This window comes from Phyllobates terribilis, unplaced genomic scaffold (assembly GCF_046119375.1).
Source record: "Phyllobates terribilis strain yellow unplaced genomic scaffold, ASM4611937v1 Scaffold_2__4_contigs__length_985480577, whole genome shotgun sequence".
NCBI classification, from domain to species: Eukaryota; Metazoa; Chordata; class Amphibia; order Anura; family Dendrobatidae; genus Phyllobates; species Phyllobates terribilis.
In genome coordinates, this window is record NW_027362762.1 from 377747674 (window position 1) to 377868087 (window position 120414).

Below are 120414 nucleotides of genomic sequence, written 5' to 3' on the forward strand. Positions count from 1 at the left end.
GTACCCCCTGGTGATTTATATACGCCACTGTTGTCTGGTTGTCTGACCTGACCTGCACGTGGTAACCCCGAATATGGGGGAGAAAGCCTAACAGGGATCTTTCCACCGCCCAAAGTTCCTTTAGATTGGATGATGCTCCCATCTCGTGACTTGCCCAGTGACCCTGAACTGAGTGATCTGCCAGGTGACCCCCCAGCGGGAACCGCTTTCATGAGTTGTAAAAACATAGTCGACCGGTCTGGACCACTGCCTGCCTGAGGATAAGTTTTTCCTGTCTGTCCACCAAGATAGGGAGGCTACAGTCTCTCTGGAAAGAACTAGTTTTCTTTCTAAATGTCCGTTGAAGGATCTCTGTGCTGACAGGATCTCCCACTGTAGAAGCCTTATATGACCTTGGGCCAATGCGACTACTGGGAGACAGGATGTCATGGATCCCAGTAGTGACATCGCTTGTCTTAAGGACATTGCAGGAATCCTGATGGCCTTTGTGGCTAAATTAATTATCTTGCATATTTTTTCTTCCGTGAGAAAACAGGCCCGGAGCTGAGAATCCAGGGTTAGACCCAGAAAGATTTGTGACCTTGAGGGGGTTAACCTTGACTTCTGGAAATTCATCAACCAACCAAGCTGCTGTAAAAGCATTGTGATTTCTAATACCTGAGCGTAACAGTGGCTCTCTGATCTCCCTACAACAAGAAAATTGTCTAGGTCCTGATCCATAGAAAGGCTGTTACTTCCGTAATGCATTTCGTGAATATTCTCGGAGCTACCAAGAGACCGAATGGAAGGGCCGTGAATTGGAAATGTCTCAGTTCCCCTCGTACAAATAAGGCTACCCTTAAGTACTTTTGGTAGACTGCATGGATAGGGACATGGTAATAAGTGTCCTTCAAGTCGACTACTGACATAAAGCAATTGAGGTGGAGTAGCTTAACTGCAGAGTTCACCGATTCCATCTTGAACGTCTGGTTCTCCACTAGATGGTTTAGGCCCCTGAGGTTTATAATGGTCCTTAAGGACCCATTTTTTTTTTTTATCAGAAAAAGGGGGGAATAAAATCTCCTTCCCTTTTGCGTCTCTGGGACCTCGAGAAGGACTCGTTTCTCTAGTAAGCCTAAAATTTCTGCCTCCAAGGCCATCTATTCCTCTACTGACTTCCTCCTGGGGGTGATTGCAAAGGTACAGTGAGGGATCTGATGGAAGCGTAGCTTTAGGTCCACCTTCACTATGTTTAGCACCCAAGGATTTGAGGTGATGGCCTCCCAAGCTGGAACAAAATGGGACAGTCTTCCACCTACTCTCAGTCTGGCATCATTGGGAGTACTTTTTAGTTGTGGTGGAGGGGGGCCCCCTAAACATATATCCTGACTCCTTCTTAGTTTTGGAGTCCCATCTCTTCTTATCCCCCGGTGGCCGACCCCGATTAAATTTTCTCCTCCGAAAATAAGATTTTCTTGTATCTCCTGAGAAACCTGGAAAGTCTCTTTTCCTGTAGCCTGCCTTTTCCAGAACATTGTCCAACTAGATTCCATACTGTCAATGTACTCATATATTTTGACCTTTTATGGAATGCTGCTGTGTTTTTTGTTTCTTTTGCATTATTCCACTTTTTGTTAGGCGGTATGATAATAAAGCACCGTTATCAGCTTCTTTTTTTTTTTTTACAGTATTCACCAAAGGGGTTAACTAATGGGAGAGTTTTATAGGTCAGGTCGTTACGGACTCGGCGATACCAAATATGTGTGCTTTCATGTTTTTTATTTTTTAAAATTTCATATAAATATTTATGGGTACAATATACTGTATATATTTGTTTTATTATTTTTTTATCTTTTTTTTACTTTTTGACTTAGTCCCTCTATGGGACTTTCACTTTCTGCAGTCTGATCGCAGTTATAACTTGTAACAGTGCAGGATCACTGCTATACATTATAACCTGTCAGTGCTGCAGACACAAGTTACTTTGATCATGCACTGCGCATGATTAAAGTAACTTGCTGGTGCCTGGTGACCCGGATTACCACCATGGCAATGATCGGGACCTCTCTGATCCAAGAGCAGAGGGGCTTCTGTCCCTCTGCTCGCTCTCTAAATGCTGTGATCGCACCGATCTCAGCATTTAGAGGGTTAAAGTTCCAGGAGCAGTGCGGGCACCACTCCTGGCACTGAGCGCCGGATGTCAGCTGTCAGAATCAGCTGACACCTGGCGGCGATCGCGCCCGTACACAGCCTGTGTGCGGGCGCGATCGCCATGGCGTAATAATACGTACCTGGTACATAAAACTCAGTGCACAGGGACGTATTATTACGCACAATATCAAAAAGGGGTTAAAACTGTTCATCGTTCTGTAACTAATACTTATATATATATATATATATATATATATATAAATTATTTTTTACAGAGGCGGGGCTAGTAACAGCGATTTGGATTGACGGTGGCATTTTTATTGCTTTTTTTTAAATTATTTATTATCTGTTACTTTTTTGTTTTTTTTATTTTTCATTTATTTTACACATTGTGCCCCCATAATTTAAATATTGAACTATTTGTATTTTCATCTTTCTTCTCTGATATCTGGGGCTGGTATATTAGCTCGAGTTACAAGAAAATGCAGCCTTTTGGCTCTATAGGCGAGTTGTCTGGATCTGATATGACCTAACAGCTCCTGCTCCCTCACTACACACAGTGATCAAATGTCAGCTGTGTATGGAGCAGGAGGTGCTTCCTAATACTGTGTACACAGGACTTGTTTGGAAACTGTGTATACAGCGATCAAGAAGACAGAGATGGTAATAAACTGTCTGCACCTTCTCTATGGAGACACCGCCCCTGCAACTGCACGATCGTGTGTAGCTGCGCTACAATGCAATAACCTTTTAGAAAGTCACTGCAGAGTATGAGTGGGACTTCCACTACATTAAAAGTCTATGGGCGATCCTCAAAATGTCAATGATAGCGAACAGATTAGTGAAATAAAAATAATGCCGGAATGGTACTTTAACATATACAAATACTGTTATTGCATATATCATAGTAGAGAGCCAGGGAATGGCGCTGGTTTTGCCACAATGTTGAATCAGGGTGAGGAATCTTCAGGTTACTTGAAAACAGCCGAAACGAGGTGTGTATTTTTTTATTTTCTCATTTGTGTAAATACATTTTTAAATTCAAGTAACCTGAAGTTTCTTCACCCTGATTCGACTTGGTTGTAAAGACAGTGCCATTCCCTGGCTCTCTACTTTGGTATCCACACTGTGAGATATCCCTGAAAAGGGTGCATTCCCACTACACCAGGTTGGTGGTTGTCTTTTGCAATGCCATCCATACTCAAGTGGGAGTTGTGCATCTATTTGCACATTCTCATCAGGTGAGCAATTTTTTTTATATACTCACCTTTCCATTTAACTAATCTTAGTACGCTTAGATAGCGCCACAATTTTTCTCCTTCAGGACACTTCATCATTGATTGCATATATCATGTTATTCTGAGTATAGCCTATTCTCTAACTCCAGATAAGTTTTCACGATTTACTTTAATGGTGCTCTTTAAGAAATTACACATGATAAAGGGTTAAAGATAAATGTAAAATTTGGCCATAATCCTGAGTAGTCCCCTCCAGCCATTTAGACTGTAGGACTGATTCTCAAGGCTGCAATTTTACAATTTTTTTTCCTTTGGATATTAGATTCTTATCAAGTAAACTTTGCCCTAACAACAAGCTGGACTAAACACTAGATAAGGTGTTCACTTTTGCCCTCTGCTTATTAGGTATCTGAGTTTCCTTTTAAGGCTACAGTCACACGTTCAGTATTTGGTCAGTATTTCACATCAGTATTTGTAAGCCAAAACCAGGAGTGGGTGATAAATACAGAAGTGGTGACGTGTTTCTATTATACTTTTCCTCTGATTATTCCACTCCTGGTTTTGGCTTACAAATACTGATGTAAAATACTGACCAAATACTGAACGTGTGACCATAGCCTAAGGCCTAGTGCCCACGAAGCAGTAATGCTCCGGATTTTTTCTGCATCTTTCTGGCAGAAAAAACGCATGCGGATTTTACATGCGTTTTTCCTGCCAGGTAGAAGCGTTTGTCAAGCGTTTTTGCATGCATTTATGCATGCGGGTTATCAAGCGCATGGATTTATATAGTGTGACCAAGTTAATACTTAAAGAAAGAATAAATATTGTAAAAAAAAAAAAAAACATTACCTTCTGATGGCCCCCGGTCTTCTCTTCGGTGCGTCCGGTGTCTTGGGCGGCTCACGGTGGTGTAAAAGGACCTTCCATGACGTCATTTAGTCATGTGACGTTCTTTTTTTTTAACAGGTACTATGGTACCCGGGTCTGGAGGAAAGCCTCCTCTTCTCCAGACCCAGGTACCATCTGCACATTGAAACGCTTAATATCCGCGTGTGCACATGTAGTCATGCGGATATTAAGCGATTCAATGCAAGTCAATGGCGGCAATTACGCCGTGTATCCGCAAAAATAATCGACATGCTGCGGATTTTTCCGCAATGAAAATTCGCAGCGGAAATTTCCGCAGCATGTGCACAGCACATGCGGATTATCATTGGGGATCATGGGGCATGTATTACCAAGCGTTTTTTAAGCGTTTTCGCTGCGGATATTCCGCGGCAAAAACGCTTGAAAAACGCATGGTGGGCACGCAGCCTAAGGGTACATTCCCACCCTTGTGAACGTAGTCTTATATATGATACATTGTGCTGGTCAGGCGGCATCCACACATTTGTTTGATTGCTAGCATTCAAGAGAAACGGACCAATTTTTCATCCTAGTTGCTTCTGGGTTTTTTTATTGAAGATGTGTGCATGCTTCAAGTCAATAAACAGACCCCTGGAAGGTCATGTTTTTATTCAAATGTATCACTATGCAATAGATCAGTGGGACATGGATGCAAAATAAATTCAAGTTGGAAGCCTTCCAGTATGCATCTGTGTCTCAATGATCTCCATAGACTTATGATCTGCAAAATCGGAACAGAATAGGACTTGCCCTAAGTCACACGAATCTCACTCTCAGATCCATGTTTTTACCACATTCATTCTGCTCTATGGATCCGAGTGTAGTCTGACAAAAAAAATCAGACAGCACTTGAAGGGGTCACACAAATAAGTTTCATACAGAAAACAATTTTCATCCATATTGCCATCCTTGCACCATCTGTGTGTCCATTTTTTATGTCTGTGTGGCATCTGTGTGACATCCGATTTTATACATCAACAGTCTAAAATGTACATGATCAAATACAGTATCCTAGGTTAATACCGGCAATGTATCCGTAAAAATCAGATGCTACACAGATGATTCGTATGGAATTATTTTTTTGAGCACCCATAGATATGAACAGTGCATGCTGCAGTTTTTTTTTCACAAGGACATTTGGGCCATGTGAAAAAACTGTCATCTGAACAACAATATTATATTACATTGTCCGATTCTTACTCCGACAGCACAAGTCCGTATAATACACTCGTCTGAACGAGCCCTAACTCGGACTTTCATTTGCGAACTATATAAGCGGCTTTGAGGCTTTAGATACCATTCAAGCAATATAAAGTATATTTATTATAGTAAATATATAATCCACTGCAAAAATAAAATACATTTAGAAAAAAAACGTAAGCAATCCAAATACAGTATTTGTTACATCACCAGAAATGTAATGACATTCATTATTCGTCTGCAGAATACAATACACTATATATATTTTTGTATATTGTACATGACAGATTATTTAAGACCTTTCTGCATAGTTGGCATCAACTCAGTGTTTCTAGGAATCGACATAGAGGCTCCTTTGCATCAATTGACCATGTTTTATATTCTTTAAACACAAAGATTTGTCTAAAACATAATTTAGCTGTCTACTGAACTTGGAGATATATACAATGAAACACAAATCATGTTGTCCGACCAGGTTAGAATTTCTCATTAAAAGGAATCTGTTAGTAGGGCATGGGCATGTAGATTATAGGAAGCTGAAAAAAATTATACCTTGATAACTGTGATCCAATGTCTTATTCCAGAGAAATTCACATTTTTCTTATATGTAAATGAGTTGTCAAGATCTATGGGCCTGACATAGTTCTCCCTGAGAATCCGTCTCCAGAGCTTATTTTAAATGAAAAGGGGAGTTACCAGTGCGAGACATGTAACTAACACAGGACAGGAGAAATAAAATGTGTCTTCATGCAAACACATGTTTTGCTTCTCTCTGAGCTCTGCTGTATTGCAGCAATATTAAAGCCTAGTATGCCTGTGAGCTGGAAGCTGAAGCTGAAAGGAACCTGTAGATGTCAGTTATAATCACACACAGCTCTGCAGTCAGATCAGGAGAGCAGAGAGCGGCCATTACATGTCTCACACTGGTAACTCCCCCTTCATGTAAAATAAGCTCTGGAGGCAGAGTTACAGTATCTTCCAGGCAGCATCCTCCCCTTAGCCTGTATGAGCTCATTTATATAGTGATAAAATATGATTTATCAGCAACAAGGCATCTGATATGAGACATACAGGGATCACTCTCCTCAGTAGTCTATAACCTGTATGCCCATATTAATACTTTACATAGGTCAAATGTGGTGACAGATTCCCTTTAAGTAAAACAGCTTTTGACAATTTATTATGATTATAATTCTATTAAATGATCTCCTATGTTGTAACTTATACTTAATGCTAAGAATTATACATTGTCTTTTCAATGCTTTTGACAATACCAACTTAAAGGGAGTCTGCCAGTAGGAGCAACACTCCTAAGCCATGTATAGGGGCACGTATAGGTCATAGGAAGCTGAATAAAATGATATCTTAATATATGTATTCCAATGTCTTATTCCAGAGAATTCCACATTTTTCTTATATGTAAATGAGCTGTTCAAGACTATGGGCATGACACTGATCTGCATAAGCTTATTATAAATGAAAGGGGGGCGTTACCAGTGTGAGACATGTAACTAACAACTAACACAGAACAGAAGAACTGAACTTTGTCTCACAACAAACACATTAGCAGCTGCAGCTCTCACAGCTCTGCTGTATTGCAATAATATTGCAACCCTGTCTGCCTGTGAGATGGAAGCTGAAGCTGAGAGGAATCTGCAGATGTGTCAGGTATAATCACACACAGCTCTGCCGTGAGATCAGGAGAGCAGAGAGCGGCCTTAACACATCACATTGGTAATGCTCCCTTTTATTACAAGTAAACTCTGGTTTCATTCTCAATGAATGAAGAGAGGGAAAGCGGGCGGTGGATGCCGGGTGTGACGTGCAGGGTAAGTCTGCCCACAACCCAGCATCCACCGGTGGAACGCAGAAGACATAGGATGCTGAGGCATCCATCCACAATAGAGTCCCACTCTAAAGAAGCACATTTTTTGCCTTCAAATGGTGAACAGTTGGTTGCCAATGGTGACATTTCAGTGTACGTCAGCTCAGTGCAAAGACACAGGGTGTACCTAGCCTAACTTGACAGCTTGCTGCAGTTTTGACCCTTTTATCTGCTGCAGATCTACCATTTCTCTGAATGCTGAGTTCCGTACAACTCCGCCCACACCACTGATTGACATGTTTCTGTGTACGCTGTGCATAGGCAGAAAGCTGGCAATCTGTGGTGGGTGTAGGGTATTCAGAGCTCATGAATATGGAGGACTACACGGAGGCACGTTTAGAAGTCCTCTAGTGACATTATCCTATGGATAAAGCAGTGATTTTATCAAAACCAAAGCAAGCAGCCTAGTAAATTAGATATCACTGGAATCAGGGTCTTTGTCTCTATATTATGCTGTTCTCAGATTAGGGCAGATTCCCTTCAAGATTATTTTGTCCTGCTGCAAATGGGCTTGAGGGAGGAGCCCACTAGTGCAGTAAGTTTTCTTATAGCCAGACACAAGAAAGTGAGGGGTAAGAGGGAGACATGGCTGATCTCCAGTGATATATTTTTCACATTTCTCATACAATATATATTTTTTGTAACAGTAATCTAACACAGTATACCTTCAAATGAGATAAATGGAGAAAGTATTTAGATATTGCTCTACTGCTTATGCACTGTCTCTATATTTATTGTTTCTTTAATTAATAAAAAGACTGAGAGGTAAAACATGACATGAGTCATTTGATATCCAGCGGGTGAAATAAGTATTGAACTTGTCACTAATTTTCTAAGTAAATATATATTTCTAAAGGTGCTGCTGACATGAAATTCTCATCAGATGTCAATAACAACCCATCCAATCTGCACAGGCAAAGAAATCAAACCACAGTTGTCCATAAATTATGTGTAATAATGAGAAATGACACAGGGAAAAAATATTGAACACATGAAGAAAGAGAGGTGCAAAAAGTCATGACACCAGCTGAAATCTATAGGTAATTACAAAGCAATCCTGCCACTTAGTGAAAAATATCAGATGCTTCAACTGTTGGCCTATAAAATGGTGTCTCATTACCAAGGTGCCACACAAGGTCCATCTCATGATGGGTAAAACCAGTGAGCTGTCTGCACACCTTCACAACCTCATTGTTGCAAAACATTGATGACATTGGTTACAGTAGAATTTCTAAACCACTGAAGATTTCAGAGAGCAGAGTTGGAGCCATAATTCGGAAGTGGAAAGAACATCATTTTACCATAAACCGACCATGACTGCGAGCTCTCTGCAAAATTTCAGACAGGAGAGTGAAAAGAATTATCAGAAAAGTTGTCCAAGAGCCAAGGACCACCTGTGGAGAGCTACAAACAGACCAGGAATCAACAGGTACAATTGTTTCAAAGAAAAGTAATGCACTCAACCACCATGGCCTGTAAGCATGCTCACCAACCAAGACTCCATTGCTAAATAAAAAGCATGTTCAAGTGCGTTTAAAGTTTGCCCAACAATATTTAGACAAGCCTGTGAAATACTGGGAGAATATAGCCTGGTTAAATGAGATCAAACATGAATTCTTTGGATGCCATAATACACACCATGTTTGGAGGCCAAAGAGCACTGCATATCACCCCAAAAACACCATATCAACACAGTGAAGATTGGCGTTGGGAACATCATTTTATGGGGCTGTTTTTCAGCATATGGCACTGGCAAACTTCGTATAATTGAAGGAAGGATGAATGGACAAATGTACTCAGACATTCTTGATAAAAATCTTCTGCCATGTACCAGGATGATGAAAATGAATAGACAATGAAAAAATTATGGAAGGAAATAGGAGCTCAGAGTTCATAGAAGGAGCCCAAATAACATTCAGGATTTGAAGAGTGCTTGCGTGGAAGAATGGGCCAAAATCACACCTGAGCAATGCATGCGACTGGTTTCTCCATGCTGGAGGCGACTTGAAGCGGTCATCACCAACAAAGGCTTTTGTACAAAGTATTAGTTACATTTCAGTAAGCGTGTTCAATACTTTATCCCTCTGTCATTTCTCATTATTACATGTAACTTAATTTATGGACATCTATGGTTTGATTGGATGGGTTGTTACAGACATCTGGTGAGAATTTCATGTCAATAGCACCTTTAGAAACATATTTACTTAGATTATTGTTGACGTTTTCAATACTTTTTTCACCTGCTGTACCTGTATATATATATACACACACATCATAACTGATCCACCTTCATTGTATTGCGTAGACACTCATTTGTGAGAAAAGCATACATTAAAATGTACCTCCAGCTATGCAGAAAAATGACTATAGCGTTTCAGGTTGTACAGTAACAGCTTTTTCTAAAACAGTTTTATAAGAGAGTCAGCCCTTAATAGCAGCATGACCATGCTGTTTCCTAAGTTTCCATTTCCAGTGCCATAGAATGCAATGTGATTGTACAGTGCTGTGGATGGAAACATAGGAGACAATGGCTGGTCCATGCTTTCTATTGAGGACAAAAATCACAAAAGCAAATGATTTAACCAAAAAAACGATTAGAATGCAGAATCTGGTAGTTGCACATAGTACGTCTATGGAAGTACTGAAAATACACTTTAATAATAAACATCCCCATCTATTCTACTACCACTTTTGTAACTATCATAAAATATTCCTTGTAAATATGACTCAAAAATGTACAAATACGCTTGTAATATACATCAGCTAGACATGTATTTAATGACATGTACTGTTATTGCTTTAACTACTAATACCAAGAATGTCACATATTGTGCAGCTAAGAAAATGCTCTGGACAATCTGGCAGAGAACCACTATATAAGTGAATCATGACTGCTGGCATTGAAACCAAGTGAACAACTGTATTCTATTTAAAGCACAGAAAACTACATCTATGTGAATGATGGGCTGAGAACAAGCAGCAGACGAGAGGATGAAATTACATCCTCTCCTCTTTCCCTATAATGCATTAAACACATTTCAAAACTACACTCTGTAACTTAGCTAATATTTTCATGAGCCCTTAAAGGGAACCTGTCACCAGCAAAAAAACAATATTAACCTGCAGATATGGGGTTAATCTGTTAATCTGCAGGTTAATGGCATTCCTAACCTGCCCGGCGCCTGCACGTAGTTGTTTGCTGTGGGGTGAAAATTAACTATTCTCCCCGTCAGTATTCGGTTTCAGTCACGGGGACGGCGCCGTCGGAGGTTCAGTCACCGCTCTGAGAACACAGAGCAACGGCTGTAACCACGCCCCATGTCCTGACTGACAGCCGGCTGCAACGTAGAGCAAGTGTCAGTCAGGGTCGGGTGCGCGGTCACAGTAGCTCTGTATTCTCAGGTGGCTGAACCCACGCTGGTGCTGCCCCCGTGACTGAAACCAAATGGTGCCTGGGGAGAATAAAGTTAATTTTCTCCCCAGAGCGTTCAGATATGTGCAGGCGCCGGGCAGGTTAGTAACGCTATTAACCTGCAGATTAATCCTATATCTGCAGGTTAATAGCGTTTTTGCTGGTGACAGGTTTCCTTTAATTACTGTGATATTTGGTCTTAGGCAGACAACAAATAAAGTTGGAAGTGACTAAACAAAGTACAGTACCAATTGACAAATGCACATAAATTTACTTCCAAAATTGCAAATGATTAGGTCCTCTATTATAAAAGATAACAGAAACTGTGAAGAGTTTTATAACTGAAACCTTGAAGAAGTCTTAACATAACCAGGTTATTTTGTATGGACAACAATAGTATGCCCGACTAAGAGAAATAGCATTCCTGCCAACAGAGAAAAAAATATTCCAAATGGTGCCAGCATGAAGGACCAGCCATAGCGAATGTCCACAGTGAATCCTGGGCAATCTTCTTGTTTCATGTCCTGGTAACTCCTCACATCGGACACGCTCTGAACCCAGATGACATGCATCACCACCACAAAAGTGAAAAAGATACCTGAAAAGAAAAAATTAAGCTGAATTATTTTGTAATATATTCTTATGTCTTGGATACGTTATTTGGTTATTAGGTGAGCATAGTCTTTCACACACTGAAAGAGCTCTGATAAAGGACGTAGGACAGCATCTGAAACGCAATGCTGCTATACACGGTCATAATCATGGAATCCGTATGAAATTATGTTTTTCAGTTTTCTACAATAAAGTTCACACTTTTAACTGGAGCTGGAAAATCACCTTTTACTTGGATTTATACGTTTTGATCAGAACGGACTTCCGTGCTCCCACATTACAAAATCCGATACGGGTGAGCTGGCTGCGTTTTTTGGACTTTTGGCTTTTGATTTCTGGACTTTTGACTGGAAGAAAAAGGCAGCAAGCTATGCTATTCTTGCCATCAAATATGCCAGAACATTGGCATGGGCTTTATTCACATGTCATTGTTTTCGGTCGATGTGCTCTCAGTGTGCAGTCCGATACAGGTGTAGCCTATGTGCTTAGTGTCGGACTGGGTTGGCCAGGTCCCATCACTAACATTGATTGAGTCTTGAGGCCCACTGTTCAACTACATGCAAAAATAACCTGACTCTAGTACACAAATTTACTTTTGCTTCTATGTAATATTAACTTGGCTAGCTTGTTTAATGAATGATCAGATTTTACCTATTTCTGCAAATTGTGAATCAAGTGTAATAACTCTACTCATTAGTACTCCTTCATAGCGGCCTACCGGAGGATTCTCCTGTGGGCCAGTCTGAGTCTATATGTGCTAGTGCATATGAGAGATTTTCCACACAGACCAAATAATCTCAATATGAAGTAGACTGGTCCATTTTATGGACCAGAATATTGATGCAATAGAATGCAGCTCTGTGTACAGACAAGAACACGGAGCTGCACACTGTTGCACAGCTTCTGTATACCCACAGTTGCAGTAGAAACCTTCACAGAGCAGATTACATGGGATAACAAGCTTTTACTTCACAGAACATGAGGTAAAGGAAAAAACGCACAGTCACACAGTACTGCACCAGGAAGTAAGAACAAAACAGAAAGTACAAGAGAGACATTTTTCTTTTACAATACAGTAAACAAGGAAACTTTACACAACATCGCCAGATCAGCATAAAGTCCTCCTTCACACAAACGAAGAAGTCCACAACTGTTGCATATACCAACACACACATCAAATACCTATACTGCTCCAATAATTAGAGTACTATAAACTTGATGATAGATGTCGGCAAACGTATCTAGACCTCTAAAGTGCATGGTTATGTGTTGATTATTTGCCTGGTTGCTGTATAATTGGACATATTCACCATTCGTAGGTAGGAAAGATGGGTGACATCTTCTGCGAGGGTTGTAAAGGTGGCAATGCTGATTGTCACCTTGCACTATCAGATATAACTGTAATTTCTACTATTACAGAATCAGTGTCCAGAGATTGCTTGATATTATTCTGCAGATTGCTGGAAACAGTTTGTTAGAAATCCCAACTAAGAGTTAAGTTATATTAGAAGACAATATGGAAGGATGATAAACTGCATGTCTGAATTTATACACTAAATCTCACACATAACAAGAATAAAAGAGTATGTAAGGGCGCCGCTAGCAGACAAAATGTGTGTTTAGTCATATGTGTGTTATGAAGCCCATAAATATGAATGTGTCCGTGAACAACCCTTTGATACAATATTCTTGAAGTTTAATACCATCACTATTAATTAAAATTGATATTTAGAAGAAAGCAATCAACTGTACGTTTTGAACAGACATTACAGAGGAAGTGTAAAATATTTGGAGGGGGGGTAAAAATCTTTAATTAGAATGGCTTTTAAGTAAATTTCTTTTCATATGTATTTGCAAGTTTCCTTCTTTAAGAAAAAAAAATTAAAAAATACATCACTAACTGCAAAGGTTTTCTTCCTGTCAAGCCATCGCTAGTGGAAACATGTCTAATGAGCCGAGACCCCAAAAAGATGTTGACATTTGATTAAAAAGACCTAAGATGTAAACAGATAATTCATTAATGATCTTTCATGAAATGTTAAAGACTTTAATAAAGTAATGAGAGTGAACTTTAAGTCCTCAGTTTTAAAATCAATGTGTCACTTTCTGCTCTGTTTAGTTTCAAGGCATTTATATTTTATGAGTCTCTAATGTACGTGGTGACATTGGTAAGTTAAGGAAATATTCACGACAGGCATTTCTGTTCACTATACGATCCCAAAAAAACAACAAATTATAAAGTGAAGGTAGAAGAAATAAATCAAAAAATAATAAGAGTAAACTCAATAAAAGAGCTATAATCTTTTACTGTCCTTTACAATGGAGCATTTTTATTCCCTCTTTTTAGCCCAACAGTTCTATTGGTCATCTGTAAAAATGGACCTGTTATACCTTAAAGATTCCAATCGCTCTATGGGTATGTGCACACAGTGTCTTTTTCAGGCAGATTCTGCCCAGAGTCTGCTTGAAAAAGTGCTACAGAAGAGCCCCATAAAATGAACTTGGCGCACAGCAATATCAAAACATAATTTCTGTTCACATGTTGCATCATATGTCACTTCTTTTAACCGCTTTGGAAACTCTGAAGCAGTTAAAAAAAAGGGACATGCTCATTTTTCAGGCATCTTCCAATTGGAAAGCTGCCCGCAAGAATGACGACAAAGCTGCCGGTGAAGCTGCCTAAGGAAAATGACCATCTGCATCTTCATAAAGCGGCTTGGCCTGATAAAACTGCACTGGCGTGTATATGACTCTGTGTCAGACTATGCGCACACAGGGTCTTTCTTTGAGTTTTTGGAACAGGAACTGAGCAGAAACTGAGCGCAAATTCTCTAACCCACTGCAATAACTTGTAGGTTGTACTAGTTTCTGCTACAAAAACTTTGCAAAAAGATTCTGTGCGCATATACCCTAAGGGAGTCTTTTTGTTGAGCTTTTGAAGTGGAAACTCCAAATGTTTGAAGAATTTTGAGTTAGTAAGGAGGATGTGAAGAGTTTCTGCTACGAAAACTCAGCAAAAAGTCCCTTAGGTTATGTGCACACAGAGTTTTTTTGAGGCATTTTTGGAGAAAAAAACGAGAGGAAACTGCGTGGAAACTCTCTAAATCCTCCACTGAATCTCAAAAAAAGTCTCAAAAATTAAGTTTCCGCTCAGTTTCTGTTCCAAAAACTCTTCAAAAAGACTCTGTGTGCATATAGCCTTAGGGCTCGCTCACATGAGTGTATACTTTGGACAAGTGCTACCTGATGTTTTATCTGATAGGACTCGGACCAATGTCATGCTATGCGGCAGTGCTGATCAGCGTTTTTTTTCTCATGCCGACTTAGCCGGAAAGTAAAAATGCTGCAAGCTGCTGCGCAAATCGGATCACACTCACCTATTCAAGCCTATGGATATGAGCAAAACATTGGATTGCAGTCAGATGACATCTGATTGCAGTCTGAATTCCACAGATTCACACCATGGAGAAGATGGAAAAATCTTGTTCTCCATCTTCTCCTTGGCTGGGCTAATGAGAATCGGATCATACTAAGCTGACACTTGCAATCAAACTCTGATCGGAGTTTGATCCGAGTATCATTTACATAATCGATCCGATTCTCTTGCGTGAGAGAATCTACGCTCGTGTGACCCCGGCCTTAGGCTATGTGCCCACGATGTAGAAATGAAGTGGAAAATTTCCGCTTCATTTCTGCATGTGCTTGCCCGGAAAAACGTGTGCGGAATTTGACACGCGTTTTTCGCGCGTTTTTGAAGCGTTTTGCACATGCGGAATTGCCTTGCGTTTTTCTAATGCATTGAGAAGGCAATTCCCCATGCGTAAACGCACAAATAATGGACATGCTGTGGATTTTTCCGCACATCAAAAATGCTGCAGAAAAATCCACAGCATGGGCATTGAACTTGCGGATTTACATTGGGGACCATGGGGGAAGGATTACCAAGCGTTTACGCTGCGAAAATTCCGCAGCAAAAACGCTTGAAAAATGTATCGTGGGCACGCACCCTTAGAGTTATTGGAGTTTTTAAGGTATAATAGGTCATTTTTTACCCATGACCAATAAAATATAAAAGCCTTGACATTTAACAAAGCTTTTATAGGTGGGCTTCAATTGGAACATGCTTGAAAAATCTCTAAAAAGGTAAAAATATATGTATATATAAGAGTGCTAAAAATGGCCTTTGAAGCCTTAATTGGCTAAAAGAATTTAAGGAAGAGTGAACATATGCATTTTGACATCGCAGTGCTTAATTTTTTTTTATGTTTATATGACACTTTTTCAGGTGGGCTTCAGGCATCTATATGAGTTAATATGAAATCTGAGGCAAAGGAACAGCATAAGCCCATAGACTTACACACTATTGACAAAAGTATTAGGGCACCCACACATTACACCTAGACAATGCTTTATGATATTCCATTTTAAATCCATAGGGATTAATATGGAGTTGGCCCCTCTTTTCAGCTAAAAAAAACGATTCCACTCTTCTGGAAAGGCTTTTTACAAGATTTTGGAGTGTCTCTGTGAAAATGTTTGCCCACTTATCTAAAAGAGCATTTGTGAAGTCAGACATTGATTTTGGATGATAGGACATGGCTCACAATCTCCATTCTATTTCATCCCAAAGGTGTTATGGAGTTGAGATCGGGCTCTGTATAGACCACTCATGTTCTTCCACACAAAACTCACCCAACCAGGTCTTTATGGGTACAATCAGGAACAGAGGAGGGCCTTCCCCACACTATTCCAACAAAGTTGGAAGCATACAAGTGTCCAAAGAATCTTGGTATGAAGAAACAAAATTTCCCTTCACTAGAACTAAAGGGTCTAGGCTAGCCCCAGAAAAACAACTAGATAACATAGTCCAGGGGTCTCAAACTCGGCTGGGTATATGGGCCGCAAATGGAAAAAATTTGAATTTGGGGGGCCGCATTTTTTGTTCAATGTGACATTTTTAGTGATACCATTTTTTTTGTATACACCTTTTGAACATTTTTGCCGTGTTTATTTTTTTATAGCTTGGGTCCTTATGGATGTGGCGATAATAAACGTGTACTTTTTTGTGTTAACTTTAGTTTACATATAAAACAGCATTTTTAGTGCCCAATATTTTTTCATGCTTAATTTTTATTTTTTTGATTTTTACAATTTTGTTTCCCCCAATTGGCCACATACAGTAAAATTGTCTTACAATTAGCATCATATAGTAATAATGGCAAACATCTTGTAGTAATGTCCCCATCTTGTACTAATGTGCCCCAACCAGGTCCCCATCCTGTGGCTATGTGCCCCATCCAGGTCCCCATCCTGTGGCTATGTGCCCCATCCAGGTCCCCATCCTGTGGCTATGTGCCACATCCAGGTCCCCATACTGTGGCTATGTGCCCCATCCAGGTCCCCATCTTGTGGGTATGTGCCCATCCAGGTCCCCCTCTTGTGGCTATGTGCCCCATCCAGGTCCACATCTTGTGGGTATGTGCCCATCCAGGTCCCCCTCTTGTGGCTATGTGCCCCATCCAGGTCCACATCTTGTGGGTATGTGCCCATCCAGGTCCCCATCTTGTGGCTATGTGCCACATCCAGGTCCCCATCTTGTGGGTATGTGCCCATCCAGGTCCCCCTCTTGAGGCTATGTGCCCCATCCAGGTCCCCATCTTGTGGCTCTGTGCCCCATCCAGGTCCCCATCTTGTGGGTATGTGCCCATCCAGGTCCCCCTCTTGTGGCTATGTGCCCCATCCAGGTCCCCCTCTTGTGGCTATGTGCCCCATCCAGGTCCACATCTTGTGGGTATGTGCCCATCCAGGTCTCCCTCTTGTGGCTATGTGCCCCATCCAGGTCCCCATCTTGTGGCTCTGTGCCCCATCCAGGTCCCCATCTTGTGGGTATGTGCCCATCCAGGTCCCCCTCTTGTGGCTATGTGCCCCATCCAGGTCCCCATCTTGTGGCTATGTGCCCCATCCAGGTCCCCATCTTGTGGCTCTGTGCCCCATCCAGGTCCCCATCTTGTGGGTATGTGCCCATCCAGGTCCCCCTCTTGTGGCTATGTGCCCCATCCAGGTCCCCATCTTGTGGGTATGTGCCCCATCCAGGTCCCAATCTTGTGGGTATGTGCCCCATCCAGGTCCACATCTTGTGGGTATGTGCCCATCCAGGTCCCCCTCTTGAGGCTATGTGCCCCATCCAGGTCCCCATCTTGTGGCTCTGTGCCCCATCCAGGTCCCCATCTTGTGGGTATGTGCCCATCCAGGTCCCCCTCTTGTGGCTATGTGCCCCATCCAGGTCCCCATCTTGTGGCTATGTGCCCCATCCAGGTCCCCATCTTGTGGCTCTGTGCCCCATCCAGGTCCCCATCTTGTGGGTATGTGCCCATCCAGGTCCCCCTCTTGTGGCTATGTGCCCCATCCAGGTCCCCCTCTTGAGGCTATGTGCCCTATCCAGGTCCCCATCTTGTGGCTATGTGCCCCATCCAGGTCCCCATCTTTTGGCTATGTGCCCCCTGTGCTGTTCTTCACACACATAAAAAAAAAAAGATGATTCTCACCTGTCCTCCGTTCCCTCGGCGTCCTTCCTGCAGATGTGGCCCGCAGGCACCACAGAGTCAGACCCCTTGACGATCCCGACCTGGTCCAGGAGGAGCCGCCGACAGCAGTGCTGCATTGCCGCACACAGACTGTCTCCCAGCACAGCATTTCCAATGCCAGCCGCCGGCCAATCAGAGGCCAGCAGCTGACATCAGCGTACGGCAATGACATCATACTCACTGCGCCGACACGCAGATATCAGCTGCTGGCCTCTGATTGGTCAGCGGCTGTCATTGGAAATGCTGTGCTGGGAAACAGTCTCTGTGCGGCAATTCAGCGCTGCTGTCGGCGGCTCCTCCTGGACCAGGTCGGGATCATCAAGGGGTCTGTGCCTGCGGGCCGCATAAAGCAGCCTCAGGGGCCGCATGCGGCCCGCGGGCCGCGTGTTTGAGACCCCTGACATAGTCCCTCTTTCACCAAATTTTACAGTTGGCACAATGCCGTTCAGCATGTAATGTTCTCGTATTTACCAAACCCAGACTGCCAGAGAGAGAAGTGTGACTCCTCAGAATACATGCCCAAGTAGCTTCTTAAGTCATGGAAATACAGTGGTGTGAAAAAGTGTTTGCCCCCTTCCTGATTTCTTAGTTTTTTGCATGTTTCGCATACTTAAATATTTCAGATCACAAAGAAAATTAAAATATTAGACAAAGATAACACAGGTAAACACAAAATGCAGTTTTTAACCCCTTAACGACCGGCGATACGCATTAAAACGGCAGCCATTAAGGTGCCTTATCCCTCATTGCCGTTTTAAAATGGTGATCGGGAATAAGACTGTAGCACCCCCCAGAGTCAGAAATTCTCTAAGGTCTCAGCTATTAGGGTTACAGTTGGGGTTAGGTTTAGGATTAGGGTTGTGTTAGTTTAGGGTTAGGATTAGGGTTAGGAATAGGGTTAGGATTGTGTTAGGGTTATGGGTTGTGTTAGGGTTAGGGTTGGTTTAGGGTTGGGTTGGGGTTAGTTTAGGGCTGGAGTTGGGTTAGGGTTGTATTAGGGTTTGGATTGGGGTTGGGTTAAGGTTGTGTTTGTTTTTGGGTTAGGGTAGGAGTTAGGTTTTGAGTTAGGGTTGTGTTAGGGTTGGGATTTTTTCAAAAGTAAAGAAAAAAAATGATGCAGAAGGCATATGAAGCCTATGCCCTTAGAAGGGCGGAAAACTGAGGAGGAACAAATGGAGATGGAATGTGCAGGCAAGCTATTTCATCTCAAGCACTAGATGTCAGTGGGACGTAGAAATGATGATGGGAGGAGAGCCATTTGCTAATGAAGTTCGGAGGCGGCGTTTTCTTCCCAACAGCAGCCTTACATAAATTCATAAAAGATAATTTTTCTGCAACAAGACATGAGATCACGCCTGGGTTGCTTATGCTGCTTCTGTCATCAGTCATATCATTAATAAACACTAGAGACCCAGTGCCCCAGTGCCATTGGAAGCCTTGCATGCTCATGCCATCACACTGCCTCCACTATGTTTTAAAGAGGATGTGGTAAGCTTTGGATCATGAACCATTAAAAAGACTTCTCCATACATTCTGGTACAAGTTGATCTTAGTTTCCTCTGTTCAAAGAATGCTTTTCCAGAACTGCGCTGACATCTTTAGATGTTTTTTGACAAAGTCTAAGCTGGCCTTTCTATTTTTAAGGCTGATTAATGTTTGGTTTTCACTTTGTGAATAACCCTCTGTATTTGCTCTCTTGAAGTCTTCTCTTTTTGGTAGACTTAGATACTGAAACATCTACATCCTAGAGTGTGTTTTTTACTTGGGTGGATGTTATGAAGGGTTTTTTCTTCACCATGGAAAAGATTCTGCAATCATTCACCACTGTTGTCTTCCATGGATGTCTAGGCCTTTTTAAGTCCCCAAGCTCACCAGTGCGCTCTTTTTTTTTTTTGCAGAATGCACCAAACTGTTGACCTGGCCATTGCTAACATTTCTGTTATTTCTATGATGGATTTCTTCTTTTTTTCAACCTAATGATGGTCTGTTCCTTTTCCATTGAAAGCTCCTTTGTCCGCATGATGTGGCAACAGATTCCAAGTGCAAATGCCATACCTGGAATCGGCTCCAGACCTTTTTTCTGTTTAACTAATAATGAATAAATGAGGAAATAACCCATGCATCCCAATAAATAGCTTTTGAGATAATTGTCCAATTGCTTTTGGTCCCTATAAAAAGAGGCAGCTACATATTAAAGAGCTGTAATTACTAAACTCTTACTCAAATTAGGATGTGAATACCCTCAAATTAAAGCTAAGAATCTGCATTTTATACCCATATTGATTATGTAACTGTATCTTGAATATGTTTTGGTGAACAGATAAAATGACAAAACTTGTGTCACTGTTCAAAAGTTAGGGACCTAACTGTATATGAGTGCTGTACAACATGAAATTTGTGCAGAGCAATAGTATAGCAGTGTGCATAAAGTGTAAAGCAAACCAGCTTGCATTTCTGACCTATTAGAAAAAAATGTGTGTGGTTGACAACAGTGAAAAAAGGATAAAAAGAGGAGAGTGTAAAATGTTTTGTCGTTTGATGACAGGACATTAGTGCAGGCAGCTAAAAACAAACGTAGATGACAGAGGAAGTGATAGACAGAAATGTACAGTATACACATAGAAACAGGTGTGTGAATGCAGCTAATACTGGTTTATACAGAATGTATTGACAGTTTTAAGACAGTATACACTATTGTATCTCAGTTTTACCCAGTAATGTTCTTTATATTAACTGAAAAATGTACAAATAAGTCACACTGAGTGTGGTCAGAATAGGCTTAATAATTTGAGCTTTCAAAATGGGCATAAATTAAAGAATGGTTATCCCACAGGGGAAGGATATGAAAATTACTGTCAGAATAGGATAACATTTGAACTTGAGCAGAATTTCAAAATTTTCCTAGATAAAAAAATTAAACGGGTGGTTGAAGAGTGTGTATAGAGATCCATGTAGTCAACTTAAATGAGTTTTCCCAAAATGGACATTTATCACTTATTCACCATATAGGTCATAAAAAGACTGGTCTCGACAGGCCCCACCACTGGGAACCCCACTACATATTAGAAGCTCCTCCTCTTTGTTAAACTGCAATGAGCAGAACTTTGTTTAGAGCTGCAGAACAGCATGCGCCCTACAGCCCCAATCTATGTCTAGGGGGCTGACACAGATCCAACTTAAAAGGACATTTGGGAGGAGCATTACAGAGAGACTGTCAGACAGCTGCTCTTAGCCAGTCAGTAATGCTGGGAAAGTTCTCAGATTAATGGTTTGGCTACAAGAGTTGTACAGCAAGTCTCCCAAATGCCCTTTCAGTAAGTAGGGTATACGACTTCTCTTGAGAACAGGTCATTAACAGCTGTCAATATGACCGTATATATGTATATATGATTGATCTTTCTTTAGACCTTGTTATGTACCTATATTGATAGACTGATAAGTCAATTGTATAAAAAGCTGTTGCTTTAACTGTTACCTTAATGATGCATATTATTGACTATGTGATGCATGTGGGGAGGTACTTAGGTTAATATATTGACATGTTGTCATTTTACAGTTATATATTATGACTTCAGTTTTGTGCTTCCTTGTGCACACAGTTGCCTGCACGTTTTGCACTTTCCGACTCAGTATTTGTTAATAAAGATTTTTCTTACACGCATAGAATCTTGTAGCCTTTTATTCGTCGCTCTTTTGTTTTTGGATGTGGTCATATGGCGATTGGCCTTCTAAGTCCAATATAGATAGTCTATTAAATATAAATTTATATATATGTCTTATTATACTATATAAAGTGTAATAAGACATATATATGTAATATAAAGTGTAATATTATCATTCCCATGAATTATTTTTACTCTTAACAGCTGTTGTATTGATATATTAATTTATTTTGTTATTTGGAAAATTAGACTCCATGTACAGGATATACTGTATCAATATGGGACATATGTCACTACTGTTTCTAAACATGGAAGAGGAAGGTGAGAATCCACTGCTAGAATTTTGAAGTTTATAATTATCTGCTGAAAGAGGGGAACATTTTGTGTATATCTCCAGCCCACATTCTCTGTTAGCCCAATGCATGTACTGTTGTAATACTGCGTATGTACTGACGTGAGAGTATGTTACAGAGCATCTCAACACAGTGACTTAAAGATAATTAAGCAGATAATTAGACAACATCATTGTTGTCACTTGCCAGTTGCCTTTTTTCAATATGTCATCAGTGTCCTGGTAATTAGATACACCACCACAGGGGTGATCCATATGTAATTTAAAGACATTCAAGAAACCAGTCAATGTCACATTGCAGACAACAATCTGATATTGCTCCAGTGAATCTAACATGAAAACATGAAACAACTTTACAAATAGTTTTGTTTTTAAGTATTGCACTGGTTTGTGCACACAACTCCTATACAGACCCATGTGCACCAGGTAATTCAGATCCTGCTGCTTTGAGACTTTAAACTAGGGGTACACAGCCTTTCCTGGCTTGAGGACCACATTCTCATACTTAATCACTCTACAAAAGTAATATTAAAACTTAAATAGGTTTTACTATCTGCGTCATTTTTGGCATCAGAAGAATATGCCGTAACTGATAAATACAGATTACACTTCCAGAATATGCACCTATCATGGAATTGGGTGTCCCCTTCTACCTCAACCATCACTCCAGTAAGGAGGAGACCATGCATGCATGTAGCTCTCTTTATTGGAGATCAGAAGTGTTTATTTCACTGCTCCCATAAACTAAAAAATAATCTAAAACTAACTCAGACAAAAATAATCTCAAAAATAGTCTGGAAGAAATGGTGGAAGAGGAAAGGTTAATCTATTAACACTTTCTACATAGAGTATTTAAAGAGGAAAATCCTGTGACCGATAACATAATCAGTGATACCATAAATTCTCCATTAAATGTCACCTGGGCCTGGATGGCATAGACCCCTAAGTTCAGCAAGAATTAAGTACTGTGGTAGAGAGACCATTTTTTCTAATATTTAATGATTCAATAATAGCAGGGTCTGTTCCAGAGTAGTGGCACTTAGCAAAAGTGGTGTCAATAATGAAAAAGGGCTCAAAATCTGAGCCCGGAAACTACAGACCGGTAAGTTTAACCTCAATAGTGGGCAAAAACTTTGAAGGATTTCTAAGTGATGCTATTCTTGAATTTCTTAATAAAAATACCAAAATACCTTCACAACTCAGCATCAATATGGGTTTATGAGTGATAGGTCACGCCAAACTAATCTGATAAGCATTTATGAAGAAATGATAGGAAACACATGGGGGTTATTCATAGAATACAATCTGATTGGGCCATAGGTAACAGTGGGGTACCACAGAGGTCAGTATTGGGCCCTCTTCTTCTTGATACATTTGTTAATGACATTTTAGAGGACATGCAGATTAGCATTTCAATATTCACAGCTGAATTCTTGGGCCAAGAAATGGCAATTGAAGTTTAACATAGATAAATGTAAAGTCATGGACTTGGGCAGAGGAAACAAAATGTACAGTTATATACTAAATAGTAAAACCTGAGTAGATGTGTCGCTGAAAAAAATAGCAAACTCAACTTTAGGCTGAGTATTTAATGTTGTAGATTTTCTGCACCATTTCTGTACCTATTTTGTACACTAGATTGCTTGCGGGTTTTTTTACATGCGTTTGACATTGCATTGTTTGCCTCTTGTTGGTATGTCAGGTTATAAATAAAGCTGCTTTGGTTTTGATACTTCCTGGAATTTGGCTTTGAAAAATTTATATATATATATATATATATATATATATATATATATATATATACTGTATATATTCATATGTACAGTCATGGCCAAAAGTTTTGAGAATGACACCAAAATTATATTTTCACATGATCTGCTGGCCTCTGGTTTTTATTAGTGTTTGTCTGATGTTTATATCACATACAGAAATATAATTGCAATCATATTATGAGTACCAATAGGTTATATTGACAGTTAGAATGAGTTAATGCAGCAAGTCAATATTTGCAGTGTTGCCCATTCTTCTTCAAGACCTCTGTAATTCTCCCTGGCATGCTCTCAATCAACTTTTGGACCAAATCCTGACTGATAGCAGTCCATTCTTGCATAATCAATGCTTGCATTTTGCCAGAATTTGTTGGTTTTTGTTTATCCACCCGTCTCTTGATGATTGACCACAAGTTCTCAATGGGATTAAGATCTGGGGAGTTTCCAGGCCATGGACCCAAAATCTCTATGTTTTGTTCCATGAGCCATTTAGTTATCACCTTTGCTTTATGGCAAGGTGCTCCATCATGCTGGAAAAGGCATTGTTGGGCGTCAAACTGCTCTTGGACGGTTGGGAGAAGTTGCTCTTGGAGGACATTCTGGTACCATTCTTTATTCATGGCTGTGTTTTTAGGCAAGACTGTGAGTGAGCCGATTCCCTTGGCTGAGAAGCAACCCCACACATGAATGGTTTCAGGATGCTTTACAGTTGGCATGAGACAAGACTGGTGGTAGCGCTCACCTCTTTTTCTCCGAATAAGCTGTTTTCCAGATGTCCCAAACAATCAAAAAGGGGATTCATCAGAGAAAATGACTTTGCCCCAGTCCTCAGCAGTCCACTCCCTGTACCTTTTGCAGAATATCTGTCGGTTCCTGATGTTTTTTCTGGAGAGAAGTGGCTTCTTTGCTGCCCTCCTTGAAACGGTCCTGGCGCTTGCTGGTCTTTCTTGGGCGCCCTGGAGCCTTTTTGACAACAATGGAAGCTCTCTCCTTGAAGTTCTTGATGATGCGATAGATTGTTGACTGAGGTGCAATCTTTGTAGCTGCGATACTCTTCCCTGTTAGGCCATTTTGTGCAGTGCAATGATGGCTGCACGTGTTTCTTTAGAGATAACCATGGTTAACTGAAGAGAAACAATGATACCAAGAACCAGCCTCCTTTTAAAGTGTCCAGTGATGTCATTCTTACTTAATCATGACTGATTGATCGCCAGCCCTGTCCTCATCAACACCCACACCTGTGTTAATGGATCAATCACTAAAACGATGTTAGCTGCTCCTTTTAAGGCAGGACTGAAATGATGTTGAAATGTGTTTTGGGGGTTAAAGTTCATTTTCTGGGCAAATATTGACTTTGCAAGTACAGTAATTGCTGTTAAGCTGATCACTCTTTGACATTCAGGAGTATATGCAAATTGCCATTACAAAAAATGAAGCAGTAAACTTTGGAAAAATTACTATTTGTCTCATTCTCAATACTTTTGGCCATGACTGTACATTACATGTACTTTTGATGTGCTTCCGCTGTGGAAACGCACTAAATACACATATGTGTTCGTACCTGCATATTTTCTACATCTAATGCAAATCTATGGTAAAAATTTAGACATAAAACTCAGCGTACCCTCAAGAAAAATTGACATGTTGCAGATTTGAATCACGGACCGCAGGTCTGTTTACGCTGAGTAAAAACTTTAAGAAAATACACAGTGTCAAAAACTCACCCAAATCTCATTATGGGTACAAAGCCTTAGCGACCAGTGCCAGGCAGCTGCTGCCAAGAAACTAAATATATGGGATGCATTAACTCCTTAGTGAAATTCACCATACATGTATGGTGCAAGTCAGTAGCGGATGTACAGAGTGGGCTCACGATGTGAGCTTGCACCATAACCAGCATGCAACAGTTGTGTGTTTCAGCAAAGACCTCCATCTAACAACTGCAGGTGGCGCAAAGTGTTGATCACGATTGTTAACCTGTTAAATACCGTGGTCAAACTCGGACTGTGGCAGTACAGCGAGCTGACATGGCAGTGCGACATTCTGTGTGCCCATCGGTGCGCCCGTGATGTGATCGTGGGGCACCGATGGGTTGCTTTGACAGCCAGGGGTCTTTTAAAGACCTTTCTGTTTGCCATTACGGAGTTCCCTTAAAACACAGCCTGTGGCCGGGCTTCAAAGGAGACCATGATTTTTATTATATCAGCAATACTGTGGTATTGCTGTATTTATCAGATGTGATCAGATGATCATAGATTTAAGTTCCTTAAGGGGACTAATAAATAACGTGAAAAGAAAAAAAAAAGCTTTAAAAAATATGACAAAAATAAAAAAAACATAAAAGTTCAAATCACCCCCGTTTTCGCCCATCAAAAATAAAGATAATAAAAAATAAAAAAAAGACATGTATGTGGTATCGTCATGTTCAGAAAAGTCTGATCTATCAAAATATAAAAATACGCCAAAATAATGTTTTCTGGTCCCTGCAATACCACAACAAATGCTGTAACAATTGAATAAAATGTCATATCTATGCCAATATGGAATCCATAAAAACGTAGTCTCGCCGCACAAAAAAATGAAGCCCTCATAGAGATCCATCGACCTAAAAATGAAAACATCAGGGGTCTCGGAAAATGGCAAATGGTAACATAACTCCCCCCAAATTTTTTTTTAAAAAAATGTCTGATTTTTTTTCAACTGGAAAATAATAAAAAAAATACTGGACATGTTTGGTATTGCCATAATTGTACTGATGAGGAGAATTTTATTGTGAGGTAATTTTTCCCACACAATATACGCCATAAAAACAACTCCCAAAAAACAGTTTTGTGCTTTTTTTCACAATTTCATAGCCCTTGGAATTTTTTTTTTACGTTTTCAAGTACACTATGTGGTAAAATGAATTGTGTTATTCAAAAGTTCAACTCTTACACAGCAAAAAAACAAGCCCCAATATGTCTATGCAGAAAGAAATATTTAAAAAATGATGGCTCTGGGAAGAAGGGGAAGAATAAACGAAAGCACAAAAGCAGAAATTGGCCGCTTCGGGAGGGGGAGCATAGATGCTCAAGATAAGAAAATAGTTTTTTCTCTGCCTCTTGTTAATTTTGCTTTTCAAGTCACTAGCCAAGCCACACTTAGTATATTTTGCACAGTTTGGGGTTAGCATATAGCTGAACTAGAAAGGGTGCATAAAGAAAGACCACAGTTATTAAGGGAATGGGTGAACTGTAATACCAAGAGGAGTTATCAAATATTGTGTTATTCAGTTTGGATCAGAGGCAATCTAATTACAATGTACAAATATGTGAATGATCAGTACAAAGATTATTCTAATGATCTTTACATATCTAGGCCCGCAACTATGACAAGGAGGCATCTAGAGGAAAGAAGATTTAATCACCATCACAGATGGCAATTCTTTATTGTAAGAGCAGTGAGACTATGGAACTCTTTGTCACAATATAATTCAATGTTTATTATTATTATTATTATTAATAATGATTATTATTATTCACTAATCAAGTTCAAGGACAGCCTGGATGCCTTTCTTAATAACTATATTAGCACACGTTATTGGTACTAGACAGTAAGTTTGGGTGTTGATCCAGGGAACTAGTCTGATTTCCATATGTGAGGATGGGAAAAAAAAATTCCCCAATAAATGGGGCAATTAGCATCTGCCTCAAGATGTTTTTGCCTTCATCCAGATCAACACGTAAGCGCATAAGTTAAACTCGATGGACTTCTTCTAACTTTAACCCCTTTTTTCATTTTTACGTTGCCATTTTTCCCTCCCCTTCTTCCAAGAGACACAGCTTTTTTTATTTTTCCATCAACATAGCTGTATGAGGGCTTGTTTTTTTTTTTTCTCCGGGATGAGTTTTAATATGAATGACACTTCATTTTACCATATAATTTACTAAAAAAAAAAAGGAAAAAATTCCAAATTGTGGTGAATTGGTGAAAATAACGCAATTCGGTCATTGCTTTTAGGGATTCTGTTTTCTTGTTCACTTTATGGGAACAATTACGAAACATGCTTTTCCACGTCAGTATGATTGGCGATACCAAACTTGTATAGATGTTTTTTCATTTAAGTGGTGAAAAAATATCAGAAATTTGTAAAAATAAAAAAAAAATAAATTGGGGTTTTTGTTGTCATTTTTCAAAGCCCGTGTATATTTTTCCATCGATTGAGCTATGTGAGGGCTTGTTTTTCCTTCGGTGAGTTGATGGTTTTATTGATACAAGTGTGGGGAACACACCTCAAAGTGTTATACACATCTTTTCAAGGCATTTCTATTTTTTGGAAAAATTGGATGAAGTCTGCAAATACAAATTTCAAAATATTCGCTCATCTCTAGTTACACACAGCTAGCTTATCCCAAAGCTTTCCACATGAATGAAGACCAATAGAAAAAATAATAACACTTGAGGTGCTGATAACCCATGCTGTGTCCTTTAAATATGGAATTATATGCACAACAGTACACACAAGGCATCAAAATATAGAAGGTGTGATGTGCTTATCAGACTTTCTTACCTGCAGTAATAAAAAGGCCACCTCCTGCTTTATAAAGTCTGTAGCTTACAAAAGGAGCAGCACAGATGATGATGAAGCCTCCAGCTACAACTGTGACCACACCAAGAAGCATGAAAATGTTCCAAAATCCTCGATATACTAAAATGAAAACATGAAATGCATCAAAACAAGAAGAAAAACTGCATAGCAAATGTCAGAAAGCACTTCTGCAGCCCAAGAAATGTGCATTGCTAGGAGAGAGATCTGGTTTGAAGGCAAATCATTAACACAAGGGACTGAATATGTAAAAAAGAAATATACAGAATAAGGCTACGGCCCCACTATCAATATTTGGTTAGTATAGTATTTTTTCTCAGGAGTGGGAGCCAAAACCAGGAGTGGGTGATGAATGCAGAATTGGTGACTTGTTTCTATTATACATTTTCTCTGATTGTTCCTCACCTGGTTTTGGCTCCCACTCCTAAGAAAAAATACTGACTAAATACTGATAGTGGGGCCGTGGCTTAAGGGTAGTTTTGTCGGTACATATCTTATGTTTATGTCTGTAGCTGGCAGGCTTTGATTTAGTTAATACGTTTTCCACTTTTAGAGAAGTGGACCCCAAATAATTCCTGGAATTTAAAATATCAAAAGCAGAGACCGGAGCAGGGGCAGGAAGCAGACATTGGAGCAGAGGAGGGTGAGTACTCTTAGTTATTTTACATTACAGGAATTTTTGAGGGGCCACTTTTCTAAAAGTTAAAAACGGCTTTAGAGTATGTGCATACGTCTTTTGAACGTCAGCAGTGTTTTTCTTAAAGTTTTTTTTTTAAGTCTCTTTTTATATCTTTTGGAACTTTTTTTTAAATGTTTGTATTAATAGTGAGCAGCTTCCATGACACCTGAAGAATGGACCGGTCACTTATTTTTATGCTTTGTGGCTTTGGAAGCCTGAAGACGTTAAAAAAAGGTAAAAAAGACGGAACAAATGCACAGCAATTTGTTTTTACTTTGCAGTGCATATGTTCATTCTTTTAAGCTTTTTTTGGTGCTTGTTCAGGTGATTTCCAGGCAGAATCCATATGAAAAAGACATTGTGTGCACATGCCCTTAAAGGAGTTGTCCACTACTTTTACATTGATGCCCTATCCATAGGATAGGGCATCAATGTATGATCAGTTTCGGTCCCGCACGCGGCACCCCCGCCGATCGGCTGTAATCGGTGCCAGTGTCGGCCGCCGGCCATTAAACTGTAGTGGCCGGCGCTTGTTACTGCACATCCACCTCCTATTCAATTGAATGGGAGGCGGATGTCAGTACCCTGCGTCGGCCACTACAACTTGACGGCCAAGCACCGCAGGTAAGCACTTCCGGCCGCCCGCCACCGTCGGCACGATTGCAGCTGATCGGCGGGGGTGCTGTGTGCGGGACCAATCATACATTGATGCCCTATCCTACAGGCAGGTCAACAATGTGAAAGTAGTGGACAACTTCTTTAAGATCTGCGTTCTGTCAACTCCCATATTTCAATCTGATATTGTGCTATGGCTAAACTACAAAAATGGACAGCTGTAAAACGGTATTCCTATCGAGCACCAAATTTAATTTATGGCATACCAACTGGAGCTGTTTCCTTAGCTTCGCAAGACTGCATAGGAGAAAGTATGTGATTTTGCCATAAATGTTTTATCTTAATACCCCTACGAGTATCAATCATAGTAATTATTATATAGTTATTAGTTAATTTCTATAATGTTTCTCACTTCTTTGTATGCATTCTTGTATTAACTTTCTACATTATTGGTTTAATGGTGATTTTGTGGGTTACCTTCCATATAGAAATATAGAACACAAGACACAGTTAACATTACCTATAGTATCAAATTAACATGAAGGGCACGAATGTTGGGGCCAATATATATATAAATAAGAAAGCGCAGCAGCACTCCATTATGGGCAAGATACATAAAGACAATAAAACCATTTAATTTAAACTGTCTTATTACTCAATAAGCTTTACTTACAAAAAATGGAGGTTCTTAGCGCATAAATTGGCCAATTCATATATATATATATATATATATATATATATATATATATATATATATATATATATATATATATACAGTACAAGCACTATGCAACAGCACCCTGCAATTAAGGCTACGGCCCCACTATCAGTATTTGGTCAGTATTCGGTCAGTATTTTTTCTCAGGAGTTTTCTCAAAACCAGGTGAGGAACAATCAGAGAAAAGGTATAATAGAAACAAGTGCATCAATTCTGCATTTATCACCCACTCCTGGTTTTGGCTCCCACTCCAAAAATACTGACCGAATACTGATCAAATACTGATAGTAGGGCCGTGGCCTTAGGTTTTGGCTCCACCTTCAAGTTCCAGCGGTCATCACGTGATGGCAAGTATGCGAACTGAAAAGCTGTGGTCATGTTCTGCCTACAGTCTCAGACGTTTCTCTGAATACAACCTTGAGAGAATTGTCTGAGACTATAGTCCACATATGACTGCAAGTATGTAAATCTTACACTTGGGGTCATGTGATGACTGAATCCTAGGGTATGTGCACAAGTTGAGATGCAACAGAAACTTCTGCATCAAAAACACATTTCTTGGTCGGAAAAATGCTGAGTAAAATATGCACAATTTTTACACTTTTTTACATGCATTTTGGATGCATTTTTCCCTATTAATTTGAAAGGGTAAAATACACTGCTGACATGTGTGTGACAACATGTATTTCTATGTCAGGAGAGCAGACGGCCAGTCCAAGGATTGCGATGCGATCCTCGGGCAAGTACTATGGCTGTCTGACTGAATCAGTGACACCAGTGCAGAGGGGTGGACGGGATTATGGGTGGGGGAGGGGTGAATATTCATTTGTCCGGGGCTTACAGCAACACAAAGGGGTAATGTACAGGAATATAAACAATAAAATTGGGACCAACTCTGAAAACTTAATGCAACCTAATGGTAAATATAGAAATGTATTATCTACAGTTGAAACCCCTTTATCCGTAGCCTGGTTTTGAATCACATTTATGTTAATACAACATAAAACAGCTGCTGATTAAATTATAAAGAAAACATTTGTGTACATACCAACTGCAGAATGATATGCTGTAGAGTTATTGTCATCTCTGGTCCTTGGAAATGGGGAAAGATAGGCGTGTGTGCAATTCTTAGTTGGAGCTTGATTTGCTACAGAAAAGATTTAACAATTTCAGAAAGGAACACCTACAGTAGTATCTTCACAAACAATTATTATAGTCGTAGTTTTGAATTACTCCATTCTCTTTACCATGTAACGTACTGTAAAATAGCAAAAAGATTCCCAAGTATGGTAAAATGGTGAAAAATTGCAATGCCATCATGTTTTTTTAAGATTTGTTTATATGGTGTTTGCTGTGCAGTAAATATGACAACATAATTCCCTAGGTCTGTCCAATTACGGCAATACCAAACTTGTATAATTTTTTTTAGAATTTAATAGCTAAAAAAAAATCAGAACTTTGTAAAAGTAAAGAAAAAAAAATTGTATTGTGTTACCATTTTTTGAGACACACAACTTTTTTTTTTTAAACACCTGCACCTTGACTAGAGATGAGCGGTGTTTGACTCGAACTGTTCGCCAATCTCAAATTCGAGCTGTTTTGGACGGTGTTTGAGCCGTTCGACGAACACGAACGATTTGAAAAAAATTCGGCTGTTCGAGGTTATGTTCGATAACTGTTCGTGCACCAAAATCATAACTGGATTTTTTCACAGTAATGCTGATAATCAATGTTAATACGCAGTTTGAGTGTACAGCGGGGCAGGGGATGGATCTCTGCTGAAATAATGAAGATCTCCATTTTTTTTTTCTCTTTCCCGCATTTACAGTGGGGAGGTGCAATCTGTCAGCCTATCAGCAGCGCACACACGGAGCGAAGTGCTTTTTTTCACACAAGCAAGGGCATGTGTCATTGGCAGTGTATGTCACATGTCCTTACCCTATAAGACCCAGCCATTTTCCCCGTCGCCACCATTTTCTCACTGCTGCAGCTGCGTGTTAGACGGCACCGCTGTTGCTGTGTGCGCTATACTTTGTTAATTTCAAGCCAATTTTCGCCCAAATCTACAGATAGCTTGGGAGTAGGGAATAGTTGTGATTGCAGTCCTTTTAAGGACTAGGTTACATCATTTCCTACGACTTTTATCAGGCAGGTCTGTGCTCTTAAATAGATAGGTTGGGAGTAAAGACTAATTGTAATTGCAGTCCTTTTCAGGGCTAGGTTACATCAGTTCCTATCACTTTTATCAGGCAGGTCTGTGCTCTTAAATAGATAGGTTGGGAGTAAAGACTAATTGTAATTGCAGTCCTTTTCAGGGCTAGGTTACATCAGTTCCTATCACTTTTTGCCAGGCAGGTCTGTGCCAGTGCTGTGCAAGTTTTTTTCACAGCATTTGGCTAAATCTAGCAAAGCAAATCCTTTTTGTCCTCTTGCAGTGTGTGTTAGTCAGTGGAGAAGCCTATCTGTGTTTCAAGCTACACCACCTGTGTATAGAATACAAATTTTTTTACTGCACCTAGTGAAGTAAAACCTTTTGGGCATAGCATCATTCTATTAGTCCATCTATGCTAACCTCCACTAGGTTGCAAATTCAAAATAATTTTTATCTGCATCTAGCTCTGAAAAAATATTTGGGCTTCGGCTTGTAGCAGTGTGTGGGACTTGTTCTATTAGTCCATCTATACTAACCTCCAGCAGGTTGCAAATTCAAAATAATTTTTATCTGCATCTAGCTCTGAAAAAATAATTGGGCTTCGGCTTGTAGCAGTGTGTGGGACTTGTTCTATTAGTCCATCTATACTAACCTCCAGCAGGTTGCAAATTCAATATAATGTTTTTCTGCATCTACCTCTGAAAAAATAATTCGGCTTCTAGCAGTGTGTGGGACTTGTTCTATTAGTCCATCTATACTAACCTCCAGCAGGTTGCAAATTCAATATAATTTTTTTCTGCGTCTAGCTCTGAAAAACTATTTCGGCTTCAAGCAGTGTATGGGACTTGTTCTATTAGTCCATCTATACTAACCTCCATCAGGTTGCAAATTCAATATAATTTTTTTTTGCATCTAGCGCTGAAAAACTATTTTGGCTTCTAGCAGTGTGTGGGACTTGTTCTATTAGTCCATCTATACTTACCTCCATCAGGTTGCAAATTCAATATCATTTTTTTCTGCATCTAGCTCTGAAAAACTATTTCGGTTTCTAGCAGTGTGTGGGACTTGTTCTATTAGTCCATCTATACTAACCTCCATCAGGTTGTAAATTCAATATAATTTTTTTCTGCATCTAGCTCTGAAAAACTATTTCGGCTTCTAGCAGTGTGTGGGACTTGTTCTATTAGTCCATCTATACTAACCTCCAGCAGGTTGCAAATTCAAAATAATTTTTATCTGCATCTAGCTCTGAAAAAATATTTGGGCTTCGGCTTGTAGCAGTGTGTGGGACTTGTTCTATTAGTCCATCTATACTATCCTCCACCAGGTTGCAAATTCAATCTAATTTTTTTCTGCATCTAGCTCTGAAAAATTATTTCGGCTTGTAGCAGTGTGTGGGACTTGTTCTATTAGTCCATCTATACTAACCTCCACCAGGTTGCAAATTCAATCTAATTTTTATCTGCATCTAACCCAGCCAATACTTTTGGGCTAATACCACAGTTTGGCCACTCAGCTCTGCTCGGTTCCCATCCATTGTTTTTTGTGCAAACAACTCCAGAGTTGTCAATTAGTTAACCACCAAAATGAGTGGAAAAAGGCCTGCTGCTGGTGGAAAGGGGAATAGGCGTGTTGGGAAGGGAAAAAAAGGTTGTGTCCGTGGGGTAGGTGTTAAAGCAACAGTAACATCTGCAGAAGAAAGACCATCTTCCAGCCAAACTAAGATGTCTACTTCTTTTAGCGGACAATGTGATAAGATCCCTTTCTTACGGCCACGCCAATCGCTACAAATTCCAGATGAGGCACAAAAACAGCAGGTGCTTCAACGGATATCAAGTGCTCCTTTAAGTGGGCTCTCCTCCACCTCAACTTCAACATCACAAATACTCCAGTCCTCAGAGGTGTCACCCCAATCGCACTTGCTTCCTCACAGCTCCCAAGTCTCCAGCTGCCCATCTGAGTATGGGGTAGAACAGATGGTTGAGTCTGTAGAGCTGTTTACTTATACTATAGCCTGGGAATCAGAGGTCGGCTCCAGAGCTTCTGTGAATCCAGACGAGGAAATGATCTGCACTGATGCCCAGAATCTTTATGAGTCGGATCCAGGACCAGATGCAGAAGGTTCTGACCATAATGTAGACCCTCGTTCCCAAACTGTAACTCCTGTTGGTGGAGACAATGAGGAAGACGATGATGAGACTCAAATACCTGATTGGAGCGACAACTTTAGTTTTTTGTCAGGGCAGGAAGAGGTTGGCTCTGAGGACGACGGTTGTGATAACACACAGGGTGATGATGACGAGGTTGGAGATCCCACTTACTGTCAACCCACAGTCAGCCAAGAGATGAGGTCAGCAGAGGAGGTGGAGGAGGATGCTAGTGACAACGAGGTCAGGTTGCGCCTTCCTGGACAGAGATGTAGTACTGGAAGCACGTCAACAACTGCATCCTCAAACACAACTCTGCCTCTGACCACAAGTCGTAGTGGCTCTTCAGGTCGCATGGGTGCTAAGCCTTGCATAGCCTGGGCATTTTTTCAGATCGATAAAGATGACCTAACTCGTGTTATCTGTAACATTTGTCAGCAAAAGCTAAGTAGAGGCCAAAAAATACATAGTTTGAGTACTTCATGCATGAACCGGCACATGGATATGAAGCATAAGTTGCAGTGGGAAGCTCACTGTGCTACAATGCGGCCTAGCCGGCCGGGCCAACCACCGTCTACCACATCTTGTGCATCCGCGGCCTCTTCATCCTCTGTGACTGGGGGGACAGCAGTCACACCTGTTTTGGGATGCAGACCTACCACCTCTTTACCCGCAACAGCCAGCGTGATTGGCAGGTCATCATTTTCTTTGGAGGTGGAAACACCAGCTGGTGTTCAGCGCTGTCCGACATCGATAGCACCACCTTTGGATCAAGGCAACCTAACAAGTGCGCCTGCATCTTCCTCACAGACCGGCAGTTTGCCGGGGACACCCTTCTCAACCCCTTCTAAGCACAACAGCCAGCCCTCGGTCCCTCAGATGTGGACAAGTAAAAGACCATTTCCTCCTAGCCTTGAGAAAGCTAAGAGGTTGAATTTCACCATCTGCAAGCTCTTGGCTACAGAAATGCTTCCTTTCCGCCTGGTGGACACAGATTATTTTCAAGACCTTATGTCCGTCGTAGTGCCCCAGTACCAGATGCCCAGTCGGCACTACTTCTCAAAGAAAGGTGTGCCTGCGCTCCACCAGCATGTCGCACACAACATCACCGCTTCTTTGAGAAACTCTGTGTGTGACAGGGTGCATTTCACCACAGACACTTGGACGAGTAGGCATGGACAGGGGCGTTACATGTCGCTGACTGGGCACTGGGTAACTATAGTGACAGCAGGACAAGGGGCTGCTGTCCAAGTCTTGCCGTCCCAACGAGTTGCGCGTCAATCCTCTTTATGTCAAAGTTCCTCCACTGCTTCTGCCTCCTCAACCTCCTCTCGGTCCTCCACCTGCACCCAAAGCCTGTCTGGTCATGCCACAAGCTTTCTAACTGCGCAGAAGGGATCCTGCACACCTCCTTACTATGCTGGCAGCAGGGCTCAACGTCATCAGGCGGTTTTTACTTGAATGTCTGGGAAATGTGAGTCACACAGCTGAGGAGTTGTGGTCAGCTCTGGAGAACCAGTTTCATGAATGTTTGTCTCCACTGGACCTGAAACAAGGGAAGGCCGTGTGCGACAATGCTGCAAACCTAGGTGCGGCCCTTCGCCGGGGCAATGTCACACACGTGCCTTGTATGGCTCACGTGTTGAACCTGGTTGTCCAGCAATTTTTAGCCCACTATCCCGGACTAGATGGCCTTCTGCAGAGGGCACGGTCGCTGTGTGCTCACTTCCGCCATTTGCATCCCGCAGCTCAGCGACTTACATCTCTACAGAAGTCATTGGGCCTGCCACTTCACCGGCTAAAATGCGATGTGCCTACCCGGTGGAATTCAACTCTGCACATGTTGCAGCGACTGTGGCAGCCCCGACAAGCCCTGGTGCAATACGTTGTGATGTATAGCCTGGGCCAACGAGATCCAGAGGTGGGGCAAATCACGCTGGAGGAGTGGTCTCAGATCAGGGACCTATGCACCCTTCTGCACAGTTTTGAAATGGCGACGAAGATGTTTAGTGCTGACGATGCCATTATCAGCATGACTATTCCGGTGATTTACATGCTGGAGCACATGTTAAACAGAATTCGGAGTCAGGTGGTGGCACAAGAGGAGGTGGAGGAAGTAAAGGAGGAGGAGTTGTATGCGGAAGGGCTAACATCTGCAAAATCCAGACGGTCGGCAGCACCAAGGCGGCAGGCATGTGAGGGTGGGGGAGATGGTTTTACCAGGGCGCATGGTAGCAGCCAAACTAGTGAGGAAGGTGCAGGAGCCCAGGAAGAAGTGGAGGACGAACTGATGGAAGACTCATCAGATGAGGGAGACCTTGATCACATTTCTGTTGTGCGAGGTTGGGGGGAGAGGACAGAGGAAGGAAGCATGATTGTTACCTCGCCACCAACACAACAGGGACTTGGTGCTCCTGGATGCGCAAGACACATGAGTGCCTTCTTGCTGCACTACCTGCAACATGACCCTCGAATTGTGAGAATTAGAAATAATCCTGACTACTGGGTTGCCACACTGTTAGATCCCCGGTACAAAAGTAAATTTGCAGAAATTATTCCTGCCATAGAAAGAGATGCACGCATGCAGGAGTATCAGCAGAGACTGTTGCAGAATCTTACATGTGCTTTTCCCCAAAACACTAGTGGTGCACGTAGTGAATCTCACAGTTCCAACTTGCCAACCGTGGGACCATCGAGTGTTCAGCTCTCAAAACGTAACAGAAACACAGTATCTGCTGGTAACATCAATTTTGCGGAATCATTTCACCACTTTTTTAGCCCATCCTTTGCAAGGCCACAGGAGACAAGAAGTCTGACACATAGTCAACGCCTAGAGATGATGGTACAGGAGTATCTCCAAGTAAACATTGAAGCCATGACTGTGTCACTGGACCCTTACTCTTTTCGGGCTTCCAATCTGGAAAAATGGCCGGAGCTCGCCACTTACGCCTTGGAGATCTTGTCATGCCCCGCAGCCAGCGTTCTGTCTGAACGTGTGTTCAGCGCTGCTGGTGGTGTGCTGACAGATAAGCGCACGCGGCTCTCCACTGATAATGTAGACAGACTCACGTTCATAAAGATGAACAAATCATGGATCCAATATGACTTTTCTACCCCTGTGTCATCCTGGGGAGAGTAAAAGCTTGATGATTTGTTAAAATCACCTCACCAACCGTTTTAAGCTTTAAAATGACTAATCATGTTTATCTGTATCTTGGCTGGAAAATAATTTGGGCCTTGTAGCAGTGTGCAGTACTGATTCTATTAGGCCATCTATACTAAACTCCACCAGATTTAAAAATTACTAATCATGTTTATCTGTATCTTGTCTGGAAAATAATTTGGGCTTTGTAGCAGTTTGCAGTACTGATTCTATTAGGCCATCTATACTAAGCTCCACCAGCTTTCAAATTAATAATAATTTTTAGCTGCATCTAGCCCGGAAAATAATTTTGAGGCTCCTAGATGCGCAAGACACATGAGTGCCTTCTTGCTGCACTACCTGGAACATGACCCTCAGATTGTCAGAATTCAAAGTAATCCTGACTACTGGGTTGCCACACTCTTAGATCCCCCACACTCTTCGATCAACCTTTTCATTTTAATAAAGAACAAAAAAATGGTCATTTTTGAAATTATAAGCATTAGCAGGTTATTAGAAACTGAAATCAAACAGTTTTCAACTCAAAACTTTATTCTAGGTGATGTTACATTTGCACATAGGACCCCTTGTTCGAAAGGAGCTTCTCAACTCTCTCGTCCATTGAATTTGTCAGGTTTTGGATGGTTTCTGCTTCAATTGTTTTGCATGAGGACAGAATACCCTCCCAGAGCTGTTGCTTAGATGTGAACTGCCTCCCGCCATCATAGACACTCCTTTTGATGATGCTCCAGAGGATCTGAATGGGGTTGAGGTCAGGGGAGCATGGGGGTCACACCATAAGTTTGTCCCCTTTTATGCCCATATCAGCCAGAGATGCAGATGTGTTATGTGCAGCATGAGACGGTGCATTATCATGCATGAAAATGGTCTTGCTGCGGAATACACGGTTCTTCTTCTTGAACCATGGCAGGAAGTGCTGTTTGAGAAACTCCACATACATTATGGAGTTCATCTTTACCCCTTCAGGGATCCTAAAGGGGCCGACAATCTCTCTCCCCATGATTCCAGCCCAAAGCATTACTCCACCTCCTCCTTGTTGGCGCCGTAGCCGTGTTTGCGTGGAGTGTCCATCAACCAGCCATCCTCCACTCCATCCATCTGGACCATCGAGCGTTGCACGGCACTCATCGGTGAACAAAACAGTTTTGAAGTCAGTCTTCATGTATTGTTTGGCCCACTGGAGCCGTTTATGCTTGTGTGCAGTGGATAGAGGAGGTCGACAGGATGGCTTACGCACAGCTGCAAACCTCTGAAGGACCCTGCATCTTGTTGTTCGGGGGACGTTGGAGGCACCAGCAGCTTCAAAAACTTGTCTGCTGCTATGACAAGGCTTTTTTGCCGCTGCTCTTTTAACCTGACTTAATTGCCTGTAGGAAAGAGTCCTCAATTTTCCCTTATCAGCACGCACACGTGTGTACTGTGAATCAGCTACATACTTCTTGATTGTGCGATGATCAGGATGAAGTGTCTTGGCAATGTTGATTGTAGTCAGGCCTTACCTAAACACTCCACAATTTGTTGCTTCTCAGCAGCCGACACATCCTTTTTCTTTCCCATTTTGGCAGAAAATGTAGGCTGCTTAATAATGTGGGACAGCCTTCTTAAGTAGTCTTGCCTTTCATTGGACACACCTGCCAAACTAATTAGCACAGGTGTCTGCAATTGCTTATAGTGATATAAAGAGCCCTGACACACATCACCATCAATGAGTTTAACTGACAAACAAAAAAATTCTTCCCTTATCACTCCTAAACACTTTTTGCATAATAATTTGGAACACAGTGTACATGTGCTTTTCCACAAAAGACCAGTGGTTCACGTAGTGAATCTTACAGTTCTAACTTGCTAACCGTGGTTTGTATGGAGTTGTTTAATAAAGGGCCCAAAATTAAGATAACATAGACGGGAGAGGTCTCTATGAATAGGAATTCCTAAGTATTTGATACCCTGTGAGGGCCAGGCAAAGGGAAAGTTGGACTGGATGGAATCCTGTATGGAATTGGGGAGGGAGACATCGAGGGCCTCAGACTTCGCTGCATTGATTTTAAAATTTAACCATGTAACAAAGTGATCTATTTCAGCCATAACAGCAGGGATGGATATATGTGATTGAGTGATATATACTAGGACATCATCAGCAAATGCAGAGCACTTGTACTCGGTGCCTCCCACCTCAATCCACCTAATATTGGGGTTATGGCGAATTGATGAGAGCAGGTGCTCCGTCACTAGGATGTATAAGAGAGGGGACAGAGGACATCCCTGACTTGTCCCATTGGTGATTATGAAAGGTGATGAAAATGTTCCATTTATCTTCAGCCTAGGTGACATATTGCGATACAGGGCCGTGATTTTGCCTATAAAAGGGTCCCCTAGACCCCTACCCCAAGCTTTTTAAGGGAATAATATATGGCGTGCCAGGAGACTCTATGGAGTGCTTTCTCAGGATCCAACGAGAGTATCTAATTACAAATTTTTAACTGCATCTAGCCCAGGAAATACTTTGTGCCTAGTAGCAGTGTCTGCTAGTCAGCGGATTATCCCAGCTGTTAAGCAAGCTACACCACCTGTAGTTTGGACACTTATTTTTTTCAAAGGAAATGGTTCGGGCCCCCGGGACACTCAGTGAAGAGCATCGGGGAGGCACCCCAAGGCATAGGGGCTGGGACTGGCGGTAGGACGCCTTGCGGTGGACCGCCGAGTTCGATCCTTATAAAAGCTTTTTAACTGCAGCAGCCTTAGTGGACGCTACTAGAGCTGGAATTATGCGGCTGCTGGCATGAGACTTGCCCTCCAATAGATCCTTGTAAAAGGATTTAAAGTGTATTCATTCAAATTAGAGAGACAATTTAAATTAAAAAGCTTAGACCTGCCTCCACCGCAGGGGGGCTCGCTCGACCCACCAGCGGACAGGCACCAGTATTGGGATAGGGGGGCTGGCCGTCAGGGTCCACCGCAGCTCTGGCACAAACCCGGCGACACGGAGGTCGCACGGGCAGGAACGGAATGGCCGTGTCGGCTTCGGACTTTTTTGGTTTTAGAAGGGCATGACATGCCTATATCTGTGTCTCTCCCTGCTTTTACTCCTCCACCTCTTTTCTTTTCGCATGACTATATGTACTTGTCACTTTTCCATGTGTTAGTTGTGTCTTCTGAGCAGTTTGTCAGCTTTTGGACACCTTTGAAGGTGTTTTCTATGTGTTTCTATGTGTTTTTGTTTGCCTGCCATTGGTTTTAATGGTGTTCGACGGTGTTCGACGAACAGTTCGACGAACAGTTCGGCGAACATACGGGTGTTCGACGAACCGAACTCGAACACTACGGGAGTGGCTCAACACTAACCTTGACTATAACATTCATGTACATCAGGGTGTGGGAATGGGTTAAAGAAAACTAGTCAACTTTCTGGAATTGTAGTCTTGTGTATACTTCAATTCACCAGAATATTAAGATTTTGATAAAAAAAATACTTTTCTTAGAATGGTATTATTTTTTTGTTAATCCTCGCTAACCCCTTTATGACCTTGGACTTATAGGTATGTCTAAGGTCGTGTCCCTGCATTTGATGCGGGCACCAGTGCTGAGCTTGCATCTTTCCCAGCACATGACATCTGATCAGCTGAAGCACTGCTATGTATACCACAGGCGATCAAATGATTGCAGATTCAAGTCTCCTAAGGGGACTATTGAAGCCACTAAAAAGTAAAAAAAAAAAAGTTTTATGAAAGATTTAAAAAAATTAAAAAGCATAAAAGTTCAACTCATCCCGTATCTTTGCCACATTCAAAATAAAACAATTAAAAAAATTAAAAGAAATACACATATTTGGTATCTCTGCATTCAGAAATGTCCAATCTATCAAAATATAAAGTAAATTAATCTGATCGGTAAACGGGGTAACGAGAAAAAAAAATGAAATGCCAGAATTATGTTTTTTTGGCCGCCGCAAAATTGCAATCACAGGCGATCCACCCCAAAATAGTATCAATAAACACTTCAGCTCAGAGCATAAAAAATGAACCCTCGCCCAGCACCAGATCCCGAAAAATGAAGACGCTATGGGTCTCGGAAAATGGCAACTTTTTTTTTCTTACAAATTTCGGATTTTTTTTCACCAAATAAAAAATAACCTATACATGTTTAGTATCTGCATATTCATTCTGACCTGGAGAATCATATTGTCAGGTCCGTTTTAGCATTTAGTGAACATGGTAAATAAAAAATCAAAAAAACAATTGTGGAATTGCACTTTTTTTGCAATTTCACTGCACTTGGAATTTTGTTCCCATTTTCCAGTACACTATATGGTAAAATCTAAGGTGTAATTCAAAAGTACAACTCGTCCAGCAAAAAACAAGCCCTCATATGGCTATATTGACAGGAAAATATAAAAGTTAAGGCTCTAGGAAGAAGGGGAGCAAAAAATAAAGGCGCAAAAATGGAAAATCGCAAGGTGATGAAGGGGTTAAAATAATAAATAAGATGAACTGATAGTTGGATATTACCAGTAAAGAATGTGATAATGCTGAGTAAGTGCAAAGCTGTTTCACAGCAAGGACGGCCTTGGTGGAATCGTGCTCTGCATCCTGGGATCCCACAACCTGAAAGTTTAGACCTGACTTTTGCTAAAACATTTGGTCCTTTATGGGACATTAGGGACATTTGAGACCTCTTTTTTTAACTTTTTCTGCAACACCAATAGATGATAAACATCAGGGCAGTTTGTGTTCTACTAGGCAGTGACATTTTAAAGCGTCACTAGTGATGAGCAGCACTAAAATGCTCGGGTACTCGTTGTTCGAGTCGAGCAAATTGGAATGCTCGAGTGCTCAGACCGAGTAAGTCTATGGGAAACTCGAGCACTTTTACGGCGGCTCGCCCGGCGGTCTGCAGAGGGCCTAAAAATTGCCCAAATTGATAGGAACAGTGCTCAAATGACATGGGAACAGCAAGGGGAAGACCCCTGGAAGCATCTCTGTCTCCCAGGTCACTGCTGTCAACAATGTTGTCAGAGGTATTACGCCACTTTTACGGACTCACAATAAAACATACAAAAACGAAACCAAAATTTTTTTTCCTGAGAAATATGTTAAGGAGCATCCTTTCCACGGTAATGACTTGTATATAAGGCAAAATAAATAACCAAAAACAAAAATGCTTCACCACACCTTGGACTATGTTCACACATAGCGTTTTTGATGCATTTTTGCACTTTTGCATTGCTTTTAACGGTGAAAAAACATTTACCAGTAAATGTCATTTTAACATTTTACTACCTTATCTGGCCATGTGGTTTGTGACACATCATCAGACACATCCTGTTTCATTTATGATGGAGGGACTATGAAAGTCACAAAGACTATTTTTATAGGGCCATCAGGCGGCCCTTACTATTCTTAAAGGGCCAGCAGTCGGCTATGATTTGTTGTTCCCATTATTAACGAGTGGGTCTCCTATACTGTTATTGCGTATGCAGTGACTGCAACGGCTGCCAAAAATTTGGAGGAACTCCAATGCCCCTTGCAAGAGACGTAGAGGTCAGAGGGCCTCCTAAAAAAATGCTCCCATTATTAGGAAGTGTGTCTCCCATACTGTTTGCCTATGCAGTGAAGCAATGGCTGCCAAAAATTTGGAGGAACTCCAATGCCCCTTGCAAGAGACGTATAGAGGTCGGAGGGCCTCCTGCAAAAACTGCTCCCATTATTAGGAAGTGTGTCTCCCATACTGTTTGCCTATGCAGTGAAGCAACGGCTGCCAAAAATTTGGAGGAACTCCAATGCCCCTTTCAAGAGATGTAGAGGTCGGAGGGCCACCTGAAAACAATGTTCCCATTATTAGGAAGTGGGTTTCCCATACTGTTTGCCTATGTAGTGAAGCAACGGCTGCCAAAAATTTGGAGGAACTCCAGTGTCCCTTGCAAGAGACGTAGATATGTTGATATGGTACATATGATTGTGATATGGTGGTGGAGGATGAGGATGCGGAGAAGGAGGAGGACAAGAGCAAATAGACAAAATCAGGAAGCATATACCCATGTCTGGGTGTGAAGACAGAGGTGCATAGGAATAGAGTTAGACCTCCCAAAAAAAAGACACTGTATTTGAGTTTATGTTACGCTGCTATCATTCGGTGGTGTTGAGAAGTCTGGCCCAATCCAGCCCTTGTTCATTTTTATAAGAGTCAGCCTATCAGCATTTTCAGTTGACAGGCGGATGCGCCTATCGGTTATAATTCCACCGACGGCATTAAAAACCCGCTCTGACAAAACGCTAGCTGCAGGGCAGGCCAGGACCTCCAAGGCATATAGAACCAGTTCATACCACGTGTCCAGCTTGATACCCAATAATTATAAGGCACAGAGGAATCACGAAGGATGTTGGTACGGTCGGCAAGGTACTTCCTCAGTATCTTCCGCAACTTTTCCCTCCGTGAGAGAGTCCCTCTGTGCATCAGGGCTTGTGCGATGGGAGGGTCTGAGAAAACTGTCCCAGAACTTTGACAGTGTTCCCCTGCCTCTGCTCGAATGCATTAGTGTCTCTCTCGCCTGTACTCCTTGGTTGTCCAACGAACTGTGACCTCAGCTGCCAGCGTTTTCAGATGGGAATTTTTTTAATAATTACGCAACAAGGGCCTTCTGGTACTGCACCATTTTATTAGGCCCGTCCTGAAAGAGAATAAGAGATAGAAAGGTCTAGAAGTGTCACCAACCAATAATGACTGTCACCCAAAATGTGAACAACGCGAGGGTCACGGGAAAAGCAGCGTAACATAAACTCAGCCATGTGTGCCAGACTGCAAAGAGGCTAGACTTTCGTGTCCTCACCAAGAGGATGACTGACCATTCTCTCCTCCTCATCCTCCTCCTCCCTGTCCTCACGCCATCCACGCTGAACAGACGGTATGATAGTTGTGCAGGTAGTACCGTCTATAGCGCAGGAAACTAGCTCATGTTCTTCCTCCTCCTCTTCCTCATTGTCACCCAATCCACGTTGGGATGAGATGAGGCTGGGCTGTATGTAATCACCCTGTATGGTTCCTTGCTCCATCTCACCATGCTTCGCCTGCAATGCATCCTCTTTAATTGTGAGCAGAGAGCATTTCAGAAGACAGAGAAGCGGGATGGTGACGCTAATTATGGCGTCATCGCCGCTCACCATCTTGGTGGAGTCCTCAAAGTTTTGGAGGATGGTACATATGTCTGAAATGCATGTCCACTCCTGAGGTCTTATGTGTGGAGTCTGACCTGAATACCAATGGCCTTGTTGATGCTGGTAGTCAACAACTGCCCTCTTCTGCTCACAAATCCTTCCCAACATCTGCAATGTAGAGTTCCAACGCGTGGGGACATCGCAGATCAGTCGGTGAGCTGGAAGCTGCAAATGCTGCTGAAGCACGGCAAGGGTGGCGGAAACTGTAGCTGACTTTCTAAAATGGGCACACAGGTGGCGTATTTTGACAAGCAGATCCGATAGATCCGGGTAGGTTTTGAGAAACTGCTGAACCATAAGGTTAAGCACATGGGCCAGGCATGGTACGTGTGTGAGCTCGCCTCACCTCAGAGCCACCACCAGGTTCTGGCCATTGTCACACACAACCATGCCTGGCTGTAGATTCAGCGGTGTCAGCCACAGATCTGCCTGCTCTTTCAGAGCTGTCCACAACTCTTCAGCATTGTGCGGTTTGTCACTTAAGCATATTAGCTTCAGCATAGCCTGTTGCCGCTTGGCCGAGGCAGTGCTGCAGTACTTCCAGCTTGCGACTGATGTGGTCATTTCGGAGATGGAGGCTGAAGAGGAGGAGGAGGTGCAGGAGCTGTAGAATGTAACCCTGATTGACCCAGGGCCCGCAACCCTCGGCGTTGGGGGGACGTGTTCCATCCCAAGGTCCGACTGGGTCCCGGCATCCACCATATTAACCCAGTGTGCCATCAGCGAGATGTACCATCCCAGCTCACAAGCACTTGTCCACGTGTCCATGGTTAGGTGGACTTTCCCAGTAACTGCGTAGTTGAGGACATGGCTAATGTTGTGGGACACGTGCTCGTGTAATGCGGGGATTGCACACTGGGAGAAATAGTGGCGGCTGGGGACCGAGTACCAAGGGACAGTCACCGCCATCAGGTTGCGGAAAGCTTCCGTCTCCATGAGCCTAAAAAGGCCACATTTCGAGTGCAAGTAGTCGTGAAATGTGTGAATTTAGTAGTGTGGCCTCTGGGGCATTGGCTGTGTATTTGCTCTTGTGTTCCAAGGACTGGGGTACAGACAACTAAACGCTGCGCTGGGACAAGGACATGGACGTGCTTCCTGATGCTGCTACTTGAGAGTGTGCAACGACAGGTGCAGGGCAGGAGGCATCTTGGCATGCGCCGTGGACAGGGGATTAGCGTGCACGCACTACAGTGGAACAAACAATGGTGTCACCCGCAGACATTGTTGCTGGAACCTGGGGTTCGGTCCACTTAGTTGGGTGCTTTGCTGCCATGTGCTTGATCATGCTGGTGGTGGTCAGGCTGGTCGTTTTGCCACCCCTGCTGATGCTGGCCTGGCAGGTGGTGCAAATGGCCTTTTGGGGTCCCTTGCCATGCACCTTGCTCATTTTTAATGGAGGACAATATTTTCCATGTTCCACGTTCACGAGAAATGGCTGATTTTGGAATGCAGTTATATGTGATACGTCTGACAGAGAACCACAATTTTAAATAGCAGGCCCATAATTTGCTAATACTATCCTTCACAGACACCTAGTGTGAATAACTTGACAGACACACTGCAACAGAATGAAAATGGAAGAAATGTCTAATTTTGGAGCACTCTTATAGGTGTTATGTCTGAAAGAGAACCACAGTTTTAAATAGCAGGCCTGTAATTTACTAATACTATCCTTCACACACACCTAGTGTGAATAGCTTGACTGACACACTGCAACGGAATGAAAATGGAAGAAATGTCAGATTTTGGAACACTCTGATAGGTGTTATGTCTGAAAGAGAACCACGGTTTTAAATAGCAGGCCTTTAATTTGCTAATACTATCCTTCACAGACACCTAGTGTGAATAGCTTGACCGACACACTGCAACGGAATGAAAATGGAAGAAATGTCAGATTTTGGAATACTCTTATAGGTGATATGTCTGACAGAGAACCACGGTTTTAAAGAGCAGGCCTGTAATTTTCTAATACTATCCTTCACAGACACCTAGTGTGAATAGCTTGATCGACACACTGCAACAAAATGAAAATGGAAGAAATGTCTGATTTTGGAACACTATTATAGGTGTTATGTCTGGTGTTATGTCTGACAGAGAACCACGGTTTTACATAGCAGGCCTGTAATTGCTAATACTATCCTTCACAGACACCTAGTGTGAATAGCTTGACCGATACACTGCAAAAAAATGGAAAAGGAGGCCAATATTTTCCACGTTCAGTTTAAATTTCTGGATTTTTATCACTGAGATATGGAACAGTCTGGCTTTATTCTGCAGTGAGAACAAGCAAATGGAACCGAAAAATGGTGTACTCTGGATTACTTTTTAAGCAAATAACCAGGATTAAGATAAAAAAAAAAATTCCCTGGCCCCTGATATCAGGGGCTATGTCTACAAATATCTGTAAGAACAGCAGCAGCAGGAACGTTCAATGGACCCTCTTGCACTATATGCACTGCAGTCTGGCACATACACTGCCTGCTTAATTCCTGCTATCACCACTGAATATATGCAGCTGGATTAGTCCTCAGAAGGATTGTTAGTTCAGTTGGATATACAGTACAGACCAAAAGTTTGGACACACCTTCTCATTTAAAGATTTTTCTGTATTTTCATGACTATGAAAATTATACATTCACACTGAAGGCATCAAAACTATGAATTAACACATGTGGAATTATATACTTAACAAAAAAGTGTGAAACAATTGAAAATATGTCTTATATTCTAGGTTCTTCAAAGTAGCCACCTTTTGCTTTGATGACTGCTTTGCACACTCTTGGCATTCTCTTGATGAGCTTCCAGAGGTAGTCACCGGAAATGGTCTTCCAACAATCTTGAAGGAGTTCCCAGAGATGCTTAGTACTTGTTGGCCCTTTTGCCTTCACTCTGCTGTCCAGCTCACCCCAAACCATCTCGATTGGGTTCAGGTCTGGTGACTGTGGAGGCCAAGTCATCTGGCGTAGCACTCCATCACTCTCGTTCTTGGTCAAATAGCCCTTACACAGCCTGGAGGTGTGTTTGGGGTCATCTTCCTGTTGAAAAATAAATGATGGTCCAACTAAACGCAAACCGGATGGTATAGCATGCCGCTGCAAGATGCTGTGGTAGCCATGCTGGTTCAGTATGCCTTCAATTTTAAATAAATCCCCAACAGTGTCACCAGCAAAGCACCGCCACACCACCACACCTCCTCCTCCATGCTTCACGGTGGGAACCAGGCATGTAGAGTCCATCCGTTCACCTTTTCTGCGTCACACAAAGAAACGGTGGTTGGAACCAAACATCTCAAATTTGGACTCATCAGACCAAAGCACAGATTTCCACTGGTCTAATGTCCATTCCTTGTGTTCTTTAGCCCAAACAAGTCTCTTCTGCTTGTTGCCTGTCCTTAGCAGTGGTTTCCTAGTAGCTATTTTACCATGAAGGCCTGCTGCACAAAGTCTCCTCTTAACAGTTGTTGAAGAGATGTGTCTGCTGCTAGAACTCTGTGTGGCATTGACCTGGTCTCTAATCAGAGCTGCTGTTAACCTGCGATTTCTGAGGCTGGTGACTCGGATAAACTTATCCTCAGAAGCAGAGGTGACTCTTGGTCTTCCTTTCCTGGGGCGGTCCTTATGTGAGCCAGTTTCTTTGTAGCGCTTGATGGTTTTTGCAACTGCACTTGGGGACTTGGAGACTTCAATTTGAAATAAATCCCCAACAGTGTCACCAGCAAAGCACCGCCACACCACCACACCTCCTCCTCCATGCTTCACGGTGGGAGCCAGGCATGTAGAGTCCATCCGTTCACCTTTTCTGCGTCGCACAAAGACACGGTGGTTGGAACCAAAGATCTCAAATTTGGACTCATCAGACCAAAGCACAGATTTCCACTGGTCTAATGTCCATTCCTTGTGTTCTTTAGCCCAAACAAGTCTCTTCTGCTTGTTGCCTGTCCTTAGCAGTGGTTTCCTAGTAGCTATTTTACCATGAAGGCCTGCTGCACAAAGTCTCCTCTTAACAGTTGTTGAAGAGATGTGTCTGCTGCTAGAACTCTGTGTGGCATTGACCTGGTCTCTAATCTGAGCAGCTGTTAACCTGCGATTTCTGAGGCTGGTGACTCGGATAAACTTATCCTCAGAAGCAGAGGTGACTCTTGGTCATCCTTTCCTGGGGCGGTCCTCATGTGAGCCAGTTTCTTTGTAGCGCTTGATGGTTTTTGCAACTGCACTTGGGGACTTTTTCAAAGTTTTCCCAATTTTTCGCACTGACTGACCTTCATTTCTTAAAGTAATGATGGCCACTCGTTTTTCTTTACTTAGCTGCTTTTTTCTTGCCATAATACAAATTCTAACAGTCTATTCAGTTGGACTATCAGCTGTGTATCCACTAGACTTCTGCACAACACAACTGATGGTCCCAACCCCATTTATAAGGCAAGAAATCCCACTTATTAAACCTGACAGGGCACACCTGTGAAGTGAAAACCATTTCCGGTGACTACCTCTTGAAGCTCATCAAGAGAATGCCAAGAGTGTGCAAAGCAGTCATCAAAGCAAAAGGTGGCTGCTTTGAAGAACCTAGAATTGAAGACATATTTTCAGTTGTTTCACACTTTTTTGTTAAGTATATAATTCCACATGTGGTAATTCACAGTTTTGATGTCTTCAGTGTGAATGTACAATTTTCAGTCATGAAAATACATAAAAACCTTTAAATGAGAAGGTGTGTCCAAACTTTTGGTCTGTACTGTATATATATATATATATATATATATATATATATATATATATATATATATATATATATATATATATATACATATATATATATACAGTACAGACCAAAAGTTTGGACACACCTTCTCATTTAAAGATTTTTCTGTATTTTCATGACTATGAAAATTGTACATTCATACTGCAGGCATCAAAACTATGAATTAACACATGTGGAATTATATACTTAACAAAAAAGTGTGAAAGAACTGAAAATATGTCTTATATTCTAGGTTCTTCAAAGTAGCCACCTTTTGCTTTGATGACTGCTTTGCACACTCTTGGCATTCTCTTGATGAGCTTCAAGAGGTAGTCACCGGAAATGGTTTTCACTTCACAGGTGTGTCCTGTCAGGTTTAATAAGTGGGATTTCTTGCCTTATAAATGGGGTTGGGACCATCAGTTGTGTTGTGCAGAAGTCTGGTGAATACACAGCTGATAGTCCTACTGAATAGACTGTTAGAATTTGTATTATGGCAAGAAAAAAGCAGCTAAGTAAAGAAAAACGAGAGACCATCATTACTTTAAGAAATGAAGGTCAGTCAGTCCGAAAAATTGGGAAAACTTTGAAAGTGTCCCCAAGTGCAGTTGCAAAAACCATCAAGCGCTACAAAGAAACTGGCTCATATGAGGACCGCCCCAGGAAAGAAAGACCAAGAGTCACCTCTGCTTCTGAGGATAAGTTTATCCGAGTCACCAGACTCAGAAATCGCAGGTTAACAGCAGCTCAGATTAGAGACCAGGTTAATGCCACACAGAGTTCTAGCAGCAGACACATCTCTTTCAACAACTGTTAAGAGGAGACTTTGTGCAGCAGGCCTTCATGGTAAAATAGCTGCTAGGAAACCAGTGCTAAGGACAGGCAACAAGCAGAAGAGACTTGTTTGGGCTAAAGAACACAAGGAATGGACCAGTGGAAATCTGTGCTTTGGTCTGATGAGTCCAAATTTGAGATCTTTGGTTCCAACCACCGTGTCTTTGTGCGACGCAGAAAAGGTGAACGGATGGACTCTACATGCCTGGTTCCCACCGTGAAGCATGGAGGAGGAAGTGTGATGGTGTGGGGGTGCTTTGCTGGTGACACTCTCGGGGACTTATTCAAAATTGAAGGCATACTGAACCAGCATGGCTACCACAGCATCTTGCAGCGGCATGCTATTCCATCCGGTTTGCGTTTAGTTGGACTATCATTTATTTTTCAACAGGACAATGACCCAAACACACCTCCAGGCTGTATAAGGGCTATTTGACCAAGAAGTAGAGTGATGGGGTGCTACGCCAGCTGACCTGGCCTCCACAGTTACCAGACCTGAACCCAATCGAGATAGTTTGGGGTGAGCTGGACCGCAGAGTGAAGGGAAAAGGGCCAACAAGTGCTAAGCATCTCTGGGAATTCCTTCAAGATTGTTGGAAGACCATTTTTTGAAGCTCATCAAGAGAATGCCAAGAGTGTGCAAAGCAGTCATCAAAGCAAAAGGTAGCTACTTTGAATAACTTAGAATATAAGACATATTTTGAGTTGTTTCACACTTTTTTGTTAAGTATGTAATTCCACATGTGTTAATTCATAGTTTTGATGCCTTCAGTGTGAATGTACAATTTTCATAGTCATGAAAATACAGAAAAATCTTTAAATGAGAAGGTGTGTCCAAACTTTTGGTCAGTACTGTACATATATATATATATATATATATATATATATATATATGTTGTGGAATACCTATACTAACTATGAAGAAGCAAATCTCTCCCTGACGCAACAGCAGCTCTCCCTACTCTGCCTGATTCCGGAGTGACTATGATGAGCATTGCGGCGCCCGGTCTTATATACACCTGATGATGCTGTGCAGCCAGCCAATCACTGTAATTCCCACAACCAACATGGCTACGTCATTACAGTACATGCCATGCAATCCCTGCATGTTCATTGGCTCTCTAAAGAGCGCCAAACATGCAGGGAGGGGACCCGAGTTCCCATTCGAGCAACCCCGAAATACTCGCCAAGCACAGTGAGATGCTCGCGCAAGTATTGAGCAGTGGTGAGCACGTTCACTCATCACTAAACGTCACTGTATAGTTAAGCAGCTGCACGACATCATGCTGCTGAGGGCTCGGAAAGTCTGTTGACAGACACAGCCAGACTTCCCACTGAGAAGAAAGAGATGGTTTGTTACCATCTCTGCCTTCCCAATCACTGCATACACAGCTCTGAACAAGCATGCAGTATACAGTAATAGGAGTCGAAAGATTCAGAGATTCTGATAGTCCCTCTCCTAAGTTCACAATGCACTACATGAACTTCAAATTTTGATTGTGACCACAGGAGAGTTTTCCATTTTGCTTCAGTCCATTTTAACCCCTTAAGCACCGGAGCATTTTCAGTTTTTGCATTTTAGTTTTTTGCTCCCCTTGTTCCCAGAGCCATAGCATTTTTATTTTTTGGTCAATATGGCCATGTGAGGGCTTATTTTTTGCGGGACGAGTTGTACTTTTCAACGCCATTACTAGTTTTACCATATCGTGTACGGGAAAATGGGAAAAAAATTCCAAGTGCGGTAAAATTGCAAAAAAAGTGCAATACCACAGTTGTTTTTTATTTATTTTTTTTACCACGTTCACTGAATGCTAAAACTGACCTGCCCTTCTTATTCTACAGGTCATTACGAGTTCATAGACACCAAACATGTATAGGTTCTTTTATATTTAAGTGGTGAAAAAAAAATCCAAAATTTGGTAAAAAAAAATAGCGCCATTTTCCGAGACCTGTGGCGTCTCCATTTTTCATGATCTGGGGCTGGGTGAGGGCTTATTTTTTGCGTGCCGGGCTGATGTTTTTATTGATAACATTGTGGGGTAGATCCGATGTTTTGACTGCCGGTTATTGCATTTTATTGCAATTTTGCGGCGACCAAAAAACGTAATTATGGCGTTTAGAATTTTTTTCTCGTTACGCCGTTTACCGATCGGATTAATTCTTTTTTTATATTGATAGATCAGGCGATTATGAACACGGCGATACCAAATATGTCTATGTAGGTTTTTTTTTTTATATATATATTTTATTTTGAATGGGGCGAAAGGGGGGTGATTTAAACTTTTATTTTTTTTTATATTTTTAAAAACTTTTTTTTTTACTTTTTGCATGCTTCAATAGTCTCCATAGGAGACTAGAAGCAGCAACTATCCGATCGGCTCTGCTACATACAGGGGACGAGCAGATCCCCTGCATGCAGCAGAAATGGTCCTGTGCTATGAGCGCCGACCACTAGGTGGCGCTCATAGCGACCAGATCATGACAACCACAGGCGTCTGCTGCAGACCCTGGGTTGTCATGCCCACCCATCGGTGACCCGCGATCACGTGACGGGGTCGCCGATGGGCGGGGCTTATGACGCGCTACCCGGAAGCGCGCGTTAAATGAGATTGACAGCAGCATTTAACATGTTAACAGCTGCGGGTGGATCGCGATTCCACCCGGGGCTGTTGCGGGCACATGCAGCTGTAAGAATCAGCTGACATGTGCTCGGTTCAGTGAGGGCTCAGCGCAGCAGCCCTCACTGAACGGGGGGGATACGCAAATGTGTGTACTAATACGGCAAGGGTTGTTAAGGGGTTAAATTAGCCTTGACCTGGAGAAGATGGCAGTGTTTATGCATTGTGTTGATATACGGCTTCTTTGCATTTTTATTCACAGACAATGATTTTTGGAAGTACTGTTTATAATGCAGTGCCACCTGAGGGCTCGAAAATCACAAGCATCCAATATTGACCATAAGCCTTGTCCCTTGCGTTCATGGATTTTTCCAGAATCTACAACTCTTTTAATTATATTATGTGTTGTAGATGGTGGCATATTCAAGTCTTTAAAATTTTACGTTGAGGAACATTTTTCTGAAATTGTTCCACAATTTTTAGCCACAGTTATTCACAGATTGGTGAACCTCTGACCTTCTTAGCTTCTGAGAGACTCTGCCTCTCTAACATGCTCTTTATATTCACAGTCATGTGACTTGAAAATCATGTTTCCTTAGTACCACTTACTTTTTCAGTCTGTTTGTTAACGCTATCCCAATTTTTTAAGATGTGTTGCTGTCATCAATTTCTAAATTGTTAATTTCCTCAAATGAAATAGAAAAATGTTAAACTATGTCTAGAATAAAATATAGCTAGAAGAGATTTCCAGATCATTAGATTCTTGTTTTTTCTACATTTTACACAATGTCTTAACTTTTCTTTAATTTGGGTTGCAAATAAAAAGCATACCAAATTGCTCTTACCAGCCCCGCCCCTGTAGAAACAAATGTGTCTAATAAATATAATTGTTATGGAAAGGGAACAAGTTTTAAAATGTATCTCAGTGGTCATTTGTGGTGATAAAAAAAATAAAAATGTGAAAAAGAAACAAGTTTTTCCTTTATTTTCCCACCAATGTCACCTGATATCGGCAGAAATAAAAAAGGAGAGTATGAAAATAAAAATAAAGAGTAGACCCAGCGTATTACGAAAAAAGATAAAAAAAAGTTCTTTGGATACCCAAATGGGAAACATTTTTACAGCTCTTCAAACAGCTTATACGAAAAAGAAAAAAAAACTGGTCAGGAACAGGCATAAATGGCTTGGTCTTGAACTGGTTAGTAGGTGTAGTTTTCAAAATTTACCAATCTGATGCCGTCCACTCTTTTCTTAAATTAAAAGGGAAGCTCCAGGCTGGTGATAGATAACTTTTTAAAGATGACCTGTCACCAGATCAAAAGCAGCCAGAATGTGCTACTATTTTTTTTCCCACTGCTTCCGTGACTATTTTGTTTTTTGTTTTTAGAAAAACCACCATACAGTTGCAGAGATATGGCTCTTATTTAATGCTGATTTTTTAAGTCTATACAAGGATATTTGGCATACAGGATTTTATGGGATTATGTCCTTAGGCTGCTCTGCATTATTACCCTGTGTGCACTGCCCACTTGGTAAAAACCATAAAAATTAGCACTAAATAATAAGGCCCACATCTATGTACCTGTACGGTGAAAGAGACAAAAAGCTGAATTCTCAGCAGAGTAGCATAAATAGAAACATAATAAAAAAACTGCGTAATTTTTTTGCCACAAGACTGTCACAATATATAAAGGTTAAAACCACTGAATACATTTATCACCTAACTACAGAATGTGTTGCATGTTTGATCTCTGGAAGTCTGACTGTAGGAGAATGGCTATCCAAAAGTCACTTGTGTGAATGGAGGGTTTGTGCATATGCTGCGTCAAACCCACATAGATCACGTTTGTTTTCCCACAGGATCTGTGATAAATATGAACATTGCATAATGAGAAGATTTGTAACCTTACAGATTCCCTGTTGAATGATGTCTGTCAAACTAGAACAGGAGCATATCTTATTAAAGGGTTTTTCCACTACTAGGACAACCGCTTCTCAATTATATTACCCTACCTTACACCTTCTACTTCCCTCCAATGCTGTTCCAATAACGTTTGTGCCGGGTCTCACGGGACGTGCGGGACGTTATGTCACATGAGCCCCGTAGCAAATCAGTGGCTGCTAATGGGTCATTACTCTCACTTTCTTCGGACGTAACTGACATCTGGAGGTAATCAGAAAGCAGCCACAGTTCTCACTTCTTTTGGATGTTAGTTTCGTGAAAGAAGCGACAGTGTAGCGGACCATTAGCAGCCACTGACTGGCTGCAGGACTCATGTGACATAGCAACGGCCACCCAGTTCTGATGATGCTGGCATGGAGCCAGCACTTGAGGTGAGTATAAAGTGTTTTTACTCTATTTGGGGGAATTTTGTAATTGAGAAGGGTTATCGAAGTAGTGGACAACCACTTCAACACATACTAACCTATGATATATATGGTCAGGTGCAAGTTCCCATACCAGGACAAATTTTTGTCATGTTGATCTCATGGGGTCTCTCAGTGAATTTGCAAGATCAGGCTCTACTCATACTTCAACTAAAAAAAGCGAAGCTATCTTAAATGCAACTGTCGATAGCAACTGCAGCATAAAGTAGTTTTACAAGGGGAGGGAGTTCAATTGTGTCACCTCTTCACTTCCAGGGTTGCCACCCATCCAGAAATTCCACAACAGCCAGTAAAAATAGGGCCTTTTTGTTGCACTGTCTGTATAAAAAAATGTAGGGCATTCATGATTGTTTTAAAGCTTAAAAGCTTATACAAATTTATTTTTATTGTAATTATTATAATTTTACAGTTTACAGTGAATGCAGCTGTAGTTTTCATATCAGAATTATGGGCTGTAGACATGTATTACTTAGATAGATCCAGAAATATTTGGACAGTGACTGAATCTTCATGATTTGTGCTCTGCAGGCCACTATTTTGGATTTAAAATAAAGCAATTGAGATGCAATTGATCTGTAGACTTTCAGGTTTAATTAAAGGGGTTGAACAAAAATATAATGTGAATCTTTTAGGAATTGCAACCGTTTTTCTACATAACTCCTCATTTCAGGGGCTCAAAAGTAATTGGACAAAGTAACCATAAATAATATTTTCATTTTTAATACTTTGTAGAGAATCCTTTGCAAATAATGACTGCCTGCCTTTAATCTGGAAGCTATGGACGTCACCAAACACTGGGTTTCCTCTTTTGTGATCCTTTTCCAGGCCTTTATTGCAGCTGACTTCAATTGTTGCTTATTTGTGGGTCTTTCTGCCTTTAAATTTTGTCTTAAGCATGTGAAATGCTGTCGATGGGGTTGAGATATGGTGATTAACTCGGCCACTGCAGAATAATCTGGACACAGGAATAGTGGATCAGCATTCCGGTAGTGTGGTGCACGTGGAGTAAAATATGCAGAAAGGAAGTAATTCCCGGCACTCACGTGTTCAGTGAATAATTGCTCTTCATTGTATTGCCAATTCCAGTGGATGTTTCAGCCTTGATTGTTGAAAAAAGCCTGGGACAGGCTGAAACGTCCACTGGATTGGCAATTAAATAAAGAGCAATTATTCACTGATCACGTGAGTGCCAGGAATTACTTCCTTACTGCAGAATAATCCACCACTTTGCCTTAAAAAACTCCTCAGTTGCTTCCGCAGTATGTTTTGGATCATTGTCCATCTGTACTGTGAAGTCCAATCAACCTTGTTGCGTTTTGTTGAATCTAAGCAGAAAGTATAGCCCTATACACTTCAGAAATCATCCGGCTGCTTCTGTCCTCAGTCTCATCATCTATAAACACTAGTGCCCCATTGCCATTGGAAGCCATGCATGCCCAAGCCATCAAACTGCATCCATCATGTTTTGCAAAGGATGTGCTTTGGATCATGAGCCATTCCAAGCTTTCTCCATACTTTTCTTCTTATCATCATCATGATTTTAGTTTCATCTGTCCAAAAAATGCTTTTGCAGAATTGGGCTGGCTTCTTTAGATGTTTTTTGGCAAAGTCTAATCTAGCCTTTCTGTTTTTAAGGCTGATTACTAGTTTGCAACTTGTGGTGATTCCACTGTATTTGCTTTCATGAAGCCTTCTCTTTATAGTAGACTTAGATACTAAAACACCTACTTCCTGGAAAATGTTCTTCACTTGGGTGGATGTTCTGAAGGGTTTTTTCTTCACCATGGAGAGGATTCTGCAATCATCCACCACTGTTGTCTTCTGTGGATGTCAAAGCCTTTTTGAGCTCCAAAGCTCACCAGATTATTTTTTGCAGAATGTATCAAACTGTTGATTTGACCACTCTTAAAATATCTGGTATCTTTCTTATGGATTTCTTTTCTTTCAGCCTAATAATGGTCTATTTTACTTCCCTTTGGAGCTCCTTTGACAGCATGTTGTGGGTTCACAGCAACAGCTTCCAAATGCAAATGCCACACCTAGAATCAGCTCCAGACCTTTTCTCGGCTTAATTGATGATGGATTAAAGAAGAAGTAGCCCAATGAAGCTCATTAAAGAGCTTTTGAGATAATTGCCCAATTACTTTTGGTCCCTTTAAAAAGAGGCAGCTACATATTAAAAAGTTGCAATTCCAGAAAAAAAAAGAAATCCATCAGAGAGATAGCAAAACTGTTATGAGTGGTCAAATCAACAGTTTGACACATTCTGCAAAAAAAAGAACGCACTGGTATGCTTGGGAAATCAAAAACGCCTGGATGTCCACGGAAGACAACAGAGGTAGATGATTGCTGAATCCTTTCCACAGTGAACAAACACCCCTTCACAACATTCATCTAAGTGGAGAACACTTTCCATGAAGTACATAGGTGTTTCAGTATCTAAGTCTGCCATAAGGAGAAGTCTTCATGAGAGCAAATACTGAGCGTTCCCCACAAGGTGCAAACCAGTAATCAGCCTTAATAAAAGAAAAGCCAGATTAGACTTTGCCAAAAAAAACATCTAAAGAAGCCAGCCCAGTTCCAGAGAAATAAAAAAGCTATAGCTCTTGGAATATAGTGATGCAAAAATTATTTTTTTTATATAAAATGTTTTATTGTGTAAAAGCCGCAAAACATATACCATATTTTTATGTGTGGTATCTGTTATGTTCTGCTACCAGAGCTAAGGAAAGAGAGGAGATCTGTCCCTACGATAGAACTCAGCTGAATCCCTACGATGTAACAGGGAACCTGATCCTGCGATCAGACCTGCTAAAGTCCTAAGCTAGTCTGTACGGAGACCTATAGATGTGGGGAAGGAATCCCTACAAGTACTAAGGACTGGGAGGAATATGGGACACCTCCTAACAGAAATAGTAGCAGACAGACGAACAAACAAAATATATAGAACATAGAGGTCCGTAGACCAAGCAAACTAACAGAGTTAGATACTGAGCACCGGCTAGCTAGAAAGTAGTTATACAATGAAGTCCAGCAAAGCCAGAAGGGCGGAGCAGGATTAAATAGGCCAACAAGGTCATGTGACCAGCAAAGGAAAAAACCTAAGAACAAGGTTCTAACAGTACCCCCCCTTCTAAGAGGATCCTCCGGATCCCCTAGGACCAGGCTTATCAGGAAATCTCCTGTGAAACGCTCTGATAAGTCTGGACGCGGAAACATCATCTGACCTCACCCAAGAGTTATCCTCGGGTCCGAAACCTTTCCAGGCCACAAGATACTGCAAACTACCTCTATACCGTCTAGAGTTAAGGATGCGAGAAATTTCATATTCCCCGTCCTCCACCACCGGAGGAACAGAGGCAGAGGCGTCACCATCCGACACAACAGCTTTTTTTAACAGAGAGACATGAAATACCGGATTAATTCTCCATGAGGTAGGAACCCCCAACCTAACAGCAGATTGGTTGACAACCTGAAGCACCTTAAAGGGCCCTACAAACTTGGGACCCAATTTCTTAGAAGGAATCCTCAACCGCAGATTCCTAGAGGACAACCAAACCATGTCACCAACAGCGAACAAAACCTCCTGTCGTTTCCTATCAAAGTAGTCTTTAGATTTTCTGTTGGCCTCCTGAAGATTACCACGCACATCCGTCCAAACTCTCTCCAAATCACCGGAAAAATTCTCCTCCTCAGGCACGGCAGATCCCAACTTGGAGAACGACCCAAACGACGGATGTCTCCCAGAACAACAAAAAAAAGGCGAACAACCAGCAGAAGAAGATGTATGATTGTTCAGAGCAAATTCAGCAAGTGGCAGAAACTCAGACCACCCCTCTTGATTGTCTGCCACAAAACAACGCAAGAACTGCTCAACATCCTGGTTTTTCCTTTCTGTCTGGCCATTAGATTCAGGATGATATCCGGACGAGAACGACAAATGAACTCCCAACCTGTCACAAAAAGCACGCCAAAAACGAGCCACGAACTGAGGACCCCTATCAGAAACAATGTCAGTAGGAACGCCATGAAGTCTGACAATTTCCTTGACAAAGGCCTTAGCGAGAGTTTTAGCGCAGGGCAGTTTGACGAAGGGAACCAAGTGACACATCTTGCTAAAACGGTCCACGACCACCCAGATGACAGTAAAACCCTCAGAGGGGGGAAGGTCAGTTATAAAGTCCATAGCCAAATGTGTCCAAGGAGCACTGGGAACCTCCAAAGGACAAAGCAACCCCGCAGCAGGAGTATGTGAGGACTTAGATCTAGCACATATAGTACATTGACGCACCCACTTAATGACTTCCTTCTGCCATCCAGGCCACCAAAAACTGCGACCCACCAGTCTCTTGGTCTCAGAGATTCCGGGATGACCTGCCAACCGAGATTCGTGACACTCAACAAACAAATCTCTCCTAAAGGTCCCAGGCACAAACAACCTCCCATGAGGAGTGTTAGATGGGGCATTCTCCTGTGCTTTAAGAATCTCATCTTCCAAAACAGAGTCCAACGCAGCTATCACAACACCTTCTTGTAAAATGTTCTCCTCTTTCTCAGCACCGACTATGGGAGAAAAACTGCGAGACAAGGCATCCGCCTTAACATTCTTAGTACCAGGGATGTAAGTAACGGAGAAATTAAACCGCGAGAAAAACAGTGCCCACCTAGCCTGACGGGCATTCAGGCGCTTGGCAGCATCAAGATATATCAGATTTTTATGATCCGTAAGAACCTGAACGGGAAATTCCGCACCTTCCAAGAAGTGGCGCCAGTGTTCAAATGCGAGTTTAATAGCCAATAATTCCCGATTACCAATATCGTAATTCAGTTCAGTCTCCGAAAAATTTTTTGAAAAAAAGGCACAGGGATGTAATCCATCCCCGTTATCCTGAGACAATACTGCGCCAACCCCCACAGAGGAAGCATCAACCTCAACCAAAAACGGCTTAGTCACATCAGGCTGCATAAGGATGGGAGCAGAGGTGAACCTCTCCTTGAGATACACAAAAGCTTCAATGGCCTCAGAAGACCACTGAACCGCATCAGCACCTTTCCTGGTGAGATCGGTCAGAGGTTTGACAATACTAGAAACATTTTTTATGAATTTTCTGTAATAATTGGCGAAACCTAAAAACCTCTGTATCGATTTCAAACCAATAGGCCTAGGCCATTCCTGTACAGCTTGAACTTTAACCGGGTCCATCTCAAAACCTTCGCTGGAGATAATGTAACCCAAAAAACTAATTCTCTGTACAGCGAACTCACATTTCTCCAGCTTAGCAAAAAGCGAATTGTCCATTAATAACTGTAATACCTCACGTACGCTCCGCCAATGAGACTCCAGATCCGGCGAATAAATCAAAATGTCATCCAAATACACAACCACATTTTTGCCGATCAAAGGTCTAAGGATATCATTAATAAGATTCTGAAAAAATGCAGGAGCATTAGTAAGACCAAAAGGCATAACCAGATTCTCAAAATGACCCACAGGAGTGTTAAAAGCAGTCTTCCATTCGTCACCCTCCTTCATGCGCAACAGATTGTATGCCCCCTTAAGGTCAATTTTAGAGAACCACTTGGCCCCCATTAACTGGTTAAACAGATCAGGAATCAATGGCAGTGGGTAAGGATTGCGTACAGTAATTTTGTTAATCTCACGAAAATCCAGACAAGGGCGTAAACCGCCGTCCTTTTTTTTTACAAAAAAAAATCCAACCGCCACAGGAGACTTAGAGGGCCTAATGTGACCGGCGGCCAAACTTGTCTGTATGTATTCCTCCAAAGCCTTCCTCTCAGGAATAGTAAGGTTAAATAAACGACTTTTAGGAAGAGTCGCTCCAGGGACAAATTCAATAGAACAATCATAGTCTCTATGGGGAGGCAAAACCTGCGATTCCTTCTCAGAAAAAACTCTCCAAAAATCCTGAATAGGAACAGGCAATTCTCCCCTATCCAAAGCTGCAATACGCCCGTTACAACACTTGTCATAACATTTATGGCTCCAGGATTTAATTTCACTGGTAGACCAATCCAGTACAGGATTGTGAAATTTTAACCAGGGCAATCCCAATATTACTGGAGAAGGCAAGTTATTCAAAACTACCAAATCCAATTTCTCATGGTGAACACCATTAATAGTGAGAGGAAATTCACAGACCTTGAGAGTAATATTCTTCAAAGGGGAACCATCCACAGAAACCACAGCAATGGGGGATGATAAAGGTTCGGGTTTTAAATTGAGTCTTTCCAAGAATCCCCCATCAATTACATTCAGAGTAGACCCACAATCAACAAACACCCGAAATTCCATTAATTTTTCCTGAGCAATCGTGGAAGCAGCTAAAAATACACCCTTGGAATTTAAACAGGCAATACGGGCATGACTGACCATTTTTTTTTCTTTCTTCATACGAAGCTCACAGCCTTTAATCAAATGACCAGATTTTCCGCAATAGAAACACAAGCCTTCAGAAAATCTACGGTCTTTTTCTTGAGAGCGAGGTGCCATCACTCCAATCTCCATCGATTCACCACTGTTAGTACACACATTCTCATAACCAGAAACTGACATAGCAGAGGATTTGCTCTCATTAACCCTTGCACGCAGTCTCCTATCCACCCGTATAGCTAATTGCATAGCCTGTTGCAAATCTTCAGGTGTAGGATAAGCAATTAGCAGGTCTTTAACCCTTTCATTGAGCCCAGCAAGAAATAGACTTTTCAGAGCAGAATCGTTCCACCCTGTTTGAGTAGACCAACGATGGAAATGAGTACAATATTTTTCCACATTACCTGTTCCCTGTTTCAAACGTCTCAACTCAGTCTCAGCTGATGCGACACGGTCAGGATCATCATATAATAGTCCCAAAGCAGAAAAAAAACTATCCACTGATCTGAAGCATGTATCACTAGGTTGCAAAGAAAAGGCCCACTCTTGAGGCTCTTTGCGCAAAAGTGACATTATGAACCCTATGCGCTGGGATTCATCCCCAGAGGACTTGGGTCTCAAACGAAAATACAATAAGCAAGCATTTTTAAATGAAAAAAATTCTCGATGTTCACCAAAAAATAAATCCGGCAAACATACCTTAGGCTCAAAGAAATGTGCTCCAGGACAGTTACTCACGTGCTGACGGAGCTCGGCCACCTCCAGAGAGAGTCCCTGCAGGCGATGAGCCAAATCCTGAACCGACACCATGATGGAACAGAAAACTCTTTCCTTAGAGAATTTGCAGGCTGGACTTACTGTTATGTTCTGCTACCAGAGCTAAGGAAAGAGAGGAGATCTGTCCCTACGATAGAACTCAGCTGAATCCCTACGATGTAACAGGGAACCTGATCCTGCGATCAGACCTGCTAAAGTCCTAAGCTAGTCTGTACGGAGACCTATAGATGTGGGGAAGGAATCCCTACAAGTACTAAGGACTGGGAGGAATATGGGACACCTCCTAACAGAAATAGTAGCAGACAGACGAACAAACAAAATATATAGAACATAGAGGTCCGTAGACCAAGCAAACTAACAGAGTTAGATACTGAGCACCGGCTAGCTAGAAAGTAGTTATACAATGAAGTCCAGCAAAGCCAGAAGGGCGGAGCAGGATTAAATAGGCCAACAAGGTCATGTGACCAGCAAAGGAAAAAACCTAAGAACAAGGTTCTAACAGTATCGCTGTAAGGCTATGTTCACACTAGGCGTTTTTTCAGCGGTTTTTATGCTTTTTTTATGCAAATTTTCAGCTGCGTTTTACAGTTCCAGCAAAGTCTATGAGATTTCAGAAATCTCATGCACACACTGTTTTTTGTGTCATCAGTATTTTGTGCTTTGCATGGTTTTGTGCACAATAGAGCACGTCACTACTTTCAGCTTTTTTTCAGTGTTTTCTCAGCGTTTTTCACCCACTGAAAGTAATGGGTTATGAAAAAAATTCTGAAAAATGCCTAGTGTGAACATAGCTATCAGGTTTTGCTGCGTTTTTAGTGAAAAAAAAAGTACAGCAGTATGTGAAGCTCATTTATTTTTTTGATTTTACCATCTTGTCTTTGTCACCTGAGATGGCAGTTTGGATTAGGACAGTTTAATTAAATTAGTTATGTGGAAACATTGGCTCACCTAGGTGTGAGATTGAACAATACTTGTGGCCCACGGAGGTGTGAAATGGAACAATCTCTGAGCAACTCAATGGCAGACCATAGTGTGAAAATAACTAGTGTCCTACAAACTCAATGCACTGCCGGTGTCTTACAAAAGCTATCCCCCACTGTTACATTTGTAATTCTATTTAATATGGTTTCACAAATGTCTTGCATTGGTGACCTGTGTTCATATTTCTGTGGTGAAAGCAAAGCTGAACTTTGGGATCCTGAAAAACACATCAAAAAACGCACCAAAACCTGCATTTTTGACGCAGCTTCTTTCCTGCCAAGAGATCAGGTTTTGCTGCAGAAAATGCCTAGTGTGAAGATCATACTGACCTGAAGAATAAAGCAGTCTTATCACTTTGACCACACTGTGAACAGCATAAAAAAAATAAAATAAACAATTCTCAAATTTCTGTTTTTTGTTTGTTCTACCTGCCAAAAATCGGGATAGAAACTGATCAAAAAATGTTATGTGCCCAAAAATCATACAAATAAAATCTCCGATTGATCCCACAATTCGTTCATTCTGCCTCATAAGCATCGCAGTAAGGCTCGGCTCACATTTATCCTTTGCTCTATACTGAGTGCTTACACTAGGGTTTCTGTATAAATCTCTGAAATACATGATTCAAACTGAACCTCTATCAGAAGATTCGCTGTAATGAGACAGATGGAGGCATTGCGGATGCTGTCTGGCCTATGATCCGGTGGTGTCCGACTTTTTAAGCGTGCATAAAAGTGCGGTCAGCCACAGTTTTGTGCACCACTTAAAAGAAGGACACCGCTGAACAGAGGCTAGATAGAGTTCAGAGTAACGTTGCTGCCTCATTATAGTGAATAGATGTCTCGCAGGTTTCATCTGACTCACGTTATTCAGAGATTTAGATGGAAACCCCAATGTAAGTGCTCAGCATAGAGCGCGGGATAAATGGGATCCAAAATGTTATGCAAAATGTTCTTAATAAAAGGTTCAATTAAATCCACAAAAAAAGTCCCCACTCAGGTCCACTGTCTGTTAACGAAAATAAAGGGGGCTTCCATGTTACTGGTAAATTCCTTGAGAGGTGTAGTTTCAAAAATCGAGTCACTTGTCAGGGGTTTCCACTGTTTAGGCCCACCAGGGACTCTACAAATGCAGCATGGTGACTGCTATCTATTCCAGCCAATTTTGTGCTCCTAAAGTCAAATGGTGCTCCTTCCCTACTGAGCCCTGCCGTGTACCCAAACAGTAGTTTTCCACCACATATGGTGTTTCGGTGTACTCAGGACAAATTGCACAATAAATTGGGTCCATTTTCTCCTGTAACCCTTGTGAAAATAAAAAAATTGGGGCTAAAGCAACATTTATTTTTTTGCGAGAAATGTATTTTTTTCATTTTCATAGCTCAGCGTTATCAAATTCAGTGAAGCACCTGTGGGTTCAAATTGCTCACCACATATTGAGACAAATTCCTTGAGGGGTGTAATTTCAAAAATCGAGTCACTTTGTCGGGGGGTTTCCACAGTTTAGACACATCACGGGCTTTGCAAAGGCGACATGGCATCTGCTATATGCCCCAACCAATTTTGAGCTCCAAAAGACAAATAATGTGCCTTCCCTTCAAATCCCTGCCATGCGCCCAAGGAGTAGTTTTCCACCACATATGGGCAAAAGCAACATTTTACTGGGAAAAATTAAAATTTTCATTTTGTCCTTCCACTTTGCTTTAATTCCTGAGAAGCACCTAAAAGTTAATAAATTTCTTGAATGTGGTTATGAGCTCTTTTGAGGGATGCAGTTTTTAAAATAGTGTCATTTTACGGTATCTTTGTCATATAGACCCCTCAAAGTTACTTCAAACGTGATGTGGTCCCTAAAAAAATGATTTTGTAAATTTTGTTGGAAAAATGATAAATCGCTGATAAAGTTTTAACCTTTCTAACTACCTAACAAAAAAAAATGTTTAAAAAATGATGTTGATGTAAAGTAGACATGTGAGAAATGTTATTTATTATATATTTTGTGATGCATAGTTTTTATTTTACTCACTTATATAGCGCCATTAACTCCACAGCGCTTCACAGACAATATTGGCACTGTCCCGGGGTTCACAATCTAAATTCCCTATCAGTATGTCTTTGGAGTGTGGGAGGAAACCGGAGAACCCAGAGGAAAACCACGCAAACATGGAGAGAACATACAAACTTTTTGCAGATGTTGTCCTTAGTGGGATTGGATTTGAACCCAGGACCCCACCGCTGCAAAGCTGCAGTGCTAACAACTGATTCTTCTGTTTAACCCCTTAATAACATCTGACGTACTAATACGCGTGTGCCCTGGGACTTAAGAGCCAGACCCATATTAGTACGTCATCGATTGTCACAGCTTACACCCGGTACTATGTGCAGGGAGCGGTCCTGCACCGCTCCCAGCACATTAACCCCTGCGATGCTGCGATCGAAGTCGATCGCAGCCGATCGCAGCATTGCGGGGGCAAGGGGAGGTGATCGCAGATACTCACCTCCTCTTCCGGCTTCCAGCGCTGTCTGCAAAGGCTTCCCGGGTGTTGCCATGATGACCCGATGTCGTCATGACAACATCCGTGTCACCAGACAGCAGGAAGATTGTTTGGACATGCGCAGTGCATCTCCAAACAATCTTCTCACTGTGCAGCGCTGATAGCCTGTATGACACAGGGATGGTGCTGCATTCCTGTGCCATGCAGGCGATCAGAGAAAAAAAAGTGAACGTCCCATAGTGGGACAAAGTAATAAAGTATAAAAACTGTCAGTAAGTGAAAAAAAAAAAAAAATTGCAAAAATATAAAAAAATAAATAAATAAAATAATCCACCAAAAATAAAAATATAATGTACCCATCAATAAATATTATTATAAAAAAAAAAAAAAAAAACAATAAAAGTACACATATTTGGTATCGCCGCGTCCGGAACAACCTGACCTATAAAACTGTCCCACTAGTTAACCCCTTCAGTGAACACGGTAAAAAAAAAAAAAAACGAAGCAAAAAACAATGCTTTATCACCATACCGCCAAATAAAAAATGGAATAACACGCGATCAAAAAGACAAATATAAATAAAAATGGTACCGCTGAAAACGTCATCTCGTCCCGCAAAAAACAAGCTGACATACAGCTCCATCAGCCGAAAAATAAAAAAGTTATAGCTCTCAGAATAAAGCTATGCTAAAAAATATTTTTTTCTATAAAATTGCTTTTATTATGTAAAAGTGCAAAACATAGAAAAACGATATAAATGTGGTACCGCTGTAAACGTAATGACCTGAAGAATAAAGCTGCCTTATCACTTTTACCACACGCGGAACAGAATAAAAAAAAAAAAACAATTCCTGAATTGTTGGTTTTTGTTTATTCTGCCTCCCAAAAATCGGAATAGAAAGCGATCAAAAAATGTCACGTGCCTGAAAATGGCACCAATAACAACGTCAACTCATCCCGCAAAAAACGAGCAGTCACAAGACTGTCTGCCAAAATCTGGAAAAATTATAGCTCTCAAAATATGGCGATGCAAAAACTAGATTTTACAAAAAATGCGTCTTTTTGTGTGTGACAGCTGTCAGTCATAAAAACCCCATATGATTCTGGTATTGCTGTAATCACACCGACCCGAAGAATAAAGTCGTCTAATCACTTATATCGCACGAGGAACGGCGTCAAAAATAAACTCTTGGGTTAGGATTGGGCTAGGGTTAGGGCTGGGTTTGGGGTTAGGGTTGTGCTAGGGTTAGGGTTGTGCTAGGGCTAGGGTTGTGCTAGGGTTAGGGTTGTGCTACGGTTAGGGTTGTGCTACGGTTAGGGCTGGGGTTGGGGTTAGGGTTGGGGTTAGGGTTGTGATGAGGTTGGGATTTTTTTCAAAAGTAAGAAAAAAGATGACGATATGGCGACTAGTGTTGAGCGCAAGTGCTCCCTACTTGAGTTTGCATCGGGTGCTCTGGTATGCATTGAGTATCGTGGGTATTTGAGTGACATGCTCGAGTCTCTGCCCCATATGCTTCGCGGCCAAAAAAACTTTACGGGGATTGCCTGCCATGCACGAGCGATCCCCGCATGGTTTGTTTTGGATGTCTAATAACCGTGAAACATGCGGAGCAGGGACTCGAGCATGTCACTCGAGCACACGCTGTACATGGTGCATACCTGAGTACCCGATGCAAACTCAAGTAGCGAGCACTTGCGCTCAAGACTAAAGACAACTTATTCAATATGATGACCTAATGTAAACAAATTCTGTGTCGTACCTCTGGGTTCAAAATGTTCACTATACACCTTAATAAAATCCTTGAGGGGTATAGTTTCCAAAATGGGGTCACTTGTGGGGGAGCTCCACTGTTTAGGCACATCACGGGCTCTCCAAACGCGACATGGTGTCCGCTAACAAATTTGAATGGAAAATCGGCTCAAATTGTTAGCGGACGCCATGTTGCGTTTGGAGAGCTACTGCGTGCACAAACATTGGAGCTCCCCCACAAGTGACCCCATTTTGGAAACTAGACCCCCCAAGGCACCTATCTAGATGCATAGTGAGCACTTGGAACCCCCAGGTGCTTCACAAATTGATTCGTAAAAATGAAAAAGTGAAAAAAAAACACTTTTTCATATTTATGAATCAATTTGCGAAACACCTGGGGGTTCCAAGTGCTCACTATGCATCTAGATAGGTGCCTTGGGGGGTCTAGTTTCCAAAATGGGGTCACTTGTGGGGGCGCTCCAATGTTTGGGCACACAGGGACTCTCCAAATGCAACATGGTATCCGCTAACAAATTGTCGGCTCAAATTGTTAGCGGACATCATGTTGCGTTTGGAGAGCCCCTGTGTGCCCAAACATTGGAGCTCCCCCACAAGTGACCCCATTTTGGAAACTAGACCCCCCAAGGCACCTATCTAGATGCATAGTGAGCACTTGGAACCCCCAGGTGCTTCACAAATTGATTCGTAAAAATGAAAGTGTTTTTTTTTTTCACTTTTTCATTTTTACGAATCAATTTGTGAAGCACCTGGGGGTTCCAAGTGCTCACTATGCATCTAGATAGGTGCCTTGGGGGGTCTAGTTTCCAAAATGGGGTCACTTGTGGGGGAGCTCCAAAGTTTGGGCACACAGGGGCTCTCCAAACGCAACTTGGTGTCCGCTAACAATTTGAGACGATTTTCCATTCAATTTGTTAGCGGATACCATGTTGCATTTGGAGAGTCCCTGTGTGCCCAAACATTGGAGCTCTCCCACAAGTGACCCCATTTTGGAAACTAGACCACCCAAGTCACCTATCTAGATGCATAGTGAGCACTTGGAACCCCCAGGTGCTTCACAAATTGATTCATAAATATGAAAAAGTGTTTTTTTTTCACTTTTTCATTTTTTCGAATTAATTTGTGAAGCACCTGGGGGTTCCAAGTGCTTACTATGCATCTAGATAGGTGCCTTGGGGGGTCTAGTTTCCAAAATGGGGTCACTTGTGGGGGAGCTCCAATGTTTGGGCACACAGGGGCTCTCCAAACACAACATGGCGTCCGCTAATTATTCAAGCAAATTTTACAATCAAAAAGTCAAATGGCGCTCCTTCCCTTCCGAGCCCTGCCATGCGCCCAAACAGTGTTTTTTCCCCACATATTGGGTATCTGCGTGCCCAGGGGAAATTGCACAACAAATTTTGGGGTCCATTTTTTCTTGTTACCTCTGTGAAAATAAAAAAAATTGGGTCTAAAGTAACATTTTTGTGAAAAAAGTTAAATGTTCATTTTTTTCTTCCACATTCAAAAAATTCCTGTGAAGCACCTGAAGGGTTAATTAAGTTCTTGAATGTGGTTTTGAGCACCTTGAGGGGTGCAGTTTTTAGAATGGTGTCACTTTTGGGTATTTTCTGTCATAAAGACATCTGAAAGTGACTTCAAATGTGATGTGGTCCCTAAAAAAATGGTTTTGTAAATTTTGTTGGAAAAATGAGAAATCGCTGGTCAAATTTTAACCCTTATAGCTCCCTAACAAAAAAACTTTTGGTTCGAAAATTGTGCTGATGTAAAGTAGACATGTGGGAAATGTTATTTATTAACTCTTTTGTGTGACATATCTCTCTGATTTTAAGGGCATAAAAATTCAAATTTTGAAAATTGCAAAATTTTCAAAATTTTCGCCAAATTTCCATTTTTTTCACAAATAAACGCAAGTGATATCGAATAAATTTTACCACAATCATGAAGTACAATATGTCACGAAAAAACAATCTCAGAATCAGGGGGATCTGTTGAAGCGTTCCAGAGTAATTACCTCATAAAGTGACAGTGGTCAGAATTGTAAAAATTGGCCTGGTCATTAACGTGCAAACCACCCTCGGGGCTTAAGGGGTTAAGGGCACACAAATTAAAAGTTTAACAATTGTGACATTTTCAAGATTTTTGCCAAATTTCCGATATTTTCCCAAATAAATGCTAAAAAATATTGACCTAAATTTACCACTACCATAAAGTACAATGCGTCGAGAAAAAACAGTCTCATAATCATTGGGACACGTTGAAGCGTTCCAGAGTTATTACCACATAAAGTGACACTGGTCAAAATTGGAAAATTTGGCCTGGTCAGGAAGGTGAAAACAGGCTTCGGAGTGAAGGCGCTAATTAATTAATTAATTCTTAGTGATTTGTACATAACACACCAATACTACTAATAATTCAAATCAGTGTCATATATTATTTATAGCTACGGATATTCTGCTAAAATCTGTTCTACATGTAAAAAAGAAGTTTGTGAAAAGAATATTTTGTGTTACTATCACTTAATTGCTATAACCCAAGAACCTGTAATATGTTCAGATCTAAACAATGCATACACACAGAAATAAAATCGTTAGCAGTAATGGAAACCATGTTTTAGGACTTTAGGGTTGTCATATGTGTAATACAATCAAATAGTATGAATATTATCCAATAAGTCAAACAGTATATAAAATATGTATCTTACTGATCCAAAAAGCAGTCATTGTGTTATTATCTGTTCCTACATCTCCATGAAACCAGCATCTCCAAAAGAAGCCTTCATGATGAAGTAAAACTGGGTCAACAACCTATGGATGACAGAAAAAAAATACATAAAATACATAATGTTTATACTACAGCAAAACAAATTACAACAGAACCCTCTGAGAATAAGAATAACACAAACCCCGTCTTGGTGTTTTGAACATTTTTCAACCTCCCTGGCAAGTAGCCAATAGTCAGATCCAAACGCCACCAAAAGGACTAAAATTCCCAAAGCACCAAAAAGGCCACCAAAAAAGATCCCAATGCTGAGCTTCATGCTTTATGTGGATATCAGGCTTTTAAATCACAAACGATCCCTTCTAGATGAGATTTTTCTCTCCTGTTTGTTACGCAGTATGTCCTCTATCAGTTTGCAGGCAGCTAACTAGTACAGTGAAATACGGGTAAGGGCTGCTATTTTGGGATTTTGATTAAGCAGCTCTGCTATGTAGCTATGACTAGGGAGTGTCCAGTCAAAAATAACTGACCTTTTTTCAGAGTCAGTGAACGGCATGAAAGCTAGTTTCACTTCATCCACTGGTAAAATACAGGTCATCCAACAATATTCATTCCTTATGAAAAACATTAAAAAATGATCAGATGTGTCAGATTCTACTCTTTACTGTTTAATTTGTCAAAATTTAACAAACTAGCAACCTGTTTCCAATATGGTACAATACAGATTGTGATGTTCCTCTACTATGCCTCCTAGAAACTTGTGAATAAATTGACAACTAGGTGTTACCATTCCACCTGTCAATAGACCATATCTTTAAACAGCCCGGGGCTCCATTCACATGACCATATTTTCAATCTGTGAAAAAAACTAAAACCTAAAGAGATGAACTGGAATATAAGTTGGTGTGCATGCAGGGTGTAAGCGCATGTTCACAGTGGCCAATAAACAGACAAAACCCAAGACAAAAACAAAATGAGCAAATAACTAAATAAATAGCAATAGTGCATGAAAACAATATCGGGTACTTAATTAACATAATTTTGATCAAAAAATGTAAAAGCCACTGTGTCAAGGTGACCCTATTAGGGACAGTCCTAACTTCTAGTATTAAAACCTCACCATATGCCAAATGACGTAAATGTGAATAAAGGCCAAGCAGGACTGAGACCGTGTGCCAAAAACTCACAGAACTCGGATCGATATTACTCAATAGGGCTATTCAAACTCTTTGTTTACACGGTCCAATTGTGCATGTGAAAAAAAAAATATAACACCATATAGTATTCTTTTCCATACTTTGAATAAGACTCACCTATTTAAGTCTGTATGCGGAAAAAAAAAATCCCATACAGATACATTGCCATTATTAACCCTTTCACCCCCGGGCCATTTTCCGTTTTTGAGTTTTTGCTTTTTGCTCCCCTTGTTCCCAGAGCCATAGCGCTTTTATTTTTTGGTCAATATGGTCGTGTGAGGGCTTACTTTTTGCAGGACGAGTTGTACTTTTCAACGCCATTACTAGTTTTACCATATCGTACACGGCAAAATGGGAAAAAAATTCCAAGCGCGGTGAAATTGCAAAAAAAGTGCAATACCACAGATGTTTTTTTTTCTTTTACCACGTTCACTGAATGCTAAAACTGACCTGCCATTATTATTCTCCAGGTCATTACGAGTTCGTAGATACCAAACATGTATAGGTTCTTTTTTATTTAAGTGGTGAAAAAAAATTCCAAAATTTGGTAAAAAAAAAAAAAAAAAATTGGTGCCATTTTCCGAGACCCGTAGCGTCTCCATTTTTTGGTATATGGGGTCAGGTGAGGGCTTATTTTTTGTGCACTGAGCTGAAGTTTTATTGATGCCATTTTGGGGTAGATCTGATGTTTTGATCGCCCGTTATTGCATTTTATTGCAATTTTGCGGCGACCAAAAAATGTAATTCTGGCGTTTAGAATTTTTTTCTCGTTACGCCGTTTACCGATCGGATTAATTCTTTTTTTATATTGATAGATAGGGCGATTCTGAACGTGGCGATACCAAATATGTGTATGTGGGTTTTTTTTATTATTATTTTATTTTGAATGGGGCGAAAGGGGGTGATTTAAACTTTTATATTTTTTAAATTTTTTAAATATTTTTTAAAACATTTTTTTTTCACTTTTTGCATGCTTCTATAGTCTCCATAGGAGACTAGAAGCAGCAACTGTCCGATCGCCTCTGCTACATACAGGGGACGAGCAGATCCCCTGCATGCAGCAGAAATGCTCCTGTGCTATGAGCGCCGACCACTAGGTGGCGCTCATAGCGACCAGCTCATGACAACCACAGTCGTCTGCTGTAGACCCTGAGTTGTCATGCCCACCCATCGGTGACCCGCGATCATGTGACGGGGTCGCCGATGGGCGGGGCTTAGGACGCACTTCCAGGAAGCGCGCATTAAATGCCCCTGTCGGAGATTGTTGCGGGCACATGTCAGCTGTAAGAATCAGCTGACATGTGCTCGGTTCAGTGCGGGCTCACCACCGGAGCCCTCACTGAACCGGGGGTGATGACACAGGGCGTACTGATATGCCCTATGTTAACCCCTTCCCGATATATGTAGTACTTCCCGATCATGACGTATATATACGTTATGGCGATCACCCGCGCACAGAGTTTCTGATTCTGACAGCTGACACCTGGCACTCCAGTGCCAAGATTGGTGCCTGCACCGCTCCCGGCACTTTAACCTCTAAATGCTGTGATCGCAGCATTTAGCAGACAAACAGAGGGAGGAAAGTCCCTCTGCTCTTGGATCAACGCCCCTGCGTGAAGTTGCGGGGCCTGATTGTTGCCATGGTAACCCGATGTCATCATGACGACATACGGGTCACCAGGCACTAGTAAGTTAGTCAGATCATGCACTGCGCATGATCTAACTAACTTGAGTCAGTGCAGTGCTGGCAGCTATAAGTCATAGCAGTGATCCTGCATTGCTATGCCTTATAACTGTGATCAAAGTGCTGAAAGTGAAAGTCACATAGTGGGACTAAAAAATAAAGTAAAAAGAAGTTGTAAAAAAAAATGTTAAAAAAATCTGAAAATAATAAAAAATATATATATTGTACCCATAAATAAATCTTTCTATGGAGAAAATAAAAAATAAAAAGTACACGTTTGGCATTGCCGTGTCCGGTACGACCGGTAATGTTCCACTAGTTAGCCCCTTCAGTGAACACTGTAAAAAAAAAAAAAGAGGCAAAAAACAATGCTTTATCATCATACTACCGAACAAAAAGTGGAATAAAACGCTATTAAAAAGACGAATGTAAATAAAAATGGTACCGCTGAAAACGTCATCTTGCAGCGCAAAAAACAAGCTGCCACACAGCTCCATCAGTGGAAAAACAAAAAAGTTATAGCTCTAAGAATAAAGCAATGCAAAAATAATTTTTTTTTTCTATAAAATAGTTTTTATTGTGTAAAAGCGACAAATCATAAAAAAAATCTTAATGTGTTTTCCCTGTAATCGTACTGACTCAAAGAATAAAGCTGCCTTATTAATTTTACCAGATGCGGAACGGCATAAAAAAAACACCCAAAAACAATTCCTGAAATGCTGGGTTTTGTTCATTGTGCCTCTCAAAAATCAGAATAGAAAGCGATCAAAAAGTGTCATGTGCCTGAAAATATTATGAATAAAAACGACAACTCGTCCTTCAAAAAACAAGCCGTCACATGACTCTGTCAGCAGAAATATGGAAAAATTACAGCTCTCAAAATATGGCAATGCAAAAACTAGATTTTGCAAAAAAAAAGGGTATTTTAGTGTGTGACAGCAGCCAAACATAAAAACCCGCTATAAATCTGGTATCGCTGTAATCGCACCGACCCGAAGAATAAAGCGATCTAATCACTTATACCGCACGAGGAACAGCGTAAAAAATAAATAAAACCAATTCTTGACCTGCTGTTGATTTGTTCATTCTGTCTTCCAAAGATCGCAGTAAGGCGCATACTTATCCAGCGCTCTGCACTGAACGCTTACACCAGGGTTTCCGTGTAAATCTCTGAAATACATGATTTAACTGCAGTTAGCGTCCACATGTTTGACATTTCTGTAGCGTTGAGAGCCCACCTAATTTACAGGTGCATGTCTCCAGATGCATGAGCTGGGCACAACATACTGGTCACAACAACATACAGGTCACTACAACGGCAGTTTGTAATTTTCACTCAGCAACATCCGCTGCTGCTTGTTTCTGGAAAACACCCATGGAGTCAAAATCGTCACTACACCTGTAGATAAATTCTCAAAAAGGTAGAATTTCCAAAATGGGGCCACTTGAGGGGGGATTCTGCTCTTCTAGCACTTAGGGGCTCTGTATATGGAGTCCACAAATTATTCTAGGAAAATTTGCGCTACAGGAGGCAAATAGCGCTCCATTCCTGCAGAGTCTCGCCATATGGCTAAACAGTACAGTACTGCCACATATGGGGTATTTCTACATTCAGCAGAATTATGGGACACATTTTGGTGCCATTTTGGTGGTTAAAATGTAATTATTTTTTCTTCACTGCCCAGTGATATAAAATGATGTGACCCACCTGTAGTGTCAATATGATCACTGCACCCATAGATGAATCCATTGGGAGGTGTAGTTTGTAAAATGGGGTCACTCATGGGGGGTTCTGCTGTTCTGGCACCTCCGGGGCTCTGCCAATGTGACATGGCACCCAAACCAGTCCAGCAAAATCTGAACTCTAATATGGCGCTTCTTCCCTTCTGAGCTTTGCACTGTGCATCAAAAGTAGTTTTCGACCACATATGGGGTATCGGCGCACTCAGAAGAAATTGCACAACAAATTTTGGGGTCTACTTTCTCCTGGTATTCTTGTGAAAATGAAAAAAATTGGGGGCTAAAACATTTTTGTGGTAAATATTTTTTTTTTCATTTTCATGGCTCAATATTATAAACTTCTGTGAAGCATCTGGCGGTTCAAGGTGCTCACCACACATCTAGAGGAGGTCCCTGAGGGGTGTAGTTTCCAGAATGGTGTCACTTGTGGGGGGTTTCCATTGTTTAGGCACATAAGGGGCTCTCCAAATGCAACATGGCATCCCTAATTGTTCCAGCAAATTTTGCATTCAAAAAGTCAAATGGCGCTCCTTCCTTTCCACTGTTCAGGCACAATAGGGGCTCTTCTAACGCGACATGGCATCCGCTAATTATTCCAGCAAGGTTTGCATTCAAAAAATCAAATGGTGTTCCTTCCTTTCCGAGCCCTGCCGTGCGCCCAAACAGTGATTTTCCCCCACATATGCAGTATGGGCGTACTCAGGAGAAATTGCACAACAAGTTTTATGGTGCAACTTCTCCTGTTACCCTTATGAAAATGCAAAATTTGGGGCTAAAATCCATTTTTGTGGGAAAAATGTGAAATTTTTATTATTATGGCTCAATGTTATAAACTTCTGTGAAGCACTTGGGGGTTCAAGGTGCTCACCACACATCTAGATAAGTTCCCTGAGGGTTTCCAAAATTGTGTCAGTTGTGGGGTATTTCCACTGTTTAAGCACATCAGGGACTCTCCAAAAGCAAAATGGCGTCCGCTAATTATTCTAGCAAATTTTACATTCAAAAAGTCAAATGGTGCTCCTTTCCTTCCAAGCCCAAACAGTGGTTTTCCCCTACATGTGGGGTATCGGTGCACTCAGGAGAAATAGCACAACAAATTTTGGGATCCCTTTTTTCCTGTTACCCTTGCAAAAATAATGCACTTTATTTTCCCTCTGTTGCCTTCGTGTTATTCTTTTCCCCTACCTTGCCTCTCTGCTCAGTCCTTTGTTTATCCCGTTATTGCCTCCAAGATTTGTATAAGCTGTCCACAATGTAACCGATTACGAAACAGAATTGCATTTTGAGCACTAGCATGGATATTCTTGGTGTTCTTATTTGGGCCACTATGTACTCATTATTTTTTAGTTTAAATTTGTATATGGAGTAGAAGGCCCTTCCTTAGCTATGTTGATGTCCTGGTTGTGTCCTTTTATTTATTATAGATTGACAGGCTGTGGATGTGAAATCTGCAGAGATGCTCAATCTATGCAGCAAATTGTGAATGAGGTTACGTAAAATGACGTAATCAGCGCTCGTACGGTACGGGCTCATTCAGACAGGCAAAGAAAATGTCCGTGAGCTGTCTGCATGCGAAACTGATAACGTGAGGACAGCACACTGACAAATTCAGGGTAATATGGCAGTCACATGAATGTTTGTACACGTAGAACCATCAGTAGATAATCACAGCGTGAACGATGATCTGTATTTCAGATGAATGGGTGCACAAAAATGTACCACATTATAACCAGTCATTACATGATAATGGCGGCTACAGCTGCAGTGGAGGACGAGGTATTTCATTTTAGGGTGTTGTGGCGCCCCTGCGGGTTCAGTCGCAACAGAGGTACTGCATCTCACCCAGAGGTGTGGTATCCCACTCTCAGGTAAGGATGGAGTACTGCCCGGGACCCAAACACCTGCATCCAACACTACACTACTCCAGACCAGCAGGAAGGGCAAGATGCGCTGCTCCTCTGCTGAGCCCTGTCCCTCGCTGGAGTGGGGGGGAACCAAGAGAGGGAGAAACATGTAGTCGGTGTGGGTGGAGGAAAAAGTTCAGGGGAGCACTTGAGAAGGAGGATATAAAAAGGGATGGAACCATCTAGAAGGGTTCCAGTCAGAGGAGGACATTGAGTGGGAGCAGGAGCTCTACCAGAGCTCTGCTCAGAAGGGTGGGCCTAGTGAGAGGCCCAGGAGGTGAGACTGACTGGAGAGAGGAGAGGAGCAGAAAGGAAGGCTCCAGAAGGGAAGAGAGGATCCTAGGGGTACGGGAAGTGCTGGAGGCCAGCCGTGCACTTGAATCTACCAGGAGTGGAAGGATCAAGCCGCAGAGGGTTCAGGCCCCTAACTAGTGAGAATTGCAACGTTCAGCTAGAAACCGGAGGCTTCTGTACTTTTAGGGTGCAGTTGCCACAGCCACAATTACATCGCCGAAAAGGTGGCCACAGAGGGTCCAGGGGACTGTAGGTCGCCCGACAAGATCCAAGGCTACCGGCTCGGGACGCTGATTGTGAAGCGCAGGGCAGGAGGGTGAGAGCCAGAGCAGGAAGACGACTGAGAAAGGCACACAGAAGGGGGTCCCTTTAGGTGCTCTTGAATTATCTGAGGGATTGCTGAACCCCTTCCTTGGTGAACACAGGACGACGTGGGCGGTTATAATCCGGAAAGTGTAACCTGAGGAACTTAACAACTGTGAGTAAACCCTGAAGACTGCACCCCACTGTCTCTGTGAATTATTAGCTGCACCATCATCCCCTGCACCACACTGCACAACAACATCTACCTCATCTATAATATCTATAATCACTGCAGCAACGCCCTGGAGCTTAGCTCTACCTGTGGAGAGCTGAACCAACTCTGCGGCATTTACAACAGCTCCAGAGGAACTGCTCCGCAGCGGCGGCTCCATATAGCTGCATACCACAGGCGGTGTCACGAACATAAACTATAAAAACTATAATCCCCTTTTTATTGACCGCCCTGGGTCACGGAGCGGGCCACTGCCACTGTGACATCCCCCAGCACCGATTGGCCCGGCTACCGAGTACCCCACGGCCCAGTGGGCGCGTTAGTGTGAAAAAGTAAATATGCTTTCATAGGGATACAGTGGGCACTGGGGTTATAATGGGGACGCTGGGGTTATAATGGGGGCACTGGGATTATAATGGGGGCGCTGGGGTTATAATGGGGGCACTGGGGTTATAATGGGGGCGCTGGGGTTATATTGGGGACGCTGGGGTTATAATGGGGGCGCTGACTTTATAATGGGGGTACTGGGGTTATAATGGGGCACTGGAGTTATAATGGGGGACGCTGGGGTTATAATTGGGGGCGCTGGGGTTATAATAGGGTGCTGGTGTTATAATGGGGGCACTGGGGTTATAATGGGGGCACTAATGGGGGCACTGGGGTTATAATGGGGGCACTGTGGCAGGTCTGCAGACTAGAGAAACATTTCTTGAGAAACTCCTTCATTATCCTTTAAAAATAAGAAATTCCATTTGTTTTTGTAACATTGCACACATCTATGATACATAGCCGCCATGATGTTATGGAGACACACAGCCGACAGGCGGCGCTACATAGCACTCAGCAACATCATTGCGCTTTGTGTATACACTACGTCACACCATCAGCACCCGGCAGGGAACTCAGCATACTGCGCATGTGCAGTAGCACTCGGCAGTTTCCGCCGGCAGATTCGGCAGGTTCCGGGTTTTCTTCTGGTTGCAGGGGTCCTGCACTGTGCAGCTACACTGCGGGGCTTCCTATACAGACGATGGAGAATGGGGGCTGCCAGTCCAAAGAGCACGCCGAATGGGCGGAGCCTGCAGCAGTGCCTACACTTGGTGGGCTTCCTAGTAAGTGACAAGTGGGTGGGGGATGAATGATACTGATATAGTCCTGTGTTTCTGCATATGGTCCCTCCGGTCCATACATTGCTACTACCTGGGCTTGTGTCATTTATGTAGCTGTAAATCATACTGCTACAAGGTTGCATGCCTACTTATACAAATATATCGATATATGTGTGTGTGTATGTGTATATATATATATATATATATATATATAATGTGTGTATATATAAATGTGTGTATATATAGATATATATAACGTGTTGATGTATGTGTGTGAATATATATAATGTATAATGTGTATATGTGTGATTATATATATGTATTTGCACTCATACAGTAGGATGCTGAATGCAATATGCCCTTTAGTGAAGCTGAAAGTCACATATAAGTGCGAGTGAAGCACAAGCTTCATTTGCAATTACCGTATGTTATGTTTTTTTCCACTGAGGCCATGTTCACACACTGCACAAATGCTGCAGTTTTTCCTCTGTAGTTCTGCTGCATTGAACTGTTCAAGCATAGTCTCAGTGATTTGAATGTGCATTTTCTGGTGCGGTCTTTTCTCCATAGGTTTCTCCGTGGAGCCTTAAAAAAAGCGCTTGTAAAAAAAAATGCAGTTATGTTTTTAACTACAAAATTAAAGCTTTTCTGTACTTAAGCACATTAAAAATGCTGTTCATTGTTGCACCAAAAACAAATCAAATATAGAGGAAAGCATTAACAGAATTCAATAATAAGAGACGATTGTTATCACGTATCACGGTGGCGGTAAAAAGCAGCAGAAAAAAAAAACGTAGCATTTGCACTAAGATTTTTTGCTTTGTGAATCTAATGATCAATCTGCATCAGGTTCCATCAGTGTTTTCAATACGTCTCCCATTGCCATGAGATGGATAGATCTGTTATCTGATCCACCATTAGGTTAGAAATAAAAACGGTACTGCAAAAATCATAGGTGTGAACTGCAACCTTTTCAGTGCTCCACATTGCTCTTCTTCCTTTCTCGCTTTTCATCAACGTAATCAATCACTGATTGCAATTCACTTCTGAGTGGACATATAGGACCCAGTTTATCAAAGCAATTTCAGCAGTATTCTGGCGTAAATCGCTTTAAAAAGTTGAAAAATTTGTGCACCACTTGTAGGATTTTTACGACTTTGGTGCCAGTTTCTCCCAGCTGCCCCAAAATGGGCAGTGCTGGGGTGGAACGGGGGTGCGACGGGGGCAGGACACCACCGGTCGTCTAATGCATAATGAGCTGTGGCGTTCCCTATGCCAGAAACTTCTCTCCAGTCAGAGATTAGGGTAAGATTTCTGATATTCTGACATGGTGCATAGAGGCGCACGCCACTCGTCAGACACTACAGATTCATTACGAGGTGCGCACCTCTTAATCAGGAGCGCCTGAAGCCAACAGGCCCTATCATCAAGACCATCGAGAAAATCGCTAGTCTTGATGAATCGGAGTCTTTAGGCTATATTCCCACGATGAGCTCTTGGTGCGTTTTTGCTACATAAACGCAGCGTCTTACTGTTCTAGCAAAGTGGATGGGATTTATAGAAACTTCATGTCCACTGCTTCTTTTCAACGCTGCGTAAACTGACCTGCGCTGCGTTTTTCAAATCCACATCATGTCAATTTCTCTTGCGGATATGCAGAGTTTTCTGTGCAAAATTTCCCCTAGACTTACATTAGATGCGAAAAATTTGCAGCAAAAAAACGCACATGGGTTTTTAATGTGTTTCAGCGAAATAAACGCATCAAAAACACATATAATGCACACCTAAGTATGTTAGAGCAAAAAAAACAGAAAGTATCAAAATCAAAGCTGCTTTTATTAAAGCATAACACAAAGCGGAAACAAAAAACACAGCATCAAAAACGCATGGTAAAAAAAGCACACAAAAAACAATGAAACAGTGAAAGTAACCTAATATAATAGGTGCAGAAATTCTGCAACATCAATAACGCACCAAAAGCTCATCGTGGGACGTAGCCTTACTGTTTACCATGCCAGTCAAACTGGAAATATTGCATGCACAGGCCAAACTTGATAAACCCGTGTAGAGAATGTTCTCTTTACCGCATGTTGACATACCGGTAGCTTGTTCCTTTTTGTATTATAAAGATTTTTCCTCTGAGCAGTGTATTTTGGCAAATACTTGCATTATAAGTCCCAGTGAACATCTGATTTGTACCAATAAAGCTCAAGTAGAATATGAGAAAATGTAGCTTTAAATAAATAATATTCAAATTATTACTAACCTCCAATATAACTTCAAGGATATATACATGATTGTTGCATTCCTACATGACACTAGTCAGGGGCGGTCATACCATTAGTTACCTGTGCATCTGCACATGGACGCAAGAGGTAAGGGGCCCCACTTCTACCTCCAAAGTAGGTGAAATTGGGCATTATGATCTATTGGATTGCAAAGGGCCCACATACTGTTCTTGCACAGGGGCCCGCTTTTGTCTGTGTTCACGTCTGATCCTAGTCATACCCTATCCCAGAGCTGGAAAAAGTGATTGGGTCAGCCAAAAGTCTGAAAACAGTGGCCCACGGGCCGCACCATGCCTTCACCCGTTGCCCGTCCACCACCGCCCTCTTCTATATGTCACCGTTATCTTCATCCTCAGGATGCAGACAGTGGTGAATATATTGGTAGAGGACGGAGTCACTGGATCCTTCTTCCACCAATCACCATGTGAGACAGCAGACGCAATGTAAGGGCATCTGCTGTAAGGAGAGTCAGTGCACCAGAGCAGAGCGCCAAACAAACGGGAGCCAGGTGAGCATGTGTTTGTTTTTTTATATATGTGTACAGGATGTTTGCATGTATATAGAGGGGCTATGTGGGGGCTCACATTGTATATAGAGGGGCTATGTAGGGGTTCATACAGTATATAGGAGGATATGTGGGGACTCATACTGTATATATATGGGGCTATGTGGGGGCTCATACTGTATATATGGGGTGTAGAGATCTGAGGTTGTGGGTTGTAAGTAATCACCTAGGCAGGTAAACGATGCAACAATATTTTATTGATCACAGCCATGGTAATAAAACAATTCCAGGTAAATGGCCAAAATCGAGTTCTCTCAGTCCTCAAATTCCCAATCTGGGTTCAGTAGTTCCACTGACTTTGTATAAGGCCATAATCACTGTCTCCCAACTTTTGGTTGGGCCACAGATTTCGTATCTCCAGCCAGTATAGTCTGTAGCCACAGTCCATGATCCTCTAGACGGCAGATAAAACGATGAAAGCACAGGTATCCAGTAGCAGCAGTCCTTTTAAGAAAGTGTAAATCCAAACAACATAATCCATAATGGTAACATGTTCATCCATTCATCCTTCCAAGTCCACAGTCTCCATCCTCTTCCTTCAATCCTTCCACCCAACTCTCTAAAACATGTCTCCACTTTCTTCCACTGGGATCAGTCCACTCCCAGGTCAGAAGTGATCACACCCTTCCCCTTAAACATTCACTGTTCGCTAAAACAATGAAGAATATTCTAGAAACCTTCATCTGAGACTGCATGTAAGACCCCTGTGGTGACGGCTCCACTGTGTCCACAATCCACACACACACACAATGAGACCATTGGCTGTTGGAACAATGAACTCTTGAGATAAAGATGAGATTAGTGGAATGCTGGACATTTTACAAGTGAATCTTACATAATGACAAGTAAGCAGAACTATATAAAACATAACAAGTAAATCGCTAATAAAACACAATAATAATATTGACAAAAATGGTGGTCCGTTGCTGGAAAAGTATCATAGTCTTTAGTAAGTGGGCAGCTCCTCACATACCTCTCCCACTTTTTCAGCACGGACACGAATGTAAGAGATCTCTCCTTTATGAGAACGAAACTTTGTATCATCCAGTTTCCTCAAAGCATATTCCATGTCATTCTTGTGAATATACTCCACAGTCCCCATTCCACCCTGGTATACGTCAATGTAATAGACATCTCCAGCTTCTCTCATATGGTCTTTCAGATCCTGCCAACTTCCCGATGGGGAAAGCCCTGAGACGAGGACTCTGTATTTAGTTCGCTGGATCAGGGGTCTGTCCCTTCCACAGGGTCCTCCATATCCTCCCCCTGATCCCCAGTTTGTCCTGGGAAACTCCACCCGTGCCCGATGAGGACCAAACTTGTATCCATTGCGACCAACCCCAGAGTGCTGACACCCAGTTAGGGGGATGGTCACTTGGCGGCCTGGTAAATAGTGTTCTGGGGGGACAATACCTGGGCTGACCAGAGTGATGGTAGAACCAGTGTCCCGAAGTCCCTGGCCCTCCTCCCTGATGTCATTTCCCTCCCCCAGGTCACATTCGTTCATGGTAGCAGTTATTGTATTTTGTGTATTACTCACCACAGGTGGGGGGTTAGTCTGCAGATAGTGCCGCTCCCTCTCGGCTGAAGCATTGAGAACCGGTCTTTGGCTTTGGGTTACGACATTTGCCCAGTGGCACACCAGTCCTCGTCCTAGGTTGTGATGTGGGCTAGAACGTTCCCAGCATTCCCTGGCAAAATGCCCCATGCGTCCACAGTTATGGCAGTTAAGCCTTACTCGCCCCAACACGGGCCTTACTTGGGGGCTTGGGCAAAGTCCCCCTCTTTGTGAAGTCCAAACTCCCTGCCGTTCCTCCTCTGGCCAGTCCATGGGTTTCAATGGCCTCCCTGTAAGCTCCTGTTCCCGACTCACTGGGGCTGTACTTCCACGTTGCCCTGGTCGATTAGCAGACCAATCAGCCAATCTTGCAGCCTCATCCAGGCTGAGTGGTTTTCTATCTGCCACCCATTCTTTTTCAATTACCTGGGAGCTTTGACATAAATTGTTCCAGCACGATTATATCCATTACATGTTCTGCTTCCTGAGCCCTCAGTCCTTCTATCCACCGAGTACTTGCCGTACGTAGTGTGTTGGCAAACTCCCGATGTGCGTGTGCAGCGGGCTTGTCAGTCTCCCGAAACTTCCTCCGGTAGGTTTCCGGCGTGACCGTATACCTCTCTAGTAATGCGCTGCGAATGGTAGAGTAACATCTCTTATCCCCAGAAGACAAGTTATTAAAAGCTTCTCTTGCTTTTCCGGTCAGGCCAACACTCAAAAATCTGGGCCAGTCACTGACTGATACCTCATGCAGCAAACAGAGGTTCTCAAATAACCGGAGATGTTCATTAATATCCGAGGTGTCCTCATTGAACTGTGGTATATCCCGGTACCTTAAAGATGCGGGCCCCTCTCTCCTGTTATCCACTGTCCTCTGCGATGGGGCGGATTGGGGTACTGCTACATGCACACCCAGATATTTGCTTAACACTACCACCTGCTCTATCTCCGTAGCCCGATCTCCTAGCGCGTCCAGCATCCGCCTCAACTCAGTCGGTCGATCCTTCACCATCTGGATGACAGCCCTAGGCTGTTGTCCCTCATCCACATCTGAACTGACCTCCTCATGTGGTTGTTCCTGGTCCCAATCGTCCAAGCGTTGCATTAGGGTCGCCCGATTGTCCTTCGGCAACCACTCTAGTTGTCTCTCAGAGCAAAGGGCTCTCAGCGCCTCTTTCTTGAGCCTCTTTTAGATGGAGTCTGCCATTTCTTCTGCCAAGTCACCTCTCAGTAACTTTCCCTGGTATGTTGTCCAGAGATAGGTGATCCCACCGCTTGCCACCACTTGTAGAGATCTGAGGTTGTGGGTTGCAAGTAATCACCTAGGCAGGTTAACGATGCAACAATATTTTATTGATCACAGCCATGGTAATAAAACAATTTCAGGTAAATGGCCAAAATCGAGTTCTCTCAGTCCTCAAATTCCCAATCTGGGTTCAGTAGTTCCACTGGCTTTGTATAAGGCCATAATCACTGTCTCCCAACTTTTGGTTGGGCCACAGATTTCGTATCTCCAGCCAGTATAGTCTGTAGCCACAGTCCATGATCCTCTAGACGGCAGATAAAACGATGAAAGCACAGGTATCCAGTAGCAGCAGTCCTTTTAAGAAAGTGTAAATCCAAACAACATAATCCATAATGGTAACATGTTCATCAATTCATCCTTCCAAGTCCACAGTCTCCATCCTCTTCCTTCAATCCTTCCACCCAACTCTCTAAAACATGTCTCCACTTTCTTCCACTGGGATCAGTCCCCTCCCAGGTCAGAAGTGATCACACCCTTCCCCTTAAACATTCAATGTTCGCTAAAACAATGAAGAATATTCTAGAAGCCTTCATCTGAGACTGCATGTAAGACCCCCTGTGGTGACGGCTCCACTGTGTCCACAATCCACACACACACACAATGAGACCATTGGCTGTTTGAACAATGGACTCCTGAGATAAAGATGAGATTAGTGGAATGCTGGACATTTTACAAGTGAATCTTAAGCCCCCGTCTCACATAGCGATATCGCTAGCGATATCGCTGCTGAGTCACGGTTTTGGTGACTCACCAGCGACCTCACCAGCGATGTCGCTGTGTGTGACACTTTGCAGCGATCAGGCCCCTGCTGTGAGGTCGCTGATCGTTGCAAAGTGTCCTGGACCATTTTTTGGTCGTTAGCCTCCCGCTGGCCAGCACACATCGCTGTGTGTGACCAGCGGGACCAACGATCTGGCTGGTAACTATGGTAAACATCGGGTTACTAGGGGCACGCGCGCACTTAGTAACCCGCTGTTTACCATGGATACCACTCTGCTACGGTGCACGGAGGCTCCCGCGCACCGTAGCAGAGTGGTATCCATGGTAAACAGCGGGTTACTAGGGGCACACGCGCGCTTAGTAACCCGATGTTTACCATAGTTACCAGCCTGCTCCTGCTTGCAGCAGGCTGGTAACGGGAGCAGGACATCGTGGAACGATTCTTTCCACGATATCGCTGCTCCCCTGATCGCTGGTGAGCCTGCCTGTTTGACAGCTCACCAGCGATGTATTAGCGATGCAGCAACGATCCCTGACAGGTCGTATCGTTGTCGGGATCGCTGCTGCATCGCTTAGTGTGACGGGGCCCTTACATACTGACAAGTAAGCAGAACTATATAAAACATAACAAGTAAATCACTAATAAAACACAATAATAATATTGACAAAAATGGTGGTCCGTTGCTGGAAAAGTATCATAGTCTTTAGTAAGTGGGCAGCTCCTCACCTGGGGCTATGTGGTGGCTCATACTGTATATAAGTGGGGTGTGGGGGGAACTCATACTGTATATAGGAGGATATGTGGAGGCTCATACTATATATAAGGGGGCTATGTGGGGGCTCATACTATATATAAGGGGGCCATGTGGGGGCTCATACTGTATATATGGGGCTATGTAGGGGCTCATACTGTATATAAGGGGGCTATGTAGGGGCTTATACTGTATATAGGAGGTTATATGGGGGATCATACTGTATTTAGGAGGTTATATGGGGGTTCATACAGTATATAGGAGGCTAAGTGGGGGCTCATACTGTACTGTATATATGGGGCTATGTGGGGGCTCATACTGTATATATGGGGCTATGTGGGGGGCTCATACTGTATATAAGTGGGGTATGGGGGGCTCATACTATATATCAGGGGGCATGTGGGGGCTCATACTGTATATATAGGGCTATGTGGGGGCCCATATTGTATATAAGTGGGGTATGGGGGGACTCATACTGTATATAGGAGGGTATGGGGGGACTCATACTGTATATATGGGGCTATGTGGGAGCTCATACTGTATATATGAGGCTATGTAGGGGCTCATACTGTATATAAGGGGGCTATGTGGGGCTCATACTGTATATAAGTGGGGTATAGGGGGCTGATACTTTATATAGGAGGCTATGTGGGGCTTATACTGTATCTAGGAGGTTATGTGTGGGATCATCCTGTAGATAGGGGGTTATGTGGGGGCTCATACTGTATTTAGGAGGCTAAGAGGGGGCTCATACTGTATTTTGGAGGCTAAGTGGGGGCTCATACTGTATATAAGGGGCTATGTGGGGGCTCATACTGTATATAAGGAGGCTCATACGGTATATAAGGGGGCTATGTGGTGGCTCATACTGTATATGTGGGGCTATGTGGGGGCTCATACTGTATATGTGGGGCCTATATGGGGGCTCATACTGTATATTTCCCTGTCAATGCATCAGGTTCATCAGGGACCCCATACATAATTGTAAAAAAATCTAAATAAAGTGACCTAAATATACAATAAGAAGATTGATCTCAGTACCACACTACTACTCGGACATCTGCTATCAATCCATTTATCTCTGAACTTGTTACCCACGTGACTACACAATTTGTATATTCAGGATGTGAGACCCTGCATATGTGTATGTATCTTCATACTTCTGAGAGTGGATTCATTGGGCTGATTCAACAAAGCTTTCACTCCAGAAAGCTGCTTTGAAAAGTTGCAAAATGTTAGCGCGACTGAGAGTTGCACAAAACACTTTGCGACTTTTGGCATTTCTACATGAGTTTGAATCAGCCCCTGCCTGTATGGGTGGGGGTGGAGAGGATTCAGGGCGGGATGGGTGCGTGACCACGCACACCCATCAAAGTCATCAAATGTGCCATTGTTTTGTATGCCAGAAATGCTCGGTCCGAGGAAAAAGTCTGACATGGGCACAGCCCCATAGACTAACATTAGTTCGAGTGTGATCCAATGTTTTGTCGGATTGCACTCGGACCGAAAATACGGCCATGTACATGAGCCCTTAGACTGGAGCATCAATGTGCAGGAAGAGTATAATCATTTGGTAAATGGACCTGAATGCTGGAACCTGAGGATAACAATCTCTCTGGCTTTTCCTAGCAATATTGCATATTACATTATTACAGATGTTTTGATTTGTGAATATAGTTATACTTCTAGTAAACTACTTTGTTTTCCTGTTTAGGATGCTAAAGTAATAAAATAAAACATATTTCTTTTAAAAGGTTATATATTTTCTTCCCTTTTTAAAACATTGATGACATTATTTAGAAAGTGAACTGCAGCTACATTTAGTTGTCAGCTGCTCTAGCTGACTCCCTAACCATTTGCCGCAGAAATACCAGCCGTGGAATCCCAGGACACCACCAGCTCCACTTTTAACAAGGCATAGAAATAGTTTTGAAGTTTGCTGTGTGTGCATTGTGTTCTGCAATGAGAGAGCACATGATTCTCATGTTACATTGTCATACAAAGTAACGTATGTGAATCCAGTGTAAATGACTGCAGAACATGCACCAAATCATGCAGGACGTTATGGTTCCTGAGCCCAAATTCCACAAGTGAGTGTTCATTTTGTTTGCTACCCAAGAGGGAAAAGGACTTAGGCCATGTTAACATGTTGGGTATTTGGTCAGTATTTGTAAGCCAAAACCAGGAGAGGAACAATCAGAGGAAAAGTAGAATAGAAACACGTCACCACTTCTGTATTTATCACCCACTCCTGGTTTTGACTTACAATTAGGGCTTGCTCAGACTGGCGTATAACTGGGAAAAGTGCTATCTGGTCAATTATACAAATGACATTCTGATCAGAGTGTGAGTATAGCGTGATCCGATTCTTTTGGATGCAGAGTAGTCCATCGAAATTGGACTGCACTCAGATGTCATCCGAGTGCAGTCCGATGTTTTTGACAAACTCATTGACTTGCATGGCAGAGTGCGATCCAAATATCAGATCAAACTCGCACATGTTGTAATTTTTTTCCCTGGACAGGCTTGGTCCGAGGAAAAAAATCAGACATGTGCACGGCCCCATGGAATAACATTGATCCGAATGTGATCCAATGTTTTGTCAGATCGCACTGGGACAGAAAATATGGTCGCCTGTTCCTGCCCTTTAACACAGTTTATTTGGTACGTGTGCTATCTGTTATTTTTGCTGATAGATTACGAACCTATTACAATGAATGTGTCCTTTCACATTACTTTTTTTGCTAATAGTCCACAATAAAAAAAACAGACATGTCCTACATTGATCCATGTTACTGATCTAACGCTCCAGTCCAAGTCAATGGCCTTATTCATCACATCTGCATCTCTGTTCAATGGATAGGAGAAGCAAAAAAATGTTTTTCTTCATAGGAACAAAGATTGCAAAAACTAATACACAAGCCAAAAATGGGTCCAGCATACTGGAAAAAGCACTGACAATTTTTCACATATGAGAAAAAACCTAATGTGTGAAGCTGAACTGAGGCCGTACCAAATATGTTTAACCATAAAAAAAAAATATGTAAAATCATTTTGAATGGAAAATATTTTTTATCTGTTTGAGTGTTATTTTTTTACCTGATACATTTTTTTTTTTTATCCAACCATAAATAAAATGTTCCAGTCCTAAGATAATCTTATAATTGTGCCCCAGTGTAATGGCTGTGTCTGACTGTGAAACAACAGGTCAGATAAACCATAGCTACTGGCCAGGAGAGGAAGCAAAAGAGTATACAGACATTACAGCAGGGGATCACAGCTGATTCTTTCTTTGCAGTAAAACTTTGTTTAAAAACAGGCAGAGAAATGTTTACAAAAAGAATCAGCTGTGATCTCCTGCTGTCCTGTCTGTATACTCTTTTGCTTTCTCCCCTGCCCAGGAGCTGTGGTATGATCAGCCCATGTTCCGGCACGGTCAGACACAGCCATTACACAGTACACAGCAGGAACACATTTATAAGATTATCTCAGCACAGGAACATTTTATTTAAATACATTCAATTGTGGAAATTATTATTATTCCAAGATCTATTGATTAAAATCAACTTTTGTTCGTGGCACAACCCTTTTAAGTAAATTAGACTACTTGCGTTATTCATTGCCTTTTTATCTCCTTTTTGATCCTTCGGTTTTTTTGTCTCTTATTGGTGTGTCATATTTTTAACAAAGCTGCTTTATTTTTTATACTACATCGTATTGGGCTTTGACAAAACGTTATTGATACTGTCATGTGCGGATTAAGTGTGTTTTTGATGTGATTCCGCTGCGGTAATGCACATAAAACTCAGCATACCGCCAAGAGAAATTGACATGCTGTGGATTTGAAACACGCAGCGCAGGTCAGTTTACGCAGAGTAAAAAAGCAGCACAGTGGGCTTGAGACTTCTATAAATCCCATCCACTGTGCTGGAACTTTAAGACTTTGCGATTTTGATGTAGCAGAAATATTCTGCGTCAAAAAAACATCGATATCACAGAGGTAAATTTGGTTACTTGCTTTTTTTTTACATGCATTTCTATTGCATTTTTGACATGTCATGTGTGTGTGCCATGTTTTAAATAAAGATGCTTTATTTTTGATAAGTTGTGATAGTTGCCTTTGACAATACTTTATTGATCCAGGCATGTGCAGATTGCATGTGTGACGCCCAGCTGCGCTTGGTATCACAGATCCTAGAAGAGTGCATTGATGGATTCCTCCACAAGAGGCCCCCATAAACATTCACACATCTCCACCTTCCACCTCAGACCAGCAGAGGGAGCCCGTTAGGGATATAAATAGGGAAGGTGGAGCCAGGCAGTTCAGTTCCTCTGGAGAGTTCAGCAAGTGCAGGTCTGAATGCAGAGTAGAGCTCGGTTCAATTGTAGCTCAGCATAGTGAGCTTTAGGTGTGGCGGCACCATAAGATCGGTGAAGCGCGGCAAGCTGCCGTTAGTGTGTATATCCTAGTGAGGGCCCGAGTAGGCCGAAGGCGAGTGGAGAGTTAGTACGTAGGGGGCAGTGGAGCTTACCCAGCTCACCCCGAATAATTTACCGGACACCGGGTCCAAAGCTTACCGGGATCTCTATGACCCAGTAAGGCCTAACTGGAATCCCTGGAGGACTACAAGTCCCAGGATCGTTAAAGTGCTGATACGTAACAGAGCCGGGAGACACATAGGCCCCGCAAGCTGAGGAGTGTGTATTCCAAGGAAAGGCCCTACCACAAGGTCAGCCAGCGCAGGACAGAGACAAAGTTAGGCCTAGCTCCAGGCAGGTCAGAAACTTACTACGCAGAGGCAAGTAACAACTTGCAAAAGTCAAAATAAAGGTAGCACTCACCGATAGTTCCAAAGATGTCTTTTATTTGTACTCACAGTACATATTAACTTGCGGCATCGGACGGAGGTTCCTGAGGGTGTGCGGGGGAGTGAGAGAGAGGACAAAGTTAGGCCTAGCTCCAGGCAGGTCAGAAACTTACTACGCAGAGGCAAGTAACAGGAGACCCTACACCCGCTCATTGGGGAGGATCCTGATATGCACCCTTCACCCTGCAGTGCTCCGGGATATGCTTGAATTTCCACCAGTAAAGGTACTGAAGTGACTATCGTGTCTGTCCCTGTTCTTGCTCTGACCCGGCTGGGTCTCACCTGTCCTGCATCCCCTTTTCCGTACGCTGCCCTGAGGCCTAGCTCCACCTGTGGGGAGCTATACCATCGAGCTGCCTTATCATCGGCCTCAGTGGACTGCGCAGCGCTGGTGATTCTCACCAGAAGCCACAGGTGACGTCACAAACTTTTATAAAACTAAGAAACCTATAATTAACAAATATCCCCCCTTTTTAAAGAGTGACCCCAGGGTACGGACCCGGGAGTCGACCACCGCGACATCCCTAAGGCCAGGCAAAGGCCCGGGTACCGAGTCATCCCCATCCCCTGGGCTAGTCACATGCATTTTTTACCTGTGCATTTTTCACATTTAATACAATTCATGGAAAATCCGCACCTAAAACTCAGCAGATGAGTTTGCACAGCATGGGTATGAGATCTCTATAAATCCCATCCATTTTGCTGGAACTATAAGTTGCTGCATTTGTGATCACCAAAAGCCTTAGGCTATGTGCACACGGACCAGAGCCTGCTGTGGCCCTGACACTCCGGAAGAGTTGCCGGCGGCTTCCGCTCCTGTTATGCATATGAGCGGCGCCATTTTTTTTTTATTCACCTGCGGACTTTCCTCAAAGAGGTTAGGTCTATGGGGAATGCCCGCATGCGGACCCGCAAGAGAGATTGACATGCTGCGGTCTGGAAAGACGCACCGCATGTCATTTTCTGCGGGTGATCTTCAGGTGCCCAGATACACATAGTGGATGGGATTTCTAGAAATCCCATCCACTATGCTGTAACATCTGGCTGGTGCATCAAACCCGCAGCGGCTTCGGATCGTCTGCACATACCCTTATAGTCTGTCCGAGTTAGGTCGGATTTACACATACACGTGCCTCCTGACTATAGGCATATATGAGGCTGTCATGTTCAGGTCAGAAGTCCTGGAGCCGTTCCATACATTAAAACCAGAACATACAGATGTGTGAATCCAGCCTTAGATGACAGGCAGCCTACTAGGCTATGTCTCTGGTATGGCATAATAGGCAGGTACTGATGGAAATTGAGAGCAATTTTTAGGCCTCCAGCTGACAAAGGAAGGGCTCATTCGCACATCTGTTTTTCACATACAAGTGCTTCTCGTTTTTTAACGGATGGCACTTTTTTCTATGACAGTCTATGGGGCTGTCCACAGATTTTTTTCTTCGGAATAAGTGGTATATGTAAAATTGCTGAGACATTTCCGATATTTATCAAAATTGACAATGCAAGTCTATGGGTCTCTGGAAAAAATCTGACAGCACATGGATGCCAACCGTGTGCAGTCCGTTTTTCACTGACTGGTAGGAGATGGTGGAGAAACTTTTTTTTTTTTCTCATCAGTGAAAAAAACTGATCAAACTGCTGAAAATCACCTATAAAATTCAGTCGGTTTTTCTCATACATCTGACGTCTGAATGAGACCCGACACATCACCATCTTGTAATCCAAGAGGGCCAGTGGGCTGACACAGGGAGCCACCTATCCTCAATCCATCAAACGCTTTAAATGCTGCGGTCTTGAGTGAGCTCTGCATTTAATGGGTTAAACTGCAGGCATCGGAGGTAACACATGGGCTGCACCTTCGATTCACAAGATCATCATGACTGATATATTGATCACTGTGCAGGAAATAGGACATAATAGGACATTAAAATAGTTATGATGGAAGTTGTTGATGGTCCTTTGGGTGCAGCCAGACTTGTGAGCCAGGTGTTCCAAAAAAAGCTGTAAATAATGTGTTTATAAAATGCAAAAATTAAAGTTAGATGCCTATTAAAAATGTGATGCATAAAGAAAAGCATCTGTGTCATGAAGCTTTTTCTTTTGAAGGCATACATCAAACAGTCTAGTATTTGCTTATAGGGAAGCAGAAAGTGACAGCTTAAATCAGATTTTTATGTTATATGTAATTTAAAAATAAAATTGCAAGTTTCTTTTCATATGATCTTTATTAAAAAAAAAATACAAAGGCCCTGATTCATCAAAACAATATCGACCGGCATTCTGGTGTAAATTGCTTTGAAAAGTCACAAAATTTTTCTACTTTTGCCATTTTCATGTAGTTTCTCCTAGCTCTGCCAAAATAGGTGGACCTGAGATAAGACAAGGGTGTAGGGTGGCCATGACACCACAGCTCGTCTAATTCATGGAGTAAGATTTCTGGCGGGGTGCATGAAGGCGCACGCCACTTGTTAGACGCTCCTCTCAATGAGTCAGAAGCATCTGACTCCAAATCACCTGTCTTGATGAATTTAACCTTGTAGGCTGGTTGGATTTTCAGGGAGAGTTTTCAGCAAGATTCCTTGTTATCAAAGGTAGGATTGTAATGACAGGTAAAACCTCAATACACAACTGATAACATAGGATTTACTAATCACCATAGATGATGTCACAGCTGACAGAGTTCCCCCTCCTTTCACAACATACTTTCAGAGTCTGTTCATTGTGGCTATGTACATGTGTTGTTTCCTGAAACAACAGCAATTATGAGACTAAAAAAAAGCCCCCAGTGTCAAGTGTGAAAATTGCAAGATTTCTCATTGACAAACATTAAAAAAATACAATTATGCGTTTTTTAAGCCTTTCCGCGGCGGTAATTCTGCTGCAGAAACGCTTAAAAACCGCTTGGTAGAAGGTCTGCCATGTTCCCCAATGGTAATCCGCATGTGCTGTGCACATGCTGCGGAAATTTCCGCTGCGGATTATCATTGCGGAAAAATCCGCAGCACTGCCAATTATGCGGAATCGCGGCGTTTTCGCCGCCATTGACTTGCATTGACCGCATGGAATCCGCATCACTAAATGTGCACATGCGGATATCATGCGGTTCAATGTGCGGATGGTACTCGGGTTTGGAGAAGAGGAGACTCTCCTCCAGACCCGGGTACCATAGTACCTGTAACAAAAAGAATAAAATAAAAAATAAATATTGTACTTACCTTCTGATGGCCCCCGGTGGCCTTGTCTCGGCTTGCCGGCAGCTCGCGGTAGATTAAAGGACCTGCGGTGACATCATTTAGTCATGTGACGGGTCACGCGACCGCTGACGTCGGCAGGTCCTTTAGTCTACCACGAGCTGCCGGCAAGCCAGGACAAAGACACCGGGGGCCATCAGAAGGTAAGTATAATATTTATTTGTTATTTTTTACCATTCTTTGGAGTCACACTATATAAATCCATGCCGTTTGCATGGATTTATATAGTGTGACCAAGTTGTCAAGCACTTTCCAAGTGATGCTAAAATCGCTTGGAAAGCGCTTGTCAACTCGCATGTGGAAATGCAAGTGAAGAACGCTTCACTTCCGCATGTCCCTGCCAGGAAAAACGCATGTACAATCCGCATGTACAATCCGCATGTACAATCCGCATGTACAATCCGCATACATTTTTTCTGCCAGGGAGATGCAGAAACGCTCAGAAAAAATCCGGACATTTATGCATCGTGAGCACATAGCCTAACAGTAAAAGCTGATTTAAACAATAGGTTATTATCTGATGATCGCTTTTCCTGGCATCCAACATTTTTTTGCTACATTTTTCTTTTGGTGGATATAGAAGCTATTAAACCTTTTTTGTTCCATGATATAACATGAAACAAATCTGTCATGAGTGGTGTGACTGCAATTTCTTTCCTTTTATTAGTGGTCCTATTAGATACTGTCAGTGTTTTGCTGACAAACATAATACACTGTAATACAGAGGTATTGTAGAGTATTATAGGAGCCATCAGGCTCATAGAAGTTCAAGTGCCCTAAGTGGGACTAAAAGGATTAAACGTTTAATAAAAAGTTAAACAAAAAATAAAAAAAAAATCACCTTTTTCCCTTATTCATTGTGTGGAGAAAAAAGCAAACCATAAGCAATTGAAGAAACACTACCTAACTATAGAAATGTCACGTTATTTAACCCCTTCCCAACACAGCCAATTTTTTTGCGTTTTCATTTTATCTTCCCCTTTTTTCAACAGGCATAGCGTTTATATTTTTCTGTCCACATAGACGTATGAGGGCTTTTTTTTTTCGGGACGAGTTGTACTTTTGAATGACGCCATTCATTTTACCACGTAGAATACTGAAAGAAGAAAGCAAATTCCAAGTGTGATGAAATTGTGAAAAAAAAAGCAATTTTGACATTGTTTTTTGAGAATTGTTTTTATGGCATATATTGTGTGGTAAAAATATCTTGGCGATTCTCCTCATCAGTACGATTACAGTCATCCCAAATTTGTCTACTTTTTTTTTATTGTGTCACCATTTTTCAGTCAATATTGGATGGGTTGTTACTGACATCTGGTGAGAATTTCATATCAATAGCACCTTTAGAAATATATGTACTTAGAAAATTGGTGACGTGCTCAATAGTGTATAGTTTTCTTTTTTTATGTAATTTGCCTATTCCTGTTTAAAATTCGTACAAGTATCCTGCTAATGAAGAATCTAGTGCCATATTATAAAAATTATTTATTAAGTGTCATGGCTTAATTGGTCAACCATTGAAGTAATGTCAGCTTTTCGGTGGTTTTGAAGATCACTTCAGAGAATCCTGTACTTTTACCATTTACTGCTAGCTGACAGAAGGAAAATTATAGAATGACAAATGGCTTCAGTTACGAGTACCTGAGTATTTCATGTCATCATGCTGTGTTACAAGTTTCACATACAAAATCACCCTGCACACATTGCTATTTTTATATTTGCTTTTTGATTTTTATTAAAAGTAACAATTGTGCACATTGTATGCTGTCAATAAGTTGTAGAGCTGATGACTACATGTAGCACTCATACCAATTAGTCACCAGTAGTTGGCAGCATGTCTTCAATATCTGAAGTCTCCAGTAATTGTCAGCCTGTCCACAAAATCTGTGGTCGCATGTATTTGCCAGTTTGTCCACAATATCTGTGGTTGCCTGTATTTGGCAGTATGTCCACAATATCTGTGGTCGCCTGTATTTGCCAGTTCGTCCACAATATCTGTGGTTGCCTGTATTTGGCAGTATGTCCACAAAACCTGTGTTCGCCTGTATTTGGCAGTATGTCTACAATATCTGTGGTCGCCTGTATTTGGCAGTATGTCCACAATATCTGTGGTCGCCTGTATTTGGCAGTATGTCCACAAAATCTGTGGTCGCCTGTATTTGGCAGTATGTCTACAATATCTGTGGTCGCCTGTATTTGGCAGTATGTCTACAATATCTGTGGTTGCCTGTATTTGGCAGTATGTCCACAATATCTGTGGTCGCCTGTATTTGGCAGTATGTCTACAATATCTGTGGTCGCCTGTATTTGGCAGTATGTCCACAATATCTGTGGTCGCCTGTATTTGGCAGTATGTCCACAATATCTGTGGTCGCCAGTATTTGGCAGTATGTCTACAATATCTGTGGTTGCCTGTATTTGGCAGTATGTCTACAATATCTGTGGTCGCCTGTATTTGGCAGTATGTCTACAATATCTGTGGTCGCCTGTATTTGGCAGTATGTCCACAATATCTGTGGTCGCCTGTATTTGGCAGTATGTCCACAATATCTGTGGTCGCCTGTATTTGGCAGTATGTCCACAATATCTGTGGTCGCCAGTATTTGGCAGTATGTCTACAATATCTGTGGTTGCCTGTATTTGGCAGTATGTCCACAAAATCTGTGGTCACCTGTATTTGGCAGTATGTCTACAATATCTGTGGTTGCCTGTATTTGGCAGTATGTCTACAATATCTGTGGTCGCCTGTATTTGGCAGTATGTCTACAATATCTGTGGTCGCCAGTATTTGGCAGTATGTCTACAATATCTGTGGTCGCCTGTATTTGGCAGTATGTCCACAATATCTGTGGTCGCCTGTATTTGGCAGTATGTCCACAATATCTGTGGTCGCCAGTATTTGGCAGTATGTCTACAATATCTGTGGTTGCCTGTATTTGGCAGTATGTCTACAATATCTGTGGTTGCCTGTATTTGGCAGTATGTCCACAAAATCTGTGGTCGCCTGTATTTGGCAGTATGTCTACAATATCTGTGGTTGCCTGTATTTGGCAGTATGTCCACAATATCTGTGGTCGCCTGTATTTGGCAGTATGTCTACAATATCTGTGGTCGCCTGTATTTGGCAGTATGTCCACAGTATCTGTGGTCGCCAGTATTTGGCAGTATGTTCTGTGGTAGATCTGCTCACTCGGCTGCCCATAGAGGTAGACACAGGAACGCTGTCTCTTTAAATCTTCCACTGGTTTATTAAAGGTACTTCCTAAACCAGTGCAGCGTGTAACAAAATAAACATGGCCATTCTGGCCAAACGGGAAAGCTAAACAAGACGTGTGGCACAGTCCGTGTTGCTGCGGGAATCCGCCCGATCAGGAGCAAACACACAAAGTTTCAACTTTCCTTATCACGACAAATACAGCTCTGGACCTCTCATGTCAAGGCACTCCCAACACTGAATGATCCAGAAGGCTGTGTATTTAACCTCTGGACTCCACCCTGGGGTGGAGATATGGCGAACAGCCTCCCACCCACTCTCAGCTGTTCACTCAACCTAGCCCTAAACATGGCAGATTAACCCCTCTCAGCACTTAGTGTGTTAGAGCATTTTCCTAGGTTCATATCACTGAAGCCAACAACCTCAGTGATCCATATCTCGCCTCCAGTACTTTACCAGTGACTTTGTCATAGTTCAGAATATCTTTGGTCATCAGTATTTGACAGTATGTTCTCAATATCTGGGGTCATTAATAGTTGATAGTATGTCCATAATATCAGAGATCATCAATAGATGACAGCATGTTCACAATATCTAAAGTCACCACTAACTGGCAAACTGGCAGCTTCTCCACAGAATCTGTGGTCACAAGTATTTGGCAGCATGTCCTCAATATTTATGGTCATCACTATTTGGCAGTATCTCCGCAATATTAGAGGCTGACAGTAGTTAGCGGCATATCCAAAATATCTGACGTTATCAATAGTTGGTGGTATGTCCACAATATCTGTGGTCAATAGTTTGCGGTATATCCACGATATCTGTGATCAGTAGTTGGCGGTATGTCTTGCTCTTTATATAAACCAGTGCTGCAGAATTTGGCATGTTTTCATGGCTATTGGTGGAATAACCGGAACGGCATTGTCCATGACTTTTTCATAATACGGCTCCTATGGACACAACACAGATTTCGATATTTCATATCTGGTGTTTATAAACTGTCTGATATACTGAATTTATCTGTTTTTCTAGGACCTTTTTGGTGTAAGCATGATTGTACCATTACTGAACCATCATATGAAATCACTTGGGGCAAGTCCCACGACAGCAGGTATAATAGGTAAGAACTTTAATTATCACACATTACAAATTGTAAGGTCAGATTCACACGTTCAGTATTTGTTCAGTATTTTACATCAGTATTTGTAAGCTGAAACCAGGAGTGGAACACTCACCACTTCTGTATTTATCACCCACTCCTGGTTTTGGCTTACAAATACTGGAGGTAAAAAACGGACCCAATACTGAACGTGTGCACGTGGCCTAATACTGCAGTATTTTTAAAGAAAAATATTTTAACTTTTCTTTTAACCACTTATTGTGTCTGTCAATTTTCATTTTTATATTTTTATTTTTTCCTCACATTCTTTATATTTCTATTGACACAGCAATAAAAGCGTTTTTTTTGCGGAACAAGTAGTTTTGAACAGTTTATTTTACCATACAATGTACTGGAAAACACAGAACATTTCAAGTGCAGTGAAATGGTGGAATAAAAATGCAATTACTCCTCCAATGTTTTTTTGGTTCTGTTTTTACGGTGTTCCTTTTATGGTTAACATGACCTGTTAACATGATTTTTTAGGTCAGTATGCTTACTTCTATACCAAAGTTGTATAGTTTTTTGTAACTTTGGAAATTTGTAAAGAAAATCTTTTGTTTGTATCTTCATATTCTGAAGAGACCAATAACGTTTTATTTTTCAGTGGATCGACCTGTGTACTTGTATTGTGTGTGGCGGACTGAAGTTTTTATTTACACCATTCTAGGTTACATATGACATTTTGGTAACTTTTTGTTGCATTTTTTTAGGGAGCAACCAAAAACAGCAATACTCACATTTTCAATTTTGTGTCCTTTTACAGCGATTACCATACAGGTTAAGTAATTTTATTGTCATATAGTACCCCAGGTGCTGGCCAGTAAATGCTATGAGGCTTTGCCTCAGCTACTCTTGAAATCAGTTAAAAAGGTGGAAGAGGTATCTTCATGCCAGTCACTATGAATATAAACATGTATTTTTATTTCTAAATAGACAGGTGAGAAGTTAATTTTTACAATCAATTAATTCTCAGCTTTTGGAACTAACAGTAATATTAATATTCTTTTTTAGGTTCCTGTTATGGCATCCTACAGCTCTTTTCTAGCTCGATTGTGGTAAGAGTTACACAGGAAGCTACTATTACCAACACCTTGATTGGCCCTTCAAAAACATGTAATGGGAGACCATACCCCACCCCAGTTTTTTCTGTCTGCTGATTCAGTCCACAGACTCTCTAAATGCAAACTTGTATCTTTTCGAAGTGAGAATCTCCTTCTGAGAAACTATTTGTATTGTGTATACAAAGCTGGTAAAGCTATCACGCTGCCCTGAACCACCTTGCTTCGTTAGTTTTGCGTTCATAACATTGAGCTATCATTATAAAATAACCTATAGTTTAATTCAGGTTTTTGTGTTACATGTACTGTGGCTATAAAAAGTCTACACCCCCTTGTTAAAATGCCAGGTTTTGTCATTTCAGATCTTTTCCCACCTTTCATGTCACCCATAATCTGTACAATTCAATTGAAAAACAAACTGAAATCTTTTCCGATGGGAAAAAGAAAAGTAAAAACTAAAATAATGTGGTTGCATAAAGATGCACACCCTTAAACTATTACTTTGATGAAGTAACCTTTGAATTTATGAGTGCATTCAGTATTTTTGGGAAGGAGTCTATCAGTATGACACATCTAGAATTGTCAGTCTTTGCCCACTCGTCTTTGCAGTAGCACACCAAATCTGACAGATTGTGAACGCATCTCCTATGTACAGTGCCCTCTTCAGGTCAACTAACAGATTTTCAATTGGATTCAGATCTGGGATCTTGCTGGGCCATTCCAAATTTTTGGTTGGAGGTATGCTTAGGGTCATTATCATGCTGAAATGTGGAATTCCTCTTCATCATCAGCTTTTTAGCAGAGGCCTGAAGGTTTTGATGCAAAATTGACTGATATTTGTAACTGTTCATATTTCCCTCCACCTTAACTACAGTCCCAGCTGCCGAAAAACTGCCTCAGAGCATCCACCATTCTTCCCTGTGGGTATGATGTTCTTTTGGTGATACGCAGTGTTGACTTTGCACCTAACATACCTTTTGGAATTATGGCCAAGAAGTCCAAACCAGGTCTCCATCAGATCATAGCACGTTTTTTCACATAGTTTTGGCAGACTTTATGTAAGTTTTGGCAAAACATATCCAGGCTTGGATGTTTTTGTAAGAAAAGGCTTCCACTTTGCCACTCTACGCCACAGGCTGGACATATGAAGAATATGGGAGATTGTTGCCACATGCAGTATACAACCATATCTTGCCAGAAATTCCTGCAGCTCCTTTAATCTTACTGTAGGTCTCTTGGCAGCTATTTAGAACAAACTTTTTTGTTTTTTTCATCAATTTTTGAGGTGTGTCCAGTTCTTGGTAATGTCATTGTGGTACCAAATCTAAGCCACTTGATGGCTGTCTTCACAGTGTTCTATAGGAAAATTTTACCAGTTAAACTTCATATACGGTTAATTAGAATTAAAAATAAAAGTAGAACTCTAGCAATTTTTACACTGGCCACTGGGGTTTTTTTAGATTCAAACTTCTTATTGTTTCAGGTAATATCACATGTACATTAGCCCCAATAGTTAGATCCCTACCCAAACCTTTGTATTGAGCTGTCCAATAAGTCTATGCAAAGGTCATTGTGAAGGGAGAGGGATCGGGGTCAGGTGTAAAATCCCCCATAGTGATTAGTAGATCCTGTGGTATCAGCTGTGTATAAAGATGTTACCTGCCATTGTAAGCCTGCTTCTGATAATATGGAGCCTGGTGAAACTTCCTGAAGGAATAGTAAGTGTAAGTCTAAAATAAAAACAGGGAGCAGTGTGAAAGTTTCTAAATTACTAATTTAGTTTTTTTTTTTTTTTTTAATAAAGATCGTAATATAAACAAGATTTTACTAAATTAAAAAAATACATGTAGCACAAAAACCTGATTTAAACAATAGATCATTTTCTGATGATTGCTCCCCTTTAATTTGGCCAAGAACCCCTGATTTACAAGCAACAGTGTGAAATTATCTTGGAATATAAGGTACAATGCTTCAAGAATAGAGGATATATAATTAAGATGACCTTACAAAGTTCAGTGGCAGAATATGGAGGTACGACTATCTTTCAAATGACAACTAGTCTTTAAGTCCTAATTTAATGCTTCTTTACTTAAGGCAATCACTTGACCAACAAACAAAATGCTTGGGCATCCCATGATAGATCTTTTATGCTGGCATAAAAATCATTGGTTTCGACAGCACATCGTCCCCTGTAAACAGGAGATGTACTGCCGATAATGAAGATATGGGCAAAGAACAATCATATTAATGTTCTGTCTGTGCCCATGGGATTCTGTTGACCTGTCGAAACAGGCCAGTAAATGAGCGCCTACCGACTTGTATATCGTCGATCAACTGTCGTTTAGCAGGCTGAATACCAGTATAAAATAAACCAGCTACTGAACCCGTTCTACGCCCGGGTGGCAAGCATTTTTATTGGTATATGGTCTCCCATGCTGGTATGTGCTGCCCCCCTCCTGGTATTTGCGCTGCCCCCATCCTGTCTCCACTACCCTATCCTGGTATGCATGGCACCCCTCATCCCCAATCCTGGTATGCGGTGCACCCCTCATCCCCAATCCTGGTATTCATGGCACCCCTCATCCCCAATCCTAGTATGCGTGGTACTCCTCACCCCTATTCTGGTATGCGTGGTACTGCTCACCCCTATTCTGGTATGCGTGGCACTCCTCACACCTATTCCGGTATGCGTGGCACCCCTCACCCCCAATCCCGGTATGCATGGCACCCCTCATCCCCAATCCCGATATGCATGGCACCCCTCATCCTTATCCCGGTATGCATGGTACCCCTCATCCTGGTTTGTATGGTACCCCTGATCCCTATTCTGATATGTATGGCTTCCCTCACCCCCCCAATCCTGGTATGCATGGTCCCCTCATCCCCCAATCCTGGTATGCATGGTCCCCTCACCCCCCAATCCTGGTATGCATGGACTAAAATTCATGGTCACAGAACGATTGTTGAAGATGACTTGCTACCAGGTTAAAAGCAGACAGTTTTGTAATTATTTTACTCCCACTGTTGCTCTGAATAATCAGTTTTTGAATTTATTTATTTTTAAATACACCATTCTGATTCCAGAGATATGAGCCTTTTTATTTAGTACTAATTTTATGGTCTTTAGTAAAGGAGGCAGTGTTCACAGGGTATAATGCAGAGAAGACTAAAGACAAACCCCAGAGCATCCTGTGGGGCCAGCCTCATTGGTATAGACCATGAAATTAGCTTTAAATAAAGACTCACATCTCTGGAACCCACTTTTACCTGGTGATGGGTCCACTTTAATACCATCATTCTGTGCCCATAGAATATCATTATTACTGCAGGGCATCTACTCTTTACACAATGCGATGTGCTGCCTATTACAATCATTTTTATGCCAGAATAAAAGATCCATTATCTGACAAACAAAACATGCTGGTATATTTACACAGGCCTTTAATTTGACTGTGTAAAGAGACCTTAAAGGGAATCTGTCACCAAGTGTTTGCCACCTAATCTGAGAGCAACAAAACGTAGAGACAGAGACCCTGATTCCAGTGATGTCACTTACTGAGCTTCTTTGTGTAGTTTTGATAAAATCACTGCTTTATCAGCAGGAGATTATAATTCTAGAACTAGTAAACCTGCTGCCCGGTAGTCCTCTATATTCATGAGCTCTATATAGTGCCGCATGTTCTCCAGCCTTGTTCTGTAATGTAAATGGCCTGATGTTATGTGAGTTTCTGCCACTCCGAACCTTGAAGAGTACATGTGAGCTGACTCATTTCTTTTAAAAAACTTTCTTTTGTTTTCTCAGCAATATTTCCAGAATTTCTAATCATAAGCTGGTCACACCAATACACCCTGTAAAATAAGAAGCATGTGTGCCTCATGCCTCTCTCCATGCTGTCTATACCATCGGTCATAAATGTGAATAGACTGCCAAGAAAGTTCCAACATGTACAGAGAGGAATAATGTATACATTTATTTACAAATCCTTAGACAGATGTAGATTATAGTATATCCCTTTTACATGGTTTCTGTAAATGTATTACTTAAAAAGGACCTGTCACCACTGGTGAAATGTGGCCAATTTTTGCTCTTATTTCTTCTGTGCCCCTGAGTATTCCACTTTTTTATTTTTTTAAATCCGCAATATGGTTCTGAAATACGAGTCTTTTTCATCAGTGCTAATGTTTCTGGTCTTTATTAAGGGGGAGGTGCTCTTAAACAAATTATGCGGAGCAGCATAAAGACGCCACTCCTCCTTGGTAAAGACCATGAAAATTACCCCTAAGTAAAAAGGCCCATATCTTTGGCCCATATCTTTGGAACTGTATGGTGGGTTTTAGAAAAAAAAAAAGGAAAAAGCAAAATACTTAGGGGAGCGGTGGAATAACATAAGAGAAAACAAATGGCCACTTTTGACCTTTACAGGTCTTCTTTGACTTTCTGAGTATACCGCCACTTTGTTTTGATGTTTGCCTTTGTTACTCCCCCACCCCACAGCGTTGCATGCAATTTAACAAAAAACTGTAACAGAGAGAGTAATCGCAACTGTGCCTCAATAGTAGATTATTTTTTTTAAAGGGTTTCCTTGTGTCAAAGTTTTTTGTTCCCTATGCTAGGCTAGCAGAGGTATAAAATAACTACCTGAGATGGTACTACCTTCACCAGTTCTGGATCTACACTGCTGCTCCAGCCATTGCTCACAGGCTGCAGTGGTGACATCACCACTACAGTGCACATCACTGCTGCAGACAGTCACTGAGCTCAAGGACTACCCTGTAGCCATGATGTCACCTCTGCACCCTGCAAACAATCACTGGCACAGCGGTGGAGAGCCGACACAGCGATGGAGAAGCCAGCAAAGGAAGGGGAGTACCGGCTCAGTTTATTTTCTACCTTTGCTAGTCTATGGAACAAAAAACTGAAACCGAAAACCGAAGTACTGAGGATGTACTATTAATTTATGGGATGGGAATAATTATAATAAGTGTTCCAAAACTACAAATCTGACGAAAAAATGCTGTAACTTTATAAAAAAAAAAAAATTAAATGACTTTTTCTTTATTTCTTTGCAGGGGAGTTGGAGTGATATTGTTGGACGACGGTATGCGCTAATTACCTGTATTCTTATTAGTGCACTTGGATATGGTCTCCTTGGTATATCCATTAACATATACATATATGCCATTGCTAGAATACCCGTGGGTAAGTTGTCAAAATTTAGTGACCTAGGGTTTTTAGATCACTTCTGTATCTTAATTGAAAATTTTCTCCATTTACATTTAACTACTGACCCAGCACGGTGGCTCAGTGGTTAGCACTGCAGCCTTGCAGAGCTGGGGTTCTGGGTTCAAAATCCCATCAAGGACGACATCTGCAAGGAGTTTGTATGTTCTCCCCGTGTTTGTGTGGGTTTCCTCCGGGTTCTCCGATTTCCTCCCACACTCCAAAGACATACTGATAGAGAATGTAGATTACCATCACGGTCCCCATTCGGGCTCATAAAGTATGCAAAACTGTGAAAACCTAAATAGCATATAGCAAGGATTTGCCATCACTCACTGATTTGTAAGATGCCAAACCACTGGGACTTCCACAAAAACAAATCCTAGGAGTAAAGGACAGCAGCGCGCTGGACAATGCTGCCAGCTGTTTTGCTTGAATTTGTTGCGTTGCAGTTCTGTAGAAGTACAGTACCTTGTAAAGAGCGTGAATGGGCTAAATACTGATGTACCATCACTTTCTTTGATAGGCCTTCATCTTGTAAAGGACCACTCCAGCAGTTTTTTTTATTGCCTGCCTGTTAGCAATCAGTAATGTGTTTACAGTGTGTGTATTGAAATACCCATCTGTCTCCTGCTGTTTCCAGTGCTACTTCGGTCCCTCTCCTGCATCATGTCACCATAATTATGACCAGCTGGCTCCACATCAATGTAAGTCAATGAGACTCCGGACAAGGCTCTCATAGACTTACATTAAGGGCTCGCTAACACGAGCGTATACATCAGACGAGTGCTATTCAGTGTTTTATCGGATAGTACTCGCACCAATGTTCTCCTATGGGGCAGTGCTGTTCAGCGTTTTTTCTCATACCGATTTGGCATAAGAAAAAAATTGTAGCACAAATTGGATCGCACTCAACCATTCAAGCCTATGGGTGCGTGGAAAACATCAGACTGCACTCGGATGACATCCGAAAGCAGTCCAATTTTTGCGGACTCACAGAATGGAGAAGATGGAGGAATTTTGTTCTCCATCTTCTCTTCACCTGTGCTACGATTCTCTCATTTTAGAGAATCTGATCACCCTAAGTTGACGCGCTCATCAAACTTGGATCAGAGTTTGATCATAATGTCAATAACATAATCGATCCAATTTTCTCAGAAATTACCCTGGTCTTAGAGAGGAACTAACGGTCTGCAGTGTGAACAGGCAAAAAAGAGCTGCAGTCACATGATGCAGGAGAGAACCGGAGCAGCGCTGGAAACGGCAAAAGACAGCAATATTTTAATGCTCACACTGCATACACAGTACTGATGAATAATAGAGGAGGCAATAAAAAAAACACTTAAGTGGTCCTTTAAAATCGCGTTGCCAAAAGTGACCGTATGGGGTGGGCAAAGTAAGCATAGTAAATGACAAATTAAAGATATATGCATCAGCAGATGTTTCTGTCAGTAGAACAGATATTAAAATGACACCAATATGCTTGTTTTTTTCTTTTATAGGAATTTTTAAACATTCACTTTCAATTTCTAAAGCATTCCTCTCTGACCTTGTATCCGAGAAAGAGCGCCCCCATGTCATGGGAAGGTTTAATTCAGCTTCCAGCATGGGTTTTATCCTGGGACCGGTTGTTGGTGGTTACCTAACCGAGATGCAGGGAGGTTTTTATATTACCTCTGTCCTTTGTACATGCATATTCATTATCAATGCAGGTAAGGAAGGAAAGACATAGAAACCAATGCAAGGTCTGCTTTTCTTTTTATTTATCTGTTATCTGCTTTATTATTATTTATTTTTAGAGCACCATTGATTCCGTGGTGCTGTATGAGAAGGGGTTACATACAAATATACATTACGTAGAACAAACTAACAATGACAGACTGGTACAGAGGGGAGAGGGCCCTGCTCTTGTGGGCTTAGTCTATGGTAAAATGTCACTGCTGTTTATAGGTACAGGTGGAGCATTTTTCTGTTGGCTGTGCAGTATCCAAAATACAATGTATACCACCAGCCCGGCTGACTCCATGGACTTCTAATGGGGCCAGTCGGGTTCTGTAATCTCGCTCCAAACATAATCTCCAACAAAGATGTGACCAGAGTCGAAATACTCCCTGTAACCTTTCACTAACCACAGGGAGGTGATACAAAAACCTTTTTCATGTATAATCCTCTTACTCCCTTACCAATTACAGATGATACTGTCTGTGCTCTTCGGTTGACACATTTAGGTGATATTTAGCTTTTTATAAAATGAGTTGCATATCTAAGCACCCCTTTAGCTTAATCAGGCAACTTGTCGCCTATGTGACTCTGTGTACTCTACTTGTAAGTGTAGACATGGGTACATGTAGTATGTATTAACTCTGAACATGCTGACCTTTTTTCAGCAGGTGTTTTAAGTCCAATGCCCAGCTTGGGTCAGTCTTTAAAGGGAATCTGTCACAAGGTTTTTGGTGCCTCATCTGAGAGCAACATAATGTAGGAAAATATACCCGGAGTCCAGTGATGTATCGCTTAGTTTACTGGGTGCAGCAGTTGTGACACAATCAGAGATGCAGCATGAAGCAGAGCTGAGAAAGCTAACCCTACCCACACCAGGCTCTCTATGTATATGGTCTATTAAAAGTAAACTGCTTATCACAGGAGGGGGAGGAGTTGGACTAGGGCTCACATGCTACTGTAAACTGCTGTAGCCTGAGCACTGATATGGTCCTGGTGATAAAACCTTCATTGTAAGTAAACAGCAACACACAGCTTGATAAGTACCATATCACTGAATTCAGTGTTTTAATCTCTACCTCATGCTGTCTTCAGATTACATAGCAAAAACCTGCTAACAGATTCCCTTTAACCCATTCGAGCTATGGCCATTTTTGTGTTTTCACTTTCATTGTTCTCTCTTTCAAGAGCCATAGATTTTTTTAGATTTCTGTTGACCTAAGTTTTTCATTGTTTTTTTTTTTTTTTTTATGTACACATTGTATGATTTTTGACACAATTTAATTTATGATACAATGTATAAAAAAACAGGGATGGAATGATGTAAAAAACACAGACTTAAGGTATGCGTAGGGTATTTCACGTTTTGAAACTTAGGGTATGCGCACACAGCATCATTTCGATGCCGGCATAGCCACTGAGTTTTCTCAGACGAAGTGCTATAAGAAAATGGTGGTTGTTCCCCTAAGGCGGCTTTCACTCTATACTTTTGAGTAAAGAAAGTAGAGTTGCTTTCGCTAGATTGAGCATGCTTACTCTTTTAAGTGCTTAAGGGTTTATGAACTTTGAAGCTGTTAAAAAAGACATGAAACAAGACTGATCATGTGCACAGCAACGCCGATTTGACATCACTGTGCACTATGTTCATTTTATAGGGTGCTTTTTTACGTGGATTTCACTCAGAAAACACACCGTGTGAACATACCTTTTACTCTTTTTACTGCACACTGAACACTGTAAAAAAAAAACTGATTTCTTTTCTTTATTTAAAGATATTCCATTTAATTATATAATAGACTTTAATTGCTTAGTTCAGATATACAGAAAGATGGTCAACCCATTTCCTATAGCATTTTGTATCTTTGCTACTTCTCGTTTCTACTTTGTGCCCAAAAACATGTAGAGCTATTTCAACTATGTAATATTTTCATTTTTAGGTCTTGTCTGGATGATGCCACAGACTACGGACACAGCAAACATTGTTACTCCTAGTAGACATGTGAATCTGCCCAATAACATGACATCTAATTCTATTAATACAATCCAACTCTCATTGGAATCCAATGGCATAATGCCAAGCAGATCTTCACAGACTTTGTGGGTGCAGATCGTGTCTGTATTTAAAAAAGTCACAGGCGTGGCTTTTTCTCAGATGTGGGACATATTTTTGGTTCGTCTGCTAATAGCAGTTGCTATCATGCTGTACTACAGCAACTTTGCTTTAGCAATGGAAGAAAGATTCCATATGACTCCACGGATGACTGGCTACTTAATAAGTTACGGCAGCACTCTGGGAGCCCTTGCTGGTTTTTCGCTGGGACCACTTTCTAGACTTTATCAATATAATATCTACACGATGCTGTTACATTCCAGCGTCCTCACGTTCTTCTCCATCCTGTTATATTCTGTGGCACCGAAGATGTGGATCGTTGTATTGTCCTCAACTTTCTTGGCTTTTTCTACAAGTATAGGGCGAACATGCATTGTGGATCTAGAACTCACTCTAGGCCAGAAGCATGGAAGCGGTACTCTTATAGGTGTTGGACAGTCAGTGACATCAGTGGGACGAATACTTGTTCCCCTCTTCTCAGGAATTGCTCAGGAATATAGTCCTTGTGGCCCGCCACAGCTTGGAGCCGTCTTGGCGTTAGCATCTATATTCCTAATGTACAAAAGTAGATCACACTATGATGGGTCTGCCCAAAGCAAACATAAAAGGGAATAAGTAGTCTTTCTTTAATATTATGATAGAAATATATTGAATCTTAAATAGGGGCATGTGCAATAACTACTGATTTCTGTATAGTAAAACACAAGGTTAGATGATATGTCTTTAAAAGCCATGACTTGTATTTGATGCTCTGCTACTGATATACAGATTTTAATTAATAAGTTTAGTTATTGTAACCACTAATATGATAGCCATTCTGCTGTTCTAGACTATGACGTAGAACACAATTTTGCCTAAATACTTGATAGGCTAGAATTGCCTGGGAATGGCGCTAGTGCATGTAATTCTAGTTCAAGTGCCTCGTTAGGAACAAATTTGCACTAAAAATTATTGCAGTAAAATGCAGTATATTGTTACAAAGGCACTACCGGTATTAGAAATTAATATCTTGACTGTGGATGAACTAGGTTATTATGCCGCAATAATTTGTATGGCTTCCACATAAAAAAGGTGTTCCCATCATAAAATGTTTTGGCATACTGCCATGACTCCATGCCATACCTAATACATATTGATGGTGGTTCTACCTCTGAAGGAGAGGACCATTCAGGTGAATTTATATGTATAGTGGTTCACTACACAGTGCTGTAGGTGGCCAAAAGATTTCATGCGCAGGGAATTGTTGTGAAAGAGCGACAGTACTTTGCTGCAACTCCTTATTCTAACAGTCCTGGCAGTTAGGTGGCCAAGATCAGTAAGGGTGCTTTTACATTGTGTTTAGGCACCTGTTCAGTGGGATTCAGACGTGTGCGCCGATGGGGCCATTCACTATAATGGTATAGAGGAGTTAACGTGCTCTCTGACGTTCATCATTTTCAGGCGTAAAAGCCTACTGGAGGTGAACACCAAGACGCAGTCTACTACATCCGAGTGTCCACCTCCAGTAGGTGTATACTCCCGAAAATGATGCACGACAGATCGTACGTTCGCTTTGCCGGCACCATTATAGTCTATGGCTCCGTCGGCGCATACGTCTGAATTCCGTTTTGCAGGGGGTTCGGACGTAAGCCCCGACGGGGCCACTGAACGGGTGCATAAACGCAATGTGAAAGCACCTTAGGGTGATAACACTGAAATACATCATTACTTACTTTGGATGGAAAACACTGCTTAAAGCACACCTACAACTCATACTGAAAACTAATGGGTCACTGTGGGTAAAACCTGAAGGGACAGTGCATCATCCAGTGCATGCAGCAATTCGCTCTTTCATACACCACCTCTTCTGGCCCTGAGGCCGTTGGCATCACACAAGCTATCCATCACTCCAGACAATGGCAAATTGTAATGTAATTTGCTTCAGGTTTGGGGTGATTTTCCTTTCCTAACAAAACAGTACAGACCGATAAAATACAGGTCATACATTTTTTGTAATGCATAGTGTACAGCACAAATTTTAAAGTGGTAAAAAACAATAGTAGAATTGTTTGCTTTTTCATCTACCCTCACCACCCAGAAAGAGTATAAAAAGTTATATGTTCCCCAAAATGCTGTTGAAAAATACAAATTAATCACACAAAAAGAACAAAACAAGTTTTTGTTTAACACATCGACAAAAATTTGTTTGACACATTATTGAAAACATTCTTGGACTTTAACTACTCCCTGTTCAATTTCAATCTATCTATCTAGATATATATATATTATATCTATACAGCATATGATGCAAATGGTGGTTGTTAATAGGTTAACATGGCAGAGAAGCTCCTGAGAAATCCTCTTTTGTTGCAATGTTGGTTCTCCTGTAAAGCCCAGAAACAGAAGGGGCTTTATAAGAGACAGCGATTTTTACTATACAGACTTATTGCAGTACTGTATAAGGCTGCGTGCCCACTATGCGTTTTTCAAGCGTTTTTGCCGCGGAATTTCCGCAGCAAAAACGCTTGGTAATACGTGCCCCATGTTCCCCAATGATAATCCACATGTGCTGTGCACACGCTGTGGAAATTTCCGCTGCGGATTATCATTGCGGAAAAATAATTTTGTGGACACGCAGCGTAATTGCCGCCATTGACTTGCATTGAATCGCATAATATTCGCATGAGTACATGTGCACATGCAGATATTAAGCGATTCAATGTGCGGATGGTACCCGGGTCTGGAGAAGAGGAGACTCTCCTCCAGACTCTGGTACCATAGAACCTGTTAAAAAAATAATTTAAAATAAAAAATAAAGATTATACTTACCTTCTGATGGCCCCCGGTCTTTTCTCCTCTGCGTCCGGTCTGTTGTACGGCTCGCAATGGTCTAAAAGGACCTTTCATTACGTCATTTAGTCATGTGATAGGACTCGCGACCGCTGACGGCGCTAAAATGATTTAAAAAAAAAAGATATGTTTAATGTCACCATAATTGTATTAAACAGGAGAATTGTGTTGCCAAGTAATTTTTATCACACAAATGCCGTAAAAAAACAATACAAAAAAACAATGGCGGAATTGCCTATTTTTTCTCAATATTTCACCTCTCAATAATTTTTTAATATTTTTCAGTTCATTATATGGTAAAATCAGCAGTATCATTTAAATGTACATTTCTTTCTGCAAACATAAGCCCTCATTCTCCTATTTTGACTGAAAAATAGAAAAGTTATCTCTTGGAAGAAGAGGCTGAAAAACTAAAGCGAAAAAATTAAGAAACTAAGGGGTTAAAGTTAAAATAGGACAGAGCATTTCATTTATGGTTGGAGGTGTGCTTTAATGTTTTAAAACACTTCATTGTATTGTTCATGGAATGATCTTATGTTGTATCAGCAACTTTATTGCTACTGACAGGCTAAAAAATTCCCTGTATATACACTACTGTGCAATTCTCATAATCCTTTACTTACATATTCTATCAAGCGAGTATATATAAAACACTATTTCTATTGTAGAATATTAAAAATTATATACTCACATTCTTCTGTAACCTGGTTTACACGTTCTGAGTAGTTTTCATGTATTCCCTTCTTCATTTCCGGGGATTTTATCACATGACTGGCTAAGCCATATTTTAGTCATAATTAATGAAACATATACAGTGTCTTGAAAAAGTATTCTTACCCCGTGTACCCATGTATTTTATTTGGATTTAATATGATCTACTAACACTAAGTTGCAAATATTTGTGAATTGTAAAGAAAATTATGCAGTTTTCTAAGTATTTAAAAATTATAAATCTGAAAATTGTGACGTGCATTTATATTCACCCCCTGTAGTCTGATACCCCTAAATAAAATCCTGAATGACTAATTGCCTTTAGAAGTCACGTAATTAGTAAATTGAGTTCACCTGTGTTTCATTTATTCTCAGTATAACTACAGCTGTTCTGTAAAGGAATCAGAGATTTGTTGGAGAACGTTAGGGATCAAACAGCACCATATATACCAAAGAACACACCAGACAGGTCAGGTATAAAGTTGTGGAGAAGAATCAAGCGGGGTTAGGTTATAAAAAAATATATATAGCTCACGCTCTGAACATCTCACGAAGCACTGTTTAATCCTTCGTCCAAAAATAAAAGGAGTATGGCACAACTGCAAACCTACCAAGACATGGCCTTCTTCCTAAACTGACATTCCAAGCAAAGAGAGCGCTAATTAGAGAAGCAGCCAAGAGACCCATGGTCACTCTGTAGGAGCTTCAGAGATTCACAGCTCAAATGGGAGAATCTGTCCACATGAGAACTATTAGTCATATATTCCACAAATCTGGCCTTTATTCAAGCGTTGCAAGGAAAAAAGCTATTTTTGAAAGGAAGCCATAGGAAGTCCTGTTTGCAGTTTGCAAAAAGCCATGTAGGAGACACAGCTAGTATGTGGAAAAAGGTGCTCTGATCAGATGAGACCAAAGTAGAACTTTTTGGGCTAAATGCAAAATGTTATGTGTGGCAGAAAACTAACACTGCACATCACTCTGAAAACACCATCCACACCATCAAACATATTGGTGGCAGCATCATGCTGTGGGGAAGCTTTTCTTCAGCAGGAACAGGGAAGCTGGTCAGAGTTAATGGGAAGATAGATGGCGTTAAAAACAGGGCAATCCTGAGGGAAAACCTGTTAGAGGCTGCAAAAGACATTAGACTGGTGTAGGTTCACTTTCCAGTAACGACCATACATACTGCCAGAGCTACACTGGAATGGCTTAGATCAAAGCATAGTCATGTATTTAAATGGCCCAATCACAGTCCAGACCTAAATCCCATAGAGAATCTGTGGCAAGACTTGAATATTGCTGTTCACAGACGTCTCCATTCAATTTCATTCAGCTAGAGCTAGTCTGCAAAGAAGAATGGGCAAAGATTTTAGCCTCTAGATGTGCAAAGACATACCCTAAAAGATTTTCAGCAGTAATTGCAGTGAAAGTTGGTCCTAAAACGTATTTTCTGATTTATATTTTTAAAATATTTAGAGAACCATGTATCATTTCCTTTACACTTCACAAAAACTTGCTACTTTGTGTTGGTATTTCAAATATAATACATGTAAGTTTGTGGGTGTAATGTGAAAAAATGTGAAAAAATCATGGGATATGAATACTTTTTCAAGGTACTGTGGGAGAGGTGTTTAGAGTGCTTCTTTGGATCTATTCACATTATAGCTACAGTAAACATAAGAGGACTGCAGCTCAGCTCCTATTCTAATCAATGCAGTTCTTGGTAGCGGCCACTACATAGTGCTGCTTTGGCTCCATTCACTATTCGGCTGCAGATGCAAATAACAGCTTATTAGGGGGGGTGCCGGGTGTCTGACCCTCACTGATCTTGTATTGACGTCGTATTCCAATTAGAACAGTATGTGGCTAGCTCTGGTTTTAAACTCTTCATAAATGTGATAAAATGTATCCATTTAGGTCACAACTATTATTGGAAAGGAACATACAGTTTCTGAATCTTCACTTATTGTATTTTACTGCTGTTGACCATAATGAGGATGTAAAACAAAGCTTCTAATCTTTTTGACACTTTGTGCTTCCAGATTATTTAGACAGTCCAAATGTATGTCCAATGCAAGAAGGTCTTCGCTTCTCCGTGATAATGGTGGAGTGGGAAGAAATAGCTGTTGGCTGAACAAATGTTTGGCTTTCAGTTAGCTAAATGTGTGGAGAGATTCATTGCTCGTGCAAAGCAATATTTCCTATATTAGGCTATGGCTGCCATATTATGGCTTACACTTTTTTATATTTGGGACAGCTTCCCCAGCAGATCACACAAAATTATAATGGATAGCAGAGGTGCTGAGCCATGCAAGAGCACAGTTTGTCATTTGCTGTGGTGCTCTATATAGTCAGTGACCAAGATAACAAAGCTCATTACATCATAAAAAGAGCTTTGTTATCTTGATCGCTGCCTATGCAGAGTGCAGCAGCTGATGACAAACTTATCTCCACTGCTGTGCTCTGCATAGGAATCTTGCACCGACCTAGATGTCAAAGCAACCTCTGTCGGCTTTAATCATGTAGTTTTCTGGTCACCAGATAGGCACACATTGCTGCGTAGCACAACTCCAAGAAAAAGCGGCAGTGCTGGTTGGTGAGGGTGAATTTTTTCACCCCTATAGAATCTGGCAACTGCACTAAACCACCCCTGTGCCCTCCTACATCACTAGAGCCTTTAGGTGATGGCTCAGTAAAGGCTCATTCAAACGTTTGTATTAAATATCCTTGTGCTGTCCACATGCACAGCTGCTAGCATATGGACAGCACACTGACCAATGCAAGTGAATGTGGCAGCGATAGTCGGCCAATAATGGTCAAAGTGTGTGCAGAAAACAGAGCACATATGGGTTACCATATATAGAGTGGGTACAGAAAGTATTCAGACCCCTTTAAATTTTTCACTCTTTGTTTCATTGCAGCCATTTGGTAAATTCTAAAAAGTTCATTTTTTTTCTATTTAATGTACACTCTGCACCCCATCTTGATTGAAAAAAACAGAAATGTCGAAATTTTTGCAAATTTATTAAAAAAACAAAAACTGAAATATCACATGGTCATAAGTATTCAGACCCTTTGCTCAGTATTGAGTAGAAGCACCCTTTTGAGCTAGTACAGCCATGAGTCTTCTTGGGAATGATGTAACAAGTTTTTCACACCTGTATTTGTGGATCCTCTGCCATTCTTCCTTGCAGATCTTCTCCAGTTCCGTCAGGTTGGATTGTGAACTTTGGTGGACAGCCATTTTCAGGTCTCTCCAGAGATGCTCAATTGGGTTTAGGTCAGGGCTCTGGCTTGGCCAGTCAAGAATGGTCACAGAGTTGTTCTGAAGCCACTCCTTTGTTATTTTAGCTGTGTTCTTAGGGTCATTGTCTTGTTGGAAGGTGAACCTTCTGCCAAGTCTGAGGTCCAGAGCACTCTGGAAGAGGTTTTCATCCAGGATATCTCTGTACTTGGCCGCATTTATGTTTCCTTCAATTGCAACCAGTCGTCATGTCCCTGCAGCTGAAAAACACCCCCATAGCATGATGCTGCAACCACCATGTTTCACTGTTGGGATTGTATTGGGCAGGTGATGAGCAGTGCCTGGTTTTCTCCACACATACCGCTTAGAATTATCACCAAAAAGTTCTATCTTCGTCTCATCAGACCAGAGAATCTTATTTCTCATAGTCTGGGAGTCCTTCATGTATTTTTGAGCAAACTATACGTGCTTTCATATGTCTTGCACTGAGGAGAGGCTTCCGTCGGGCCACTCTGCTATAAAGGCCCGACTGGTGGAGGGCTGCAGTGATAGTTGACTTTGTGGAACTTTCTCCCATCTCCCTACTGTATCTCTGGAGCTCCGCCACAGTGATCTTGGGGTTCTTCTTTACCTCTCTCACCAAGGCTCTTTTCCCATGAGTGCTCAGTTTGGCTGGACGGCCACGTCTAGGAAGACTTCTGGTGGTTCCAAACTTCTTTCATTTAAGGATTATGGAGGCGACTGTGCTCTAAGGAACCATGAGTAATGCAGAAATTCTTTTGTAACCTTGGCCAGATCTGTGCCTTGCCATAATTCTGTCTCTGAGCTCCTTGGGCAGTTCCTTTGAGCTCATGATTCTCATTTGGTCTGACATGCACTGTGAGCTGTGAGGTCTTATATAGACAGGTGTGTGCCTTTCCAAATCAAGTCCTATCAGTTTAATTAAACACAGCTGGACTCCAATGAAGGAGTAGAACCATCTCAAGGAGGATCACAAGGAAATGGACAGCATGTGACTTAAATATGAGTGTCTGAGCAAAGGGTTTGAATACTTATGAGCATGTGATATTTCAGTTTTTCTTTTTTAATAAATTTGCAAAAATTTCTACATTTCTGTTTTTTTCAGTCAAGATAGCATGCAGAGTGTACTTTAATGAGAAAAAAAATGAACTTTTTAGAATTTACTAAATGGCTGCAATGAAACAAAGAGTGAAAAATTTAAAGGGGTCTGAATACTTTCTGTACCCACTGTATGTCATGCGTTTTTCTCGGATTCATTCCAGTTATTAACATAGGGAACTATATTTGTTTATTAAATTGTTCATGTAAAAACTGGATGCTACATGTACATGTACAAAATGGACATATGGATGACATTTCGGATTAAGAATAGTCTGTTTTTTTTCTGTATAAACACAGACAATTTTGCACTTGCTTGTCTTAACCCGGCTTAACATGACAAGGATGAGTGAAATAGGCTAGAAGTATTAAAAGGTTCAATTATCATTATGGTCTTAGCTCATGAAATTCCTCTTGTGAAAACTTCTAAAATGTTACAATATGATTTTTTTCATGATGGTGGCGTTTGAATTATGTCCATGTCTTCATCTTCTGTAGAATAAAGTTTTAATGTGTGATCTATCTCCATTATTGACACTACATGTGGGATTTACTTACTCGAGAAAGTTGTATATCTCGCATAGTAACAAAAGATATTCTTATCGCATCCCAACCTTATTAGTTACTAAAAGTAACTTGGCTTCATGGCTTTGGTGGGTACATTGAGTTTATGACTTGTCATGGCTGGAGACTGCTGATTCATAAACAGGGATAATGTAATATGATGTGCAGACAAATAATATGAGAAAAGTGACTGGAATGAAGCTGCAATATTAGCATGGTGGCTCAGTGGTTAGCTTTGTAGCCTTGCAGTACTGGGGTCCTGGGTACAAATCCCACCAAGGACATCATCTGTTAGGAGTTTGTATGTTCTCCCTGTGTTTGTGTGGGTTTCCACCGGATTCTCCAGTTTCTTACTACAATCCAAAGACATACTGATAGGGAATTTAGATTTATGAGTCCTAATGGGGACAGCTATGATAATGTCTATAAAGAGCTGTGGAATCTGATGGTGCTATATAAATGAGTAAAATAAATCATTATTAGACAGAAAACATGAAGCGATAAATCCACTCTGGCCGTATATAAATCTCATGATCACATAGTCATGCCATGGATGTTTAAAAGAATTGAACCACTTTGATTTACAGTCAGGATAATATTAATTTGAATAGCATTATTGTGTTGATAAAGCGTTGTATGTTCAAAACAGTTCTGCTTGTGTTGTTCAAATTTTCCACTAGATGGTGATATAACACCTCCTAACAATGGTTTTATCTGCAAAGTATAGATATCGGAAGAATTGCATGACCCTACTATGAAATAAGTTTCATATGAAATTCCATAATTTGAAAAAACATTACAATTATAATGCATTATATCTACAAAAACATTATTTCAAATATTTGTAATCCCTTCCCTAGCACTGGAAGCACTGGCATTTAAATCACACTGACCTAGGGGCGGATCGTACCATGGGTTCATCACCTCTACCCCAATGGGAGTGCCGATGGGTTTTCATGGCAGCCAGGGCCTGCCATGACTGCTTCTGTGACTGTGTTTCATTGGAGACCATAATTTTCTCTATACTGTGGTATTGCAGGATATAGAACAAACATTCGGATGATTGTTGTGCAAGTCCCCCAAGGGGATTAAACGTAAAAAAAAATGTATTTAAAATATCAAAATTCTAATCATCCCTCTTTTACCCATTAAAAATAAGAAAGGAAAAAAAATTAATATTTGGTATCGTTACATTCGTAAAAGCCTGATCTATCAAAATATAAAATTAATTAACCCATATAGTAAAACCGGAAAGAGAAAAAAAATTGAAAGGCCAGATTTGCAGTTTTTCGTTGCCAAAATGGCAGCAAAAAACAACCAAAATGTTGTGCCTACCCAATAATAGTATTAAGAAAAATATCAGCTCGCCAAGCAAAATGCAAGCTGTAACACCACTCTGTAAAAATGAAAACGATACAGGTCCAAGAAAATGACAATTTTTTTTTTCTTTTTACAAATTTCAGAATTTTTTTTTCATAATCTTAGTTTAAAAATAAAAAACTTTCCGAGTTTGGTATCGCTGTAATTGTACTGACATGTAAAATCATATTTTCAGGTCATTTTTACTGTACAATAGATACTGTAAAAACAAGACCCAAAAAAAAACTTCCCAACATTTGGATTTTTTCCTATTTTTCCAGTATATTACATGTTAAAATGAATGTGTCATTCAAAACTACAACTTGTCCACAAAAAAACAAACCTGGTTGGGAAGTGGTTAAATCATCCACTAGATGGTGGTATAACACCGCCTAATAGTGCTTTTATTATCAGGCTAGATGCAAGACTTTGAAGAGGTATTATATGAAATCCCATAATTGTTTATTGTGTATTATCTAATATCATGACTTCTCTCTTAATAGAAAATTCCAAAAAATATTCCTAGGCTTAAGTGGTGTCTAAATGATGTCGAAGTCTTCAGAATAAAGTACTAATATTACAGGTTTGTGTAATCTCTCTCTTATTAACATTACCTTCTCGAGCAGATGTTAAGACTTTTCTTTAGGCCTGTAAGTCTTAAAAAGGACCATTCACCAGTTTGAGCATGTTAAACTGGTCACATCATGGAATATTGGCTGCAGAACTGAATAAAACATTTTTATTTTTTCATTTCTCATTTCAGTTGTGGAGATTGTAAACTTTTGAATATAATTTACAAGTTCTAAAGGCGTTACCAGATATTCTCCTCTGGGAGCATGTACCGCTCACTTACATGATGTTGATCAATCATAAGTAAAAGGCATGATGCAGGAGGAAAAAACACGCCCTCTTGAACAGAAGAGCAGGCTTTCTACTGTGTGAGACACTTAATTTTAGACAGCCCTGTTCTCATCAGCTACTGTGTAGAATATAGCACAGTATAGAGTGATTACTATCACATCCTGAACTGCTCTCATGGCAGTCAATGTGGTAGAGGGGGATACAGCAGAGCTGAATTAGATTACAAATACTTCCAACTTTCATCTCAGGCAGTCAGTGTGGGGGAACTGATTGTACAGCTCAGCTGACAGTGCTATGAGAGGAGAGCTGCAAATGTGTTTGTAATTGCACAGCTCTACTCAATCTCCACCCCTCTTCCCACAGTGAATACCTTGAGATGAAAGATGTGTAGAATATAGCACAGTATAGAGTGATTACCATCACCTCCTGAACTGCTCTCATGGCAGTCAGTGTGGTAGAGGGGGATACAGCAGAGCTGAATTCGATTACAAATACTTCCAACTTTCATCTCAGGCAGTCAGTGTGGGGGAAGGGATTGTACAGCTCAGCTGACAGTGCTATGAGAGGAGAGCTGCAAATATGTTTGTAATTGCACAGCTCTACTCAATCTCCATCCCTCTTCCCACAGTGAATACCTTGAGATGAAAGATGGAGGTGTTTGTAATCACACTCATCTGTGCTTTTTTCTACACTGTAGCTGCAGAGAGCAGGGCTGTCTTTCACTATATGTCTCACACAAGAGAA

General features: G+C 41.5%; 2 protein-coding genes across 2 annotated transcripts; one reads left to right on the forward strand and one right to left on the reverse strand.

Annotated features, from left to right (window-relative positions):
- Positions 1-5568: 5568 nt before the first annotated feature.
- Positions 5569-71191, reverse strand: TMEM182 (transmembrane protein 182). Its single transcript, XM_073664756.1, has 5 exons — positions 70911-71191; positions 70710-70812; positions 31396-31494; positions 28300-28437; positions 5569-11369 (listed from the first exon to the last, which is right to left on the reverse strand). The coding sequence occupies exons 1-5, from the start codon at positions 71043-71045 to the stop codon at positions 11146-11148; spliced, it is 699 nt and encodes a 232-aa protein (XP_073520857.1). The 5' UTR covers positions 71046-71191; the 3' UTR covers positions 5569-11145.
- Positions 71192-78999: 7808 nt separating this feature from the next.
- MFSD9 (major facilitator superfamily domain containing 9) lies at positions 79000-119353 on the forward strand. Its single transcript, XM_073664757.1, has 6 exons — positions 79000-79191; positions 98746-98833; positions 99887-99930; positions 105004-105133; positions 106657-106866; positions 108811-119353. The coding sequence occupies exons 1-6, from the start codon at positions 79117-79119 to the stop codon at positions 109596-109598; spliced, it is 1335 nt and encodes a 444-aa protein (XP_073520858.1). The 5' UTR covers positions 79000-79116; the 3' UTR covers positions 109599-119353.
- Positions 119354-120414: the final 1061 nt, after the last annotated feature.

What these genes read in the sequence shown, in the direction of transcription:
- TMEM182 (XM_073664756.1), bottom strand. Translation starts at nt 71,045, where the DNA reads ATGAAGCTCAGCATTGGGATCTTTTTTGGTGGCCTTTTTGGTGCTTTG. An exon ending in AATGACTGCTTTTTGGATCA is followed by an intron (nt 31,495 to 70,709) that starts GTAAGATACATA and finishes TCTTTTCTGTAG; the next exon opens with CAAATCAAGCTCCAACTAAG. An exon ending in TGGCCTTTTTATTACTGCAG is followed by an intron (nt 11,370 to 28,299) that starts GTAAGAAAGTCT and finishes TTTTCTTTTCAG; the next exon opens with GTATCTTTTTCACTTTTGTG.
- MFSD9 (XM_073664757.1), top strand. Translation starts at nt 79,117, where the DNA reads ATGGGGGCTGCCAGTCCAAAGAGCACGCCGAATGGGCGGAGCCTGCAG. An exon ending in CACGACAGCAGGTATAATAG is followed by an intron (nt 98,834 to 99,886) that starts GTAAGAACTTTA and finishes ATTCTTTTTTAG; the next exon opens with GTTCCTGTTATGGCATCCTA. An exon ending in TCTTTTCTAGCTCGATTGTG is followed by an intron (nt 99,931 to 105,003) that starts GTAAGAGTTACA and finishes ATTTCTTTGCAG; the next exon opens with GGGAGTTGGAGTGATATTGT.